Genomic DNA, 144179 nt, shown 5'->3' on the forward strand with positions numbered 1-144179 from the left:
AGTTCATGAAGCAAAAGTCCAATTTATGTACACTCTTTTGAAACACTTTTACATAAATTGAGATAAATTTGCCTGTTGCAATTAATTTAAAAATTGTATTTGTTTGCACCAATACCATCCTAAATATTTACTGACCTGGGTGGTAAAATATGAGTAAAGAAATGCTAACTTGCCTTATTGTTATCTCCAGGTTCAATAAAGAGTAAAAGAGTTGTACCTTCACATTTTGAAAACCACCTCCCAGGTAAGCTTATTGTCAATAATGAGGCAGTTTTTGAGCTGAAACATTCCATTCGGACCTAGTCATTATTGTTGGCTGAGTGTTATTCATAGCAACTTAAACAGATTAACGTCATTTAGAATTTTTATTCTTAGACAACAATATTGAAGTGAAAAAAGAAGACAGAAAGTCATAGAGGAAAGAGAAAAAAAAGGCTTTTTTTTCCTAAAGATAATAAAGTTGGGGTAGTTGTTCTCTGAATTGTGCATGGTAATTAGAAAATTAGCTTCCTGGATGGGTGAACTTTCACAAAAGAAGTGAGAATTTTATCTAGTTGGAAGTCTCATGAGATTCTTGAAACAAATCCAGGCACAAATATATGTATCTATATATATAGAGAGAGAGAGAGGGAGAGAGAGGAGGAGAGAGAGAGAGAGGGAGAATGTTAATTTTCTAGGGCTGGCATAACAAAATACCATTAACTTGGTGGCTTAAAACAACATAAATATATTCTCTCAGTTCCAGAGGCTAGAAGGCCAAAATCAAGATATCAGCTGGGCCATTCTTCCAAATGGCAATAGGAAAGAATTCTTGTATTTCTTTTCCTCGCTACAATCTTTGGAGTTTCTTGGTTTACAGACCTATCACTCCAACATCTGGCTTATTCTTCACATGGTGTTCTCCCCTGGTGTTCTGTGTCCAAATTTCCCGCTTCTTATAAGGATGCCATTTATGGGATTAGGGAGCACCCTAGTCCAGTAAGACTTCTTAACCTGATTCCATCTTCAAAGATCCAATAAAGTCACATTTACCTTACTAGGGCTTAGGACTTAAGCATATCTTTTAGCATATCTTTTGTGGCGGGGGGCAATTTAGCCTAGAATTGAACAAATTTTGATGAATTGTGTGTTTGTGTGTGTGTGTGTATTTTTAGGGCTGCACCCATGGCAAATGGAAATACCCAGTCTAGGGGTCGAATAGGAGCTGCAACTGCCAGCCCTTGCCACAGCCACAGCAATGCAGGATCCAAGCCACAGCAATGCAGGATCCAAGCCTCACAGCAATGCTGGATCTTTAATCCACTGAGAATGGCCAGGGTCCAAACCCACATCCTCACGGATACTAGTCGTGTTCCTTATGGCTGAGCTACAATAGGTACTTGTGAAATGGGTTTTTTAACAGGAGACCTGCAAGTGAGGGGATCTGATCATTTTGGAAAGTGGCTTTGAAAAAAAGTCCTTAAGATCTTAATTATGAATTCTCTAAATCACACAGAAGATTTTATACTTGCCTTTAGCAGCCTGTCACCTGAGAATCTCTATTAAAAACAAATACTCGGATGTCAATGGCATTAGAGATAAAGTCAGTAGCCATTCGTTTTTTCAACTAATATTTTTTTTAACATATACTACATAAAAAATGGGAACAGAGTAAGGAACAACACAATACTTTCTTTCAAAGGCTCATTATCTAGAAAAGAGCCAGGTAGGTAAACAATTACAACTTATTGTATAACCTGATCAGATTGGCATTTTAGAAAGACTCTTTTCACAGCAGGGAGGAGGGTGGGTTGGAAGGAAGGAAAAAAAAAAAAAAAAGCCAAGAGACCAGATAGAGAGCTATCATGCTGATTATAAACAGAACTAGCCTTGCAAAGATTATATCATAAAGAAATGACTGCAAGGAACAAAGAGAAGATCATGTGGTATGAGGAAGTCTCTCAAGTTCCAGCCACCAAACCTACAAAACTACCCAAAGTTCTGGCCTCCATTGCAAAGGAGTAAGCTGTCTCTTTTTACTAGAGCTATCTCTCTTTGTGTGATTAGGAATCCATCATATTCCCTTCTGATTAATCTAGCTCTATTAATTATATTCTTGCTCATTAGACTACAGTCCCTTTCTACTTGCTTCTTCTCATTCGCCTTTGAACATGCTCAAGCCACTCATCACAACACTAATAGCAACAACCACCACATATATTACCCTCAACAAATCTTAGTTCTCTAGCCAATTACTGGCTTATATCTTCTGTTCACAACTAAATTTATAAAAGATGTTGTTTCCATTTGATGTGTCCAATCATTCATCTTCAACACATTCCTTAATCTACTGCCCTTTCATTTCTGCTCTTACAATCCTTTTGAAACTTCTCTCATTCCAGTTTCCAATAACCTCTTTGATGTTAAATACGGCAGATAGTTTCATTGCTTTCTTCCCCTGACCAAATCAAAACTACAATGAAATATCACCTCACACCTGTCAAAAGGTGAATATGTGGTAAACGGGAACTTTAATACACTGTTGGTGGGAATATAAACTGGTACAGCACCTGGGAACACAATATGGAATTTTCTCCACAAAATAAAAATAGGTCTTCCATATAATCCAGTAATTCCATTTCTTGGTATATAAATGAATCAAACAAAAACCCCAATTCAAAAAGATACCTGCACCCAATGTTCATAGCAGTATTATTTAACAACAGCAGTATTATTTCCTGTCATGGCTCGGCGGTTAACGAACCCAACCAGCATCCATGAGGAGGTGGGTTCAATCCCTGGCCTCCCTCAGTGGGTTAAGGATCTGGCGTTGCTGTGAGATATGGTGTAGGTCGCAGACACAGCTCAAATCCCATGTTGCTGTGACTGTGGTGTAGGCCTGAGGCTACAGCTCTGAATGCATCCCTAGCCTGGGAACCTCCATATGCCACAGGTGCGGCTCTAAAAGAAGAAGAAAAAAAAAAAAAGATACAGAAGCAAGCAAAGAAATAAATGAATAAAAAAGAGAGAGTGTGTGTGTACAATGAACTATCAGCCCTAAAAAAGGATGCAACTCTGCCATTTATGACAATATAAATAGATCTAGAGGGTAAAGACAAATGTGTATATTTTGGATCTGAAACAAACAAACTAAATCAAACAAAATACCCAAACTCATAGAAAAAAGATGAGACTTGATCAGGAGCAGGGTTTAGGAGGTGGGTAAATTCAAGGAAGGTGGTCAAATATACAAATTTCCAGTTTTAAGATAAATAAGTACTGGGGATGTAATCAGAACATGATGACTATAGTTAATACCGCAATACCATATGCTTCTATGGGTTATACTTCTATTTTCTCTATTTGTCAATCCTCTATGAACTAGTTTATGACATAGAAATGTGTTCTGTTGTAGCAGAAAGTTAAACTCAAATTTAAGTCTTGGTACTACTCTCCAACTTATTATAATTTTTATTATACCTTTGTTGATTTGTTTTCTGGAAAAAAACCATGTATATATTTATACATACATACAGAAAACTATTATAATAAGCACCTTCAAAATGGATCTGAATATTACTGTCTTACCATATTTCCTAGTCAGAGCTGCAGCCGCCAGCCTACACCAGAGCCACAGCAACGCAGGATCCTTAACACACTGAGCAAGGCCAGGGATCGAACCTGAAACCTCATGGTTCCCAGTCAGATTCGTTAACCACTGAGCCACGATGGGAACTCCTAATCTTTTTTTTTTTTTAAGGCCACACCTTGGCATACGGAGTTCCCAGGCTAGGGGTTAAAATGGAGCTATAGCTGCTGGCCTATGCCACAGTCACAGCAACACAGGATCCAAGCTGCATCCTCGACCTACACCACAACTCATGGCAATGCAGGATCCTTAAACCACTGAGCCAGGCTAGGGATGGAACACCCATCCTGATGGATCCTAGTAAGGTTCATTTACCATTTAGCTATGAAGGGAACTCCCTAAAATTACTAATCTTTAATTCTAAAAAGAACATATTGGGAGTTCCCGTCATGGCGCAGTGGTTACCGAATCCGACTAGAAACCGTGAGGTTGCGGGTTCAATCCCTAGCCTTGCTCAGTGGGTTAAGGTTCCAGCGTTGCCATGAGCTAGTGTAGGTCACAGATGCGGCTTGGATCCTGCCTTGTTGTGGCTCTGGCGTAGGCCGGTGGCTACAGCTCCAATTAGACCCCTAGCCTGGGAACCTCCATATGCCGCGGGAAGTGGCCCTAGAAAAGGCAAAAATATATAAATAAATAAATAAATAAAACATACTGCACAGTGATGTTAATTTTATTTTTTTTATTTTTATGGCCACACCTGTAGCATATGGAAGTTCCTGGGCTAGGGGTTGAATTGGATCTGAACTGCATCTCCAACCTACGCTGAAGCTTGGGATCCTTAACCCACTGAACAGGGATTGGGCTTGGCATCCTCATGGACACTATGTCAGGTTCTAAACCTACTGAGCCACAATGGGAACGCCATACATTATGTTTATAATCCCACATACATTACAAACATATGAGAAATGCTTTGTAAGAATGTACTTTATTATGAAAATACAGATCACCACAGATACATATCTACTACTTTGGTAAACATCAGGTGTGATTTTCCTTTTCTGAATATAGGGCACAGCAACAGATCTTGTAGAATCTTTAAAGGAAAATCTCCTGTTTTCACACTTTGATCCTAAGATATTCTGCCATTCCTGCTGGTTCAAACAGGGAAGAGTCAGTCAAATAAAGTTTTACATAAAAATTAGTTTATAGATGTTCATAAATGCATGTTGAAGTTAGGCTAGAAAAACATATAGTAAGATATGTGTATTCTCTGCTTCACATTTCTTTTCTGCCAGTCAAGACTGTGAATGTCTGCCCTTACACACTGACTAATGTGAATAACAAAGGAGAAATTTTTTTCACTTGTTCTTTCTACCAAAAGAACAAAAGAAACATTGTAGTTTTTGTTACATAACAATCTGATTTTTTTTTCAATATTTGGAAACTTGCTAAAAAATTTGGATAGATGTACAATCACGTATGAAATGACTATATTAAAATTTTTCTATAGGAACACACTAAAGCTTAAGAAAAATTCCACAAATGGTTGACACATTTTCTGCATTCAAATTTGAACATTTCCTTAAATATAATAATTATGATTAATCATAAAATTAAATATAAAAACATAGAAATGTATATCAATTTAGGTAACAGTTTTTATCAATAAAATTAAAGTCAAGGTAAAATCAAAGAGGTATATGATAAATACTGATCTTGAATTTTATGTCTACTAAAATTAAAGGAGCATGAAAATATCTATTGCAAACTGGCAAACTGATCAGAGAAATTTTCTGAGGAAAAGTCTCCATTATTAAATAATTGATAAATGTTAATTTTTAAATGGTTTAAAATGCCTTCTTTTGGAGAACAAATGTGACCTTAATATAAATTTTTATTATATCAACTACATTGGAACACCTAATATTATTTTTAAAAATTATTGACAAATAAACATCCTCAAGCCAAGTGAAAATTAATAAGAATAAACTATATGAAACCTAAGTAATTCCACAAAACCAAAACCCAATAATATGTAAGATATCATTATAGTCAGAATTACCTTATGTGTATTTCCCACTTTCACTTCATCCTTTTCTTTCAAAGTATTACCTTTCTATTAAAAGTATTAAATGTGTGTCATATTTTAAAAGTAAAAAGCACAGAGACTATATTATTATATTTGTACTGTAAATATAATAAGGCTTATAAGATCATATGTCACATTCACTCATTAAACATGTAGATATACTAAAATTATGTAAAATTTTATTTATATTTAATATTTAATAACATCCTATTGATAGACTGACAATACGTAACTCTTACATAATGATGGTCCAGTTATAAATCAGTTCTTTCCCTTTTTTTAACTTTTAGATGCTTCACAACTGTAGGCACGATGTCACCATTTTCCTTTGGTAAATATTTATATAGGCCAAATGCAGCAGCAGTGAAGATGATAGTAACTGCTTTGCAAATAAGACCTGAATTAGAAAAAAAAATACAACCATCAGATGCATCAATTTATTTAGAGCAAAAATGTTTTTGGAAAGAAAGGTATGCACCAAAGAAAAGGTAAGTATATTTAATCTCTGGAGATACCAATTTTCCAATTGCGGAATGTAATCAATGTCATAGACTCATATCAAGATACTTAAAGGAAATTAAAAAAAAATGTTTACAAAACCTGGCTTAAAGACTTAAACATAAGACAAGACACCACAAAACTCCTAGAAGAGAACACAGGCAAAACATTCTCTGACATCAACTGTACAAATGCTTTTTCATGCAACATCTGCATGCAACTGACAATGGCTTAACCTCCAAAATTTACAAACAAATCATACAACTCAACAGCAAAAAAACAAACAACCCAATTGAAAAATGGGCAGAAGGCCTACATAGACATTTCTCCAAAGAAGACACATGCATGGCCAATGGGCACATGAAAAAATGCTCAATATCACTAATTATTAGAGAAATATAAATCAAAACTATAATGAGGTACCATCTCACCCTGGTCAGAATGGCTATCATTAATAAGACTACAAAAAACAAACGCTGGAGAGGGTATGGAGAAAAGGGAACCCTCCTGCACTATTGGGAATGTAAATTGGTACAACCACTGTGGAAAATAGTATGGAGGTTCTCATAAAATTACATATAGAACCACCATATTATCTAGCAATCTCACTCCTGGGCATATATCCAGACAAAACTTTCATTCAAAAAGATACATGCACCCCTATGTTCACTGCAGCACTATTCACAGTAGCCAAAACATGGAAACAACCTAAATGTCAATCAACATATGAATGGATTAAGAAGATGTGGTACATATACACAATGGAATAGTACTCAGCCATAAAAAAGAACAAAATAATTCCACTTTCAGCAACATGGATAGAACTAGATACTCTTATACTGAGCGAAGTAAGTCAGAAAGAGAAAGACAGATACCATATGGTATCACTTATATGTGGAATCTAAAATATGGCACAGATGAACCTATCAGTAAAACAGAAACAGACTCACAGACATGGATAGCAGACATGTGGTTGCCAAGGGGGAGGGGGAGTGGGATGGACTGGGAGTTTGGTGTTAAAAGACGCAAACTGTTACATTTAGAATGGATAGACAATGAGGTTCTGCTGTACAGCACAGGGAACTATGTCCAATCATTTGTGATGGAACACAAAGAAAAAATATGAGTGTGTGTATAGATGTATGACTAGGTCACTCTGCTGTACAGCAGAAACTGACAGAACAATGTAAATCAACCATAATAAAAAAGTTTTTTTAAAATGTTAACCTTTTAGTCTTAAACATACAGCCCAAGAACAATGCAAAGTATGTTAATATTTCACAGAATGTAATAATTCTAAAACATAAAAATACATTTCCATTTTCAAAACTTAAGTATCAATACAAACCGAAAATTTGAGTCACTTCATATAGCTTTGATCTTTTTCCTTTCTTTACATAATTTTCCAAGTAGCAAAAGAATTATTTTGGAAAAATTAATAGACTATGTTTTTAAATTCATTTTCATTTTTCAAGTTTCAGAACATTAATGTATTATGAGAATTATATAAAAGTATTTGAAATTTGGGTGCAAATAACCTTATTAAAGTAAGTATTTTATAGCAACAATATAAATTATCTGATAATATCAATTATAGTTTTTCAAAGATAAAATAGGAAATATTAATGGGTCTATGTCATTTGTAATGATACAATAATATTTCAAACATTTATTTATAAAAGCCAAACACTGCAAACAACCCAAATCCATTAACAAGAGCATGAATAAACTACACCAAATTCATAAAATGAAACAATGTTCAGAAACTTTTAAAAAGCACAAACTACTACTATAGAATAACATGGATGAATATCACAAAAGAATAACATTAAGCAAGACAGGTAAAAAACCCCACCAGCATATATTGCATTCCATTTGTATAATTTCTAGGACAGGCAAAACCAACACATTGTAATAGAAACAGGAAAAAGAGGTTTATCTGTAGATGAGGTAAACTGACTAGAAGGGGCATAGGATAAATTTCTATAGCTTGTTTTGAGCACTGGTTCCACAAGTGCACTGAATTACCAAAAGCCATCACACAGAACACCTAATATCTATGTTAATTGTAAGTTAATGGCATCTCAACTTTTCTTAAAGAATACGGCTTGATACATTTTTCACAAACTAAACACAGTGTGACCAGCATCTGGATGAAGAACACAACACTGTCAACACCTCCTCCTATTTCTTCAAAGTCAACAAAATTAGTTTTGTTTTTGAAAAATATTTATATTAGGTCAAAATTATTTAATTGGGATCATACAGTGCATACTAACCTGTGTCTGGTTCCTTTCTTTCAATATATTATGTGATTCATCCATATTTTATGTAGTTGTATACTTTTTACTTTCATTTTATATTATTCCACTGTTGATATTATCAGTTTATTTATCCATTCCATTGTTTATTGGCTATTTGATTATCTACATTTATGAAGCGTTCTTTTACTTCAAGACCATTTTTTGCCACTGCAGTGTCTCCTCTATCACACCTCAACTGAATGTGCATGTGTGAATTTATTTCTGGATTCTCTATTCTGTTCCATTTGTTAATGTGATGACACATATCAATATTCTTTTGTATTAATTATTATAACTCAATAATAGGTTTTGATGTCTGTTAGCATACACTTCTCAGTTTCGTTTCTTCTTCAGGGTTCTTTGGATAATTCTTAGTCCTTTGTCTCTTTCCATATGAGTTTCAACTTCCTTGTCAATTAAAAAAAATACCTTCTAGGATCTTATGATCACATTTATACTGTAAATTAATTTAGGAGAAGTGGTATTTAAAAATCTTCCTGTCTATAAATATATTTTTTCAATTATTTGACTTCCCCCAAATAAACTTTGTAGTTCTCAGTATAGAGGTTTTATACAACTTAAAAAAATTTTTTTCTTAGTACTTGATTTTTTTAATGTATTAAGTTTATTATTTTTGTATTTGGTCGTGCCTAATATAGAGAAACACAATTGATTTTCTTGTATTGGCTGTATATTAAGAAACTTTTTTTTTTTGTCTTTTTGCCATTTTCTTGGGCCGCTCTCGCGGCACATGGAGGTTCCCAGGCTAGGGGCTGAATCGGAGTTGTAGCCACCAGCCTACGCCAGAGCCACAGCAACGCGGGATCCGAGCCGCGTCTGCAACCTACACCACAGCTCATGGCAACGCCAGATCCTTAACCCACTGAGCAAGGCCAGGGATCGAACCCACAACCTCATGGTTCCTAGTCGGGTTCGTTAACCACTGCGCCACGACGGGAACTCCGAGAAACATTATTGAATTGACTTATTAACTCTAATATATTGTATAGATATGGGTGCTAATTGTAGGTGTGTTCACTTTATAAAAAGGTGTCGAGCTATACATTTACAATATGTGCTCTTTATATTTTTATTTCAATAAAAATTTTACCAAAAATACTCAAACCTGATGAAATAGTAAACATGACAATTTAAAATAGAGAATGTTTACAAGAGATATAAATTAAATCCCTATTGCAAATAAACTACAGCTGATGGAATCCTTCATTTGAGATTAAAAAAAAAAACACATAATGGATTGTACTCAGGAAAACCTAAGATTTGAGAAAGATTAGAATTTCTTGCTACCAAAGGAAATTGATGAATGGATAAAATTAATTTTTTAAAATATTTCGCATGATAAAACTTTTGAGAATCTGATGAATGCCACAGCCTTATTCTAGAGTGGACATATAATTGCACAAACTGAATTTTAGGATTTCAAAAACACACTGAAGTTCAAGGTGTTCATAGTTCCCTCTTGAATAAGCCTTGCTCTAGCGTAGTGGTGTACATAGAACTTTCTGTGACAGTGGTGATGGCAGTGTTCTACATCTGCACTGTCCCAGAGAATATTCAAATGTGACCCTTAAGCAAGTGAAATTTTGTTATTGTTACTGAGGAGCTAAAGATTTAATTGCATTTAATTAAGTTTAAATAGTTACATGTAGTTAATGTCCATCAAATTGGACAACGCAGCTGTAGGATCTCTCACATAGTTGTCTTCAAAGTCTACTGTGATAAAAATCATCTGAGATGCTTTAGTAAAGATATACATTCCTACCACTAATTCTTGGTATTCTAAATCAGGACCTCAGAGTTGATATTTTAGCAAACACTCCACGTGATTCTGATTCAAATGACCCATGGAATAAAATATAGAGTCTCGTTTTAACTAAATTGACACAAACACATATTCCTATTGCGGTTTCCTGCATTTGCCCTTTCTGACTGAAATTCCCTATGTTTTTATTATCATTATCTCCTTTTATTAGCTCCCTAGTAGGCTCTCTAGTAGTTCACCAATTTTGTCAATTATATGCTAAGTTTGAAAATAGTTAAGCATATTACAATTATATCTAAAATAAAAACTAAAATACTTAGCTGTACTTTAAGATGGCTTCCTTAAGAATAATGTCCGGTTTTACCGAATTATCTCTAAGAAATTAATTTTGACTTCTTCAATGCCATTTTTGACTTTTCGAACTTTTCAAAAAAATTTTTTACTTAGTGTTCAGTATTGACTAATAAGCTCTAGAGGCCATTGCTAAATACTGTTTATCAAACAGATATTTGCTACTGTTAAATGTCAGAGCCTATCATTATACGGTTCTTTGAATTACCAAACTCACTCAATAAAACCACAAAACACAAAATATTTTAAATATTTAGCAAATCAATAGCATCTATACAATACAACCATTGAAGGTTAATGCTGATTAAGGCTTCAGAAATTATGTCGTCCAACATCTTCATTTCACTGGTGAAAAATCTAAGATCTAGTGAATTTACCAAAGTAATACAAGCATATCTAGACTTTCACAACACTTTGACCACATTACCATAGTATCCCAATTTCCTGTATCTCTTATTTATTCAACAAATACTGAATGTTTCCTATGTGCCCAGCCCTAGTTTATAACTAAGCAAAAGAGACAGCGTGAAATTTACATTAAGACTATTTTGATACTTTTTAGTGGTGTAAAATTTCTTCTTTTAAATTATCCAGCCTTTTCCTGAAGAAATGGAAAGGGTCACAAGGTCAGGCAATTTAGTTGTATACTGCAAAATTGCTCCCCAAATTGAAATTCTGCTAATTATCACCCTTTATTCAGGAATAACATGAAACAACTGCATATTTAATGTGGTGTTTCAAATACTTACAGAAATTCTATAGTAATTTAGTTTCTAAAATATTTTCTATATAATAGTATAAGGCTTCTTTAATAATCAAAGTATACGTTTGTTTTTAATTTATCATGATTATACCTTACTATAAATAATTATATTTCTCAATATTTCTTCGATAGATATCACTTACATACTCCTACCAACAGGTAGACCATTTTTGTCTTGTTATAGATCCAACAATTTTCAGTGCTTCCACAGTGCTCAGTATCTCGAAAGAGACAAGAAGCTTTTCCTACTATTTTAAAAATTATTGGTCCAGGTATAGTCCCTATGAAAAAATGCAATGATTGTAAATTCTCCATGAAAACACGATAGGTTTAGATCAGAATGATTTTTATCCTAAACTTAAGTTTAAGCCATCATCATTATAAACATATCAATGAAAATTACATAAGAATTTACTTATCAAGAGGATTCCTAAAAACTGGAAACATAATTGTGTTTTTGAAAAATCCTTATCCCTATATATTATATAGAAAAAAAACCAGCATATTTTCATCCTTTTAGAATGTTGTGCACGTTATTATTTAGTTGACATCTCAAAATTTCTGTTAATTTCTGAAAGAAAAATTTAGGAGAAAAAATATTTAAAAAAGAGACAATACTGATAATGTCAACTCAGTGTATCTCCAGAGATTTCAAACTGTGAAATTTTCAATGACTTAAAAATTAGCTTCAAAATGCAATGCATATCTGTTATTTATCAAGATATTGAGAGAAATAATTGAAAATGTAAAATGCTTTGGTATGGTTGTAGCAGCCCTAGCTTCAGAAGACCTCATATCCAGAGGAATAGCTGTGTGCTGACTGAGGGTAATCTCAATATACCCACATCTCTCAGCAAAAATGTCACTTTCCGGTAAAAGTAATGAAGTCTTAAAATTTTAAAATAAATAAATAAAAAGCCTTTCCAAAGATATGATGACTGAGTTCTCAGAATTAACTTATCTATTGATTAATCATCTTCCTTAAGAATCTATCAAGAGTCCCCATGACTCAAGACTTTTTGAATCCTGTCAAAGGACTACTACCCATCACCAGATTTCCCAATCTCAGTGAATGCTGGTGCTCTGTTTATAATTTCTCAAGGTGAAATATCTGGACCTACTACTCATTTTTTCTGTTTTCCACACTATTTTTCCAATTCATGATAAATCATTATAACACTAACTCCAAATATGTCTTGATAAACTGATTTTTCTCTTTCATTACAAGCACCAGAATACAATTTAATATAACTCTGACTTAGACTTCAGCAAAAGCCTCCTTTTTCTTTCTCTCCATATTTATCTTTGATAAGTATTTCTCCCTCCAGCAGCAGTTACCTTTTAAATGTAAATCAGGTAACATCTATCTCAGGGTTTTGCTCTGATCTAGAGACACTTTTCTCTGAAACATCATCACCTGATTTCACTTCCTCCCATTCAAAAATGCATAATGAGAGTTCCCACTGTGGTTCCACCGGTTAAGAACCAACACAGTTGTCCATGAGGATGTGGGTTTGATCCCCAGCCTCACTCAGTGGGTTAAGAATCTAGTGTTTAAAATGACTATACCACCCAAAGAAATCTATGGATTCAGTACAATCCCTATCAAATTACCAAGGACATTCTTCACAGAAATAGAATGAAATATTTTAAAATTTGTATGGAAATACAAAGGACCCCAGATAGACAAAGCAATATTGAAAAAGAAAAACAGAAATGGAGGAACCAGGATTCCTGTATTCAAGTATTACCACAAAGCTACAGTTATCAAAACAATATGGTACTGGCACAAAAACAAAAATGTAGATTAATGTAACTGGATAGAAAACCCAGAAATAAACCCAAGCACCTATGATCAATGAATCTGTGACAGAGGAGGCAAGAACATACAGTTGAAGAAAGTCTCTTAAATAACTGGTGCTGGGAAAACTCGACAGCTGCATGTAAAAGGATTAAATTAGAACACTCTCTAGTACTACACACAAAAATAAACTCAAAATGCAATCAAACACCTAAATATAAGGCCAGATGCCATAAAACTCCTAAAGGGAAACATAGGCAGAACACTCCTTGACATAAATCACATCTTGTTTGATCCACCTCCTAGAATAAGGTCAATAAAAACAAAAAGAAACCAATGGGGCCTAATTAAACTCAAAAGCTTTTGCACAGCAAAGAAAACCGTTAAACAATCCACAGAATGGGAGAAAATTTTGGCAAACAATGCAACAGACAAAGGCCTAATCTTCCAAATTTTACAAACAACTCATTCGACTCAACAACAACAAAAAACAAACAACCCAATTGAAAAATGGGCAGAAGACCTAAATAGACATTTCTCCAAAGAAGACATACAGATGGCCAACAGGCACATGAAAAAAAATGTTCAGCATCACTAATTATTAGAGAAATGCAAATCAAAACTACCATGAGATACTATCTCACACCAGTCAGAATGGCCATTATTAATAGGTCAACAAATAACAAATGCTGGAGAGGGTATGGAGGAAAGGGAGCCCTCCTGCACTGCTGGTGAGGATATAAATTGGTACAATCACTATGAAAAATAGTATGGAGATCCTGCAGAAAACTAAATATAGAACCACTACATGACCCAGCAATCTCAGTCCTGGGCATATATCTGGGCAAAACATTCATTCAAAAAGGTTCATGCACAGCACAAAGAACTCTCATATTCATACACAGTATTCTATGATGTTCTATGTGGGAAGAATCTGAGCAAGAATGGATATGTGTGTATGTATGACTGGGTCACTTTGTTTTACAGCAGAACTTATCACAACCTTGTAAATTATACTTCAATAAAATTTTTTAAAAAGATACATGTACCTCCTGTGTTCATAACAGCACTATTCACAATAGCCAAGACATGGAAATGACCTAAATGTCCAATGACAGATGAATGGATTAAGAAGATGTGCTACATATACAATGGAATACTACTCAACCATTAAAAATGAAAAAATAATGCCAACTGCAGCAAAAAGGATGGAACTAGATATTCTCATACTAAATGAAATGTCAGAAAGATAAAGACAAATGCCATACAGTATCACATATTTGTGGAATCTAAAATATGGTACAAATGAACTACCTACAAAACAGAAACAGATCATGGCCATGGAGAGCAGACTTATGGTTGCCAGTGGGAAGGGAGTGGGATGGACAAGTAGTTTGGGTTTGGTGGATGCAAACTGTTACATTTGGAATAGATGGACAATGGGGTCCTACTGTATAGCAGGGAGAACTGTGTATGACTGGGTGACTTTGTTGTACAACAGAAATTGAAGAAACATTGTAAATCAACTATACTTTAATTAAAAAAAAAAAAGGATCCAGCATTGCCACAAGCTGTGACACAGGTTGCAGATGTGGCTTGGATCTGGGTGTTGCTGTGGCTGTGGTGTAGGTTGGCAGCTGCAGCTGTCATTCAACTCCTAGCCCACAAACTTCCATATGCTGCAGGTGTGGCCCTAAAAAGGAAACAAACAAGCAAACCAAAAATGCATCAGCCCCACTGGCTTCCCATCTCGGGTAGGAAACTGTGCACTTACTGTTTATTATGCTCCAGGTTCCATTAACAATCTATCCTTATTTGCTGGTTCATTGGCCACCATAAAAATATGTTCCAATTTTTCTCAGTTAAAAAAAGCTAATTTAAATCCCACATATTGATCTACCTATAGAATGATTTCTTTGATTGCCATTGGAGACATGCTTAAATTTTTCTACATTCTGGACTCCATTTATCATGTCTTTCAGTCTTCAATCCAGTATAATCTTGTTTCATTACCTCACCAATATTTTTAATCAACTTTTTGAGTCAGAGGTCTTAACAAAGTCATAATGTGGATTTGAAAGTTTTTGCATTTTAAGAGAGACAAGTACAGAGTGCATCATGCTAGCAAAATCAATTTGATTTTGTATATAATCCTTTAAAACATCAGATTCAGTTTCTTTGGTTAGTGTTGGTCTAGGTTAGTGACTTCTCAAACATGCAAGCAATGTAAATATAATTTCTGTGCTTATATGTATTGTGTTTCAGCTTACCAGATCACTTTTATAAACTTAAGAATATACTTCTTATCAAATAGTCTGTCTCTTCTAATTGAATATATTTTAATGCACATGTTATATGACTGAATGGGCTTTACATTAAGTATTATCTTTTTACACTATTATCTCCTAAATTATGTAAAGCAGCTCCCCCATTCACCTGTTTTGTATCAGTTTACCATTATTATTCATTTGAAATTCTCAAAATATATGTTAACATATGTATAGATCAAAAAAGAAAACAATTCAATTTAATGTAATATAGATTGCCATACCAAATATTCTCAAAATCACAAAGGTCACACCCAAGGCCAGAGAACGTTGTTTATCAGATACAATCCTGCAAGCAAATAGCAACAATATCATGAAAACTTCATTATTATTAGCTGTAAAGAATGTTTGCTAGGTTCAGCGGTAATTTTTTTCTTCCTGTGTATCAAATAGACTAAGAATCTTTAGTCAGTTGACAGAGTTCAATCTGGATGAATTAACTACAAACCTTCTCATTTCTCCATATCCTGTCCTTTGCCAACGAATTCCAAAGCTGCTTGCTCTTCACAGGGAGGAAGCATTATGGCCCAAATTTTCTGTCCCAGCCTTTGATGAAAAAACAGCACTACTTCTTATACATCTCATACTTCATTCTGTGGTGCACACGTACTGTTTCAATGTCTTCCTTTTGTCCCTGTGAGAGTCACTGTCTACTTTCCTCTACCTTGTTCTCTGTTTTGTGAGGCCAGTTGACCTAAATGGACTACATCAATAGGCTCCCTTGCTTCTGGCTTCCAATCGGATTCTGCAAATGGGGTGCTCCTGAGTGAGGAGGAAAGTGAGGTCAAAGTCTTCTTTCCCAGGCTCCCTCCCTTCAGAGTTACCCAAACTGACTGGGTCTTTAAGGCAAAGCAGTTCCCTCTCCAGGTCTCTCTCCTTTTATTCCTGTTTCCCTTTGGATGTGGGGTGGTAACAGACCTGAAGTACTGCACTATACTTTGGGATTCCTTATACCCTGTCCACATTTTAAATGATCACTTGATTCAGCCTTACCAGAACTGTCTTAATTTGAGGGTGCCATCTCTTTCCCGTTGTACCTCTGTTACCCTCACTATTCAAAAGTTAAAATCAATAAAAAATAACTTTCTAAAATATAAAGAATGAAGATTTCTGTATTTCATATTTTTAAAAAAGAAAAATAATGCACAACATCACATATTAGTGGTGTGGAAAATAAACTAAAATACAATAAAAATAACCTTTGAACATTTTAGAAAGTAAAAAAATAAATGCTATATTTTAAACACATATTTTAAATAAATTCTATGCTTACTCTTTATTTCCTTGTTCTGGAACTTTTATAATTAACAAGTGTGACCAATATATTCATCCAAAATGACTCAATTTATTAAAGTATAGCATATGTACAGTATTTTGTGACTATTTTGTAAAAAGTGAGATAATCTCGTCTGTATCAACCTGGTTAAAATATATATTCTTTCCTCAAATGTTTACTACTAGGAAAGTGAAAACAAATTTACCAATTCTTATATTTAATGATTTTTTTAAACAAAAAATAATTTAAACTTTATTATGAGCAAATTCAAAAAGACATGTAAAAGAAGCACCAAATTTTAGAACCATGTTTTAGGATAAAGTTTTTGGTATAAACTCGAAATTTGGGTCATATGCCTAACTATAATTGAGTGCTCTGCTTCATTTAGTATAAGCAGTTTTCTTACACATGGTATGATACTGGTATTCTCAAACATATGAAGAGCTGACACTATCTCACAAGTACAATTAAGAAATATTTATGTATGTTCAGTTTGATTATAACTTTTCTAACTAGTATACAAAAGAAGATAAAAGATTTAATGATTCTCAGGATTTTCCAAAATCAGTTAAATGAAGAGCAAAACAATATGTAATAGAAATGTATTAAAAAAAAAAAGTTCTAATGAAAAACATTATTATGTTTTAAGAATGAGGTGAAGTTTTTTTTGTTTTTGTTTTTTGCATTTTATCTAAGTAGTAAGGCTCTGACGAAATGGTGTAAGAATTTCACGGAATAAACAAAACATTTGTTAATACTCTTGCAAAATGTAAAAGGCAGCTTCCAAAATCTCCTATGACTTCTAAACTTATATTTTCAGTCCATATCTTAAGTTCCAGACTTAAATTCCTCCTTGCACACAAGTTGCTCTTCCTCTAGTGTTTCCTGTCACAAGAAGGGGAATCATCCCCTATGCAGTTTTCAAGCCCCAAACCTGGAAAAAGGCATCCTTGAAAGAGTAACCTTTTCCTTATTCACCAAAAACAATAAATAATAAAATATGTGATTTTTAAACATGACTTTGTTCATATCTCTCTAATTTTGTTCACCTCTAATTCCACTGGCCTCTTCCAAGCTTGTTTTTTTGTTTTTTGCCTGAAGAAAATAAAACAATTTCCTAACTTAACTCCCCAAAACAATCTTTATCCCTTCATTCTTCACATAGAGCCAAAGTGAGTTTTTAAGGTAAAATTCTAATGATTTCACTGCCCCACCAGGATCATTCAATGGCTTGCTCTGTCAGTCTTATTGCATGCCACCTCCCAGCTTTGCCTTTAACACTCTGTTTACAACACTGCTATAAAGCTATTTCTTGCACTCAGGGTCTTTGCAAAAGATACTGTTCCTACTGTGCAAAATTCTCATCCTCCATCTTTTAGGGCTTAGCTTAAATGTGATTTCTTCAAAGATACCCTCTCTCCATACGCAGACTAATTTAGACTGCTCCATAATTTTCTCTTCATATTTTTGTACATATTCTTTACAGTAAATTTTTTTTCACTTGAATATGTATTAGTGAAACTACTCTTTTTTGGCTGTCTATCTTGCCACACTCCAAGATCTATCAAGGCAGCAGGAATCCGGTCACTTCTGTTCTGCTTTTATTTCACCTTTTTTCCTTAAAATACTCATCTATTTTGTTGTTTATTTATTTATTTGTCTTTTTAGGGCCACATGTGTGGCCTATGGAAGAACCTGGGCTAGGGATTGAATTGGAGCTGTAGCTGCTGCCTATCTCACAGCTCACAGCAATGCTGGATCCTTAACCCACTGAGTGAGGCCAGCAATCAACCTATGTCCTTATGGATACTAGTTGGGTTCGTTACCACTGAGCCATGATGGGAATTCCCTGCTTTCTTGTTTACATTCAAAGTAACTCACAGGTGAGAATACATAAACATATTAAAATAAGGGGGGTTGGAAAAGAAAGATTTGAAGGACAAGTTTCTCTTAATGAGCACCTCGGTGAAGAGATAGAGAAAAATCATTATGCTTTTCTGTTTAGATTTATACCTCACATGGCTTCAAATTTCATCAAATTTCTCCAGAGGAAGAAGAAGGTTGTCATTCTTAGCCCCATGTGATTACCAAAACTCTGCCAGTTTGCTTACCCCCTAGTTGTCACCCTCTACCTAGACCTAGCCCACGTTGTCAGCATCTACCCCTCAGAAAGAATTGGCAGGTGGGGTTCACTTGAGATGCAGCAGGATTAGAATCTGGCATTGTCACTGCAGCTGCTTGGGTTGCTGCTATATGTGGGTTTGATTCCTGGCCCAGAAACTTGTACATGATGTGGGCATGGCCAAAAGAAAGAAAGAAATGGCAAGAATGTCAAGAACAGCTTTAAATCCCAATTTCTTCCCTGAAAGCTTCTGCTTTCTCTGAAATTTGAAATCCTTCTAGTCCTTCGCCACTTTTTAACTTTAAATATATGATTTTTATCATTTAACCCAGCTTCTCTAGTCATCCTCTATAGGACCACTGGCCTTCTACAAACTATTCCATCTTCCCCTACTCCTATGGTATTATCACTGGATAATGCTTTCACAGTTTGTGTCTTTGCTTTGACTTCTATTGTACTTCCTTAAAAAATTAAATTTTAGGAGCTCCCGTCGTGGCTCAGTGGTTAACTAATCTGACTAGGAACATGAGGTTGCGGGTTCAATCCCTGGCCTTGCTCAGTGGGTTAAGGATCCAGCGTTGCCGTGAGCTGTGGTGTGGGTCACAGACACGGCTCAGATCCCGCATTGTGGTGGCTCTGGTATAGGCCGGCGGCTACAGCTCCGATTCGACCCCTAGCCTGGGAACCTCCATATGCTGTGGGAGCAGCCCAAGAAATGGCAAAAAGATCAAAAAAAATTAAATTTTGAATTAACAAAGTAAAATTATATTCTTTGGAAAGTTATACAAAGAGCACATGCCGAGATGGGATTAAGATGGCATAACAGAAAGACTGGAGCTCAACTTCTCTCCTAAAAACAACAAAATTTACAAACAAATGCTAAGCAATCTTCAACCAAATGGACCGGAAATTCTCAAAAAGATATACTACTACAGAAGACAAAGAGGAAGCCACATCAAGAGGTAGGAGGGGCAATTGCATGATATAAGCAACCCATACCTCCAGGGTGGGAAGCCCCACAGACTGGAAACTAACTGGTTCACAGAGACTCACCTACAGGAGTGAGAGTTCTGAGCCCCACATCAAACTCCAACGTGTGGGAATCTAGCACTGGGAGAAAGAGCCCCTGGAGCATCTGGCATTGAAGGCCAGTGGGCTTGTGCACAGGAGCTCCACAGGACTGGGGGAAATGGAGACCTCATTCTTAAAAGGTGCACACAGACTTTCATGTGCACTGGGTCCCAGGGAAAAGCAAAGTCTCCATAGGAATCTGAGTCAAACCTGACTGCAGTTCTTGGAGGACATCCTGGGAAAACGGGTGAATGTGGCTTGTTGTGGCAGAAGGGCATTGAAGGCAAAGCTCTCAGTAATATTCAGCAGCTGCCTTTTTCTGGAGGTGGCCATTTTGGGAAAATCTGGCCCCACCCATCAGTGCTGAGAAGCCTCAGGGCAACAACAATCCAGGTGGGATCACAGCTCCGCCCATCAGTAAAAAGGCTGCTTAAAGACCACCCCCCCCAGGCATACAGACACCTCTAATCTCACCCAGAGACAAAGCCCCACCCACCAGAGGGATAGGAATCAGCTCCACCAACCAGTGGGCAGGCATCAGTCCCTCCCATCAGGAAGCCTACAGCAAGCCCTCATACTGACTTCAGCCACCTGGGGGGGGGGAAGAAAGACACCAGAAGTAAGAGAGGCTACAACTCTATTATCTATAAAAAGGTCACCACACCAAAAACTTATAAAAATGAAAAGATAGAGAACTATAACTCAGATGAGGGAGAAAGAAAACACCCCAGAAAAACAGCTAAGTGATCTGGAGATTCTAGCCTCCAGGAAAAAGACTTTAGACTGTTGACGCTGAAGATGATGCAAGACATTGGAAATAAACTGGAGGCAAAGATGGATAATTTACAGAAAACACTGAGCAAAGAGACAGAAGATATAAATCTGAAACAAGAAGAGATGCTGAACAATAACTGAAATAAAAAATTCACTAGAAGCAGCTAACAACAGAATACAGGAGGCAGAAGAATGAATAAGCAAGGTGGAGGACAGATTAGTGGAAATCATTGCTGTGGAACAGAAAAGAGAAAAAAGATTGAAAACAAATGAAGAGAGTCTCAGAGAACTCTGGGACGACGTTAAACACTCCACCATCCATATTATAGGGGTGCAAGAAGGAGAAGAGAGAGAGAAGGGGTCAGAAAAAAATATTCCAAGAGATAATAGCTAACATAATTCCAGAGCTAACATCATTCTCAATGGGGAAAAGCTGAAAGAATTCCCACTGAGATCAGGTACAAGACAAGGATGTCCATAGTTTTGGAAGTCCTAGCCACAGCAATTAGAGAAGTAAAAGAAATAAAAGGAATCCAAATTGGAAAGGAAGAAGTAAAACTATCCCTATGTGCAGATGACATGATACTATGCCTAGAGAATCCTAAACACTCTACCAGAAAACTGGGGTTAGAGTAAATTTGGCAAAGTCACAGGATACAAAATTAATACACAGAAATCGATAGCATTTCTATATACTAACAATGAAAGAGCAGAAATAGAAATTAGGGAAGCAATCCCGTTTACCATTGCATCCAAAAGAATAAAATACCTAGGAGTAAACCTACTAAAGAGATAAAAGACCTCTACTCTGAAAACTATAAGATGCTGATGAAAGAAATCAAAGATGACACAAATAGATGGAACAACATGCCATGCTCTTGGACTGGAAGAGTCAGTATTATTGAAATGACTATACTATGCCCAATGCAATCTATAGGTTCAATGCAATCCCTATCAAATCACCAAGGACATTTTTCACAAAACTCAAACAAAATATTTTAAAGTTTGTTTGCAAGCACAAAAGACCCAGAATAGCCAAAGACATCCTGAAAAAGAAACATGGAGCTGGAGGAATCAGGCTCCCGGACTTCAGACTATACTACAAAGCAAGAATCATCAAAACTATATGGTACTGGCACACAGACAGAAATATAGATCAGTGGAACAGGAGAGAAAGCCCAGAATTAAACCCACGCACCTACAGCCAACTCATCTATGACAAAGGAGGCAAGAATATACAATGGAGAAAAGACAGCTTGTTCAATAAGTGGTGCTGGGAAAACTGGACAGCCACATGGACAAGAATGAAATTAAAACACTCCCTAACACCATACACAAAAATAAACTCAAAATGGAGTAAAGACCTAGATATAAGACCAAATACCATAAAACTCTTAGAAGAAAACATAGGCCAAACACTCTCTGACAAAAACAACAGCAACACCTTCTCAGATTCACCTCTTAGAGTAATGACAGTAAAAACAACAATAAACAAATGGGACTTAATTAAACTTAAAAGTTTCTACACAGCAAAGGAAACCCTAAACAAAATAAAAAGACAACCCACAGAATGGGAGAAAATCTTTGCAAATGAATCGACTGACAAGAGATTAATCTCCAAAATTTATAAACACTTCCTGAAACTCAATACCAAAAAACAAACAACCCCATCAAAAAATGGGCAGAAGATCTAAACAGACAGTTCTCCAAAGAAGACATATGGATGGCCAAAAAAACATGAAAAGATGTTCAACATCACTCATTATTAGAGAAATGCAAATCAAAACCACTTTGAGGAGTTCCCGTCGTGGCGCAGTGGTTAACGAATCCGACTAGGAACCATGAGGTTGCGAGTTCAGTCCCTGCCCTTGCTCAGTGGGTTGACGATCCGGCGTTGCCATGAGCTGTGGTGTAGGTTGCAGACGCGGCTCGGATCCCGCATTGCTGTGGCTCTGGCATAGGCCAGCGGCTATAGCTCTGATTGGACCCCTAGTCTGGGAACCTCCATATGCCACGGGAGTGGCCCAAGAAATAGCAAAAAGACAAACAAACAAAACCAAACAAACAAAAAAAACACTTTGAGGTACAACCTTATACCAGCCAGAAAGGCCATCATCAAAAAGTCTATATACAATAAGTGCTGGAGAGGGTGTGGAGAAAAAGGAACCCTAGTACACTGTTGGTGGGATTGTAAATTGGTGCAATCACTGTAGAAAACAGTATGGAGATTCCTCAGAAAACTAAACATAGAACTACCATTTGATCCAGCAATCCCACCCCTGGGCATCTATCCAGAGAAACCACGACTTGCAAAGACATGTACTCCGATGTTCACTGCAGCACTATTTGCAATAGCCAAGTCATGTAAACAACCTAAATGTCCTTCAACAGAAGAGTGGATTAAGACGATGTGGTACATATACACGATGGAATATTACTCAGCCATTAAAAGGAACCAAATACTGGCATTTTTAGCAACATGGATGGACTTAGAAATTATCATGCTAAGTGAGGTCAGTGAGACAATGAGACACCAACATCAAATACTATCACTGATATGTGGAATCTGAAAAAAGGACAGACTGAACTTCTTTGCAGAACAGATACTGACTCACAGACTTTGAAAAACTTATGGTTTCCAAAGGAGACAGTTTGGGGGTGGGAGGATGCACTGGTTCTGTGGGATGGAAATCCTAAAAAATTGGATTGTGATGATCATTGTACAACTATGAATGTAATAAATTCACTGAGTAATAAAAAGAAAAAAAAGCACATGCTGGAGAGACTTGCTAATACCCCTGCTCTCATCTACCCCCATTTCTACCCACCCCTTTAAATTATCATTTTAATTACTTTCTTATATATAACTCCAATGTTTCTTTATGAAATTATAAGCGACTATAAATGCATACATACATACTCTCTTTCTTCAAAGAAAATAAATTATATCGACTATTCTGTACTTGATTTTTTTCATGTTACTCTCTCTATATATATATATATATATATACATACATTTTGTCTTTTAGGGCCGCAGTGGCAGCACATGGAGGTTCCCAGGCTAGGGGTTGAATTGGAGCTGTAGTCACCAGCCTATGCCAGAGCCACAGCAACATGGGATTTGAGCTGTGTCTGTAACCTACACCACAGCTCACAGCAACACCAGATCCTTAAACCACTGAGCGAGGCCAGGGATCAAACCTGAGTCCTCGTGGATGCTGGTTGGCTTCGTTAACCACTGAGCCATGATGGGAACTCCACAATATATTCTTAAGATCCCCTCCTATATTAGCATAGGACTCCTTCCCATTCATTTTTTCACTTGAATTATATAATATTGTGCAGAATTGCAATCTTCTATTCAACCTGGCTGCTGCTCCTTCACACTTAGTTTTTTCCTCATGTTTTTTCTTTCATACATACACTTAGTTTTTTCCTAATGTTTTTTGTTTCATATATGTATTACATATGCCATATGTGGTTGTATGTATAAAGATGTCTTTATAGATGGAAATACATTTTATGCCAGATATCTACCATAAGGGTTTCAAGAAGTACAAATGCTGACATAAAGAATAAACATATCTATAATATTTTTATGTATTAAAGATAATGTTTTTATCAGAATTGCACTATTTTGTTTTTTCAAGCAATATATGGAAGTACTTGTTTCTTCCTAGCCACATAAATAGATCTACTATCAAGATTTTACTCCTGTCAATGAGGTACATAAGAAATATTATCACATTAAAATTTTAATTTTTATGGCTGAACATTCTTTCATATTTGTATTTTGTTTTCACTGATGCTTTTCCACTATCCTGTTGGGTCATTAACCTTAGGAGAGTTTTACTCACTAGAGGAATTAATCTTTTTATGGATATAAGTTGCATATATCCATTATTGTTTGGCTGTGGCTTTATTATTTTTAATTTTATGGAGTAAATTTATCAGTCTTTTTCCTCAAAACTTCTGGATTCTTGAGTCATAGTTACAAATACCATCCTCTTTTATAAACAGTAATGAAATTAGCCAATTTTAAGCACTTTTATTAGTTAATTTTTTTACATTTAAATTTTTGTCCCATTTGAGTTTTTCCTCGTTTACCATAAAGGATCCAGATATATTTTTTCCCAAAGTCTAAGGCCCTTATACAAAAAACATTTTCTTGAAAGTCCATTTTTGATGTACTTACTAGGATTTCATTTTCATTACGTTAAATTCCTATATGAGCTGAGATCTATTTCTAGACTTAATGACAGGCTATTCCTAAGTTAATACTATTTTGCTTTAGTATTGAGACTTTATGGTGCCTTTTAGGTTATGAAGCTAAACCTCTGTTATTGTGCTTCTTTGTTTTAGATTTCCAAGCTACTCTTGTTTGTTATTTTTCCATAAAAACTTTAGAATCAGGTTTTATAGTTCAATAATTATATTGGCATTTTCTTTATAACATTAAAATTATGAATTAACTTACAGAGAACTGATACATTGATGGTGTTAACGTCTTCCTATTCAGTAACATAAGATAGATCCTTCCAAACTGTTCAAGTCAGTCTCTGGGCATTCAAATGTGTTTCATTTAATATTAAAATTATTTTTATGTTGAATTATTATTTCTTTTGAAATTCACAGGTAGTTGTAAAAAATAGTACAAAACATCCTGTGTAATTTCACCCAGCATCCCCCAAGGGTGAAATCTTATGTAACTATAATACAATATTAAAATCAGGAAACTGACATTGCCTCACTTTTATTAACCAGACTACAGACCTTAATATGTTTTCATTTTTCAGTTAATACAGGTTAAAAAAAATTTAACTGAATTTGTGTCTGAGTGTGTGTAGCTCAATGTGTGCTTTTTTTATATGCTGCTATTTTACTGAGTACTTACCTAAAATATTGGCTATTATTACCAATACAATGTAAAAATAACTGGTAATATTGCTTTTTATTATAAATGGGAAAGCAAATACTGGGGTTCAAATCTCACCAAAATGAAGGACCCCTATGTTTAACATCTTTCTTTCAATCAGGACCTCATGAAAGACTTAGAAAAAGGGCAATCTGAAAATTGATAAGGTCTTTTAAAAACTGAAACTTATCCTCAAATCAGCTAAATTTGTTTGGTTTACAAGAAACTGTTCCTATTCTAGCTTCTTGAATAAAGCTATTGTAAAATTTCTTTAAAGTTATTAATGTTCAGAGTCTCTATTGCTTTTGGTACACATGATTAAAAATAATTACAGTAATTATAAGAGACAGAGTAGTCAAGAGAAAAAATTAAATTTAAACAGTCTTTCAAAATTATCAGATGCCAGATATCTAACAAATTTTAAATTTAGGGGATTAATATATCAAAGAAAACATTACAAGAAAGAATATTATCAGAGAACTCAAATCTATTAAAAATAAATAAAATTATATAACAGAAAAATACACTAACTATAACTCATAGGTGAATTTAATGCTAATTATACATAGAGGAAAGTAGAATTAGTAAACTAGAGTACAGGTAACTGGAAAAGCAAGTGGAAGATTAATACATTAGAGTATAGACCAGTGAAAAAACTTTAGTCTAAAGCACAGAGCAAAAAAATAAATGAAAACAGAAAGTAAGAGAGTAAGACACAAGGATATAGGGAAAGGTTTACTATATGTATAACTATTATCCAAAAGGTGAATTGACAAAGAATGGAACAGAAGTAATATTTGAAGAATAGTTAAGAATTTTCTAAAACCAGTGAAAGATACTGTGATAATCACCTCAATGCAGCTATCATTGATTCCTTTTTCCCCCCAATATATGCATGTTGCTTCACACATCAAGAGGTGGAATCTAATCATTGACATATAAGTTTTTTGACAAAAAGAATGGAGAAGTGTGACATTCTTGGACTTCCAGCCTGAGTCAAATGAAGCCTTGCAGTCTATGCCTTATGGTTTATTCCTCTTAGAACACTAAAACTTGGAATTTTCCTTTTGGACCTCTTGCCCTTGTTAGCAGAAGTATAAGTTACATAAAGAAGCCACTATATCCAATCAAAAGCTCCAAATAAGCTCCTAGCAAAATTTAGCCTAAATTACCAGCCACCTAGCCCAGTCATGCTCAGATAACTCAAATATTATATGTCCTCTGACCACAAGCTCAAGAGAATATCCAAGCAAGAACTACCTTGTTGAACCCAGTCAACTCACAAAGCCATGAAAGATAAAGAAAAATTGTTAAGTGATTAAATTTGAGATTGTTTGTTACTGCTATGGGTGAATTCTCCTCCCTCCAAAATTTATATGCTGAAATTCCAACCTCTGGTACTTCAGAATGCTATCACATTATTGACACGGTTTTACAGAAGTAATTAAGTTAAAATGAGATCTAATTCAATACAACTGGTGTCCTTATAAGAAGAGAAAATACAAACAGAAACATTCAAAGAGTAAAGACAAGGTGAAGACTCAGGGAAAAAATAGTAATATGTAAAAGATCTGGAACAGACCTTATTTTCATAGTCCTCAGAAGTACCCAACTTTGCCAGATTTCTAGCCTTCAGAACTGTGAGAAAATAAATTTTCTGTTGTCTAAGCCCACCACCAGCCTTTTCATGGCAGCCTAGCAAAACAAACTATTACACTTACCACCCTAATAGATAACAGGAAAAGACAAGACTGTCTTTTAAAGTCTTAAGATATTTTTTAACGCAAGCAACAAAAAACACAAAAATCATATTAAGGAATGCCATAGTAAAACTGCTGACAGACAAAGACAAGAAAACTGTGTTAAAGGCATATAAAGAAAAAAAGTACATTTCATTCAAAGGAACTGTAATAAAATATTCTCTAGAAGTCAGGAAGACAGTTAAATATTTCTCTTTTAAGTACTAAAAGAAAATCACCACAACTTGGAATTCTATACAAAGAATAACTTTATAATAATGATGAACTAACGATATTTTTAAACAAATAAAAAGAACAAAGTTCATTTTCTGCTGACCTACTGGAGAAGAAATTTTTCTGGAAGAAGGAAAGAATCCCTGAAAAAAGCACAGAAATGCAGGGAAGAATGAAGAGATTCTGATAGTACAGTATTAAATATACAATAAATAAAAGTGCATCCTTTAGGATTTAAATTTTATGCACACCAAAATACATGACAATAACAAAAGGTTGGAAGAGAGTTAGTGGAGTTAGAGTATTCCCCACCCACTGAGCAAGGCCAGGGATCAAACCTGAATCCTCATGGATACTAGCTGGATTCCTTTCCTCTATGTAACAATTGGAACTCCTGAAAAGACAGTTTTTATTTATTTATTTTATTTTATTTTTTGTCTTTTTTGTCTTTATAGTACCGCTACCGCGGCATATGGAGATTCCCAGGCTAGGTTTCTATCAAAGCTACAGCTGCCGGCCTACCAGAGCCACAGCAATGCCAGGTCCAAGAAGCATGTGCAACCCATACCACAGCTCACGGCAATGCTGGATCCTTAACCTACTGAGTGAGGCCAGAGGACGAACCCAAAACCTCATGGTTCCTAGTCGGATTCGTTTCTGCTGCACCATGATGGGAACTCCAGGACAGCTTTTAAATAAATAGCGGTGAGTCAACATGTATCCACACAAAAAAAAGATGAGCCTGGGAGTTCTTGGTGTGGCACAGCAGGTTAAGATCTGGCATTTTCTCTGTAGCCCTGTGGGTGCAATCCCCAGCCTGATGCAGTGGGCTCAGGATCTGGTGCCAGGAACTTCCATTTGCTATGGATGTGGCCAAAAAAAAAAAAAAAGGATGAAGCTAGATCTTAAATTTATACAAAAGATATCATTCCCAATTGAATTGTTAATTTTATAATCTTTTATAAAAATAACATAAGAAATGCTCTCTTGTTTCTGATTACTAAAGATTTATTATTTAAGAAATTATTAAAAGTAAAAATTTATTCACTCAAAAGATGCCATTTTCAGAGTCAAAAGGCAAGTCATAAAGTTGAAGATATTTGTCACGAATATATATAACAGATGACTCCCTACATTTGGAGTGTACGAAGAATATATAAAGAACTCCTTCAGATCAATTATAAAAAAGACAGACAAGTCAACATAAAAATACAAAATAACTAAAAAGACATTTGACAAAACTGAATATATGCTATGACCCAGCAATTCTGTTGTTTACATATGTACTCAATAGAAATGCATTAATTCATATTTTCCAAAAGAAAAGTCATAGAAATGGTAATTATAATTAGCCCTAAAGTGGAAACAACATTAACTCCAGAATGAACAAATTTTAGTTCATTCATACAATGGACTACTATAAAACTATGGTGTACAATATGGTAACTATTACCCATATATGCCTACTTAAATGTAAGCAAATTCAAACTAAATAAAATGAATTAATTAGCCTCATTCACACTAACCACATTTCAAATGCACAATGGCACATGTGGCTAGAGGCTACATTGAACATCAGAGATATAGAACATTTCCATCATTTTAAAAAATCTGATTGGATAGCACTGCTACAGAGCAATGAAAATGAAATTCTGTTATATGCAACAATATGAGTGACTCTTAAAAGCACATTATTGAGTAACAATGCAGACACAAATGACTATGTGCTTATCCTACTGTGTATTCACAGAACAAATTAACCTATTCATTGTAGAAGTCAAGAGATTGGTAAATTTTTTTGTTTTTTTTTTTGTTTGTTTGTTTGTTTTAGGCCACACCTGCAGCATATGGAGGTTCCCAGGCTAGAAGTCCAATCAGAGCTACAGCTGCCGCCCTATGCCACAGCCACAGCAATGCAGGATCTGAGCCATCAGAGCCATCTGTGACCTACACCACAGCTCACGGCAATGCCAGATCCTTAACCCACTAAGCAAGGCCAGGGATCGAACTCGTGTCCTCATGGATGCTAGTAGGCTTTGTTAACCACTAAGCCATGACGGGAACTCTGAGAATGGTAATTTTTAGGGATGAGGGATTTACACAAGAAGGAAGGTGGAGGAGGGAGGGGCTTTGGGAATACTTAGAATTATCTGTTTCTTTAACTGGACTCTGGTTACATGGGTGTCTTCACTTTGTAAAAATCCATCAGTTTATAGTTTTAATTTTTTTCAACTCTTCCAAAAAACAGTTTCAATAAAACATCTATAAACAAAATATTCTTTGACACTCCATTTATTATCTGTTAGGCAGCCATCAAGCTTATCCTTCTTTTGATCTCTACACTGTTTTCTTTCCTCACTTTTGTTAGTTGTGTGATTTCTACTTTATAAAAGCATATTATATTTAATTCTATTCTGCCATGCTTATGCTCAGTTTAGTATTTATCTTAGTTCTAGCATAAATTAACTATACTGAGGTAAAGCTAGGTAGTTTAACATACTTGATGCTCACCACCATACCTTTTATCAAAATTTACCCAGTCATATCTTGGTTGGTTATAACCTGCCTTGCTGTCAGTTCTTAAGGAGTATCTCATAACATTTACTGGGTACTTCCATATCTAAACCATTTATAATTGTAGGGCAGTTTGTTGATGATCATATAATGAGCTCATGCTTTCTTTCCTAGAGGATTTTTCAAGTGTTTCTCCACTTTTCTGGAGGTGAAAGTTGCTGTTAAAAATATTTGATGCCAACCTTCCCTCCCCCCCTTTTTTTTGGTTGATAAAAATATTATTTCTTCATCTTTAAATCTCAATAATTTTACTACCGTAAGTCTCAATGCATCAATTTTCCTAGACATTTTATGTGCCATTACAATATGCAGATCCAAATCTTATTTTAATATTTATTATTTATCATGATTACTGTTTCAGTAAACTTTAACTATGGATTCAAATATTTATTGTTTGATTGGTTTGGTTTCTTCCTTGGAAACTCTAATTATGTACATGTTGGCTCTCCTTTTCCTATCTCCTATATTTGTCTCTTTTTTTCTAATACTTTTTTCCTACTTTTATTTTATATTCTCCATTTCTCCTCCACCTTCTATGCCACAAGCATGCTTTCTATGTTTTCTTTTCTTCCTTTTGTGCTTTATAATTTAGTTTTCATTTCTGAATTTTTTTCCCATTTCCTGAGTTTTGTCAGTTTTCATTCCATAGTCTCCTTCACCTAGCTATTTTTTCCTCCTGTCCTGTGGCAATGATTATTTTTTAGCTTAAACTTACATATAGTTACATTTATATTTTTATCTGGTTCATGGTAACATTTTTCTAGGAGTTTTCACTGTCCATAGTAATGCTTAATAATTTCCATTTCTTCCGCTGTAATTATTTGCTATGTGGGCAGAGCCTTTTCCTTTTCTACTTACTCATATTTGAATGAGATGTATTTTTCTAAACCAAGGGCAGAAAGTTATGGTAACAGAACATGTACCAGGTTTCCAAGCTTCAAAACGGAAGAGTTACCTTCTCCATTTATATAGAGGAGAAGTTAAATATAGTTCTATGTGTGGTTATACCTCTCTGCCTCTGAAAACCTGCTTCAAAAGAACTTCTACTGCCAGTTTTGGGATTCCAAGAACTCTTCACAATTCTTGTTTTACAAGTTTACATATTCATTGTAGAAGGTATATTTTGCTGGCACTTTTTGAGATCTGCCATCTCTGGACCTCCTAGACATTCTGCAAAGCTTTTGTCCAATTCTTTCCAAAATACTCTGCCTTGATTTATCTACCTGGATCCTGCTCCCAGAACTTCGATCTTAAGGTTAGAACCCTCACCTTCCATGCAGAAATATGCTGAAGATAATCTGAGTTCTGTCACTCCTGAGACCCTCTCCACATAGCCTGTTTTTGTTTGTATAATTTTCATGAATCTACAAGCTGGTTCCCTGTTCTACTTCAATTTTGGCAATATTTAGATACAATTACAACTTTGTCATTTTTTGTTGGTCTCAAAATTGTACTGAAACTATAGTATATGTGTGCAAGTGTGGGTGTGTGCATGCATGTGTTTTATTCTTCTTACTGCTCTGTATAGTTACCAGAGAAGTGAGAAGGTTCAGAACCAGACTTCTAGAAAATTACTATCATCTTTCTCATCTCTGCTGAGAATATTTGCTGGGATCTTTCACGTGAACTTTTAATAAGGAATGTTCAACACTGTACTGATTATTTTTTCAATATGAGCTTTCTTTTCTCCTCTAATTTCTTATCTCAGTTAATGGATTATCATTTATTGAGTTCCCCAGGCTGGATATTTGAACAATAGCCTAGATTTTTCTATATTTTATACCAGGGACATCAAATTAATAACCTTGCCCTTTTGTCCAAACTAATATTTTTCAATTATGTTTTATTCTATCTCTAGATAGAGAAATGCTCAAATGATCTCCTAAGTACTCTCCTTTGTTTCCAGTTTTCCCCTATTAGCTTCATCTTCCACACTATTTTCAATATTCTATCTAAAACACATATTTGATCACTTTCATCTGTGAGATTTACTTTTTTCAATGGCTTCCAGGGGTACACAGGATAATATTCTTCATGTTAACTTGGCAAAGAAATCTTGCCAAGACCAGGCCCTTACTGGGCTCAAATCCTCCTGTCCAATTTAGATCATGCTACTCCTGTCGTAACAAACGCCTCGCCAAGATATTTCACACATTTTTGCCTCTACTTTCCTTGCTCATTTTCCTATAAAGAACTTATCACCAGGGTACTTGCATTATGAGAAATCACTTATCTTCATGACTCAATTCAAGTACCACATTGTCTATAAGCATATAGACATAAAAATGATAAAAATGACCTAGATAAAAATGACCATTTTCTCCACTATTCCCAGGCCAGTCTGTAAGGGCTTTAATCAAGGCATTTCTAAGTATTCACTGACCTCCTTTTAGGTGTTTTTCTGCCCCTATTAAACTCTAAGCAACTTGAAGGTTAAGTGCATATCTTATTGGTCCTTGTAGTTTCAGTGCCAGATACAGGTGAATAAATAAAAAGCTGTTACACTATATTGATATGTCAAGTTTTGTCTCCCATCTAAACTGCAAGTTCATTGAAGGCAGAGGCAATATGTGCCCAATTCAGATTTTTTTTTGTATAAATTTATTCATGTTTTCTAGTCTGTTTTCCCAGGGGACACCAAATTGCTCCTTATGAACTGAAGGTTTACGTTAGCCTTTTGGAAAAAATAATTTTAAAATGAAGACCAATTACTCTACTACTATGATAAAAATAAATACTAAATATATTTCATACATTCAGGGAGGACAAATTAATAACAAATGTTGGTTTAATTTAGAAGAGTAATAAATTTATGTATTAAAATTCTAAAATTCATAAGTTATTATGTTCCTTTGTTGATGATACTATGTTTTCTAATAGTCAAACTGGCTAAAATAGAAATTAATAGTCAAAAAAATCTACAACCAATGAATCAACATTGTAATCACGTGTTATAATTATGATTTTTTCCTATATTTATGAATTTTCCAGGTGTGTTAAATTAAGTAAATAAATTTAATTTTAAACTAAACTGTTATCTATATACTTTATGCAAATTAATTAGTTAAAATGGAGAATTAAGCATATACACGAAATTTGAGAATAAAAAATTTTCCCCTCTAAAAGTTGCTACCTTGAAACAAAAGTTTAAATCGTTTACTACAATATTCTAAAGTTTCCTAAAATTGCATTTCATATGTATTAAATTAATAATGATTATGAATAATATATACACACCGAAGGATAGTCAGGATGCTTGGTACGTTAGCAAAAGCAGAAAAGAGAATCGTAGAAAAGACAAAAGCAAGGAACAAAGGTAACTTATAGCACTTTGAAGCACATGTCCCATGTCTAGCATCGATAAAATCACCTTCGTTATCTGAGGTTGTTAATCCTTCTTTAATGCAAGAACAATTGTAATAAGTCTATGAAAATGAAGATAGGAAACAATCTTTTAGAAATATAGTCATAAGGCAAAAACTCATAATTGTAAAATAAAAATTAATAACTTCAGAGAGACTAGGCAGTTTTATTAGTAAAAATTCTTATAGTAAATCTGCCATTCATAATTTACAATGAAATGCTAATGATAAACAAGCCCAGGGTATTTTACCTAACAAAGAATTGTGTACTTGCAAACATGATTATAATTACTTATAATTCCATTATAAGTAATTGTGTACTTGTATATATAATTATAACTACTTAAATTCCATTATTTTAAGAAATTTCACTAAAAATATTTACACTTAATGGCACAATATCTGTTGGATATATTTTACTGTTAGAAAATGCAATGAATAAAATGGAATTTTAGCTGGTATTTGAAATTTGGAGGGTTACCCAACTATGGACAGTTTTAGAACTATGCTAAAAAGACAAGGCTTTATTTTGTATATAATGATGACAGAGCTGTGATCTATTAAGCAGAATAGGTACAGTGTGCCTCGGGTACATGACACTTTCAGGACCACAAAATTAGGTTTCAATTTTAGTGTCTTTTTAAATCAGAGAAAAAAATTATAATAATGAATATATTATAATGAATCCAGCCTGGATCATATTTGTCTTTACACCAATGTAGTTATACATTAAGGTAATCGATTTCTTTCTTTCTGTCATTCTTTCACGCCTTCCTCCCTTTCTTCCTTCCATCTTTCTTCTAAAATGAAGGAAGGGGGTTACCAGGGTGAAAGTGCCTAAAGCCAATAATATCATAATGTCATCCCTAATGGAAACCAATGAAAACTCAGGGGTTTTGTTTCAGGATTGGTAATGTAAGGAAGATGAATAGGTAATATTTTCTAAGAAGGCTAAACAGAGTTGGAGATAGAGACAGAGAGCAATTCATTAATCTATTGAAAAGATTCTAAATTAAATAATAATTTAAAAATCTAGTAGAAATATTAAACTAGGTTACTAGCGAAGGAATACTAGGAAATAAAGATAGCTTAAACCTGAGTGATTCAGAAAATGATGGTCCAAAAAAATCACATCAGTGGTTTGCAAAAGCTGCTAAGTAGTTACTGGATATGTTAACAAAAGTAGAAATATTCAAATATCCAAATTTCAAATCATTCTACCATATTTTTTTATGATGCTCATGTGCCAAACATCATTCTAGGTATTGTGAAAACATAGTAAATAATACAATAGTAATCCTTGTCCTCATGTAGACAATTTTCTACTTTTGTGAGAAAGGCAATTAAAAAAAAAATTTACAATGGACCACATGATGACAAATACTATGGAGAACAAAAAATAAATTAAGGAAAAATACAAGGATTACAGGGGTGAATTTATTAGCATGATCAGGGAATGTCACAATGATGCAATGAGATTTGAGCAGAGATGTGAAGAAGGTAAGGGAATGAGTCATATGGTTATCTGAAAGAATTATATTTCAGGTTGGAAAAACAAAACAGAAATTGGGACTGGAGCTTGCTTGACAAGTTCAAAGAAAAGCAAGAAGAAAAATTTGGTGGAATGAGAGTAAACATGAAGGAAACGAAGAGAAATAAAATCAGAGTTATGTGAGAAGTATTTATATAGAAACTATAGGTAATTGGAAGAGGAATTTAAGAGGTTTGTTTTGTTTTTTGGTTTTTTTTGGTCTTTTTAGGGCCACACCCATGGCATATGGAGTTTCTCAGGCTAGGGGTCCAATCAGGGCTACAGCCACCGGCCTACACCAGAGCACAGCAATGCAGAATCTGAGCTGCGTGTGCAACCTATACCACAGCTCACGGCAACGCCGAATCCTTAACCCACTGAGAGAGGCCAAGGATCAAACATGCGTCCTCATGTATGCTAGTTGTGTTTGTTAACTGCTGAGCCATGATGGGAACTCCAAGAGCTTTGCTTTTTATTCATAATAATGTGAAAGCATTAGAGGGATACATGTATAAATGTCACATTTAAAAGATCATTTGGGTTGCTATATTGAGATTACTAAACTTTGAAAGCAAGGATAAAAGCAGAGAAAACAGTTAAAAAGCTACTGAACTAAGATTCAAGTCAATGGTGTTTAGGGCCAGGGTATCAGAGAAAAGGATGAAGACAGTCAGATCTAGCATTTATTTTGAAAGCAGATCTGAAGGGTTTGAAAGCAGATTTGAAGGGTCCTAGGGTAGGAATGGTTACCAGAAGGAGAAAGTAAAATTAGAAAAAAAAAAAAAAAAAAAAAAAGAATATGGACAGGAATCCCTGAAAGAAACTAAGACTTGCAGGTAAGGGAGATAGTCGGTTCATGGCTCAGAGAGGGAACCAACACAATAAACACAATGACTTCACTTTTCCCCAATCTTTATGACTTTCTACTGAGACTCTTTATTATCATAATCTAGTCAGAAGCCAGAAGGCAAAGGAACTCTCATCCTATAGTTTGGTCTCCTGGAACAATTAGGAAGGTAGAGAAGGTAAAAAGTGGATCTGGAGGGCAGACAAAAAATATCCAGTACAACAAATAACTGCAGACCATAGAACCTAAGCTGACTAGGGGAAAAGTGAAAATATGAAGAAAGTTTAGTAAACAGATGGCAGAAGCACAAGATATTAGGCTCTGGAAGGGCAGAAGAACTGAAGAGTTTTTTTGGTTTTTTGCCTTTTTGCTATTTCTTTGGGCTGCTCCCGCGGCATATGGAGGTTCCCAGGCTAGGGGTCGAATCGGACCTGTAGCCACTGGCCTACGCCAGAGCCACAGCAACGCAGGATCCGAGCCGCGTCTGCAACCTACACCACAGCTCATGGCAACGCCGGATCGTTAACCCACTGAGCAAGGGCAGGGACCGAACCCGCAACCTCATGGTTCCTAGTCGGATTCGTTAACCACTGCGCCACGACAGGAACTCCAGAACTGAAGAGTTATATCCAGAGATATAACTAAAATGGCAGAAGTTATATATTACAATGAAATAGTAAAACATATTCAATTCTTAAGATACAAAGAGGAGACATCTAAGTCTACCCTATCAATAATTACAATAAATTTCAGTAGTCTAAAAACTCCAAGAAAAAGACAGACCTTAACAGAATTGAAGAAAAAAGCAAAAGTGTATTACGTACTGGCTACAGGAGACACTTTAAACATTCAGACGCAAACAGTTGGAAAATAAAATGACAGAAGTAAGATACACCATGGAAACAGCAAGAGTGCCTAGACTGACTATTTAATACATAAAATAGACTTCAGAAAGAGAATATTACCAGAGATGGAAAGGGATATTTTGTAAAGATAATAGAAACAACTCATCAAGAAACTATGACAAGTAATGTGTATGCACATTATAAGAAGTGTGAAACTACATGAAGCCAAAATAAAGAGAGAAATAGATGTATAATTATGCTAGGATATATTTTTCAGATAAAATGTTCAGGATTTAATGTATCATTATAAGGTATGCAAAATGACAAGAATAATTGGTTTAAGATTAGGAGAAAAACAAATATAAGTGGACTACTAGATAATAGACATAATAGCAAGAACTTTAAAATAGTTACGATTAATTTTTCTAGAAAATAGAGGGTAAATGTATAAAACATCATAAATGATGTAGAATTTCACTAGGAATTTGGATTCTACAAAACCTAAGTGTTAGAACTGAAAAATACAATGAGTTAATGGGTTTAACAGCAAACAGACACAGCAGAATAGAGAAATAGTAACTGGAAGACAGGTCAATAGACAACAGCTACATTTAAACAAACAGATAAAAGCAGATTGAAAAAACAGGAATTCCTATCATGGCGCAGCAGAAATGAATCTGACTTGGATCCATGAGGACAAAGGTTCGATCCTCGGCCTCACTCAGTGGGTTAAGGATCTGGCGTTGCTGTGACCTGTGGCATAGGTCGCAGATATGGCTCGGATTCTGTGTTGCTGTGGCTGTAGTGTAGGCCGATGGCTACAGCTCTGATTTGAGCCCTAGCCTGGGAACCTCCATGTGCCGTGGGTGCAGCCCTAAAAAGTAAAACAAACAAACAAAAAAATATAGAAAAAAAGAGTACGGAACACAGTAGAAAGGTCAATTTGTGGCCTGTTAGGCAGAATTCTAAGCTGGCACCAAAGATTCCTACCTCACCCCACCCCCCATTTATAAACCTGCCAAATCTCTAGATTAATGTGAATTGATGGATTTTAATCCCCTTACTAAATTATGTTATATGGCATAGCTGACCCTAAGAAAGAGAGGGTAAATTTCACCTAGTTAGGTAATATATAAAAGAAACTGGGCTTTTCCTGAAGTCAGAGATTCAAAGCATGTGGCATAAGGGAGATTCTGTTGCTAGGTTTGAAGATGGAAGGAGTCATGTATAAAGAATGGGGGTATCCTCTAAGAGCTAAAATTGGCCCTCAGCAGACAGCTAGCAAGGAAATAGGGGCTTCATTTTTATAGCCCAAAGCAACTGAATTTGGCCCATAATCTGTAAGAGCTTGGAAGCAGATTTTTTTCCCAGAGCCTCCAGAAAGAAATTGTAGTTCAGCCAATACACTGATTTCAGTCTGTGAGTCTGAGCAAAAAACCCAGTAATGCCATATCTGGACTTCTGATCTGAGAGCTAATAAGTGGGTATTATTTAAACACACTAAGGCTATAATAATTTGCTACGCAGCAACAGTAAACTCATAGATAGTGCTTCCCCACATACCCCTGCAAAAGAGGAGAGCGTGAGGGGTAAATAATAGATGAGAATTTTTCAACTGATAAGACATAAATCCATGGACTAAAAATGTTCTGTGAAACCCTAGCAAAATAAATAGAATGAAAACCATATCTAGAAACATCAAAGTAAAACTGAAAAGCAGAAACAAAGAGAAAACCCTAAAAGCAGCTAAGCAGCCAGAGACATAAAGACAATGTAATGGCATGTTTCAAATGCTGAGGCAGAGTTAGTGGGTGGGAATCATTACCAATACGGAATTCCACACCGAGTGAAAACAATTGTTATTTTCAGAGATGAAAATGAAATATGATTCCTCAGAAAAAAAGAAAATAATCTCAAATGAAAACATGAAAATGCAATGAAATGGGTAAACAAGTGCATACTGACTGTACAAAACATTGATAGTGGAGTTCCTGTTGTGGCGCAGTGGTTAACCAATCTGACTAGGAACCATGAGGTTGCGGGTTCGGTCCCTGCCCTTGCTCAGTGGGTTAACGATCCGGAGTTGCCGTGAGCTGTGGCGTAGGTCGCAGACTCGGCTCGGATCCCGCGTTGCTGTGGCTCTGGTGTAGGCTGGTGTCTACAGCTCCAATTAGACCCCTAGCCTGGGAACCTCCATATGCCGCGGGAGCGGCCCAAGAAATAGCAACAACAACAACAAAGACAAAAAAAAAAGAAAAAAGAAAAAAAAATTGATAGTATGTGTCACTTAAAATATATGGATAAATAAAATATATGACAAAAATAACACAAAGTTGGAAAGATCAGTAAATGAAGTTAAAATATTCTAAGAATGATTCAACTGAAAGAGACCCTGAGGCCTGCCTTAATGTTTTGGACGAGATTCATTTCCTTATCTATAGATCAGAATGAGGCTCCTGTTGGACTAGAGGAGTCTCTGGAAGAAGCCCCTGATACTGCTATTTTTGAATGAAAGCCGTATCAGCTGCTGAAAAGAACTAGTCTCAGCGAGAATATTATGAAGAAAAGCCCAAGATTTCTTTCATACCTATATAAGGAAATTTGAAGATCTCTGATAGCATCAATAAGGGTAAGATGTGGGTCTCAATGAGACAAAACACTCAATATTATTAATATGAAGAGCATATATCTATTTACGGCTTGGTAAAGCTGTGATTTTCTATAGAAACTTAGAAATCTTCAGAGGTGTTGTATCTCCTACCACTTCTCCATTGTAAACTTTCGTACAAGTATCACTAAAAAGCACTCAATTTTAATACATTTTGACCCTAATCATATTTTGAATATGAACATTTAATCACAATGATTTCAAAGCTGACGTATTTTCACTGAAAAAAGACTTTCCAGAGGTAATTCCATTAACATAATGTAGACACAATATTTTCTGTATATGGTATTTAATTTTCATTTTGTTAGAATTATTTTTATTGGTATCAATTCTTTCCCATTTGAAATTAATGCATATTTTATCTATTAATTGGTTTCATTTATATTGAATTGTACTGCTCATAACTTCTATTATTTCTTTCAAGGCTAATTGTCCTGGGTAATTCTTAACATCCAGTTTTTGTCCAAAATATTTTATTCTTTCAATTTTTATTCAACATCAAATTTTACCACACAGTTTCTATCACTATTTTGTGAATTATTTCATATTTGTTATGAATTATTTCTTAGAGAAATGAAATTACAAAGGTTTTTATGAAAAAAAAAATCCCTAAGAGGGACTTCCAGAAAAAAGAAAGATGGATTGGAGCCATATACTGAGTAGCCATTTTATTTTTTTTAATTTTTTTTCTTTTGGCCATGCCCACAGAATGAGGAAGTTCCTGGGCCAGGGATTAAACCTGCACCACAGCAGTGACCCAAGCCACAGCAGTGATAATACTGGATCCTTAACTGCTAGACCACCAGGGAACTCCAGTGAGTGACCTATTTATCTCTTGGGATCAAAACACCAAGGTCAAACAGTTCTGCTTTACACTGTGGTGACAATGTGGGCATTTAAAAAATCATTTACTTGTCAAATGGAGGAAAGGAAGTAGGTAGAAGTATAAAGTAAGATTTTCCATAAGTTAATAAATTGTTGAAGATGGGTGATTAACATAGTGGAGTTCATTATGCTTTTCTATTACATTTGAAGCTTTCCACAGTAATATATTTTACTTATTTATTTATTTGTTTTTTGTCTTTTAAGGGCTGAACCCACAGCACATGGAGGTTTCCAGGCTAGGAGTCGAATTGGAGATGAAGCCGCCAGCCTAAGTCACAGTCACAGTAACCTGGATCTGGCCTATGTCACAGTCACAGTAACATGGGATCCGAGCTACATTTGTGACGTATACCACAGCTCATGGCAACGGTGGATCCTTAACCCACTGAGAGAAGCCAGGGATCAAACCCACGTCCTCATGGATACTAGTTGGACTCATTAACCGTTGAGTCATGATGGGAACTCCACACAGTAATACATTTTAAAATAAATCAATCATTTAAAAATATAATAGTTTCGAAAAATATAATATATAAACAATCATCTTAAATTTTAAAAATTTGAAGAACCACTTTAAACATTTAAGAAGGAAGATACCAGAGTTCCCATTCCTGAAGATTGTTATTAAAATGTAGGCAGTGAAAACATGACAGTTGGAACTAACGTTGGTCAGGTATGCTAGTATTTTTTAATAAAATGATCTGTGTATAACAGGAAAAAGAACATTGTATGTACATACTAATAAATAAAGTACTTGGTTTATAAAGTACTTTATTGCCTACTAAGGGAGATAGAGTAATGCCTATGGGTCAGGAAATATCCTCTTTGTTGCTATCTTCTTCTCATTAAGACTAGAAAAAGAGAGGCGAGTGATAAACAGAATTATTCTTTTTTATTTATTCTCTGTTAGGGCCACACCCACGGCATATGGAAGTTCCCAGGCTAGGGGTTGAATCAGAGCTGCAGCTGCTGGCCTACACCACAGCCACAGCAACATGGGACCCAAGCCATCTGGGATCTACATCGCAGCTAGTGGTAACGCCAGATCCTTAACCCATTGAGCGAGGCCAAGGATGGAACCTGTGCCCTCATTGGATATTAGTCCGGTTTCATAACCTGCTAAGCCACAACGGGAACTTCAAACACAGAATTTTTAAAGCCTGGGTCCTTACTTCTGTGCTAATTGAAAGGAGAAGCTGAAGTTATAGCCCATTGTTTAGCTAAAAGCTCATTTATGCCACTTTAGATGTATGAAAATTAAGCTGGAGTCAATCAAGTAAAAGAATAGGTAACTGCTTTGAATGAAAAATAAGAAAATTTTTCTGGAGGTTGATAGAAGGCCCAGAGAAATAAAGAATTCTGATGGTAATGGCACCAAAGATGAGCAAATAGAGCATTTAAAATGAGTCCCAATTCATGTAAATGTCAAAGGACAAAAAGAATAACATATATTCAATTTTATGTCATCTGTATTGTTGCCATATAAATCTTCTTTCTCTTATCTTTCTGGAAAGTCTGACAGAAAGGTATTATATGTATGGTAATCTCCGGCACATAATAAAGAGACTGATTTCCACATGAGTGTAATGTAGGGCAGAAATAAAGAGACAGCAAGAAGGCAGAGTGCAGATATTTTGAATTCCTCAGAAGGAAAAACTGATTGAAAGGAGACCCAGAGGATAGTATTGGTCAACGTACTGGTGTGGGAAAGATTATGGTTCAATATTTCGGTACTGCTGATAGAACTAAAATAAACTACATAAGTGGAAGACAAAATATTCTCAGACTGCTTCTTCAAGTGTGCTATGGCAAGAGACACAAGATAGTGTGTGTCACCCATTGCTTTAAAACCATAAAAGCGAGATAATGTAATATAGGGAAGATGTTTTAATGCAGGCATATCTTTTCCATTCCCAATTTTCATAAGCCTTATATATTGTGGCCAAAAAAGCTACAACTTAAGAAATATTTAAGGGAAAATAAGGAGGGAAAAGATTTTATAGGCAGCAAGGAGTAAAATATAATCATCATCTGTATGTTGCACTTATCAATCGAGAGGAAGAAGTGTAACAAAAGATAATTACCTTGCGATTCTTAAATGTTTTAGAATGTGTACAACCTGCAAAACAAGGAGAAAAATATCCAATATCATTTCTTCCACATGTAGCAGAATAAAGTGAAGATGAACATTTACAACGAGAATTGCAGGGAGCTGTCAGGTTTCCCAACTGCCCTGTTCTGTAAAAGAAGAGACTGAATGTAATTATTATACCACTGTATTATACTTACTAATGTGTATATCAAGATATCAATGAGATCTATAAAATATGATTATTTAAATAATTTTAACAGATTTACGTATAATTGTTATACGATAAGCTGTACATAGTTAAAGAATTTACATGTACTTGTGAAACCATAACTGCAATCATGTTAATAACCACCCCAAAAAGTTTCCTCATGCTCCTTTGTAATTCCTCCATTCTCTGGCATTACGCTGATCTACTTTCTGACACTATTCATTAATTTGCATTTCATAGTGTTTTTATGAAATGGAATCAAGTGCTATGTGCACTTTCTTTGCCAGGCTTCTTTAAAGCAGCTGGTCTTTACATGTTCTTTGTATGGTCATATGCTTCCATGTCTCTTGGATAAATATTAAGGAGTAGAATATTTGGATCATATGGTAGATGTTTAGTTAACTATTTAAGAAACGGTCAGTTTTCCAAAGTGGTTATGCTGTTTTACATTCTCACCAGCAGTGTATAATATTTCACTTGCTTTCTATATTCTTTGCAACACCTGGGATAGTCAGTCTTTTGATTTAATTTAATTTAAAATTTTAATGATTTTATTTTATTTTTATAGTTGGTTTACAGTGTTCAGTCAATTTTCTATGGTACAGCAAAGTGACCCATCACACATACATATGTACATTCTTTTTCTCACATTATTCTCCATCATAAGTGACTAGATATAGTTCCCAGCGTTATAGAGCAGTCTTTTTAATTTTAGACATTCTAATAGGGATAGTAGTTTCATGCTGTGGTTTTTAATGTGTATTTCCCTAATGACTGGTGCTGGACATCTTTCCTAGGGCTTATTTTTCCATCTGCATTTTTATTTGGTTAAATATTTGTTTAAATCTTTTGCCCATTTTTGTGGTTTTCTCATTACTAAGCATTGGGAGTTCTTTAAGTGCTATAGAAAACAAGTACTTTGTTAGATACATGATTTTCAAATATCTTCTCACGGTCTATGGCCTGAAGGATCATTCAGAGAGCAGACTTTATTTTGATGAAGTCCAATTTGTCTATATATCTCCTTATGGATCATACTTTGGTGTCATTATGTAAGAAATCTTTGCTAGACCCAAGTATGCAAAAATTTTCTTCATGTTCTCAGAATTTTTTATTTTACAATTACATCTGCAATTCATTTTGAATTAATTATTTTACATGGTAGATTAAAGTTTGTTTAAATATAGTTATCTTTGGAGTTCCTGTTGTGGCGCAGAGGAAACGAATCCGACTAGGAACTATGAGGTTGCAGGGTGGATCCTGACCTGACTCAGTGGGTTAAGGATCAAGTGTTGCCGTGAGCTGTGGTGTAGGTCACAGACACAGTTTAATCTGGTGTTGCTGTGGCTGTGGCATAGGCCGGCAGCTGCAGCTCTGATTCGACCCCTAGCCTGGGAAACTCCATTTGCTGCGGTGCAACCCTAAAAAGCAAAAGTAATAAATACAGATATCTAATTGTTCCAGAATCATTTGTTAAAATGACTATATTTCTCTGCTAACCTGCATACATACCCTGTCAAAATCAATTATCCATATATACGCGTACTTGTTTTTGGACCCTCTAGTCTGTTCCACTGACTTATTTGTCAATATTTATACCAATACTAACTTCTTGATTATTGTAGCTTTACAATGTCTTGAAATCAAATAGGGTTAGTCCTCCACCTTTGTTATCTAGCTGTCTGTGGATTTTCTAGGTCCTTTGCATAACTATATGAATTTAAAAGTCATTTTTCAATATCTAAAAAAGAAAACTTGCTGGGATTTGGATTGTGATTACATCAAATACATACATCAATTTGGGGAGGATTAACATCTTAAGGATACTGAAGCTTATAACCACAAATATGGGATATCTCTTCATTTAAAAATTGAGGTCCTTAAACATAAGGCTGGATAACATAAAACTCTTAGGGGGAGACATAGGCAGAATACTCTTTGACATAAATCACAGCAATATCTTTGGATCCATCTCCTAGAGTAATGAAAATAAAAATAAAATAAACAAACGGGACCTAGTTAAAAGCTTTTGCACAGAAAAAGAAACCATAAACAAAATGAAAAGGCAACCCACAGAATGGGAGAAAAATCTTCGCAGATTAAGCAACCAACAAGGGATTAATCTACAAAATATACAAACATCTCTTACAGCTTTATATGAAGAAAAAAATCAAAAAATGGTGAGAAGATCTAAATAAACATTTCTCCAAAGAATACAGATGACCAAAAAGCACATGAAAAGATGCTCAACATCACTAATTATTAGGGAAATGCAAATTAAAACTACATACTCAGACCAGTCAGAATGGCCATCATGAAAATTTCTATCAACAATAAATGCTGGAAAGATTGTGGAGAAAAGGGAACCTTCCTACACTGCTGGTGAGAATGTAAACGGTTGCAACAACTATGGAGAACAGTATCGAGGTTCCTTAAAGAAACTAAATGTAGAACTACTATATGATCCAGCAATCCCATTCCTGGGCATAAAATCCAGAGAAAACCATAATTTGAAAAGATACAATGGGTTGCTTCTAAACCTTGGCTATTGTAAATAAATATATAATGCCACAATAATTACAAGGTTGTATATGTCTTTACTAATCAGTTCTCTTCTATTCAGATAAATACCAAGGAGTAGAACTGCTGGAATATAGGACAGTTCTAACTTTAATTAATTTATTTATTATTTTTTTGTCTTTTTTTTTTTTATCTTTATAGGGCCACACCTGTGGCATATGGAGGTTCCCAGGCCAGGGGTTGAATCAGAGCTATAGCTGCCGGTCTACATCATAGCCACGGCAAACTGGATCCAAGCCTCATCTATGGTCTACAACACAGCTCACAGCAATGAAATAGGCCAGGGATCAAACCCGTGTCCTCTTGGATACTAGTTGGGTTCATCAACCATTGAGCCATGACAGGAACTCCTCTAATTTAAATTTTTTAAATGGCCATTTCATGGTGGCTGCAACAATTTACACTGTCACCAATAGTGCATAAGGATTCCCTTTTCTCTACATCCTTGTCCATACTTGTTATCTTTTTGATTACAGATATTCTGACACATGTGAGGTGATATCTCATTATAGTTTTGATTTGCATTTCCTTGATGATTAGTGATACTGAGCATCTTTTCACGTGCCTGTTGTTCATTTGTGTGTTCTCTTTGGAAAAATGTCTATTCAGATTCTCTATTCATTTTTTATGTTTTCATTTTATTTTATTTTGCTTTTTAGGACCACACTCACAGCATATGGACGTTCCCAGGCTAGGGGTCAAATTGGAGCTACACCTGCCTACACCACAGACATAACAACGCAGGATCTGAGCCACGTCTGCGACCTACACACACACACAGCTCACGGCAATACCAGATCCTCAAACCACTGAGCAAGGCCAGGGATCCAACTGGCAACCTCATGGTTCCAAGTCGGATTCATTTCCGCTGCTCCGTGATAAGAATTCCTCCATTCATTTTTTAATCGGGATGTTTGCTTTTTTGATGTTAATTTGTGTGTGTTCTTTGTACACACTAGAATATTAACCCCTTGTCAAATATATCATTTGCAAATATCTTCTCTCATTTAATAAACAATCTTTTTGTTTTGTTATGCTTTCCTTTACTAAGCAAAGCTTTTTAGTTTGATACAATCTCATTATTTATTTTTGCTTTTGTTTCCCTTGGCTGAGAATACATCCAAAAATACTAAGACTGATATCAAAAAGTGTACTAAGTTTTTTCCAAAAGTTTTATGGTTTCAGGTCTTATGTTTAAGTTTTTAATCCATTTTGAATTTATTCTTGGGCATGGTGAAAAAGAGTAATCCAGTTTGATTCTTTTGCATGTAGCTGTTCAGTTTTCCCAAAACTATTTGTCGAAGAGGCTCTTTTCCCCATAATATATGCATCTTTTGTGGTAGATTAATTCCTTTCATAAAAGTAAATTCATTTCTAGACTCTCTATTATGTTTCATTAATCTATGTATCTGTTTTTATGCCTGTAGTGTACTTTTTGGTGACTATAGCTCTGTAGTATAGTTTGAAATCAGGAGATCATGATTTCTTCTTTCATAAAATTATTTTGGCTGTTTGGAGTCTTTTATATTTCCATACACATTTTAGAATTATTTGTTCTAGTTTTGTGAAAAATGCCATTGATATTTTAATAGGGATCACACTGAATCTGAAGTTTGCCTTGGGTAGTATGGTCATTTTAACAATATTAATTTTTATATCCATAAACACAGTATGTAATTCCACAGGTTTGGGTAGTCTTCTATTTCTTTCATCAGTGTCTTACAGTCTTCTGAGTACAACTCTCTTACCTTCTTAGTTATATTTACCCCTAGGAATTTTGTTCTTTTTAATGCATTTGTATATGAGATTGTTTTCTTAATTTCTTTTTTTCTGATAGTTCAGTGTATAGAAATGAAACAGATTTATATACATTAAATTTGTATCCTGTAGCTTTACCAAATTTATTGATGAGCTCTAGTAGCTTTTTGGTTTGTCTTGAATATTTTCTATGTATAGTATAAAGTCATCTGTAAACAGTAAAATTTTTTCTTTCCAAATTGGATTCCTTTAATTCTATTTCTTATCTGACTGTTGTGGCTAGGATTTCTAAGACTGTGTTGAATATAAGCAGTGAGAGTGGGCATCCTTTTTTTATTCCTGATCTTAGAGGAAATTCTTTCAGCATCCCACCAATGAGTATGATGTTGGTCATAGGCTTATTATTTATGGTCATTATTGTGTTGAGGTGTGTTCCCTCCGTTTTGTTGAGTTTTTTTTCATCATATGAGTGCTAAATTTTGTCAAGAGCTTTTCTTAATCTTTTGAGATGATCACTATTTTTATTCAATTTGTTAATGTGGTGTATCACATTGATGAATTTGTAGATATTGAACCATTCTTGTACCCTTGGGATAAAAACTACTTGATCATGGTGTATGATCTTTTTAATGTATTGTTGGATTTGACTTGCTAATATTTTGTTGAGGACTTTTACAAATGTTTATCAGTGCTATTGGCCTGTAATTTTCTTATCCACAATATCTTTGTCTGGTTTTCTTATTAAAGTAATGCTGGCCTCACAGAATGATTTGGAAGTGTACCTTGCTCTGAATTTTTTTTTAATATATTGAGAGGGATACGTGTTAATTATTCTTTAAATGTTTGGTAGAATTTACCTGTCAAGCCATTTGGTCCTGAACTTTCATTTGTTGGGAGTTTTGAAAATTACTGATTCTATTTCAATAATGGTTATTGTCTGTCCATATATATTTTTTTTCTTTTTATGCCCATAACTGGGGCATACGGAAGTTCCTGGGCTAGGGGTCCAATTGGAGCTGCACTGCAGGCTTATGCCACAGCCACAGCCACACAAAATATGAGCCGCATCTGTGACCTATGCTTCAGCTTGTGGCAACGCCAGGTCCTTAACCCACTGTGCAAGTCCAGGGATCACACCTGTATCCTCGTGGTCACTACGTAGGGTTCTTAGTCCACTGAGTCACGGTAGGAACTCATGTTCATATTTTCTGTTTCTTCCTGATTCACTCTGGGGAGACTGTACATTTCCAGGAATTTGTCCATTTCTTCTAGGTTGTCCATTTTATTGGTGTACAGTTGTTCATAGTAATCTTTTATGATCCTTTTTATTTCTGTGGTTTCATTTTTAAATTCATTTCTGTTTTTATTGGTTTGGGCCCACTCTTTTTTTCTTGAAAAGTTTGGCTAAAGATTTATCAATTTTGTTTATCTTTTCAAAGAACTAGCTCCTAGTTTCATCAATCTTTTCTATTTTTTATTTTTAGTCTCTATTTCATTTATTTCTGCTCTAATCTTTATGATTTCTTTCCTTCTACTGACTTTGGGTTTTGTTTGCTCTTTTTCTAGTTCCTTTAGGTGTAAGGTTAGCTTATTTATTTGAGATTTTTTCTTTTTTCCCAAGGCAGGACCATATTGCTGTTATTTTCATTTGTCTTCAAGTATTTTCTGAATTCTTTTATTTTTTTTCAGTGGTCCATTGGTTGTTTAGTAGAATATTATTTAGCATCCATGTGTTTGTTTTTCACAGTTTTGTTTTCTCTTGTGGTTGATTTTTAGTCTCATACTGTTGTGGTCAAAAAAGATATTTGATAGGATTTCAGTTTTCTTAAGTTTGCCAAGGTTGTTTCATGGCCTAGCATGCGATCTTGGAGAATGTTTCAAGTGCACTTGATAAGAATGTGTATTCTGTTGCTCTTGAATGAAATGTTCTCTCTATATATATATTATTTAAGTCCATTTGGTCTAATGTATCATTTAAGGCCAGTGTTTTCTTTTTTATTTTCTCTCTGGATATTCTATCCATTGATATAAGTGGGATGTTAAAGTTTCCACTATTATGGTGTAACTGTCAATTTCTCCCTTTGGGTCCATTAGCATTTGCTCTTATCTATTTGGGTGTTCCTATGTTGGGTGTGTAAATATTTATAACATAACTTCCCGGATTAATCTCTTGATCATTATGTAATATCCTTCTTGGTCTCGTCTAACAGTCCTTCTTTTAAAGTCTGTTTTGTCTGATATAAATAGTGTTACCCTGGCTTTCTTTTGATTTCCATTTCCATGGAATACCTTTTTCCATTCCCTCACTTTCAGTCTGTTTTTGAATCCTTTCAATCATTCTGTGTCTTTTGGTTGGAGTATTCAGTCCATTTATATTTAAGGTAATTATTACTAAGTTTGTAATTTTGCCATTTTGTTAATTGTTTGGGGTTTGTTTATGTAGAATTTGTTTGTTTGTTTGTTCCTTTCTCTTCTTTGGTTCTCTTCCCTTGTGATTTGATGGCTATTTTTGGTATTAGGCTTGAATTCTTTTCTTATTTTCTTTGTACGTAACTAGATTTTTAATTTGTAGTTACTATGAGGTAGGTATACACCACACACACACACACACACACATTTTAAGTTATTTATCTTGAGTTAAAATCCATTTTAACAACCTGTGTTTTTGCTCCACCCATGTTTCCTGTTTTTGACCTAGTTTCTATCTTTTTGTTTTGTGTATCCCTAAAATACTTATTGCAGATATAATTTTACTACTTTTGTCTTTTAATCTTCCTACTAGATTTCTATGTGGCTGATTTACTATCTTTTCTTCATATTCCTGTTACTGATGAGTTTTTTCCTCTTGTAATTTTCATGTTTCTAATAATGGCCTTTTCTTTTTCAGTTAGAAAAGTCCTTTTAATAGTTCTTATAAAGCTACTGGAGTTTTCTTTGTGGTAAAGTGTTCAACTACAAATTTGGTTTGCTAGATATAAAAATTAGCTATTATTCTTGTGAGTTTGTGTCTTTCAAAGGATTTATTCATTTCATGGAAGTTGTCAAATTTTACAGGCATAAATCTTTTCAAAATATTAATCTATTATCTTTTTGTTTTGTTTTTTTTTTGTCTTTTCTAGGCCTGCATCCGTGGCATATGGAGGTTCCCAGGCTAGGGTCCAATTTGAGCTAATGGCCACTGGCCTATGCCACAGCCACAGCAACACCAGATCTGAGCTGAATCTGCGACTTACACCACAGCTCACAGCAATGCTGGGCCCTTAACCCATGAGCAAAGCCAGGGATTGAACCTGCAACCTCATGGTTCCTAGTCAGATTTGTTAACCACTGAGCCACAATGGGAACTCCCCATATTGTCTTTTTAATATTGGTAGAATCTACATTAACATCATACCTCTAACTCCTGACTTAGGTAATTTTCTCTCTGTAGTGGTTTAGCAATTTTATTAATTTACTCAAATAACACCTGTGATTTTACTGATTTTATCCACTGTTTTTCTCATTTTTACTCTACTAATTTCTGTTCTGCTCTCAACTGTATCCTTTGTTCTACATACTCTGGAATCAGGCATTGATGTTTTTATTTGTTTAGGGTTGAAACAAATGTCATTGGTTTGAGATGTTTTTTCTTTTCTAGTACAAACTTCTAATGCTATACATTTCCCCCTACACACTGTTCTGGCAGCATCCCATACATTTTTAATGTGTGTCCTCATTTTCATTCATTCCAACATATTTTACAATTTCTCTTTTGGAAAAATTATTTGACCCAAAGTTTATTTACAATCTTTTTTCATTGTCCAAATATTTAGGGCTTTTTCAGACATCTTTATTAAGTTATTTCTAATTTAATTCCATCATGGTCAGAAACTTTACTGTGACTGTATTATCTGATCCTTTAAATTTGCTGAGTCTTGTTTTACAGAACATGGTCTACTTTGCTAAGTACTTCATGTATACTTGAAAAGAATGCATATTTTGCTTTGTTACATGAAATGTTCTACAAACATCAATTAGGTCAATTTGGTTGATAGTGTTATTCAAATCTTTTGTATCATCACTGTTTTGTTTTGACTTCTGTTAAGAAAGGGTTATTGAAACGGTTGACTACACTTGTATGTTTTTACATTTCTCTTCGCAGTCTATAAGTTTTTGCTCCACATATTTTAAAGCTTTTTTATTTGGTTGAGAATCATTTAGGGTTGTTTTAATTTTTGATGAATTGGCCAATCTGTAAGAAACAGTAACATTAGTTTTTCCTGATAATATTCTTTGCTCTCACATCTACTTGGTCTCTGATATCATACTCCAGCTTTCTTTTGACTATCATTAACACGTTACATCTTTTCCCATCTTTTTACATATAATCTACTTGTGCCTGTATTTAAAGTACATTTCTTTCACGCAGTATATAATTAGGTTTTGCTTTTTTAAAACCAAATTGTAGATTCTATGCTTTTTAACTGAGATATTGCAACCAATTATATTTAATGCAATTACTACTATGGTTAGGTTTGAATAAATCTTCTTTCTACATATTTTATATTTATTCTATCTCTTCTTTGTTCTCTTGTTCCACGCTTCTACCTAATTTGAGATCAAGTGGTTTATAAAATTTTATTTTAACACCTATGTTGGCTTATTAGTTGTGAGTCATTGTTTTTTAGAAGTTGCTTCAGGGTTTATACTACACATTTTGACTTAATAGAGTCTACCATCATATTACATGATAGTACCTCATGGAAACCCATATTACATGTTAATCTGTTTAAAGCAATTATTTTTAAAAGGATTTAAATAGGAAAAAATATTTAACTATATCGTTTCCTTTGCTTTGTGTATTTCATATTTTCATCTGGTGTCATTTTATTTCAGCTTGAAAGACATCCATTAATACTTCACATAGTTTAAGTTTGTTGACTGAAAACTATTTATATTTTTATGCCTAAAATTATTTCTCCTTCATTTTTGATAGATATCCTGATTTTATATAGAATTATGGATTGACTTTTTTTCTATCAGTACATTAAAGAAATTGTTCCACCATCTTTTTACCTGCATTGCTTTTGATGTAAAATCAACTGCTGCACTTATCTTTGGTCCTTCTTATTTAAAGTATCTTTTCTACCTCCAACTGCTTTTAAGATTTGCACTTTTTACTTACTTTCAGAAATTTGATTATTATGTACTATGATGTAATTTTCCTCATGTTTCTTGTACTTAATGTTGCCCTGTTTTTTAGGTCTGTAGGTGTATAGGTCACAGTAAATTTTAATGTTTTACACATCATTTCTTCAGATATTTTCTTTCCCAAAGCTCCTTCCTTTGTCAGTTCTTTTCTTTCAGGACTTTCTATATATTGTTCTATTGTCTTCCGAACCAATAATTTCTGATGAGAAAATCACAGTCATTTGTATTACTGCACCTATAAGTACTATTTTAACATTCTTATTTGATAATGCCACTATCTGGATCCCCTATGGGTCAATTCTCTCATCTGTTTTGTCTCACGATTTTTGGCCATGAATTTGGCCTGTCTGGTATTTTTTTAACGCAAGACTCTTGTCTACAAACACTTACAGCACTGTATGAGACTATCTTTCAGAGTGTTAACTCTGTCTTTCTGTTGTTAAGCACCGGCCTACCAAATTAATCCAACTAAAGACAAATTAACTCCTAGCTGGGTTAGAGTACTTTAGGGAGGGCCTCACTTTTAGGTCTTAACCTTACAGAGATATCAACTGAGAACATGGTGTTCACCATGGTTCCTCCCCAACACCACATTCTAAAGTGGAACTCTTACCTACAAAGCATCATAATACTGGTGAAATTTTTCTCACTTTTTACAAGATTTCTACTGGATTTCAGCCTCTTGGCTTCATAATTCAGCAAATCCACAACAGAGTGTTATTTCATTTGTCTACATCTCTCCTTACTCCTATCCCACTCCATGCCCTAATTTTTATTGCTTTAGGCCCATAGGCCTATCAAAATTTTCTGCCAGTTTTTTTGTCATCTAACTAGATGTTTTTCACCTAGATGCTTTTCCAAAATTCCCAGCTTCTTGCCAACCTCCAGAAATAGTAAATATACTCAAAGAAAAAGTAACTACAGAAAGTTACTTCTCCTCAAAGTTTGCCTTTCTCCAAGATTTTGGTCTTTAAATACCTAGTTGCCTAAACAACTTTCTGATGCTTTTAAAAAAATCTTTGAAAACCTCTTCCAGGTATTCTCAGTGGGAGCACTGATCTGCCATAAGCCACTTCATTGTAGCTGAAGTATTTTCTTTACTTATATTACTTGCTTAATCCTTTGGTTTCCAATTCAGTTCTGTTTCCTCCTTTAATATCAATCTCCGCCCAGTTCTTAGAATTTCTGCATGTTTAACTTAAAGGAGACATTACTCATACATACTCTCAGATGTCTTCAGTCCCATTCTTGATAAGAAAGCAGAAATACCAATTCAGGAACAAAGGTAAGACTGGTTTTGTACAGACAGTTAGTATGGTCTCCTAGTCACTACTCACTTCAATACAGAATTCTACTTCCAGGTTCTGATTCACTTCAATGTATTTTTCTTTAGACTATATGAAAGCATAAGCAGTTATACAACAAGCTACCACAATATTTCTGCCCTTAAAATGAAAAGTGAAACTATGCTTTGTGTTTCTTTTATGTGTTCAATAATTCTGAGAATGATATGAGCATATTATGTTACCAGATAAATAATTATTACTTGACAAAGAAATATGTTGTTGGGTTTGGATGTAAAAATCTAATATATAAAATTATATTTACCCGCCATAATCTTCATTGATCCCAGCAAACGGTATTGTATCACAGTGTACCAAAATTACAAATGCAAGTAGTACAAGTGATATAGCAGATGTAACCATTACAAATCTCATAAGGCTTTTACAAGTCATTTGTAACTTGGAAATAATGATACCTCCCAGAATCTGGCCAAGTGCACCTCCTGGAATTAAAACAAGTCCTAAAAGAAAGAAGGAAGAGAAAACACAGTTAAAAACAGTCAGCTAAAGATAGTACAGAAAATTCAAATATTGATGTAATCCCCTCTGCCCTAAGCATACAGCAAATACAGATTTAACTAAGAGACCAAGAGAAAACTTAAAGGCATGATGAATACCCCAGAAAACCTGAACCTTAAAAGAAATACAGATTTGTGAGTGGGGCTAAAGCTTCAGGCTTAAAGGACTTGGAATAAGAGACTCCACAAAGTGTTTTACAACAGGTATAAGAAATACAATGAAAGGAATACCAGAGAAACATTCAAAAATTGTAGGGAGTTACTTTCATGGCTCAGTGGAAACTAATCTGACTAGTATCCATGAGGATACAGGTTCAATTCCTTGCCTTGCTAAGTGGGTTAAGGATCCGGCATTGCCATGAGCTGTGGTGTAGGTCACAAAAGCGGCTTGGATCCCGAGTTGCTGTGGCTGTAGAGTAGGCCAGCAGCTATAGCTCCAATTAGACCGCTAGCCTGGGAACCTCCATATGCTGCAGATTCGACCCTAAAAGACCAAAAAAAGAAGAAGAAAAGAAAAATTGTAGCAAAGAATGAGAAATTTCAACAATTTAAGAAATATTGGTCCTGGGAATAAAAGCACACTCCTATTACCAAGAAAAAAATAAATACAAATAAGTATTAAATCACATAAGGAAATAAAGTGAGGAAATGTCACAACATCAATGCTAAAGTGAAAACCATAAAAGCTTTCAGAGAGCCTCTTACTCGCCAAAGAATTTATTTATGGCTAATTTTTTATTTATGGCTAATTTATTTATGGCTAATTTCATAAACTTAATGAAATTAATAACCTAGATCAAACACATTCACACTCCTCCTCCCTGAGGAGTTGTGGGTAGTGAACTGCAAATGAGTAGTTAAAATTTTCTAAACCTGAGGGGGATAAAATGAATACAAAATTAACCCATGAGAGGAGAGAGAATGGAGGGGAGGGGAAAGGCAAAAGAGAAATGTAATAAACAAAATACACAATTAAAAAGTTAAAATATGTTAGAATTCACAATAATGACAAATGGATACAACAACTACTAAAAAGACAGATTATAAAATATGATACTTAAAATGGAAAGTTTGAAAGTAAAGTAGTAAAAAACTGTGTACCATGAAAACGTAGATCATGAACATGTATAAATCTAATGACACTGTATAAAATAAATTATGTAAACACTGCCTAGATTTCAAGAAAATTAAAATCTATAAACAAAGTGTTTTAATTTGGCTTTCTCAGAGATAGAGATACAGCTTACAACATTATTAAAGATACAGAAAGTATTAACTGATTTGAATAAGCAGTTATTTTAAAAGAGAAATAAAAGTCAATGTCAATGAACTAAAATGTCTTTTCAGAGGGTGAACAATGAGGTTGTAGGTAAGGAAGTCAACCACATTTTACCTGGTAATCTCAGGAATTAAGGCAGTAGGTATGACTGAAACTGAGAGTGCAGTAAACTTAAAAAATGAGGACTGCATGGCAGTCTATATAAAATATTTGATCTCAAATTCCTATCCCCACCCATAATGCCAGAGGATCCTAGGTTTATTCAGTTTGAACCTAACATTTCTGGAGTTGAGAAAGCAAAGTATATCTATGAGCAGAAAACTGAGAACACAACTCAGCTAAGAAAATATTGGCTATCAGGCTTATTGGCTTAGGCAGTAAGAAAATACTGAACACTGGGAGTTCAACAATTAAATAGCTGGGTCCTTGAGGGACTACCCTAAAAGTACACAAAACAGTTGAAAATTAAACTGCAAAGCACAGAACTTCCAACTAAATTTTTATGTAAATATGTTATCGGTGCACAGAAAAATATGCAAATCACAATTACATATGTGGTGAATTTTCAAAGTGAATATACCTATGTATCTAACACCCAGGTCAAAAATTAAACATTACCAGAAGACCAGGAGGCTCTTCTGTGAGCTTATAGGATTTTATAAATATGGATCATAAAGTATGCATACTTCATGTCTTACTTTATTGGACATGATTTTGAAAAATTCAACCAAGTTTTTGTATATGGCAATAGATCATGCCTTCTCATTGCTCAATAGCATTCTAGTATATGCATACACCACAACTTATTTATTCACTGTGATGGTACAAACTGTGCTGCTACTTTACTTTTTTTGTGGGGGCGGGGGGGGGCACACTTGCAGCATATGGAAGTTCCAAGGCTAGGGGTCAAACTGGAGTTGCAGGTGCCAGCCACAGCCACAGCCACAGCTACATGGGATCCAAGCCACATCTGCAACCTACACCACAGCTCATGGCAACACTGAATCCTTAACCCACTGAGCAAGGCCAGGGATCAAACCTGCATCCTCATGGATACTAGTTGGGTTCCTTACTGCCGGGCCTCAAAGGGAACTCCTTTGCTGCTACTATAAAAGTTTATGTAATTGTCCTTTTCTAAGCATCTGCATTTCTGTTGGGTATATTCTTAAGAGAGGAACTTATGTTGGCTATATAACTAGGAGTTTAATTCCTGGGTCAGGGAATCGTATAGGCTCAGATTTTATGATACTGCCAAACAGATTTATAAAATGATAAAACAATTTACACTCTCACCAGTAGTGGATAAAATGTCAATTTCTCCACATTGATGACAATATATATGTCTTTTTAATTTTAGCAATTCTAGTGAATGGGTAATAGTATTGCATTTCCCTGAAAAACCATTGAAGGTGGGTACATTTTCACATGAATATTGGCCAATTTATATCACCCTTTTATATAATGCTTGTTCAAGTCTGTTGTCCATTTTTATTGGATTAGCTGCCTTTTTATTATGGTCAGATTTTTTTACACATTCTGGACACAAATACCTCGTAGAATATTTCTATTGAAGATTGTTTTGCATGCATTTTCACTCTTTTTTTTTTTTTTTTTTTTTTGTCTTTTTGCTATTTCTTGGGCCGCTCCTGCGGCATATGGAGGTTCCCAGGCTAGGGGTCGAATCGGAGCTGCAGCCACCGGCCTACGCCAGAGCCACAGCAACGCGGGATCTGAGCCGCGTCTGCAACCTACACCACAGCTCACGGCAACGCCGGATCTTTAACCCACTGAGCAAGGGCAGGGACCGAACCCGCAACCTCATGGTTCCTAGTCGGATTCGTTAACCACTGCGCCACGACGGGAACTCCGCATTTTTACTCTTCATGCTAACATTTGATGAACAGAAGTTCTAATTTTAATGTAACACCACATCTTTTTTCCTTTATAGTTATGTCATTTGTGTCTTGTTTAATAAATCTTTGTCTTCTGCAATACAATGAAGGTACTTTCCTATCCCTTATTTATTTATTTATCTATTTTGCTGCATCTACAGCATGTGAAATTTCCCAGGCCAGTGATCGAGCCTGCACAATAAGAGCAACCCAAGCCACTTCAATGACAATGCTGGATCCTTAACCTGCTGCACCACAAGAGAACTCCGCCTATGCCTTATTTTAAAAAGCTTCATTGTTTTACCATACACATTGAGATATGCAATCCATCTAGCATTGGTATCTATGTATGTAGTGAGGTAGAGGTCAAGATTTATCTTTATTTAAATGCATTATAATTTATTTATTGGACAATTTTCTATTACCCTCTGATGCTTTATATCCTGCAAGGAGAAGCACTGACTGCTTTTTGTTCTATATTTCCAAAGATGTTGATAGAGTGAACATCCTTGGATAAGCAAGATAGTGTCCCCCTTTAGAGCACATTTGTTGTGGCTTCGTTATGCTAATGCCATGGCTCCAATTTCAAAATACAGAATTGGTAATCATATTTTGCAGATTTGTACTGCATATACTCCTAAACTCCAAAAGTGATACTGGAATACATATATTGCTAAGTCTGTTCCTCAGGTATGATCCAAAGGAACAAAATAGAATCCCAGGAGCAAAAAGTAAAGTCCTAACTTTGATTATGGATTTTAAAGGAAGCAGGGGTAGTAAGAAATGCAATATCTCAATTCAACAGACTTTATGTTCAGTGAAAAAAATTATCAGGGGCTTGAGGTTTAAGGTAGATTAACCACCAACTGAATTCCGTTCACCCTATAGCTCTGGATATTCCATACATTTTGATGTAACTAAATTTTTGGCACAGATCAATGGCACTTAATATGCTGTCTTGGGCACTGCCAGTCTTCTTCTGCATTCTACTAAGATCCAAAGAAAAAGACTAATTCTCATTTACATATAAAGCCACAAATATACCGAGGCAGTACTCCCCAGAAGTACCAAAATTATTCTTCCATTTACCACAAGAGGGGCAGGTCAGGATTAATCGTGACTACCACTAGTCTATGATGTCTAAAGCTTTAAATGATAGGTGATATTTAGTAAGCTATAGAGTCAGAGGCCTGACTCAATGGCTCTGACTTTGGTGTTTTCACACTATCATCAGCAAAGGTGAGTGATGAAACCTAACAAAATCCAGAAGACTGCTCATCAAGGTTTAGGGGGACTCTGCAGACAGAATCACAATGCTCTATGACTCTGGGAGTTAAAGAAAAATTGTGCCTCTGCCCCCCTCCCCCAAAAAGCCTGCCTGGCTTCACTTCGGATTCTTGACTATTGGAGCCAGTAGACAACTCACATGGACATTCTCTTTGGTCTTTTATATCAGCTAACTCACAGACCTACACTGGATATTAATCAGCAAGCTGTAGTATGCTTCCTATCTGGGGTACCACAAACGTAATGACCTGTTTAAGCTACAAGGCTCCATGGCTGATGATTTTGTATGCTGGAGCGTTTAGAAAAGTGAAGAAGCCTTTGCTCAGAAGCATCACTGGTTGTACAGGACTCACTGACTCCCTGAAACAGCTGCATTTAAAAGCAACTCTTAGCTTACTACTGGACTCTTGTTACAACCAAAGCTCTGACCCAAAGAGACTTTTGATTTTGTGGATGGATATTCTCATTTTGAGATGAATCAAAACAGACTCACAACAGATAAGCCTTACTTATAAACTGGAATCGGTATATTCACGTCATAGGGGTGATCACAGAGAACTTCAAATGTTTAAAGAAATACCACTAGTAGATAACATAGCTCTCCAAAGACTGAGGAAATCTCTATTAAATGAAGTTATTTTTGGTTACTCAAGGAAGCTTTCTAGACAGAGTACGGATACACTATCACATACACCCTCAAGGCAGTTATCTCTATTACTCAAAGAGCAATCCTACTAGAAAAGGTGGTACAAAATGTATCCCTAATTTAATTCGAAATAATTAATGACATCACCTCATCCCTGGAGAGCACTCTAGTCAGCCTCAGTCACTGATCAGCATTGTTACAGACGATAAAATTGATAAAACTTCATCCTTGCAGGCCATGGTAGAATATATGCAATTGCTAATGCATTCTGTTATACCTGGATTAATACCTCAGGCTAAGTGAAAAGGTCAGTACAGAAACTTAAGGAGAAAGCCATTTTACTTTCCAAGGTACACCCTGAGGGTCAAGAAATTTGTTCAGCTGGCTGGGTCCAGAATTTTACCAACATGACTGAGGCCAAACCTGCAGGTGGCCTTATCCTGTTCTTTGGAATCTTGTTGATATTAGCCTTAAGACAAATTAAATGGATTTAGTCCCTATCTCTGTTAATCAGATTAATCAGAATGGCAAACAATGTGGTACACTTGTAGAAGTATCTGTCATTATGGCCCTTCAAACTGTCATGTTTGGCTTGGACTATGCACAGTCTGACAACGTTGTGGCCTTTATCACAAAATCTATTCAATAATAGTCAATGTTTTTGCACATCTTAACATTTGTTTTTAATTTTGCCCACATGTTTTATGTTCTTTCTTCCCCTTCTTTTTTTAATTTATTAATCAAAATTTTCAAATTAATATACTCTTTCACTAGCCTTTTTACTATTCTTTTACTGGTTACCTGCAAGTTATAGCATGCATCCCTGACTTTTTACAGCATAAAATGAATAATCATATTTACCATCTTCTCATTAATGCTAGAAGCTTACAACATTTCATTTCATTTGCCACCTCTTTTAGAGAGCCAATTCTCAGTATCTAGTAAAAGTGGTGTACAAAACTACAGTGACTTTTCAATGTCTAAACATAAATCGGTTTTTACAAATGTGAACAAGGAGACATGTACAAGTCTACTTGTTACTATACTGTGTGGAAAAGTGAAAAAGTTGGATGCAATTTCATTTTCATTAATATGATAATGGATAAAGAGTATTAAAATAGAACCCCATAACACTGTTAAAATGCACTGAATAGAGATCAACATGAATCTGATGAACATAATTTCAGATGAAAGTAACAGAAGAGTACATACAAAATGATATATGAATTTTAGAAATAGATTGTTTGAAAATAGTTACATAAGAGGTATAACTATATAAACGTGTGAAAAGGATGAACTCTAATTTTAGAAGAGTTGTTAACCTGTGGGGAGAGAGGGAAAGAAATGGGATAAGGGAGAGGTACAGAAGTCTTACAAGGTTTTATGTGTTAAAAATTTTGATGCAATGATGGCAAAGTGCTCATATTTTTAAAATTTGGGCAAGCAGTATTTAGGTATTTAAAATTTAAGCAAACACTCCTACTACACCTACTTTTTGCTTATATAAAATATTTCATAAGTACATTTCAGAAACTTAACATAAAAATATCACTATGAGTAAAATGAGCAGAAATGTCTACCTGCAATTGTCGTTGCCTCACTGTGTGTTAATATAAACTGATTTTCTATATATAGAGGCAAAAATTCAGATGCTCCAATCATAACTAAAGACTCTGAAGCTCTACACAGAGATAGGTATATAAATATTGGAGACTTGATCAGAATCTGAAATAGAAATAAGTTACATATAGATTATTTTATTTTGTTAGGTAAAGAGGAATATATATACCCTTTAATGACCAATAAACACAAAAAGTTTACCTTCTCCAATCTTAACTGAAAAAATATGTATGTATATAAAGATCCCCCCCAAATTTTTAAATTCACCAACATATACTTACTATACAAGAAAAGGAGCATTTGAACTATTTTTATTTGTTATTTGATCTCCATTCAGCTATAATTTTTATTTGTGGATCTAGCAGTTAACTAGAACTGCTAGAACTAAAATATTAATTCTCAAACTAAATTTCTGTATCTCCTAGATATGTATATATCTAAAAATATCTAGTGGTGTTTTATGTTTGTACTTTTTTTTTTTTTCCTCTGTCTTTTAGGGCCGCACCAGCGGCACATGGAGGTTCCCAGGCTAGGGGTAGAATCGGAGCTGCAGCCGCTGGCCTACACCACAGCCACAGCAACACGGGATAGGAGCCGTGTCTGCGACCTACACCACAGCTCACAGCAAGGCCAGATCCTTAACCTACTGTGAGAGGCCAGGGATCAAACCCGTGTCCTCACGGATGCTAGTTGGGTTCTCCAACCACTGAGCCACGACAGGAACTCCCATGTTTGTACATTTTTAAACTAACTTAAAATTTTTCTAGCCCTAAACACCATTTTTAAAATCTAATCATTTTTCCGCACATTCATCTAATTTATCTTCTGAATGCTATTTAACATTACACAATGTAATTCCACAATATTTATCCACTCCCATAGGGCTAAATACTTAGGCTGACTTCAACTCTGTACTAGCGCAAACTTCATTAAACATTCCTGTGCATGCACCTTTAAGAAAATAGGATAGAGTGTCTTTGGAAGTACATATCCTAAAAAGGAACTGCTAGGGCATTGAGATTTAATATACTTCATCCAATTATTTCTCCAAATTTTTCTCCAGAATGATCACTTTATACTCCCACCATAATGTAAGAGAGTTCCACTTTCTTCATGGAGTAACTTACACTCTCTAAAAGTCATCAGAGCAATATTTTTTGATTTTACATCACTTTCCAGAACTTTGCCATTCTCCAGAAAAAAAGCATCAAACTTTGAAAAGTCTTTATGACTGCCTCAACAAAGCAAGGAATGCTGCATGACTTTTGAGATTGGATCATAAAAATGACAATATGACTTCTGCTGGGAACTCTCACTCTCTCAGGACTCTGGTTATCATGTTACGAGAAAGGCCAGGCCAGATGAAGAGGCTACATGGGGGCATTCTAGCAAACAGTCAATATTACAAGATAGTATCTGAGTCAACAAGCCTTGAGATGATTCTATCCCCTAGACTTAGTTCACTGTAACTGACCACAGGTAAAGCTGAGAGGAGTAAGCCTGGCACAAATTGCAGAGGAATTTAAATGCTCTATTATTTTGAGCCACTAAATTTAGGGGTGGTTTGTCATGTAGCAGTAGAAAATTGGCACACCCCACATAATCACAAACACTTTAATATTAGCTGATTTCAAAATTTTGCCATGCTGGTAAATGTATAGTATTACAATGCTTTATTTTTTCATTCCTCTAATTTCAAATATAACTGAGCATTTCTTCATATAATTCTTGGCTATTTATGATTCTTTTGTGTGTAAGAACTGCCTATTTGTACTTCTATTAGGCTTCCTGAAATTTCTGTATAGATTTCTTATAATTCTTGGTTTATTCTAAATATTAATCTCTTGTTGGATTTACATATCTGTTGCTCATCTTTTAACACTGTCTATAGCTTACTTCTTTTAAAAGAAATATTTTACTTAATGTAATCTAGTCATAAATTATGCTATTGCCGTCTTTTCAAAGAGGATGTCAGAAAATGCCTTGAGAAAAAAGAAAATAAAAAGAAAAATTTTCAAACTGTAGGGGATGCAACAAATGTAGTACTGAGGCAAGTTTATAGCAATATACAGTTCTACATAAAGAAATCTTTTAAAAAAATCTCAGTACCAAGTAACCTAACCTACTATCTAAAGGAACTAGAAAGAAAAGCAGGAGTTCCTGTTGTGGCTCAGTGGGTTAAGAACCCAATATAGTGTCCGTGAGAATGCAGGTTTGATACCTGGCCTTGCTCAGTGGGTTAAGAATCCAGCATTGCCACAAGCTGCAGCACAGATCACAGATAACAGCTTGGATTTGGCGTTGCTGTGGCACAGACCTGCAGCTGCAGCTCCAATTTGACTCCTTGCCAGGAACTTCTATAAAGAAAAAAAGAGAGAGAAAAGAGCAAACGAAGCCCAAAGTCAACAGAAGGCATGAAATAATAATGATAATAGAGGAAATAAAGACCAAAAAATAACTTAAAAGATCAACAAAACCCAGGGATTTTTTTTAAGATTAAACAAATTGATAATCCATAAGCTAGGCTCATTAGGAATAAAAAAAAAAGAGATGACCCAAAAACAAAATAAGAAATGAAGGGAAAAATTACAACCAATGTCACAAAGATACAAAAAAATCATGAGAATAAAACAAATAGACATAAGGCCAACGAACAGACGACCTAGAAGAAAATGATAAATTTTCTTAACATTAGCCTTGTTAACCCTTGAATATATGGTAGAGCACAAAGAGAAGGCTATAGCTGGCTGTAAAACTTGTTACCAAGGAAAAAGGATGCTGCTCTTCCTCTAGTGGTCAGGCTCTAATATGCAACATTAAGTCAGGCTTAAGTCAAAGTACCAAACCCTAACAAGGAAAATCTCTCTGCCTGTGAGATCTACCACAAAGAAGCAAAAACTGACACTTAGTTCTACCTCCTACTCATTCCCAAAAGGTCATATGAGACGAGGGATTATAACCATTACCCACTGTACAAATCCACTCTTCCTTATATGAATTCCTCTCTAACCTTCATTGCTTAATTGACTCAAAAGTAAACACCAATCTAGCAGAGAACACTGACTGATCCTTTATTAGCAGGGAAGACATGCTCTACTTTAATTTCATCTACACAGCTTTATAGATAGGCTCTACTAAGAAACTCATCTTTGGCAAGTGCTAAACCATAAAACAAGGCAAGCCAGTAGGAAGGTCAGTCATATGAATAGAGTGTAGGTGAAGCAGGCTCTGGTTGAGCAGGGGATGTACAGAGAGCCATCTTGAGTGGCCTGACAAATATCCAGCACAGTGACACTAGACAATTAAAAAGAGATGAATAAGAAAAACTAAAATAATAATCCCTTATATTGTATTACTATGCACCAGGCATTGTTCTAAGCACCTTACATCTTTTAATATATAAGATATACACTACTATTACCATCATTTTATAGAAGAGAAATGAAGGCATACAAATACGCCAAAACTATTTGAGAGCCATTTTAAATACTGGGCTTCAACAACTGTTAACTTATACTCATTTAGAAATGAGATGGGTATGGTTCCATCATAACTCTTTAAAAGAGTAACAAGTTACTCAATTTAAATTACACATCAATTCATACTTGAGAAAATAAGAATTTTTCAAATTATTGTTTATATAAAGTCCAGGCAAGCTCAAAGCAAGGAAACTTCATTTTCACTCTGATTTGCTCTTGGCCACTTTGTGGCAGTGTGTTAGGAACATCACAAGGTGCTTTTTTCGTTCTCGTAACCTTCCTTCTTTCTAGGACAAGCACCTACCAGACACTAAATGTGTAAGCCAAAGACATGTGCAGAACCTGCTGTGTAATTGTCCTTTCAGAATTAGGGTATGTCCAAAGATCGCTAATAAACTAGATCACTGATTCAATGCATAGTCCTAATTTCCAGAGTTTTGAAATAGTTGCTGCCAATTTTGCCAGTTTCAACTACTGGTTTTTCAGAGCTGAAGATTTTCTATGCTCCTTACTCTGCATTCTGCTGGAAGTCCCTTCTAATAAACTTTCAAAAGGATTAGATATCTTCTAGTTACCCACCTAGATAGGTGTCAGTCAGAAGTCTAAGACTGCTAATCAGACTTTATATTATTTTGTATCCTAACACTAGTAATTGAAGCACTCTATTTCCAAGAATGGAACATTAGAATTGGCTTCTTTTTCTTTCTTGCCTGGCGATAATCTTTTTAAAAAGAGTCATGCTTAAATTTCATGAAGATTGTATTTTAATTTCTTTCTTTTTTTTCTTTTCCGGGCCGCACCTACAGCATATGTAAGTTCCCAGGCTAGTGGTCAAATCAGAGCGACAGCTGCAGGCCTATGCCAAAGTCACAGCAATGCTGGATCCGAACCACATCTGCGATCTATGCTGCAACTTGTGGCAACACTGGATCCTTAACCCACTGAGCAGCGAGGCCAGGGATTGAACCCACATCCTCATGGACACTCTGTCCAGTTTTCAACCCACTGAGCCACAATGGAAACTCTAACAACTGTATCTTAATTTTTAACAGTGTGAAAAAAGTTATACCTAATTTATTTCCATATTGTTAAAATACACATATGTAATATTTTGTAAAAATTAAATAAAAATCTGAATGAAATAAAACCCATTACCATGAAGAGTTCATGATTCGATAAAAATAAACACTTTCGTGTTTGAATGAAAAAAAGTAAACAAAATTCCTGATTTTATATCATAAATCTATTCATTTTAAGAAGAATTAAACTAATATAATAAAAACTACTATCTATATATATGATATGATATTTTGAACGAACATCAATAAAACCATTAAGGATGGAGAAACCCATTTTGCCCAGGAATACAAGGTAAGATTTGACAAGAAGCTTTCTTCAGAAGAGAAGAAAGAAAAGAACATTTGAATTAGAAAGATTCATACCTACAAAGGTAGAGAATTATAAAAGTACCCGATATGTCCTGGAAAGAGCAAGTGTGGGAGAGACAGGGATAAAATTCTGCAGTGTGGGAGAGACAGGGATAAAATCTGAGATGAGGTAGGAAAATTCAGTTGATGCTACTGTAAAGGGTCTTCAAAGTCCCACTAACGGAGCATGAAATTCATCTGCCTTGCACTGTGGAAAACTACTTAATAAAACCTCCATGTGAGAAACACAATTCTTCAGACAATATAAAGGATGAAGTTATAAATAGGAGAAAAGAAAAACAAAATGAATATAGAACCACTATTTTGAAAGTTGAGTTATTTTTAAGCTATGTCTATACTGGAGGCCTTATTTCTTGCCCAGAAAAATACAGAGTTCTCCTCCATTTGATAATGAAGGAGATGTTTTCCATAAGATGTTTGTTAGTTTTGTTGCTTTGGCTGGTGGGTAAATAGAGGCAAAACTGAGTGACAACCCATGAAAAGTGCTTACAGGACCTTCATCTGTATAAGGTCTATTGGTCATTCTGAAATAAACACTTCTAAGTGAAAAAAAAAATTATTGTGAGAATATTTGTTAGCTTTCAGAATTCTCTTTTAAGCAATTTAAATATAATAAAAAGACAATAAAAAGATAATACCTAATTAAATTTCCTATTTATTCAGGAAAAAAATAAACCCAATATAATATAAAAGTCAAATTAAAATTAATAGAGTTCCTGCTGTTGTGGAGCAGGTTAAGAATCTGGCATTGTCTTTGAGGCAGCATGTGTTCAATCCCTGGCCCAGAGGAGTGGGTTAAGGATCTGGTGTTGCTGTAGCTATGGCTTAGATCACAGCTATAACTCGGATGCAATCCCTGGCCCAGGAACTTCCATAAGCCAAGGGTGGAGCCAAAAAAAAAGCAATAGAAGAAGGAAAAATACTTGGTACCAGTTTCTGACACTAAGTAAGTTTTTGGCAATGTCACATAAGTGAAATGGGCCCTATTTTCCATTATCTATAAAATGAGTAAGTTAATTAAGACTTCAAAAGTTCCCCTCAGATTTAACTTGGATATTTTATAGTTATATTCTTAAATCCACTATTAGAAAATTATACATGTCAATTTAATTTGCTTGCTCATGTGAAATATTTTACTTTACCCAAAAAGTAGCAAGTAAGTCCTTGATGTTAGGTCCAAATTCCTGATCTTTGGATTGATCTCTGTCCAGCAAATAAGGCTGTCTATGTTTCCCAGCTTTTACCCTCGCTGTACCTATGCGTTAACATGTAAAAGCATTTTATCACATGTTCAAATAACAAAAACACATATAGTAAACATACATACACAATCCAGGATACCCAGTTTTTCTTGAAATGGCAAGTGAGCTATTTTTGAACAAGCTTCGGTCAATCTAATTAGGTAAAAGACATATTCTTTCAAAACAGTGCTGTCCTAAAGAACATTCTGTGATAAGGAAAATTTCCCATAACTGTATTCTCTAATACTGTCAGCATTATCTATACTGGGGCTATTAAATACTTGAAAGGTAGCTCCTATAAATGACTAAATATATTTTTAATTTAATTTAAAACTAAAATAGCCACATATGGCAAGTGGCTCTGCTATTTGACAGAAAACCCTAAAATATGAAAGCACAAACTTTGATACTACTAAAAATATTTTGTGCCAGGTAATGTACTACCATTAGGAGAGTATTTGATTTCTCTAATGTTACATATTTTAGTGTTTCCAAGAGAATTTTAATAATTATTTTATCTTATAACAATTCTATGGGGTAGTACATGTATTAAATAATGCTAGGTAAAATAAGCTTAAATATGCTTCTTTCATTAAGAAAATTTCTGAAATCTAGATAAAAGCATTTTTTAAAGAGGAATGACAAGAAGCAAAAATATGTACTAATGAAAGTCTATTCATGAAAGTATACATAAACTAACACTTGGCTACATATGGTTTTATTTGTTCAAGTCAGGTCACCATCCACAGTGGAAAGAAATGCAGTTCAGTCATATTCTGAGAATTGGGGATCAGGGTGGGGGTGAGGAAGATACTGTTCTTTAATTTAATGAGTAATTTTTTTATAGTCACCTCGTACATTGCGTGGAAAGCATGACAATGGTATTAATGTACACCATGCAATAACGGAGATAACAACAAAATTCATCCCCCAATTCCGCGGCTGGTGTTGCTTACTGTCTTCAATGCTTTAACAGAGAAAATGAAAATTCTCAACTTTGTATATTTCATTACAAACAAAACCATAATTAAGCAGAGAGAGAGAGCATTTTCTGTTAATATGTCCCTGTTATTATTTGTTTTGCTGATATTGAGTGGTTGTGAGTAGTCCTACAGTCATGTGGTTCTCTTTGGTCCTGCAGGATACTGTTTTTTCCTTTCTCTTCTTTTCTCTTATTCTTTATTCTTTTTCAACTTTTTTTCTCCAACAGAAGCTACGCATTTAGGAGACTGACTATCTAACTCTCATTTCTTTTTTGAAATCATTCCTGCCCCTTTAGATCATGCACTCAATACTTCAGGGCAAGCCTGGACCTTTAAATTGCACAACTATTATTTATATGGGCGTTTAACCCTTTGACATATTCTTTTGAAATCTTTTCCTTACAAGGGACTATAGAGTCCCTTCTCTGAACTCTCAGATCCAGCATGTACTACCCTTCTAGTGATCATAACCTAATCACCTTTTGATAGCCTTTGTCTTCTGTCTTCCCTGTGGCTTTTCTTGACCTGCCTTTGCAAACCACAAAGCCTTGCAGTGGGCAGGGTGATATGGAAATGTGAAGGATCCTCTGCTAGGAGTTGCTGACTGTTCTCTTTTCATTCCCAGTTGTTTTGCAGCCTCGACCTTCTTTGTCTTCAACAATGCTCAGGTCATGATTTTGTAGGGAATTTTAATGGTTAAGTTATTTTGTATCATTTAAGGAGGAGAAGGGGAAGTTGACTACTACATAGCTTCCATTATCTTCAGTTCCACACACATTTAAATTAAGACTTTGTCCAACCAGCCATTGTGGGAAAATGTCTACATCCACAGGAACCATGGTTTTGGTGGTGCACCCAGGCAACAAAGACCTACTGCCAACAGAACCCGGTGAGTAGCTTGCATATACACCTCATCTTTGATAGAATATGGAGAATATTCTCAGTTTATTCAGTGCTGGGACAACTCCTTATCAACTGCTATTTTATTCAGGGTCACAAAGTCAACTTGCAATGATTACTTGTTATAATTTTGATTTCTATTATATAATAGGCACTTGTATGTGAATTTGCTATGCCCAGCTTATCACTAGGGCTATGTGTTTCCTTGTTAATTACAATATTCAGAAATTTTTTTCTCTCTCTCTTAAAGTATTTATAAAATTACAGTTTTTTTCATCTTTTAGAATTTTCTTCTCTTCTTCATTTGAACCCAGCTATGTATTCTAACTATATGTATGCATTAGTTTCAATTATTAGTTGTAATTACTTCCAATTTGACACACAAATTCAAGCATTACAAATCACAATGTTTTAATTATAACTTGAAATTATCAAATGCATCTGGAAGAGTAATTTTGCAAAAATAGTTCCTGAGTTTTGATGAATGACAATGAGTGAGGACTTATTCAACCATATAGAAAATGATATGATAAAGCTTTCATTATTGAAGTCTTGCAGTGTTGGCATAAGTATAGAAAAATGTATCTGGGAATAGATTAAAGATACAGAGACAAGAAAAAAACCTGTATATACAGATAAATTTATGTCAAAAATGGTATTTAATATCAGTAAAAATTAATTTAATTTTTTTCTATTTAAAATTTTGTGTGTGTGTGTGCTTTTTAGGGCCACACCTGAAGCATATGGAAGTTCCCAGACCAGGGGTTGAATCAGAGCTACAGCTGCCGGCCTACGCCACAGCCACAGCAATGCCAGATCTGAGCTATGTCTGCGACCTACACCACAGCTCATGGCAATGCTGGATCCCTGACCCACTGCATGAGGCCAGAGATCAAACCCACATCCTCATGGATACTAGATGGATTCATTTCCACTGCACCAAAATGGGAATTCCCACCAATACATAATTAAATATAACTTTAAAAATACATATTTAACCTAGAAAAATATGTATTTATATAGCAGAAAGAAGGAAATGAAAGAGAAGATACTACAACTGATGCCACAAAAATAAAAAAGATCATAAGAAACTACCTTGAACAGTTTTATACCAACAAGTTGGATAACCTAGAATAAATGGATAAATTTCAAGGAAACATGGAAACTATGAAGACTTAATTTAAAAAAAATCTGAACAAACAGGAACCAGTAAGGAGATAAAATCTGTAATCAAACACCCCCCCACAAAAGAAAACCTCAGAACCAGATGGCTTCACCGGAGAATACCACTAAACACTTAATAAGGAATTAATACTAATACTTCTCAAACTTTTTCAAAAACTTAAGAGAAGGTAATACTTCCAGACTCATTCCATGAGGTCAGCATTACCCTGAAAACAATATTAGACAAAGCTACTAGAAGAAAATTACACACTAATATTCCTGATGAATAATGATGTAAAAAATATTAACGAAATACTAGCAAACCATCTGAAAATAACACATTGTAAATCATTTATATTTCAATAAAAATTAAAGAAACATAAATACTAGAAAACAGAACTCAACAACATATTAAGAAGAGCATCATACATAATGACCATCTGAGATTTATTCTGGAATACAAGAATGGCTCAATATGACAATCAATTAATATAACACACCACATTAACAGAATGAAAGACAAAAGTACACCATCATCTCAATTTATACAGAAAAAATATTCAACAAATCTTAACACACTTTCATTATAAAAACACTCAATAAACTAGGAATAAAAGGAAATTACTGCAGCTATATATTAAAAGTCCAGTGCTATCACTGCACTCAATAGTTAAAAACTGAAAGCTCTCCCTCTAAGACCTAGAACAAGGCAAAGATTCCTCTTTATTTTTACCACCTCTATTCAACATAGCACTGGAAATTCTAGCCAGAATAATCGGGAAAGAAAAAGAAATAAAAGGCATCCATATTGAAAGGGAAGAGGTAAAAGTAGCTCTGTTTGCGACATGATCTTATATTTAGGAAATGCTAAAGACTCCAAAGAAAAAAACTGTTAGAACTTGTGAATGAATTCAGCAAAATTGCAGGATACAAAGTCAATGCAAAAACCAAGTGTGTTCTCTACACTAACAAGGAGCAGCATGCAAGGTAGAAGTCTTGTACATTAGAAACTCCAAAACATCACTAAAAGAATTAAAAGAAGATACATTACCTCAGGAATTGATACAAGTCTTTTGAAAAAAAAAAAAAAAAAACAGATTTGGAGGGGTTTTTTTTGTTTTTGTCTTTTTAGGGCCGCACCCATGGCATATGGAGGTTCCCAGTCTAGGGGTCGAATCAGAGCTACAGCTGCCAGCCTACACCGCAGTAATGCCAGATCCGAGCCATGTCTGCAACCTACACCACAGCCCACAGCAATGCCGGATCCTTAACCTACTGAGTGAGGCCAGGGATTGAACTGCAACCTCACAGTTCTTAGTCGGATTTGTTAACCACTGAGCCATGACAGGAACTCCCAGATTTGGAATTTTTAACAGTTAAAAAAAAAAAAAAAAGAAAGAAAGAACTAAAGAAGATATAAATATGGAGTTACCTGGTGGCCTAGCAGTTAAGGATTCCACATTGTCAGTGCTGTTGGTCAGGTTTAATTCCTGGCCCAGGAGCTTGCTGTGGATGTAGCCAAAAATAAATAAATTTTTTAAAAAAGAAGGTACAAATAAATGGAAAGATATCTATGCTCATGGATTTGAAGACTCAATATTGTTAAAAATGCCCTTAATACCCAAAGTAATCTATAGATTCAATGTAATCTCTATCAAAATCTCAACAGAATTGTTTTGCAGAAATAGAAAAAAAAAATCCTAAAATTTCATATCCAATCTCAAAAGACCCCAAATAGCCAAAATAATCCTAAGAAATGAAAAAGGCAGAGGTTTCACACCTCCTGATTTCAAAATATATCACAAAAGTACAGTAATCACAATAGTATGGTATAAAGGTAAATATATCAAACAATAGAATAAAGATCCCAGAAAATAAACTCTCATAAATATGGACAAATGATGCATTCTTTACATGAATAAGAATACACAATGGAGAAAGGATAATCTCTTCAATAAGTGGTGTTGGAAAAACGGGATACCCATGTGCAAAAGAAGGAAGTTGGACTCTTTCCTTGAAATATATACAAAAATAACTCAAAAATGGGTTAAAGATCTGAACATAAGACCTGTAACAATAAAGCACCAAGAAAAACTTCATGACACTGGATTTGGCAATTGTTTTTTGATATGACACCAAAAGCATAGGCAAGAAAAATAAAATTAGAGAAATGGGACTATATCAGACTTAAAAACTGCACAACGAAGGAAACTATCAACAGAATGAAAAGAAAAACTATGGAAAGGGAAAAAATATTGGCAAAACATGTATTGGGAATAGAGCTATTATATAAAGAATTACTTCAACTCCACAAAAACAAAAATCTGATTTTTAAAATGGGCAAAGGATTTGAACAGGTATTTCTCCAAAGAAGATATACAAATGGCCAACAAATAAGTGAGAGGATGTTCAACATCACTAATCATTAAGGAAATGAAAGTCAAAACCACAATGAGATATCATCTCAGACATACCTATTAGGATGACCGTTATATAAAAAAATTAAAAACCAGAAAGTAATAAGTGTTGACATAGATATTGAGAAATTGGGAAACTTATGCCCAGTTGGTGGGAATGAAAACTGGTGCAGTCACTGTGTAAAACAATATGAAAGCCCCACCCACCCAAAAATAAGAAATACCAGACAATCTAGCAATCCCAGTTCTGGGTATATATCCGAAAAAAAATGAAAATAGAGTGACGAAGAAATATTTGCACACCCATGTTAACTTCAGCATTATTCACAACAGCCAAGAGGATGAAGTAACCTAAATGTTAACTGACATCATGAACGGGTTAAAGAAAATGTGGTATGTATGTGTGTGTGTGTGTGTGTGTATATATATATATATATATATATATATATACATATATATATATATACACACACCACAACATGGATTAACCTTGAAGACATTATGCTAAGTGAAATAAGCCAGTCATAAAAAGACAAATACTGCATGATTCCACTTACATGAGGTATATAGAATAGTCAAACTCTTAGAAACAGACAGTAGAATAGTAGTTGCCAGGGGCTGGGGGGCGGGGGGGGGGAGTGAGGATATAGTATATCCATATACAATGGATATAGAGTTTCAGTTTGTTTTTTTTTTTGGTCTTTTTGCTATTTCTTGGGCCGCTCTCACGGCATATGGAGGTTCCCAGGCTAGGGGTCGAATCGGAGCTGTAGCTGCCAGCCTACGCCAGAGCCACAGCAACGTGGGATCCGAGCCGCATCTGCAACCTACACCACAGCTCACGGCAATGCCGGATCCTTAACCCACTGAGCAAGGGCAGGGACCGAACCCGCAACCTCATGGTTCCTAGTCGGATTCATTAACCACTGCGCCACGACAGGAACTCCTAGAGTTTCAGTTTTGTAAGATGAAAAAATTCTGGAGATACACTGCACAATATCCATTCATATACTTAACATTACTATATTATACACTTAAAATTGGTTAAGATGGTAAATTTTATACTATGTGTTTTTTACGACAATTAAAAAAAACAGTATGTGGATAGTAGTAAGGCTGTCATTATAAGTAGTTTTTAAAATTATATTTCAAGCAGCAAAGATAAAATGTATATTTTAGATGTATTTACATATACATATATGTGCGTATCAGTCACAATTACATATATCTTAAAATATGGTTATTACAAATTAAATATATATATATTTATAAACTATAGTATCTATCTAATAAATATTTTATACAATGTAAACCAAAAGAAAAGAAAAAAAAAACAGCTTACCTTTTCTCAAAACTACTGTTCCCAGAGGTCTTAATTATTGGTGGTCCTATCGCATAACCTGAAGCATATCCAGATATTCCTGCAGCTTCCACAATGCCTACAAAAAGAATACTCAATGTCAATTAACTACATAAGCCCAGCTTGGTTGTAAAAAGATAAAAGTTACCTTACTGAAATGGATTACTTCTGAAAGCATTGTAGCATGCTCCATGAGTTTCCAAAGAAACAGGACCAAAAGGTTTTTGAGAGAGAGAGAAAGGGAGGGAAAGAAAAAAGGAGAGAGAGAGAGATTGAGATTTTAAGGAAGTGGCTCATGAAATTGTAGGACAGGAAAGTGAAAATTTGTTGGGTAGGCTTGCAGGCTGGAAATCCATTAAAGAGTTAATGTTACAGTCTTGAGCTAATACTTAAGTCTTATGTCAACAGGGCAAGTCAGCAAGATGGGGAATCTCAGGAAGAGTTTCTACACTGTATTCTAGAGACAGAATTGTTTCTTCTTTGCCAAACCTCATGAAAGGCTTCAACTGATTGGATGAGGCTCATCCATATTATGAAGGGCAATCTGCTTGACTCAAAAATCTACTGATTGTAAATATTAGTAACATCTAAAAAATATCACAAAAACATGCAGACTGAGAAACTCAGGTAATTTTATAATTCACTGTACCTTATTCAATCTATACATTAACGTAGTATAAAATAAATATATGTATATTTAATATAAATTCAATAGACCTTATATCTCTTTAATTTGTGGTACTAAAGCAAAATGATACTTTAACATAAACATCACTTTGCACCCTTCACTTTTGCTGCCAGGGTGGCAGAAGGCAGCAATAAAGTAAGCTACTCTCTGCAGTGTATTGATCTGTGTTTTAATTGCTATTCAGTAGAACCAAAAGTAAAACAAACAGAATTGTTGCTGCCATCAGCTAACACCAATAAAACTGCCAATTTTTCTTAAATGCAAACATAAATATGAATATCACCTATTTTAGTTTACTGACATGACTTTCCTTACCTCTGGTGGAAAATTATTATTTTGGTGTAAAGTGCTATTATCTATTAAATCACTATCACAGTAGGTATGCAAAAACAACTTTAACATTTTTTTTCAAAAATGACAGATAACCTTGTATAAATAGTTGATCTACCAGGACAAGAAGCTATCACAATATAAGAAAGTACAGATTATTGTGAGATATACACCAGGATTACTTATTGTATTGTATAAATACTTATTATATATTATCACAAAATATTGAAAATAGAGTATACTATATTATAGTTAACTAATTAAATAACATATAACTCTTCTTGATAAGATGAACAAGATTATATTTTCATTAACTTCAAAGTAACAAAGCCCCTGCCCAAAAGATTAAGTGAATTAATGTATGAAAAGAGCTTGGTATAATAATGATTATTTCAGCACCACACTGAATCTAGCCCTGAGGGAACATAAAATAACGTTTCTATTCCCTTATGGACATGATGGCAGCAACATCTTACTATATACTACTTGAGTAATTTAATCTGGTAATGAGATTTTTTTTTCCTAGAGAAATGAACTGACTTCAGCATATACAGTTTGATAGGACAAAAATTATATAAATTATATTAGAAGGGGAAAAACTTGCCTAGATAAATAGCAGCTGAGTGTGTGGCAACGCTCTTATAAATAAAGGTTATTCCAAGGACATAAAGAGGTATAGCTGCTATTCCCTGCACACACTGCCCAAGGATGAAGAAAGTCATATATTTTGATTGGAATGATAATGAAGATTTCTTGCAAACCTTGGCCATCCTCCTTTCTTGGCAAATAACTTTTGAAAGATAATTATATTTTCGTTAAATGAGTCAAAAGTTAAACATACAACAAATACGCAGTATCTTCTATCAAACATTTTACCTTTTATAAGCTATTTCCACCATTATGCTTTTATTTCAGGTAACATTTCATTTATATTGAAAGTAGTAATTCTACAATCAATCATAATGTTCTCAGAAAAAAAAAGGAATGATTACAGAAAATTTGTGAGAATACTGGAAAAGGTACACACATATAAACCAAACATAAATATGTATGCATGATTATATGTACATACAAACTTATGTGTACATAGGTATATATACATATATACACATACATAACACACATACATACATATTTCTCTTAAAGTTGGAATCTGGTACCCCTGAATTTTGACACCAGGGTAAAAGTATTTCTAATGTTCTAAATTATCTGAAATTAAAGTTTACCTTCTGAATTTAGTCCTAGATCTACTTTAGCAATTTTCACATTAACTTCATGTCACAAATAGTTTCCCATTTTAGACCCACAAACTTCTATAATATAGGTTTATGAGGTCAAGGTGTTATACAATAAAAATTTTCTTTCTCTTAGAGTTAGTCATTAGATGGTAATGTACTAGATTTTAAATTCCTGTAGGTGAAGATCTATTTCTTATGCTTTTTTAAAATTCACATGGTTGTAGACCAATAGTAAATAAATATTTGCTGGAATTACATTTATTATTAGATTGGTAGATTCAGGCAATGCTATTAGGTCATTTTGATTGTGCCTATTTTGATTGGAATTTAATAAATGCTCCTAAAATATCAGGGGAAAACTGGTTATTGCAAAATAGTCCACAAATGGAAATTGCCATCTGGTTCAGTCCATACAGAATGATACTTGAACCCCTGTCAAATGGGAGGAGATATCTAGAATTGTGGTCCAAAATATTGACGATTCCATTTTACACAGACATATTAACTTGTGGTGATGTCACTATCAATGTAATATTTTTAACACCCTAGCCTCTTAGTTCCTTGACCCCTTCTCTGTCCATGTACTTATACTCCACTTACCTTAGCAACTCTTTTGAAACTTTCAGAAACAAGAACTACAAACCTTCCTTAATTGCAATTTCAAGCATCCTATACTCAAACTGTCTCTAGCTTTCCCTTCTAGTAGCTCACTCCTTCTATAACCCAGATCCAACAGTCTTTAAAACCCACCAGACCTACAAACCTTTTCATTCTTTCAGAGTCCCCTTACTTCTCTCACTGCCATCTTAACAGTTTTAAATCCCTTGTTCTCTTTCATATCACACAATGCCTTAATAAAATTGCAGCCCTAGTAAAATTAAACTCTTCTCCCTACTCTACACCTACTCTATTGTTGTTTCTGTTGTAAGAATGGGGGAAAAAATTGAGCCATTAAGTGCCAATAAGTGGGAATCAAAAGATACGGAGAATTTGCAGAAAGCGGAGAAAGATCATTAAAGGAATAAAGTCCCCAAAGAGGCAAAAGAGCACAGAAGGTTTAGCAGGAGAATAGCACTTCCATTTTAGCAGGAAGGAAGAAGTAAAGAATGCCAACATAAAATTACAGGCAAAATGATAATTTTTGTAGTAAAACAAATTAAGGCAGTTTTCAATTATGGCATGTATTTTCCATCCAACACAGAAGATAAGAGTGGAGTGAGATGCTACAGAATGAATGTTTAGGGTTTCATCTGTTGAAATCTCCATCCCCAATATGATGGTATTTTGAGATGGAGCTTTTGGGCAGTAATTAAGTCATGAAGGCAGCAACCTCATGAATGGGATTAGTAACCTTATAAGAAGACACACAAGAGAGTTTGCTTTCCCTCTCTCCCCTTCCCTCTCTGCTTGCTATCTGAGGACATAACAAAGAAACGAATCAGTTGGATCCTGGATCTTGGACTCCCAGCCTTCAGAGTTTTGAGAAATAAATTTCTGTTCTTTAACCACCAGTGTATTATATTTTTATTATAGCAGCCCAGACCAAGACATGAGGAAAATATAAAAATTTTATTGTGAATTATGGAAGAAAGGGGACTGAAAAAATAAAAGTCAAAGGAATGGATCCATTTGAGAGTATAATGAGATTGAAAGTAACACATTCATTACAGGACTAAGCTGTCATCTTTTGTGCTTTCTCTCTAAAACACTCATCAACAGCCCAGGTATAGATACAAAAGAAAGATATATGGTTGGTTCAAAAGTTTTCCAGATCAGGAACAAGAAATGACAATGGGACAGAGAGTTTATGATAATGATTATACTATATTTGAAATACTCTAACATGTCATATTAAGGAACAGAAAATGTCTACCAATGAAAGAAAGTAATAACCAGGAGAATCTGATAAAGGGAAAAAGTAGATGTCCATATAATGAAGGTTCCAATGAAAGGAAAGAACTGATGTCTCTGTTGCATGAGTGAGTTAGAAGAATTAGGGGATATAATCAGAGCGAAATAATAGATATTTAGGACGTTATTAGTAAAGTGACAGTGCACTACAATCATGGACATGCTAAGTGTTCAATTACATGGAAAGATCGAGAAACCAAAGATCAGAGTGTGATACAACTGTTTTCATGAGCTAGTAGAGAAAATTAGTTCTAACTTCTCAAGGATTTGGTAGAATATGATTTCTACATGTTAGTTGAGGCACAGAGACAGAAGTCATGAGTATGGAAAGCTGTGACAGGATAGAAGGGGTAGAGAAAGGGAGTGTAAGGTGGTGGTAAATAGACTGTTCCAAAGAGGTTTACACCAGTCATAGAGGAAAGGTAAGTATGACAGGTAACTGGGGGATAGAGACAAAGGATAGAACAGGAGAGATATTCAGAAAACAATAAGAGAAGTATCCAGGAAAAAAGGATGAAAATACAAAAATTAAAAACATACACACGCATAAATTGAAGTGTGGACAGAGAGTAGAAAATTAGTTATGTAAGAACTACACTTTTAAAGAAAATTAATAAAATATCTGCATAGATAGGTATACGAAACGAGCACTTCTATTTGCAAAGACTCTTTATTTTGGCTTCTCTAACACCAAGCAGAGGGTTACCCAGTAAATGCACTGAATGGTGCCAGATAAAAACTGCCTGTGCCTAATCACAAGCAGAAAATAAAATATATAGAATCTAGATAATATAAAGAAATTACAAAGGAAGAAAGACTGAACTATTTCTACCTCCATTACTCCTGAGTACCCATCAAGTAGCTCTTTTTTTTTTTTTTTTTTGCTTTTTAGGGCCACACATATGGCATATGGAAGTTCCCAGGTTAGAAGTCAATTTGGAGCTACAGCTGTCAGCCTACACCCCAGCCACAGAAATGCCAGATCTGAGCCTCGTCTGCACCCTACACCACAGCTCACGGTAATGCCAGATCCTTAACCCACTGAGCGAGGCCAGGGATCAAACCTGCATCCTCATGGATACCAGTCAAGTTCATTACCACTGAGTGACAACAGGAACTCCGGGGTAGCATTTTTAATGTCTCAAGCAGAGGTTCCTAACTTTTCACCCTTTCTGACCAGAACCTGGTTAAGGGAAGAAAAGAAGTAAATTCTTCATTCCCTTCTTTCCATAAGTCATCTTCTAATTCAACTAGCTATCAATTCTACAAATATAATAAATTTATATTCACAAATAATAAATGTATTTATTCTACATATTTATATTCTACAAATATAAGAGATTATAAATACATGTCAATATTATATACTTCATAAATTGATGATATATATTGTGATACATATCAGTTATTTATAATATGAATTATACAGTATATAAATATTTTAATTATATTAACATGTGAATTATTGTATTTAATATAAACTTTAAAAAATTAAATTGTAAATGCACAGAATAAACACATCACAAACATACTTTTAAACATCACAAGCATTACATGTTATACTTTTAAACATCATAAGCAGGTGTAAAAGAGTACACACACAGAGACATTCTCATGACTTTTCCATCATGTCTTGCTAAAACTTAAAGTTTCCAAAACTTTCATAAGACTATTCACAACAAAAAAAATACCTGACACAGTGTCAGAAATAGGAGTTCCTATTGCAGCTTAGCAGTAACGAGTCTGACTAGTATCCATTAGGACAAGGGTTCAATCCCAGGCCTCGCTCAGTGGGTTAAAGGATCCAGTGTTGTCATGCGCTGTGGTGTAGGTCACAGATACAGCTCAGATACCACACTGCTGTGGCTGTGGTGTAGGCCAGCAGCAGTAGCTCTGATTTGACCTGTAGCCTGGTAACTTCCATATGCCATAGGTGTGGCCCTAAAAAAACAAACAAACAAACAAAAAGTGTCAGAAATAGTGCTGTGAAACTTCAAATAGCCTTTTTATCTACTGAGAGTAGCAAAAATTATGGAATAAATAGGAAAAAAAAAGAAAGAAAGAAAGAAAAGAAGCCACCAATCTTTTCAGATTCCAAGTCCTATGTCAAAGGTCAGTATCCATTTTGAAATGGTAGAAGCAGCTGGAAAAGTTCTGATTTTTTTGTGTGTGTGTGTATGTCTGTGTACAACTGTTTATCTTGGCTTTTGTACTTGTGTATATGTGTGCTGAGGTCAAAAAAAATGGATCAATTAAAATATATTGTGGAAGACATAAGGAATTATCAAAGCTCTCAAAAGATTTACAATATACATAAAAATTGGTAAAAGAAAAACTTTTCACAGAATAATTATCCCAAAATATTCTTTAATCTTCCTAGGCCTATCTCTTAGATGAAAAAGTATATGATCATGGGAGGTAGGAGAATGGCATACATGCTATTAGGCAGCTACCATTAATTACCTTAATAAACATTATGATATAAATAAATACAGATCAATGAATGTACAGATAGATTAAGTATCACAGTCTATTTTAAGTTCCCAGTTCCAATGGTTTACATGAATAATGATTTGATGAATGACATCATCTTTTAAAATCTTACCTTCAGATTCAACATTTTCTTCATTAAATCCACCACTAAAGTATGGAAAAGCAAATAAAAGTGATCCAAATCCTACTAAAAAAGAGGAAGCTGTAATCCATCTTGGTATGCTTCCTTTTCCTCCATAGTATGCTATAAACACTACTACCAGGCAAGATGAAATATCATAAGTCAATGACAACACTAAATTCTCAGCAGTTTTCAGATTACTGTTCTTCAGGAAAATGTCATTGCTCATATCTACAAGGCCAAACACAATACCTAAAATATAAAAAGAAAAAAAAGGAAGCATAAAATTATCTTTACAAAGACAAAATAGATCATCTTTATAATCATAAAAAAAAAAAAACAGGAGTTCTCTCGTGGCACAGTAGGTTAAGAATCTGGCATCATCACTGCAGTGGCTCAGGTCATTACTGTGGCATGGGTTCAGTTCCTGGCCTGAGAAATTCTACATGCCATAGGCCTGGCCTAAAGATGAATAAATACATCCGTGTCCCCCATAAAACAAACAGGGTGACATTATTTAAAAAAAAAAAAATCATTGAAAACCAAAACAATTTATAATGATTTAAATTTATTTTACATTACTCTGAATGTTTAATATCTATAAACATATAATAATTCCTTTTCTAAAACACTTATAAATCTTAACATCTATGAAATATTTGCTAATTGAATTTTTATAACTTTTTTAAACTATATTTATGAGGCATTTACTGAAGAATATTTTAATGTATTGTTTCAATTATTTAAGAATGAATAAATAACAATCCAATGAATATTTGTTTATCTCCCATCCAGAATAGAAAATAAAGCATGGAGTTCCCGTCGTGGCGCAGTGGTTAACGAATCCGACTAGGAACCATGAGGTTGCAGGTTCAGTCCCTGCCCTTGCTCAGTGGGTTAACGATCCGGCGTTGCTGTGAGCTGTGGTGTAGGTTGCAGACGCGGCTCGGATCCCACGTTGCTGTGGCTCTGGCGTAGGCCGGTGGCTACAGGTCCGATTCAACCCCTAGCCTGGGAACCTCCATATGCCGCGGGAGCGGCCCAAGAAATAGCAACAACAACAACAGCAAAAAAGACAAAAGACAAAAAAAAAAAAAGAAAAGAAAGCATTATCAAAACTGTTGAAGCCCAACATGTACCCTAAACACATTCTTCTCTCATTCTGTAACTCATATTCTATACTTGAAGTTTACCATTTCTGAGCCATTTTAACACTTTTATTGACAATGTATATATACATCTATCCTTAAACAATATGGTATACAGTTTTTCATGTTCTTGAATATTAAGTAAATGGTATATGTGTGCATTTCTACAACTCAGCATCCAACTGTGAAAAATAAAACTACTAAATATTTGAAACAGAAATTGATATAGGGGTTGGTTAGAAAAGTAACACATTTTTGGAGTGAAAAGAAAAAAATAGTTACTAATCAAAACTCATGATATATATGACACTAAGTTGCTAAGGCAGTGATAGCTGCTGTTGGAACTGCAAGCACTACCTCTTTGCAGAAAGCCAGGACCCACATACCTACTAATGCTATGAAAGCTAGCTACTTCATAGTTACCTGCTGTTTCTGCTGCTCTTGCAGTTGCTTGAGCCAGTGCCCATGAGCACTGTACTGCTGCAACATCCACTGTTGTTGCTGATAGAACTTTATTCATTCCTGACTATAAATCCAGGAGCCGTCAAGTATTCAGTATTGCTGCTGCTGCTGCCAAAATCATCCCCAGAATAGAGAAAGAAAAAAGAGAGAGGCTTCCCTTTGCCCCCTTTTCAAATGTACTGTCAGAGGCTCTTACCCACAACACCTAAGCGGAAGCCAGCTGGCAAGGAAGTCTGGAAAATGTAGTTTACAGGCTGCCAATCCCCTTGGAAATAGGAATGAGGCCACAAGGGCAACAATGAAGTTCATGGCCAACAGATAAATAACTTGAAGAGTTCACTTTTGAGACTACTCAGGACATGTTTTCTCATTTCTTTCCATATTTAAATTTCCATACCAAATTAATAGCAACATAAGCATGCTTCTGCCTAATGTTGCAATTATCACACTTACAAAGATGTTCTCACTTTTTCCCCAAAATGGGAGACACACAGTCCAGTCACCATATCCATTTCAAAGTAATTTTAACCCCTCTTTTAGTTCAATCACAAACCTGAATGGATTTTCTTTAACATAAAAACTAAATTGCAAGGTATAAATGGTATAAAAAGTTATAAGTAAAGCAATAATTAAGCAAAGACGTAAGCCTAACTAAATCTTTGAGGGAAGTATACTGCAAAAGAAACCATGATCAGACTTAGAACCACAGAGTTTAACAGAACTGCAGGAAACAGGATTTGAAAATTTTGGTGCACCTGGGAGTTCCCATTGTGGCACAGCAGTAACGAACCTGACCCATATCCATGAGGATGCTGGTTCAATTCCTGGCCGTGCTCAGGGGGTTAAGGATCCAGTGTTGCTGTGAGCTGTGGTATAGGTCACAGACACGGCTCAGATCCTGCATTGCTGTGGCTGTGGCGTAGGCTGGCAGCTATAGCTCCAATTCAACCTGTAGCCTGGGAACTTCCATATGCCTCAGGTGTGGCCTAAACAAAAAAGCAAAAATAAATAAATGCATATATAAATTTTGCAGCAACTAAATGAATTTTCTTCAACTCTCATTTTAGATGTGGCAAAGAAGGATAATGGCCAAGGCAAGGAATCTCCTGTTGGTAACTGTGTCCATCTCTGGGGTATCAATTCTCCTTCTAATTCAGGAATATTTTGTAACCTAGAGACAAATTAGTAGTTACCTTCCACAATACTCTTCTATAAAATAGAAGGGAAAGAGGAAGAGAAATAATTAGAAACGGAAATACATACACGCACAAATGTATATGCTTCTGTGTGTATACATAAAATAAACAAGAGAAAAATGCAGAGTTGGCTACAGTTTTTATTTCTCAAAATGGTTATGAGAGCACAGTTGATATGTATAATTTGCTTTTTCCATTATTCACCCTCTCTTCTTCCTCTTGATCTCAGATAACATATATAGGTTGTTACCATAAAGTATGTGCCTCACTCCACAGGACAGTACCCCCAAATTTTTATTGCTATTTCCTAGCTGAAGCCTCATCCGAGTCTTCAATTAGACATTATATGATCTGTAAGGTCAAAAGGTTCTGGATATTGGGCTATGTAATAAGAGCAGTCAATTCCATGGACATGAACTTCCTGAGGTACTTCCTTTGCTTTAAAATTAGTTTCTGCACTAAAAGAAATGTGATAATATTTAAGATGTTATGATATTGTATGAGGCATTCATTAAGCCCAGTTATAGTTGTTCTGACAGAATTGTGGTGATGTAAGAAGAACAAGGATCCAAAATAAATATCTATTTCAGTGAGGAGAAAATATTTCCCACTCTATAATAGAAGCAGATAACATAATCAGCCTAACTCCAGATGATGGTTGGTTTCACTAGGGAGTGGAGTTATTTCCTGGACTGTATTGAATTTTCCTGGTGGCAATTCAGGCATTCAGAAGTGAAATAGCAACATCAGCTCTGGTAAAGAAAAATCCTTGCATTCAGCTCTCATATAATCCTCTATCCTTGATGCAACTGTTACTATAAATATGAGCCCATTGAATAAGACATACAATGGCAGAGGAGAGAGGCTGATTATAGTCACAGGGTCGTTATCTATCTACTTCATTATTGAGAGCTGCCTCTGCAATGGATTTCTTTTGGTGAACATTCACATAGGATAACATTGCTCACTCAGAAAGACATGCCACTTACCCAGCCCCTTCCTAGTCACAAAATGGTCAGACCATTAGGCAAAAGCAGCATGGTATCTAGGCAATAAATCAGATGTATTCTTCAATGCTTTGTCTACTGAGAGGATTTCCTTTTTCCTCTGTTTTTCAGGGCTATAATGTTACAGATAGCATTATACTATAGCATACTTTCACCTTCAAAAAACCCAGAGGCTCACCAAAGATTATGGTCTTTCTTAGCAGTGGGTGGTACACATGAAGAAACTTTTCCATCCTTCGAGAAGAGGTAAACTTATACAATCCATACCAATTGGTCCCTAGAGACATTACGTCATTGAAGGGGCAGGAAAATTTTTGGTGTATATGATATTATCTCCCAGGGCAGATTTTATGTTCATAATTCTAAGAAGGCTGGAGTCTGATTTTAGCCATGAGTCTAGTAGCAATAGGGATGGTAAGGTAGGTAATGAGGGCAATCAGCAGCCCCTTAACTCAGGTGAAGTAAATTCAGTGTCTCAAAGCAAGGAATTACTTTGGCTTGAGACACAGGAAGAAGAGTTGCTCCTATTGGGAAAGGAGGATCAAGATTTCAAGGTACATGGTTGTTGGATTCATGGAATTCCAGCCAAATGCCTTTGTCCCAAGTCTCAGGGTTCCACTTCTCCTCAATCAACACTCCAACTCTCACATAAGTGATCTAGTGAATTTATTATTTCAACTTAACATTGTAATTCTGCAGCTGTGAATAAGGGTTGGTACTGTTCATGTAGCATGTGGCTGAAAGTGATAAGATTCTCACAGAACCATCAGAGAAGTTCACACATTTTCTAACTGTGCCCTAAATTTCTTACTTTCTTTCTGTAAATTTTTCAGTGCAATGAGAAGCAGTAAACTCCAAAATTTTTGCAGTCAAGTTCCACACAGGAATCAACTATAGAAGCCACCGGTCTCCCAAGTCTTGCCTCTAATAAGAACTTAACTCCAGGCAACATTTTAAACAATTCTTTTAAATCACTACATGCCTCTGACCTCCAGTGTACCACTATCCACAAGCACAGTTATTGCTTTTTTTCACTGCTTTCAAGCCCAAGCAGGTCAGATAGCCAATTGTAGATTCCCATCTTTGAGGTATGATAGTTTATATTTTTCTTGGTTCAATGCCTGGTATGGAGTACTACATTTAAAAATCACATAATTTTTTAACTTATAGACAAATTAATTTTATGACATTAGTGAAGTTAAAAATGTAGTAAAAACGGAGTTCCCGTCGTGGCACAGTGGTTGACGAATCCGACTAGGAACCATGAAGTTGCGGGTTCGGTCCCTGCCCTTGCTCAGTGGGTTAACAAACTGGCGTTGCCGTGAGCTGTGGTGTAGGTTGCAGATGTGGCTCAGATCCAGCGTTGCTGTGGCTCTGGCATAGCCCGGCAGCTACAGCTCCGATTCAACCCCTAGCCTGGAAACCTCCATATGCCACGGGAGTGGCCCAAATAAATAGCAAAAAGACAAAAAAAATAAAAAAAAGTAGTAAAAACTTTTCAAATATCTCTATTATATATCTTGATATTTACAAAACAAAGGAATATTGGGAGTTCCCATTGTGGCTCAGCAGTAATGAAACCAACTAGTAACCATGAGGATTTGGGTTCAATCCCTGGCCTTGCTCAGTGGCTCAGTGGGTTAAGTATCTGGCATTGCCATGAGATACTATACATCACAGATTTGGCTTGGATCCTGTGTTGCTGTGGCTGTGGTGTAGGCCAGCAGGTACAGCTCTAACTGAACCCCTAGCCTGAGAACTTCCATGTGCCACATGTGTGGCCCTAAAAAGCAAAATAGAAAAATAAAGGAGTTTTATTCTTGTTATATACTCAGTTACCTCAACCTATTTCTTAGCCATATTTACCTCTAAAAAAAGTTTCTATTTTTTCTGAAGAATACATTTTTAATATGATCTTATTTCTAATTGTCCTTATAAAATTAATGATATAAAAATCAAAGGCTTTTTTTTTCTTATAGTTTTGCAGTAAAGAGTTAACTCAGCAGGTTTGGTCTGCTCAAAAAAGGTCTGTCTTCAAGACTGGTCTTTGATTAGCTCCTAGAAGATGACCCTGAGCCCTTGGAATTTTCTGCCATATGAGAGTGCTTCTAGGAATTCTGGTGGCCTACCAGTTAAAGGATCCAGTATTGTCACTGTTATGTCTCAGGTTGCTGCTATGGCACAGGTTCAATACGTGGCCCAGGAACTTCTGCATAGCACGGGGATGGCAAAAAAAAAAAAAAAAAAAAAAAAAAACTTTTATGTTCCAGACACCTTGGGCCACACAGTACCATTTTAATCAGATAGGTTATGTTAATGGTATGTTTTATGATGAATGCCTTTTTTGTTGTGAGGGGTGAGGTAACATAGACTGAATAGTGAGGTCAATCAGATGCTATATGCCTACATGACTGACCCCTTTGTCAAAAAACAAAAACAAAAACCCTAGACACAAAGGCTCGTGTGAGCTTCCTTGGTTGGCAACTCTTTGCATGTGTTATCAGATATTGTTGCTACAAGATTAAGCATGTCCCTGTGATGCCCCTGGGAAAGGAAACATGGCAGCTTGACCAGGTTTCTTCTGGATTTTGTCTCATGTGCCTTTTCTCTTTGTTAATTTCAATTCATATCCTTCCACTGCAATAAATCATAAGCATGAGTATAACATCTCTCTCTTAGTCCTTCCAGTAAATCATCCAGCCTAAGTGAAGTCTTAGGGACCTCCAATAAAATAGTTAATAAATTTGAAGATGTTAAGACCTCCAAATGACTCCTCCCTGCAGATCATAATATTTTCACTGAAAAAGTACTCTAGAAATATACAAGTGTCTAATAAGCTCAAGTAAAATGCTACCAAATAATGTCTTCAGTTCCATCTTTGTATTGAAATATTTCAGCCTAGTCATTCTGAGGATATTTTTTTGATAAATACTTTGCAAGACAAAACTCTTCAAATAAGTTGTCTATATTTATGATTATTCTGAATATTCCACCAAATTTAAGTGTTCAAAGCCACAGTCCTCCTTAATTTTAATTCAATATATGAAAATGAATCATTGTAATTCACTATATTAATACAATAAAAACCAAGAGCCACATGAACATCAAAATGCAGAAAAAGCATTTGACAAAATCCAACATCTTTTCCTAATAAAAACACTTTAATGAACTAGGAGTAAATGACAACTTCTTTAAACTGATTAAGTACATATATGGAAAAGCTTTGACATACTTAAAATTTTAATTGCATAGTTAAACTATATATGACCAAGCAATTTCACTCCTATGCATAAATTCAAGAGAAATGAAAACATGTGTCCACATAAAACTTAAACACGGTTCCAGTTGAATTCTCAGATCATGACTTGATTTAACAAACCTAAGTTTGTCCTTTTCTCTTAATAAGTACTTAAGGGCACTCAAAAGATTCTATCCAACACCAGAGTCCTAATAGTCATCATTACTACCATAAGATAAAGTACAGCATCTAGCTGGTTTCCAAGCATTTCATTCCTATCACGCACAGATGACACCTTGATTAATTATGATATCACTACATGCCAAGAACTACTACCCATCTTCTATTGGCAATGAGCTCAGCACTTAACTCAAGATTAAAGGCATAACAACCAGTCCCCAAATTCCAACCTTATGAAGGTATCTTCTGGGACTATTCCTGATACCAATTCCATAACAGTCTGGATCCAATCAGAAGAAAGAAACCATTCAATAATTTGAGGCAGTTTGCAGAAAAGTTTAATATAAAGAATTATTAACTATGACAGGGGATTAGTATAACAAGGCATTAGCTAGTAAGAAGTAAAGAGAACGCTAAAGAATATAGAATAGCCATTACAAGGAACAGTCACTTCTGCTGGGGCTGAAAGAGAGCACCCAAAGACTAAAATTCTGACCTTGTTGAAGAGAATACAGCCATGACTTACTGAATGACCACGAAGACAACATAGTGCCCTGCTAGCAAAACTGGCTGGAAATCTTTATTCTAAAACTTTGTGGTAGTTCTTCTTCTATATGCTGGGGAAAGCTTTTCATGGGAGATACCAGAGGAAGCTGCCATCCACTGAGTGCTTCTGGCCACCATGCACTGTGGGAGATGGATACTGGAGAACATGCAAGCACTGCAAGAGCCTGATGCTAGAGAAATGGCACACATTGCAGGAGCTTGCCAAGCAAGCACACTGGAACCAGGAAGAAATATTTCCTGTGTAATGGCTCTCTAGTGCCTTCTACTGTCAAAGTTTAACATTGTGACAGCTGGCAAAGAAAAATATTTAAAGGGCCCAAGTCCATTTTTACAGAGCAGGCAAAAAGGATGAGTTTGGAGCTGAGAGGCAATAAGCTGATACTAATATTAAAACAGGGAGGCAGTAAGTTGACAAACTGATTCTGAAGCAGTTTGTGTGGTCACCTGATCCTACATAAACGCTTTCAGAAAAAAAACCACATCTCAGTTAATTTAATGAGGCCAATATAACCTGATAGTAAAGACAGACAAACATTCCAAGAAAACTACAGACCAATACACTCATTAAAAAAAATTCTGGAGTCCCCATTGTGGTTTAGTGGGTTAAAGACCTGACATTGTTTCTCTGAGGATGTGGATATGATCCTTGGCCTTGCTCAGTGGGTTAAATATCTGGCACTGCCTCAAGCTGAAGTGCAGTTTGCAGACTGGCTCAGATCTGGGGATCTGGTGTTGCTGTGGCTGTCATATAGGTCTCAGATGCAGCTCTGATTTGACTCCTAGCCCAGGAACTTCCAAATGCTGCAGCTGTGGCTCTAAAATGAAAAAAAAATTCTTAGCAAAATTTTGGCAACTGAATCTGACAATCTACAGAAAAGATAATAGGCCAGTAAGAAGGATTTATCCCAGGAATGCAAAGCAGATTAAACATTCAAAAATCAAAAAACAATATATAATGTTAATGGAATAAATAAGAAAAGCCATATGACAGTATCAAGAGATACAGAAAAAAAATGCTTGATTAAATTCAACATCATTGATGATTAAAAACTCCCAACCAAGAATAAAAGGGAACATTTGCAAACTGACAAATAATAAACCTGCAATTAACATATTTAATTGTGAAAGTCAGAACTTCTATTCAATATTGTTCTGTATGTCCTAGCCAGTCCAACAAAGCAAGAAAAAAAATAAAAAGCATGCAGATTGAGAAGAAAGAAGTAAAATTGATGACATGATCATGAGGTTAAAAATCCTAAGGAATCTGCCAAAAGGATCTTAAAACTAGTAAGTGAATTTAGCAAACTTGGAGAAGAGAAGACCTAGATAAATAAATAGATATACCATGGTCAGGTATCAGAACACTCAGTATTGTTAAGACATCAAATTTCCCCAAACCTACATAATCAAAGAATAGTCAACTAAAATCCCAGTAAGTTTTTACAGAATTCAACAAATTGATTTGAAAATTAATGTGGAAAGGCAAAGTATCTAGAATAGCCCAAACAACTTTTTAAAAGAACAAAATCAGAAAAATATTTGATTTCAAAATATATAATAAAACCAGAGTAAACAATGCAATACAGTATTTGCATAAGTTAGGCATATTAAGTCAGGCATATTAAGTCAACACAACAGAGGCTAGAAATAGACTGAGAGAGAGATCAGAGTTTCAAAAAAAATGCCAAGGTAATGCAATGGGTCAAAAGATAGACTGCTCAATAAATCATGCTGGAATAAAGTTTCCATATGGAAAAAGTGAATCTTGACCCTTTCTGTGATCATTTTTTTTCTATGAACAAAAAATTTCAGAGATGGGATTAAGATGATGGAATAGAAGGACTGGAGCTCACCTTCTCTCATAAAAACAACAAAATTACAACCAAATGCTGAGTGACCTTCAACCAAATGGACTGAAAACTTTCAAAAAAGATATCCTACTCCTGAGGACAAAGAGGAGGCAACATCAAGACAGCAAGAGGAGAAATTACACAACAGAGGCAACCCCAAACCCACTGGGAGGGCAGCCCATAGACTGGAAAGTAACTGTATCACAGAGATTCACCTATAGGAGTGAGAGTTCTGAGCCCCACATCAGGTCCCCACAGCTGGGGATCTGGCATTAAGAGAAAGAGCCCCCAGAGTGTCTGGCATTGGGAAACCAGTGGGGATTGTGCACAGGAGCTCCACAGGACTGGGGGAAATGGAGACCCCATTCTTGAAAGGTATACACAGGATTTCATGTGCATTGGGTCCCAGAGCAAAGCAGAGACTCCACAGGAATCTGAGTCAGATCTGACTGTGGTTCTTGGGGGTATCCTGGGAAAACAGGGGGTGACCGTGGCACAGTGTGGGGAAAGGACATTGGAGGCAAAGGTCTCAGGAGTGTCCATCAGCATGTGTCCCTCTAGAGGTGACCATTTTGGGAAAATCTGGTCCCACCCATCAGCACTGAGAAGCCCCTAGCCAAACAATAATCCAGGTGGTATCACAGCCCCACCCATCAGTAAACAGGCTACCTAAATATCCCTCAGAAATAGCACCACCTCTGATCTCACCCAGAGACAAAAAGCCCCACATGCCAGAGGGATAGGAATCATCCCCACCTACCAGTGGGCAGGCATCAGCCCCTCCCATCAGGAAGCCTATATCAAGCCCCCATACCAACTTCAGCCACAAGGGGGGTAGACATCAGAAGTAAGAGAGGCTACAACTCTGTTATCTGTAAAAAGGTCACCACACCAAAAACCTATAAAAATGAAAAGACAGAGAACTATAACTCAGATAAGGGAGAAAGAAAAAAAAAAAAAGAAAGAAAAAGAAAAACAGCTAAGTGATCTGGAGATTCTCAGCCTCCAGGAAACAGACCTTAGACTGATGATGCTGAAGATGATGCAAGACATTGGAAATAAACTGGAGGCAAAGATTGATAATATACAGGAAATACTGAGCAAAAAAATACAAGATGTAAAACTTAAGCAAGCAGACATACAAAATACAATGACTGAAATAAAAAATTCATTAGAAGCAACCAATAGCAGAATACAGGAGGCAGAAGAATGAATACATGAGGTGGAGGACAGACTAGTGGAAATCGCTGATGCAGAACAGAAAAGAGAAAAAAGACTGAAAAGAAATGAAGACAGTCTCAGAGAACTCTGGGAAAATGTTAAATGCACCAACTTTGGTATTACAGGGGTGATAGAAGGAGAAGAGAGAGAGAAAGGGACAGAAAAAAATATTTGAAGAGATAATAGCCAAAAATTTCCCAAACATGGGAAAGGAACCACTCACTCAATTCCAAGAAGCACAATAAGTACCATATAAAATAAACCTAAGGAGGAATACACCAAGACACATATTACAAACTGACCAAAATTAAAGACAAAGAGAAATATTGAAAGTAGCTAGGGAAAAGAAATGAATAACATACAAAGGAACCTTGATAAGGTTATCAGCAGGCCAGAAGGGAGTGGCACAATATACTTAAAGTGATAAAAAGAAAAAAAACCTCCAACCAAGATTACTTTACCCAGCAAGGCTCTCATTCCGATTTGAAGGAGAAATCAAAAGCTTCACAGATAAGCAAAAGCTAAGAGAATTCAGCAACACTAAACCAGCTTTACAACAAATACTAAAGGAACTTCTCTAGGCAGAAAAGGCCACAACTAGAAACAAAAACAGTACAAATGACAAGGCTCACCAGTAAAGGCATATATACAGTAAATATAGGAAATTATCCACACATAAATATGCTACCAAAATCAGAAATTGTGAGAAGAGGTGGGTACAAATGCAGGACACTGGAGATGCACTTGCAATTAAGAGACCAACAATTTAAAACAATCTCATATATATATACTCTTATGTCAAAACTTCAGAATAACTGCAAACCAAACATCTACAATAGATACACACATAAATAAGAAAAATCAATTCAAATACAACACTAAAGATAGTCATCAAACCACAAGAGGAGAGAGCAAGAGAAGAAGGGAAGAAAAAAGAGCAACAAAAACAAATCCAAAGCAATTAATAAAATGGCAGTAAGAACATACATATCAATAATTACCTTAAATGTATTGGGGCTGCGCCCATGACATATGGAAGTTCCCAGGCTAGGGATAGAATCAGCTACAGCTGCTGGCCCATGCCACTGACACAGCAACACCACATCCACAGCAATGCAGAATCTGGGCCACGTCTTCGACCCACACCACAGCTCATGGCAACGCTGGATCCCTGACCCACTGGGCAAGGCCAGGAATCGAACTCATGACCTTGTGGATACTAGTTGGACTCATTTCTGCTGCACCACAAGGGGAACTCCAAAAGTTGTTTTAGAGTTTAATTTAGCATCATCTGCCTACCCTGTCTACACAGTCATAAACATTTACCTTGCATAACATGGAACAATTCTTAACTTTTGATATTCTTTTCCTTCAATCATAAAAAATGTTCCAAGTACACCAAAAAAAAAAAAAAGGAAATGGTGTATTTACTTGCTATTATCAAATATATACTCCCTGATATTTTCTTGAAAAAAAAATATATATAAAGAAATAAACATTATTACCTTGGCTGAAAGCTTTCTCCACTGTTATTCAGCAAGAACCACTATCATAAGGTTATGTCCATGAATTGATGCCACTTCTACATTTATCCCCTAATAACATGTACTCTTGTGCTTTTAAGATTTTACATCAATAGTAAATTACAAAAGGATAAACTTACAAATTATTTTTATTTTTGACCTGAATGTTATGATTTCACAAATGCTCAATATTAACTGCAAAACTAATTTACTTATTTTAACTTTAAATTGTGCCCTACTATATTAATATATTGTAATTGATTGATTAGTCCAGTCTGTTTTTTTATAATTACTCCAGTCTGTTTTTTAGTAAAAGACATTTTTTTTCTTTTCAGTGCCACACCTGTGGCATATGGAAATTTCCAGGCTGGGGATCGAATGGGAGCTGCAACTGCTGGCCTATGCCACAGCCACAGGAATACCAGGTTCAAGACACATCTGTGACCTACACCACAGCTTGCACAATGCTGGATCTTTAACCCAGTGAGCAAGGCCAGGGATTGAACCCACATCCTCATGGATACTAGTCAGGTTCTTAACACACTGAGCCACAATAGGAACTCTAGCAGAAGACATTTTATATGTCTCCCCATATAGATATGTGAAAAATTCTCTACAGTACATTTCTAGAAGAGGAAACACTGAGTCATACATTATTTACATTGTCAACTTTATTAGAAACTGTAGAACTGCTCTCTAAACTGACTGTATTAATTGATGTGCAACACTAGTATTTACACGCTTCTATTTTTCTATATTTCTAACACTTGTTGTTTTCACACTTTAATTTTTGTCAATATGTTGGGTACAAAATAGTACTCTGAATTTGAATTCTTCTAACTACAAGTGAGATTAAACTTCTTTTATAATGTTTGTTAACACTGTTTTTGACTTATGACTTATTTAGCAATATGCTTTAAATTTTCATACATGAAGTTTTAAGAAGTACTTTTTGTTAGTGATTCCTAAATTGATGGCATTCTCCCAATTGTGAAAACAAAAAATGTCTCCAGATATTGCCAAAAATTCTCTGAGGCAAAACCCTCACATCTCTATCCTTGAGAACCATTCTAGAGACAAACACTATTAATACTTTGATGTATAATTTTCCTGATTTTTTTTCTATGAATACAGCACCCACATTTTTTAAAAGGTGCATATTACAGAAATTACACTATGTGCAGTGTTCTGTGGTTTTTAAAAAATTATCAGTATATCACAGCTTTCTATTCTGTACATTTTAGATATTTCACATGCTTTTTAAAAATTATTTCAATATTGCATTAAAGCTTAGAATTTGAGTATGTTTACTTCAGATTCTAAATGTAGTGCAAAACATTGTAAAAGCCCCTTCTAAATTTCTCTCCAACTATTTTAATATTCCAGGGCATTTTATTATGTATCTGGAATATACTAAAAATATACATATAACAAATATACATGTTTTAATGCAGTACAATTAAACATTCATGAACCCATTTAAGAATTATAAACCTGCTAACACTGCTGAATTTATGTCATATACTTCTCTTCTACTATACTAGAGGTAATCACCACTAAAGAACATGACATTATTATTCCCATATTACTTAACTTTAAAATGGTCTGTCACACATACATGAATCCCTAACATGTTTTTAGTTCATTAAAATGTGCTATCTTCTGAAAAAAATTACCTTAAATGTAAATGGACTAAATGAACCAACCAAAAGACACAGACTGGCTGAATGGATACAAAAACAAGACCCATATATATGTTGTCTTCAAGAGACCCACTTCATTTCTAGGGACACATAGAAATTGAAAGTGAGAGGATGGAAGAAAATATTCCATGCAAATGGGAATCAAAAGAAGGCTGGAGTAGCAATACTCATATTAAACAAAATACTCCTTAAAATGAAGAATATCTTAAGAGACACAGAAGGACACGACATAATGATCAAAGGATCAATCCAAGAAGAAGATATAACAATTTTAAATACATATACACCCAACAGAGGATCACTCAATATATTAGGTAACTGCTAACAACCTTAAAATGACAAATCGACAATAACACAATAATAGCGGGGGACTTTAACACCTCTCTTACATCAATGGACAGATCACCCAGACAAAAAATCAACAAGAAAACACAGGCTCTAAATGAAGCATTAGACAGATGGACGTAATAGACATTTTAGGACATTCCATCCAAAAGCAGCAGAATACACATTCTTCCCAAGTGCACATGGAACATTCTCTAGGATTGATCACATTCTGGGCTGCAAACCAAGCATTGGTAACTTAAAAAAACTGAAATGAGGAGTTCCTGTCATGGAACAGTGGAAACGAATCCGACTAGGAACCATGAGGTTGCAGGCTTGATCCCTGGTGTTGCTCAGTGGGCTAAGGATCCAGCATTGCCGTGAGCTGTGGTGTAGACTGCAGGCACAGCTTGGGCTGGCACTGCTGTGGCTCTAGCATAGGCTGGCAGCTGTAGTTCTGATTAGACCCCTAGCCTGGGAACATCCATATGCCACAGGTGCAGCCCTAAAAAGACAAAAGACAAACAAACAAAAAACTGAAATCATATCAAGTATCTTTTATGACCACAATACTATATGATTGGAAATAAACAATAACAACAACAAAAAAAAAACTGCAAAAAACACAAACACATGGAGACTAAACAACATGCTACTGAACAACCAATGGATCACCAAAGAAATCAAATAGGAAATTAAAAAAATACCTAGAAGCAAATGACAACAAAGATACAACATTCCAAAACCTATGGGATGCAGCAAAAGCCATTCTAAGAGGAAAATTTACAGCAATACAAGCCCACCTCAGGAAACAAGAAAAAGCTCAAATAAACAACCTAACTTTACATCTAAAGCAGCTTGAGAGAGAAGAACAGAGAAGACCTAAAGTTAGTAGAAGAAAAGAAATCATAAAAATCAGAGCAGAAATCAATGAAATAGAAATGAAGAAAACCATAGAAAAGATCAATGAAACGAAAAGCTGGTTCTTTGAAAAGATCAACAAAATTGATAAACCTTTAGCCAGACTTATCAGGAAAATAAGAGACAGGACTCAAATCAATAAAATTAGAAATGAAAAAGGATAAGTTACAGTGGACATCCCAGAAATACAAAGGGTCATAAGAGACTATGACATGCAACCATATGCCAATAAAATAGACAACCTAGAAGAAGTGGACAAATTATTAAAAAAGTACAATCTTCCAAGACTAAAACAAGATGAAATAGAAAAGATGAACGGACCTATCACAAGAACTGAAATTGAAACTGTGATTTAAAAATTTCCAACAAACAAAAGTCCAGGACCAGATGGCTTCACAGGTGAATTCTATCAAACATTCAGAGAAGAGCTAACACCTATCCTTCTGAAACTATTTCAAAAAATTGCAGAGGAAGGGACATTCCCAAACTCATTCTATGAGGCCACCATCACCCTGATACCAAAACCAGACAAAGATACCACAAAAAAAGAAAATTACAGGCCCATTGCACTGATGAAAATAGATGCAAAAATCCTCAACAAAATACTAGCAAACCACATCCAACAATACATTAAAAGGCTTGGACATCATGATCAAGTGGGATTTATCCCAGGGATGCAAGGGTTCTTCAATATCCGCAAATCAATCAGTGTGATACACCACATTAACAAACTGAAGAATAAAAACCACATGATCCTCTCAATAGACGCAGAAAAAGCTTTTAACAAAATCCACCACCCATTTCTGATAAAAACCCTTCAGAAAGTGGCACAGAAGGAACGTACCTCAACATAATAAAGGCCATATATGACAACCCCAGAGCTAACATCATTCTCAATGGTGAAAAGCTGAAAGAATTCCTGCTGATATCAGGAACAAGACAAGGATGTCCGCTCTCACCATTACTATTCAACATAGTTTTGGAAGTCCAAGCCATGGCAATCAGAGAAGTAAAAGAAATAGAGGAATCCAATCAGAAAAGTAATAAGTAAAACTATCACTATTTGCAGATGACATGATACTATACCTAGAGAATCCAAACAACCCTACCAGAAAACTGAGGTTAGAGCTCATCCATGAATTTGGCAAAGTTGTAGGATACAAAATTAATACACAGAAATCAACTGCATTTCTATATACTAACAATGAACGATCAGAAAGAGAAATTAGGGAAAAAATCCTATTTACCATTTTTTTTCTCTTGTCTTTTAGGGCCACACCCATGGCATATGGAGGTTCCCAGGCTAGGGGTCCAATTGGAGCTACAGCTTCTGGCCTATGCCACAGCCACAGCAATGCCAGATCTGAGCTGCATCTGTGACCTACACCACAGCTCACGGCAATACCAGATCCTCAACCCACTGATAGAGGCCAGGGATTGAACCCACAAGCTAACAGTTCCTAGTTGGATTCGTTTCTGCTGTACCACAATGGAAACTCCACATTTACCACTGCATCAAAAAGAATAAAATACCTAGGAGTAAACCTACCTAAAGAGACAAAAGACCTATACTCTGAAAACTATAAAGACACTGATGAAAGAAATTAAAGATGACACAAACAGATGGAAAGACACGCCATGCTCTTGGATTGGAAGAGTCAATATTATCTAAATGACTACATGACCCAAGGCAATTTACAGATTCAATGCAATCCTATCAAAGTACCAAGGATGTTTTTCACTGAACTTGAACAAAATATTTTAAAGTTTGTTTGCAAGCACAAAAGACCCAGAATAGACAAAGACATCCTGAAAAATAAACATGGAGCTGGAGGAATCAGGCTCCCAGACTTCAGACTATACTACAAAGCTATAATCATTAAAACTTTATGGTACTGGCACAAAGACAGAAATATAGATCAGTGGAACAGGATAGAAAGCCCAGAATCAAACCCAAGCACCTACAGCCAACTCATCTATGACAAAGGAGGCAAGAATATACAATGGAGAAAAGACAGTTTGTTCATTAAGTGGTTCTGGGAAAACTGGACAGCCACATGGAAAAGAATGAAATTAGAACACTTCCTAACACCATGCACAAAAGTAACTTCAAAATGGATTAAAGACCTAAATATAAGACTGTACACTATAAAACTCTTAGAGGAAAACATAGGTCAAACACTCTCTGACATAAACCACAGCAACATCTTCTCAGATCCACCTCCTAAAGTAATGACAAATAAGAACAAAAATAAACAAATGGGAGTTAATGAAACTTAAAAGTTTCTACACAGCAAAGGAAACACTAAACAAAACAAAAAGATAGCCCACGGAATGGGAGAAAATATTTTCAAATGAAGCAACTGATAAGGGATTAATCTCCAAAATTTATAAACACTTCCTGAAACTCAATACCAAAAAAACAAAAACCCCATCAAAACATGGGCTGAGGATCTAAACAGACGATTCTCAAAGAATACACACAGATGGCCAAAAAACACATGAACACATGTTCAACATCACTAAATATTACAGAACTGCAAATAAAAACCACTGTGAGGTAACATTTGATCCAACAATCCCACTCCTGGGCATGTATCCAGAGAAAACCATGACTTGAAAAGATACACGTACTCCAATGTTCATTGCCGCACTCTATACAATAGCCAAGACATGGAAACAACCTTTATGTCCATCCACAAAGGAGTGGATACAGAAGATGTGGTACGTATACGCAATGGAATATTACTCAGCCATTGAAAGGAAAGAAATAACGGCATTGCAGTAACATGGATCAACCTAAAAATCATCATCATAAGTGAAGTTAGTCAGACAGTAAGACTATATGCTATAACTTACATGTGTAATCTAAAAAAAGGACACAATGAACTTCTTTGCACAACAGATACTAACTCACAGACTTTGAAAAACTTATGGTTTCCAAATGAGACAGGTTGGGGAGTTGGAGATGGGCTGGGGGTTTGGGATGGAAATGCTGTAAAATTGGATCATGATGATTATGGTACAACTATAAATGCAATAAAATTCACTGAATAATTAAAAAGTTCATTCAAAATGGATCAGCGATCTAAACATAAGAGCAAAACCATAAAACTTTAAAAGACAACAAAGCAGAAAACCCCATGACATTAAGGCAATACTTTCTTTGATCAAAACCCCAAATAATAAACCATAAAAAATAAATGATTTGGACTTCAACAAAAGTGAACACTTTTTCACCAAAAAGACACAAGAAAGAGAATGAAAAGACAGATCACAGGTTTAGGGGGGGAGAGAGAGAGAGAGAGAGAGAGAGGCAAGGCAGGCAGGCAGGCAGGTAGGCCTAAGTCTGGTCATAAGGAATGAAAAAAAAAAAAAATGTTAAAGTTCAACATACAGAATCAAACACCCATATGCTTTAACACCTGCATGGACATAAGAAACAGGGAAAGAGTGAACAACTGTTTCAGACTAAAGAAGTCTAAAATATGACAACTAAATGCAACATGTGTTCCTGGATAGAATTCTGGACCAAAAAGAAAAAGATAATATTGACACAGCAACATGTGAGTGGGGCTACTAATTCACAATGTGATGGTGATATTCCTGACTGGGAGGGGTGTAAAGTGAGTGCAAGAGAGGGTGCTCACTTTGGGAAGATACACGCTGGAGTATTTAGCAGTAATGGGGCACCATATCTGAAAAAGTCTGTGTGTATAGGAAAGAAAAAGCAAAGGAACTAGTGTGGTAAAATGCAAACAACTGGTGAAACTGGGTGAGTGGTAAAGTTCTTTGAATTGCTTTTGCACCCTTTCTGTATATTTGAACTTATTTCAAAATTGTTTAAATTGTAACAAACAATAAATAAATGAATTTATAAATAGATGAAGAAATACATCACATTTATAAATGAAAGACAAAGTTATTACACTCAAACTGTGCTAACGATCTGTATGAAGTCAGCTAACAAGTAGCAGAGCTAAAAACCACTCACTGCAACCACTTCTAAAAAACCTTCACTGGCTCCACACTACCTACCTCATAAGGAGATCATATTGAGACAATGCCTGTAAAGCACCTAACTCATTAACCTAGAACATTAATGAGACATAAACACCTTCTAATAACCTTTCAAATCCTCAGTCTAGTTTTTAAAGACCTTCATAATGTGGCCACATTTGCAACATTAGTGGCCCCAAACTGCAAAATTTATTCATTTATGTATACATATTTATTGAGTGTCTTTTCTGCCTCAGTCACTACACTAGATCCTGGAGAGACATGATGAATAAAATGAATATAATAACCATTTTTGGTGGACAAAACCATCATCCGGCCAAACCTGTCACTCATCACTCGGAAAGAAAGCTTTCCTGTATCTGAGTGTTTATTTACCAAAACACCCTGTCATCAATTGCCTTATTTAATACTCAACCACATTCCCAGCTATCACTGTACATATTTATCAAGGAATAATTCAAATACCTTTCTCAAAGAAATTTATTTGATTTCTCAAGACACCATTTCTCAAATACTCAACCACATTCCCAGCTATCACTGTACATATTTATCAAGGAATAATTCAAATACCTTTCTCAAAGAAATTTATTTGATTTCTCAAGTCACCATTTCTCAAATGGTGACTGTTTCTCTCATATGATTCTTATCACACATAGCCTTTTTACTGACATTATTTAGACATTTTGTTTTAGCGCAATAGAGATGTTTGGCAAAGTGCATACCATCAATGTAAACAGGCTGGTAAAGAATCTAGGTGGAATGGGAGTGGTGAGGGCTGTGGCAAAGTATAGAATATATGTCCTCTCTAAAAGCATTCAAATTCATATTATCCCTCAGACTGTGGGCAAAGATAAACAACTTTAAGTTTGGGTTTTCTGATACAGATTTTCTGAGGTCCCACTCCTCCTCCTCAAATAACATTTAACTTAACAAGATCCAGGCAGGAAGTAGATCTTGTTAACGTAAAACTGTGGGCAAAAGCAGAAACAACCTGGTAGTCACGGCCACTATTTTTTACTTTATTCCCCCAAGTGATTCAACCCCGAGTGACTCAATTTCTCAGGGTTGGTGACTAAACAACAGTTAAATGTCTCAACACCTTCTTCCCTCCTCGTGGCTATCTAGAGCCTAGGCCCCTTTGACCCCCACTCTGAGGAAGAATGGTGTCATTTAAGTGCCTGATGAGGTCAAGCAAGAACAGGTGCCCAAACCCTCGGCAGCAGCCCGTTTAACCCGCTTTGATTCCAGGCATACCTTGAGAACACTGGAGAGTATAGCCACATCAAGCTGGGTGCCACACACCACATGCTCTCCACACACAACCTTGTCCTCCCCCCACTCCCCCTGGCGTCTGCTTCGACCCCTCCTCTAGCCAGCCCCCACCTCAGTCTTACATTGAGAGGTGACCAGGATGCAGAAGAAAACCAGGAAGCAACGGATGTTGTTACAACACTGAGAGCAGGGAATAACTACACAGCCCAAGCCGCAAGGCCCCTCCAAACGCTCCTTCGGTTCTTGTACCTTCTTGGTACTGTGGGGCACGGCCCCAGCCTGGTTCTTTTTTCTGAAACTTAGAAACTTGACCAGCCTGGCTATAAAGATCCTATTGAGTGGGGTTTTCTTCCTGGCTTGCCCAGCCTCTGAGGGCATGATGTTCTCCTCAGGCAGAGCGTGCGCAACCTTGGGCTCCACTTCCACCAGGCCTTCTTGCATGGCTGTGCAACTGGGCTCAGGCAGGGGCTGTGCCTCCAGCACTGGGGAGGGCGGGGCAGGGCAGGGCGGGGCAGGGGCTGCAGTTCCCACCCTGAGCCTGCTCTTCTATCGCCAAGTAGGCCTGCGGCGTGGACGTCGGAAACTGCTGTCCGCCAGGGGTAACTGCACCCCAAACCTCTAAAGGGAACGTTTCTCCTTGGGCGGGAGGCAAACGTCTAGCAGGGAGGTTGACAGTTGCCCCGCGGAACTTTCGGGGCTTTTTCCTTCTCCGCTTCCACGTGGGTAAGGGGGGTGGGGAACAACGCTGGTACCACTAGATTCTGATAACTGCATACAAACAGGGAGCGCCTGAGTAACTCTAATGGAAAGGATACATTAGAGACTCTGATTACTACTATCAAAGGATGCTACAACTTATTTAATACTTTCTCATTAAGAAGCAAGGAAAGAGAGATGTTGAATGATAGGACAGTGGAACTGTCCCCCAGTTTCCTCAGACTTATTTTATTGTGGTGTTTTCTGAATTGGATGATCTCACTAGAAATTGTCAATGACCATGAGAAATCAGAAGACATGAAAAAGAAACTACCACATTTGGAGAAAACCAGCAAATATGAAAAAAGAATGCCCCCAATGAATGCTTCCAAGTGAAGTGTTTCACACATTGAAATTATCATCCTAGAAACTCTATCCCTAGTTAAGACCAGAAAGGATTATTATGTTCCTCCTTAAAGAGGGGATGGACCCTAGGGTGTGATTTACTTTCCCAGGAACAAAAATCTTACTGAAAAGAAAGAATGTAAGAGAATATTATCAGGGTATGAAACATGAGTTTTTAGGTGAAAATGCAATTTCTTACTGGTTTTCTTTTCTTAGGCAGAAATAGAAGTTATTCAGGACATACATGCTTGAAGGATGACTTTCCAGAAGTGAACTTTCTTTTCTCCCATGTATTAGATGTTGGAGTCCCCCATCCTATTGCTTCATGATATTAACAAACATAAAGGAAACAGGAAATCTTGGAGGTAGGAAAGTGGAGGGGCTCTTATTCCCAGAACACAGAGAACCAAGCTGAATGTTACCCCAACTCTAACAATAACAACAATAACCAAAAGAAAAAAGAAAGCCAGATAGTATTTTAAAATAGCACTTTTTTGAGCCCCTCAGAAAGGTTCATTTGCAAAGAAACCAGGTGAATTTATTCCAAGAGTAACAAACACCTCAGAGCAAGGATGAGACTCGAACTCTTTCACCTTTGAGAGAGTACATTAGATAGAGGTGGCAACAATAAAAGAAAATAGAACAAACACTCCTGAAATTTTAGTTAATAGTTAAAAGGCCAAGTGAGGGCTGGCACAACAGTTTGGAAACCCAAGGAACCTCAAAATTAAGGGGAATCTACACTCACTTACCAGATCTTTGTCATTCAAAAGAGTAAGAGAGCCCTCTTCAATGAAGAAAGCATTTAAGGCAACTACTAATGGAGAAGCAGGAATATTTGCTAATAAACCTTGTACTTTCCAGGTCTGTATTCCTGACACTTTTGGAATGTAAAGCAAAAGCAGTTCTCCCTCTGACGCTGAAGCAAAAAACTTCCTGCCCCCTAATCCCTGGTAAAGTTTAGGTGTTAGAGAGGGAAGGAGAGAACAAAAGCCATCTGTCATTGAGGGATGGGCAGGAAACCATCCTGTCCTATGGTCTACCCAAAAGTTGGCTACCACCAGGGTAGAATGAAAATAAAAACTATCTTCCAAAGAGGGAGGGACAGGAATATCATTCCTTCCCAAGGTCTGCCACCAAAGCAAAGAAAAGCCCAACTCTTGAGGCTCAGGCCATCGGGGCTTAAGACTGAGTGAGGCTGGGCCAGTGAAACCTATCACCTGCTTCCGTTATGAGTTTTGCCTGAGTGAAAAAACAAGCAAGGGCATTCTACCAATATAAGTAAGTCATTAGAGAAAAGGGGGATTCAAACCTTGGTGCAGGAATACTGGACCTGTTGAAAACTGAAGTTGAGGATGGAATAGTTATTCTCACCAAAACCCTCAAGCATTCCTGACTTGAGGTACCTGACACATAAGGTACCTGCAGTCCCCATGAGAAGAATTTTAACCCTGTGGTACACTGAAGATAAACAGAAGAAAAATGAAACCCAAATCCAACTCTACTTCTGTCAAAACTGACAAACCTAATAGCCAAAAAAAGAATAATCATCATTTCTAGATGTAAATACATCAGTCCCCAATATTCTTTTATATATGATGTCTGGAAGTTAGTATTAAATGGCCTAATTTATGTTTAATTGAGTACCAGAGAGAAGCACTGAAGTAGAATTATTTGATGACATAATGGTTACAAATTTTGTAAAACTAATGAAAAATATAGAACCACATATGCAATAATCTCAGAAACTCAAAGCAATATTAATATAAAGAAAAACACATCTAAACTAATCAAGCTACTAAAAATCAATCCTAATTAGAGAAGTTTAAAGAAATTCAGAAAAGGATTTTCCTTTTGGTGCAGTGGTTAAAGATCTGACAGTGTCACTGCTTTGGCTCCTGTCACTGCTGTGGGATGGGTTCAGTCCCTGACTCCAGAACTTTCAAATGCTGTGAGTGCAGCCAAAATAAATAAAATCAGAAAAAAAGATAAACATAACTTATGGAGATACTAATTTTTTAAAAATCTACCATCAGAAAGTTTGCAGGACAGAATATAATGAAACTATATCTCTAAAATATAAATAAAAAAAGATCCAACCAAGAGTTCTTTATTCAGCAAAATAAATTTCAAAAATGTGTCAAGAAATGTGAAAAACCCTCAATATCATAAGGCCAAATCCAACAACATATAAAAGAATTTATATCCTATGAAGGAATTATATTCCAAGACCAAGTGAGATTTATTTTAGGAATCTAAAGTTGTTTTAACATCTAAAGATCAATTAATGGGGAGTTCCCGTTATGGCACAGTGGTTAACGAATCCGACTAGGAACCATGAGGTTGCTGGTTCAATCCCTGCCCTTGCCCAGTGGGTTAACAATCCGGCGTTGCCGTGAGCTGTGGTGTAGGTCACAGACACGACTCAGATCCTGCGTTGCTGTGGCTCTGACATAGGCCGGCGGCTACAGCTCCGATTGGACCCCTAGCCTGGGAACCTCCACATGCCGTGGGAGCGGCCCAAGAAATGGCAAAAAGACAAAATAAATAAATAAATAAATAAAGATCAATTAATGTATTACAATGTATGATTGTAAAACAAATACTCATGATCATTTTAATATATACAGAAAAAGCACTTGAAAATATCCATCACCCTTTCACGATAAAAATACTCAAGAAACTAAGAAATGAACTGATAAATGGTATCTGTGGAAAACTTTTTTTTGTAAGGTTAGGAACAAAACAAGCACATTTGATCCTGCCATTTCTATTCAACACTGTACTGATAATTTGCTCTAAGTTGAATGTTTGTGTCCCATAAATTCATATATTGACATCCTAACACCCAACAGAATAGTATTTAAAAGTAGGGCGTTTGGGAGATAATTAGATCATGAGTGCTGACTATCATAAATGTAGAGTGTAGAGCCCCCATGAATAGGATTAGTTTCTCTATAAAAGAGATCCCAGAGAATTCTCTGGGGAGTTAAGACAGTAAATATTTATTTATTTATTGCCACTCCCAAGGCATATGGAAATTCCTGGCCAGGGATCACATCTGCACCACAGCAATGACCCAATCCACTGTCATGGCAATAAATCCAAGAGTTCTCACAGTTACATTACTAACATTTTAAAACTATAGGGATAACTAAGTATAGAATGAATTTGTTTATATGCCAAGATTCCACTACCATAACTCAATAAAATTCTGTTTTTGCAGAAAACTATCATGCTAGAACAGTGTCTAATTTTTGCCAGTCCAGTATATTAAAAAATTTTAGCTACAACCTACAATAAAAGGTTATTTTACACTGCAATTCAGTACACACATATACACACCCATAATGTGTATGTGTATATATAGGTATGTGTGCGTGTGTGTGTGACTAAAACATACACACATATACATGACTGAAAAACTCACCCATAAACAATAAACTGTAAATTAATTTTTTAATATCAGTAGCAAACTTCCAAATAAAAAACATAGGCCTAGAATATTTTTCTTTCTCCTATGGGTTTCCTAATCAAAAATTTTACAAATTGGGAGTTCCCATTTGTGCCTCAGAGGGTTATAAACCTGACTAGTATCCATGAGGATGCAGGTTCAATCCCTGGCCTCGCTCAGTAGGTTAAGGATCCAGCATTGCCATGAGCTGTGGTGTAGGTTGCAGACGTGGCTCAGATCCTGTGTTGGTGTGGTTGTGGTACAGGCCGGCAGCTGCAGCTCAGATTCAGCCCCTATACTGGGAACTTCCACGTGCCATAAGTGCAACCCTAAAAAAGAAAGAAATAAAAATAAATGGTCATACTTGAAAAAGCATACAAAGCAAATCCTAAATGGGAGCTCGTTGACAAGCATTACTGTTAAAACACTGACTGCCATTTTGGCTCTTGATTTCATCCTTTATTCCATTCTTGATATATCAGGTGTAACTGAAGAGACAATTCTTAGTGGATTTTAATAATACACTAGATATTTTGTTGGCTTATAGTTGGTTCGAACCTCATGTACCTCAGCAAATTTCCCTCAATTCTACAGTCTATGTACAGATCACCAGCTAAACCAGATATACATAATCTTGACTTCTTATTAGAAATACTTAGGATGCATATAAAAATCTCAATACCCACATCATACTCAGGACAATTAATTCAGAATTTCTGGTTGTGAGGCCCAGGAATAATTATTTTTAAAACTTCCCAGTGATTCCAATGTGCTGCCATGTTAGAGGACTGATGCAAGACTGTGGCCACCTCTATATATCACTATGAAATGTGGTACAGACTGCAGATGTCCCCTTTAAGGAAAAGAGGGCAAAAAGCCTCAAGGATAACATTTACTTATGGCACATACCACACTTGCTCTCCTTTCCTGTGGTCTTAACTCCATGGTTTGAATGGTATGCATGAACCCTATAACTGGAACGTCCAGGTTCTAAAAGAACCCAATAAGAACTGTTCAACAGAATTTGGTCCATACTTCTTACTGATTTGATATTTTGGTCCTAAGTGGATTGAGAGAAAGTGAAAACGAAGTGGAAAGGGAAGAATAAAGTAATAAAATATCAGTAAAGACAGCTCCTGAATGGGCAATATCAACTTTCGGAGTGTTGCCTTTTTTTTGCTTTTTAGGGCCGCACTCATGGTATATGGAGGATCCCAGGATAGGGGTCAAATGGAAGCTACAGCTGCAGGCCTATTCCATAGCCACAGCAATGTAGGATCTGAGCTGCGTCTGCCACCTACACCACAGCTCAGAGCAACACCGGATCCTTAACCCGCTGAGCAAGGCCAGGGATGGAACCTGCAACCTCATGGTTCCTTAACGGAGTGGTTTCCACTGCGCCACAATGGGAACTCTGAATGTTACTTGTTGTCTCTGTTTGTAATACTAAGAATGAAGTTGGTAGTTGAACTATCTTAAAGACATGTCATCAAATCACTCTTAGTGTACAGAAAACACTCATATACCCTTTAGAACTAAACTCACCAGTTGCCTTTACCTAGAACCTTTTATTATTCCTTTCTCCCTCTTTTCCTCCCTCCTTCTTTCCCTTTTTCCCTCTCTGTACCTTTTCTGGATCATTTTTCATTTGACAGCAGTAATCTTTGCAGAGAGTTCTAGGCATTTGGCTCCAGAAACTTCAAGATGAGTGCAGTAATTACGCTGATTACAAAAAGAGTTGTCAAGTTTATCTTTATTATTTGAAATTCCCAAGTAGTTTTGGTTAAGGAGCATTCTCCTTTCCCTCTATAATAAAAGAAGTAGCATATCTTCCAAGCTAGTCATAAAGAGAATTCTAAAATTTTTCAGTTAAAATTAAAACACAATAATCTTTTTCTTGTCAGTGAGTTTGGAGGTTAACTATTTAGACCTCTCTCATCAGTCCTTATTTGGGGAATAAATACCATTTTATTTTCCACCCTTCATAACTTTTTCAAAGTTATAGGAATATAATTTTGACAAGATATATATATATGTATTTTTGTCTTTTTGCCTTTTCTAGGGCCACACCCGTGGCATATGGAGGTTCCCAGGCTAGGGGTCCAATCGGAGCTGTAGCCACTGGCCTATGCCAGAGCCACAGCAACTGGGGATCCGAGCCGCATCTGCGACCTACACCACAACTCACGGCAATGCTGGATTCTTAACCCACTGAGCAAGGCCAGGGATCAAACCCGCAACCTCATGTGTTCCTAGTCAGATTCGTTAACCACGAGGGGAACTCCTGACAAGATATTTTTTGAACTTCTACTTTTTTCATGTAATGTCTTAGTATTCTATTTCCTAATATTTCTCATTTGATTCTAAAAACCTGTTCTATGATTTTCAAGTGTGTTATAATGGTAATGTATAAAAATAATACCACAGGTTAGACCTATTCAAATAGAACATTAAAAGTAGTTACTACACAAGTGACTGACTAGTTTCTCTTGAGAGAGGAGCATTTTTAGCTAGTGATTTGGAAGCTCTTTCCCAGTGATTAAAAGCATTTTTTAAAGTTAAAGTATAGTTGATTTATAATGCTGTGCCAATTTCTACTGAACAGCAAGGAGACCCAGTCATACATTCTCTTTCTTACACTACCTTCCATCTTGGGCTATCCCAAAAGACTGGATGTAGTTTCCTGTGCTGTACAGTAGGACTTCATGGCCGATCCTTTCTAAAGATAATAGTTAACATCTGCTAACCCCAAATTCCCAGTCTATCCCACTCCCTCACCCTCCCCCTTGGCAACCACAAGTCTGTTCTCCACATCTGTGAGTCTGTTTCTGTTTTGTAGATAGGTTCATTTGTGCCATATTTTAGATTCCACATTTAAAAGTGATATTATATGGTATTTGCCTTTCTCTTTCTGACTTACTTTACTTAGTATGAGAATCTAAGAGTATGTTTTTATTGTGGAGTCTTGGCTTACAAACACAGGTCTCAAAAAAAAAGAAAGAAACCTATCCATCAGTTTGTACAGAGAATTGTACATTTGGACAAAAATCCATTTCATATGCCTGTGTGATTTTTTCCCATAACATTTATTATATGGTAAATTAAGTACAACTTTTGTAAATTTAAAAACAACTAAAAAGAAACATTTAAAAAAAACAAACCAATCTGCTCTTCATCTCCCTCAAATTTTGAACTGGATTATATGATAATAAGTAAATATCAAAATCTTTAAATAAAGATACTATGTGCCTCAACTAAATAGGCAGCACTGCATTCAAATAATAAATTTAATCTAGTAGAAGGTAGTTATTATAAATAGAAAACATAGTACATTTGGAATTAGAGATCTAGGTCAAAATCCATCTCCCTTATGCTCCATTTTAAGATACTACTAAGTTATCTTTTCATTCAAACAATAAAGAAGGTTTATAGAAAAGTTTCATGCTTATCATTCCAAAGAAAATGACTCAAAGTCAGAGAGCAGGGGTGATTTTGAGAAAGGCCGAAGTTCTCTTACTCAGATCACAACCTGGCCTCTTCTCCCTCACCCCTGCCAAATAGAATGGTGTCCTAGTGAGAGAGGAATGCAAACAAACACTAAGGAGTTTTTCACAAATCTGTAAGGCATGAGGAAGCTTCATAATAGTATAACACCAAAGAGAGAAAAGAATACTATCTTATTTGGAGGTGCCTCTTGGAACATGATGAGGAGACATGAATAAGAACAACATTATGCCCAAACTAAGTGTGGGCCAGAAAGACTTCATATTTGGAAGCAGATCACACTAGAGCTTAATAGTGTTTGAAAATTTGTAGCTTCAAAATACTTTTATGGAGCCTTGGCAGCCAACAATAACTCCAGAGCTAGAGAAGAGAAGAATATAAGGCCAATATTTTTGTATTCCTTGACTCTACGAATGGCATCAACATCCACGCAGAAGTCTTGGTAGTCGTGTGTAATTTTTTCTTCTTCCTAACTCTGAACACTCTTCAGACCCAGTGATAGAAGAGATTTCCATTATTGTAATCTGTTTACCTGTTTTACCCACTGAGCTTCTCTGAAATATTTTATTTGAACAAAGGATTTCACAGTTCAAAAACTATTTGGAAACCTGTGATTTTTCAGAGTAAAATCTGAAAGGCTCTTCATGTTCTGACGACTGCCTTCTGAGTGACTTTACTATGACTTTGATCTTCATGTTCCAGCTCTACTCAGTTCACTGTAACTTCCCAAAGACATCCTGCTACCATTTAACTTTGACCATAAAATCTTCATTAAAACAAGTATCTCACTGTATTTGTATATACATTTCTCAACCAAGCTGAAAGGATTTTGAGAGCATGGTGCTTAGCGCTATGAAGAATTTAAATAATATTTGGTTTGAATTAACTATTTAATTAACTAACCAAATAGTGCATGAAGCATATGACTACAGCCAGTGGAAATTACTAGTAATGGTTATGGAAATCTTTAAAAGAGCATACTTGAGCATATTACTGAAGTGAAGATAAAACTGGAGAAATATTGTCCTTGGATTGATTTACTCTGGGGAAACTATGTAAAAAAAACAAAGACCATTCCATGAACAGAAGATTTTATAAGAACTATTTTTAGCTAGAAGTATTAGAATCCAGCTAGGATTCTACAAATATCAATTTACCCTTTAGTATCTATATAATTCTAGATTTTCAACTGCATTGCTTACCTGGGTAGCACTAGTACCTTATCAAGGAAACTGACAGAGATGATCTCCCTTCCCCTGGATTCTGAATAACTCACCTCAGACTTGCATCCAAGGTCATGGGAGTAATCCTTTATGCAAAGAAACAACTGTATGGTCAAGTAGTCATATTTTAAAAACCCAATGATGTTTAAAATATCCCTGGAGGGAAAAAAAATGGTTTAGCCCCCTAAAAATATAAGTCTGGAAATCACTCCTGGAAGCAAAAGGTGACAGTCATAAAGTGATACATCCTTGTCACTGTATGAGACAGCATGTGCTAGAAGGTCATAACACCTTTATTGTTATTTATTAACACAACTGCATCCTGAGGGAAAGATGAGGTCCTAGAGGAAATTCTGCCCATGACTTTTTTGCGGTGGTTGTTCTGATCACAAAAACTTTTTTTTTTAAGTTTGAAGGAATGTCAAGAAGGAGAAATAAATGATTCCTCACTAACTTCTTTTTAGTTTTACCCAGAAATGAGAACTTTGAAATTTTTTTTTGTTTCGTTTTGGTTTTTTTTTTTTTTTTTGTCTTTTTGCTATTTCTTGGGCCACTCCCGCGGCATGTGGAGGTTCCCAGGCTAGGGGTCCAATCGGAGCTGTAGCCACCAGCCTACGCGAGAGCCACAGCAACGCGGGATCTGAGCCGTGTCTGCAACCTACACCACAGCTCACAGCAACGCCGTATCCTTAACCCACTGAGCAAGGGCAGGGACCAAACCCACAACCTCATGGTTCCTAGTCGGATTCGTTAACCACTGCGCCACCACAGAACTCCTGAGGTTTTTAAGTCTCTGAGAAACAAAAGTTATAGAACAGTGTTGTCCAATAGAAATAAAATGTCAACACATATGTAATTAAAATTCTTCTAGTACCAACCACAAAAAAAGGAAACATATAAAATTAATTTGAATAATGTGCACTCTTTAACCAAAGATGTTCAAAATATTGTTTCAACATATAATCAATATTTTTAGTCAATATTTTAAAATCATTAACTATTAGTGAGATAATTTATGTTCTTCTAGTCCTTCAAAGTCTTCAGTATTTTACATTTATAGCATCTCTCAGATTGGACTGGCCACATTTCAAGTGTTCAACAGCCATATGTGGCTGGTGGCTACTGTACTGGAGAATGCAGAGGTTCCTTTTCAATTCCAAAAAGTTAAGTTTGAATGTAACTTTAGAGCTAGAATTTACTTAAATCACAGAATTAACAACAATTCTTTTAGTTATTAGTTATTTAACTAATGCTTTGGTGGTCTATATATTTTATATTTTTATAATAAATATGTTTTTGAAAGCCAAGCTAAATTGCTCATTTGTGTCTTTTTAATCTGGGCGATTATTCAAGTGGAGAAATGTCTAATCACAAGGTTTTTATTTCCTAATAGAGGGCACAGTTATAAGAATTGTAGCTTAAATATTTAAGAAAAAAAATGGCTCTTTGTTGCGTTGCACATTTAGCCTTAGTAAACATCACACACAACAAACCATGCTGATTTTCTTTATGTGGTAGTACAAACAATCCACTGTATGAATTTTATATAATTTATTTAGCCACTATCATATGATGAAATTGGCTTGTTTCCAATTTTTGCTCTGATAATACTGAAATGAACATCTTCACATGTAGAGTATTTTCCTGATCACTAATTTTATAGAAATAATTTCATACCTTTTCATAGAAAATGTAAATGATTTATAAAACATATCCCAATTTTGGAAATACTAACTGAAGAAAAAACTTTTTGAATCTATAAAAGTATGGATATTAAAATCCTTTTGCATGTTTTCTAGAAGTTAGCAAGTGACTACTGCATAAAATTGCAACACAGGCATTGAAATATAGCTAAACTAAAGTAGTCTCTGACAAATTTGGCAATCCAAGAGTTTAAGATATTTCAAAAGACTAGCCTGAAATAAATGAATGTTCCTGAGGTGCTGTTAAATATCCTCCATATAATATTTATTTCATCTAAAACCTCTAAACTTGTCTACAGGAAGAACTACTCACCAAAGTAACTTGTTCAGAGTAATTCATATAACTCTTCTTACCAAATGGGTCAATAAAGCAGATAAACATAATAGTTCAAGTTACCATAACTATACCGGTAGTTGCTGCCGTTTAATACAGAGGTGACCTCAACTGTTAAGGGATATAGTACTGTTTGCCTCTTTAGTAAATCATCTTCATTTGCTTAGCTGCTTTGGTAAATGACCCTTGCTTCCTCTCTGTTGAGGAACTTTTTGCTACAATTTCGAATATGCTGCCTCTCATAGTTATGTAATCAAACTATATATTCACCACAAAATATAAGATCTGCAGGTTCTAGGCTGAAAATAAATGCAACCTACTGCTAAAAATACTTAAAAGGTGGGTGCTCTAGGTACTACATTTCTCAATGATTACAAGTTTTTTATTTTATTTTTTGGCTTCCTGTGAGTCTCTTTGGTTTATTGAGATTAGAAATCTAACTGCTGGGTAGATAAAATGCTAAATAATTTTTTAAGCCCAAAGGAAAACAAAGACAGTGGCATGAAGGAAGAATTAGGTAAAGTGAATAAAACACGGACTTTGAATCTAGCTCTTCTGCTTAGTTTCTAGTTATATGATTTGGGGTAAATCTCAAACATTCTGACCCTTAGTTCCTCATTTGTAAAATGAAAATAACACCTACAAAACTTTTAGCACAATTCTTGGCACATTGTAGATAATTCAAAGATAATTATTTATCAAGTTATTAGAATTATGAACCTTTATATTAAAAAGTACCTATAATAATTATAATGTACCTGTAAGTTAAACCTCAATCAATGGATAGAAACTGACTCAGTTGAAGGGGGAATCTACCAGCAGATGTTTTCACAAAAGGCAGCGAGAGGGCAACACTTGAGATTATCTTCATGAAATAGTAGAATAAGTTATAATATTCACAAGAAACATAATGGCCTAAGCTGTTTTCTGTGAAAGAGATAATGTTTAAGACATTTAAAAAGAAAGTTAAAAGATATAACAATGAGTAAGCTTTAAGGTTTCCTGAAAAAGCTTTACAAATAGCAAACTACTCTGACAGGGAAGGATCTAGGGGAAAAAATATGTAAATGCCCAGGAATGACTACTTGATTGACATCTTTGTGGAAATAAGGGATACTCAGGAGTATTTGGGAAAGCTAAGATCCTTCCAATAAGAATGTGTGATGTTAGAATGAACATAAAGTTATTTTGTTAATTAGCTAATTAAGTTTAAGAATTCAAGAAGATTGAGTGGATTAAAGGCACTAGAAGACCATTTAAAAGGTCAATAAATGAGGAAATATGCAGCTGAACGTGAAGATAAATAGTGAAGTAGATCTTTAGAAATGTATGTATGCTTGTTAGAAATAATGCACTTTATTTATTTATTTATTTATTTTATTTATTTATTTATTTTGTCTTCCTACCTTTTCTAGGGCTGCTCCTGCGGCATATGGGGGTTCCCAGGCTAGGAGTCTAATTGAAGCTGTAGCCGCTGGCCTACGCCAGAGCCACAGCAACACCAGATCCCAGCCCTGTCTGCAAGCTACACCACAGCTCATGACAACGCCGGATCCTTAACCCACTGAGCAAGGCCAGGGATCGAACCCTAAACCTCATGGTTCCTAGTCAGATTCGTTAACCACTGAGCCACAATGGGAACTCCTGCATTTTATTTATTTACTTATTTATTTTGGCTGCACCCACAGCATGAGGAAATTCTTGGACCAGGGATCGAACCCATGCCACAGTTGTGATCCAAGCCACAGCAGTGACATTGCCTGATCCTTAACCCACTGAGCCACCAGGAAACTCCTGAAATAACACACTTATAAATAAGTCAGGAGTTCCGAGTTATGGCTCAGTGGTGATGAACTTGACTAGGATCCATGAGAACGTAGATTCAATCCCTGGCGTCACCCAGTGGGTAAAGGATCCAGCGTTGCCATGAGCTGTGGTGTAGGCCAGCAGCTGCAGCTCTCATTCAACTCCTAGACTGGGAACTTCCATATGCCACAAGTGAGGCCCCCCCACACAAAAAAAGTAAGATTTAAACCATTCAGAATAACTGCTAGATCACATGAAAAGAAGTAAAACATTAAACAATAAACAGGTATTATTAAATGATTCTCAGAATTGTTAAAATTGTAAGGAAGACTTTATTCTAGACTATGACAATAGGGGTGAGAAATTGTGCTCAACTCCAAATACAACAAAGACAAGTGGAAATTTATAGCCAATGAGTAAATTAAAAATGTCAGTGGATGGAAAATTTCCAAGGAAAGTGTCTCAACATTAGTTGAGTGCTCAAATGAGCTTGCGTAAAGTTAGGTCAAAGAGAGAATCTTTGTTGGTATATATATTTAACTGTTGGTTTGCTTCTTCTCAATTGATGACATTTGACTTATATTACTGAAATAAAGCTATTTCAATATTATAGCAACTTTGAAAGTAATTCCTTAGTAAGTTTCATAACATCATATCTCATTGATATAATAAGCTCATCAGCCAGTACCACCTGGAACACCTTTATAAATCTAACCATAGCAAGAGGGAGACAGGGAAGGGTACTGAAAGGGTTTGGAGTGCTGGAGTTAGTCACAGGGGATCTTGGCCAACACTGGTCAGAATGTGTAAACTGGACCAGTCTTTGTCACAATCAATGACTGTATTTTCAGAAGTCATAGCACTGTGGGAAATTACTGTTGGATCAGTTTGTCTGTGGAATTTTTTCTAGAACATACAAGTCCGAAGAAATTGGCGTTAAAAGTTTGACTTTAGGAGACCAATATAACAATCTGTAATCACAATTTGGTTGAGTTTAACTGATTTGCCAGTGCACTTTACAAGGCATAGTTTCTGTCTAATCCTACTTCATTCCTCACAACTTAAGCTTCCTTTCCCCTCTACTTTATCAGCGATACTGTTTTAAAAGGTTTAATTTGCCGCCATCTAGTGGACATACACTTTCATTTTTACATTTAAGTTAAAAGAAACAGATTCAAGACGTTTTAAACAGAATTTACGTGCTTGTTACATTTTTTACTTATCTTTCTTGCAGGAAAATATTTTAAATTCCTTTTAACCACAAAATTATTTCATGTTCCTAGTCATGCTTCCAGTTCTCCATGAGAGCTGAATTGGAATTACTGATTATATTGTGTACAATAGTATATTTTTGTTTATATCATGGTAGCTTTTATAACAATGCATTATTATATTTGTAAAACTTGAGTTTTAAAGCCATTTTTTAAAAAATAACTCTTTTAATAAGGATTTTAAAATGATTTTAATCAGGAATATCTGATCTGCACAATTTAAAGCAGACATTGACTGAATACAAATCAGTAGCCAATGGAGCTGAACTGGCCCCAAATCAAATTTTAGCACATTGATTGGCATTTTATGTAGGCAGTAATTTGATTGGGGGAAACATCTATCACCTTTCTCTTATTCTACAGAGGGGTCTTCTCCTACATTCCTCAGAAGGAAACATTGAGGATTACCTCTGGTTGCTCCCTTCACCTCATTATTTGACTACTTCCCAAGAAGAGGGGTTGATTTGGAAAACTGGTGAACTTAATGAAAGGACATTAAGCATGCAGGACCCTGGCCGGTAGTCATCTGTTCTCTCTACCTATGACACGGTAAGCTCCATTCAGTGGGAAGAAGTAAGAAGCATATTTCATTTTCAAGTCTTAATTGTGCTCTTCAATATAGCTTTCCCCTGCAGTACAGCTGTATTTTGCTCCTTACTGCACTTCTGTTTTTACTTTTTAAAAATATATTCAGAATTCAAAGGCAAAAAGTGTGTGTAATTAACGCTACCACAAAACCCAGTATTTTACGTATGTGTGAAATAGGACAGTAATTGAATGAGAGGAAGTGAAATCAAAAGTAAAAATTCTCTTTTTCTGTGGAATTAGGGGATGAGTCATAAATAGAGAAAAAAGATCTTTGGTAAGCCAAGCAAGCAGAAGAGAACTACCGAAAAAGTATTGAAGTAAATACCGGATCTGAGAGAATAACCATTTATTCAGCCAAACTGACTATCCTGAAATACAGGTATTTTCAAGAAATTTAAAGCAGGACGAAACTTCATATTCTTAGAACTTTTTGACCTAATTCAAGGTTCTGGGATATATTATAAAAGCAAAGTTATTTTCTTTATTTTACTTTTCTTTACATCTCCCATTAGTAAAATAAAGAACCTAAAGGCCAGTGAAACAAAGTTGGAAAGAATAGAAATTTAACATTTAGTGACCCATTACATGTCACACTAAACAATACACTGAGTGTTAGCCCATTTCCTTTTACCCTCCTTCCTCTGTCTGCCATTCTCTTTTCTCAAGGGGGCTGGGCCTGCAGGCTACAGTTCCCAGGTTTTGTAATCCACTGCTCTCTGTTAGGTTTGGCCAGTGGAAATGTAAGAAGAAGGGAAAACCACAGTATTTCTCTTTCCCTGCCTAACAGTTTCTCTGCCAACAGCTGCATGTCCCCATGGACCCAGTTTCTGCCACTCAAAACCAGTCCCTGGGCTTCAGGAACACTGCGTTCTTGTCTCCCTCCAGGGTGGTGCAGCTTCCTGCTGGTGCTAATCTCTGCAGTGCCTCATTGTCCCCTGTTTGATTTCTTAGTCTTCTCACCACCTATTTAACCAATTCCTGGTAATAACCTCTTTTAAAAAATTGTAGCGTGCTCTCTGGTTTCTGTTTTCTCTTAGGACCCTGACAATATATACAATATGTACATATACATATATGTGTATGTATATAGTTTGATTCTGATTCTGATTCCATCTCTAATTCCCTCCTAGGAAAGCATCTTTGGTGAGATTGAGGAAAGTAACAGAGATTCTTTGGGGATCATAATTTGGTTTTTGATGATCATAAGCATCAAGAAAAGGTCCGTCTTAGCAAGAGAAAGGTTTGATTTATATATGTTACAGTTTGAATCTCTAAAGAATCTGCACCATCGCTTATCTGACCAGTTAATAGCATCCACTAAGGGGAAGGACTCTGCAGACAGAGGAGAAGGAAGAAGGACTGGTTGGGATACTGGTGGGCCAGGGAGACTGGCACTGAAGATGAAGTATGGACAGAAAGACTTCTTCACTGTCACTCAATCTCTTCATCATATTTCATTGTCTCCCCAGCTCTGGGAGGGAGAGAGGACATAGGTAACCCAGACATTTACCAGCTTCACTCCCCACATGAATTTCTAGGATATTTTTAGGGAATAGTAACGCATTCTACAAATCTCTAATGTAAAAATGTTATTTTCAAAAAAAAAAAAAAAAAAAGCATCGCTCACCCAAATAAAGTCAGCAATGTCAAATATTTATTTACTTCATTAGTGAGAGAACCACCAAAATGGTGATGCTGGTTCAAAAGGAACTGGGAAAATCAGGGTATTTATAGTGGCTTTTTTTAGATAGTAAAATAAGAATGCTAATTTATATACAAAACTAGTTAATATCCTACAGGGCAATGAAACTGCAACTTCTGGGTTTCATCTTTTTTACAAGACATATCATTTCATCTCTTGAACAAAATTCATTTATATTGCTATCAGAAAATAATCACGTGCATCAGCTTCTACAAGTTGGTAACAATTTCTACAAAGATATAAAATATCCTAATCACTATTAAAATAGCAAGTAAAACAAAGTTATTTTCTCCTAGAGAATCAGATGTGGACCAGCTAGATACTACCTGGCATGACACTGAAAAGATATCTAATAATCTTCTTTACCTAGTTCTCAGATTTGGATTCTTCTTAACATTTACTAGATATTTGAATTACTACCTGATTCAAGCAAAGAATATATGGCACACCCCTGCTGAAGATTACCACTAACTGATCTGTAACCAGCTTTCTCCAGGCTGTTACTCTACACCCCCAAAAAGTACTTTCAAGGGCAGACTCCAGCTAGAGAAGCCAGCCATTCCTGTTTGTTTATCTGTGTCTGAGGGATTTCTTGGGACATAGGGCTTCAGTATTAAACCAGAAAATCCTGGACAAATTGGGACAAATCATTCATCCTAATATAAACTCACTCCCTTAATTACCCAATGGAAAAAAACAATATAACAGAAGCCAAAAATTTTCTGAAGTGTTTGGGATATCAGAAGACAGAATTATCAAAGAAGAACTGAAAACCAGACATTACATATAACTACTACTCAGAATCCACTGGTCAAACCATCCTAATGCAACTGCTTGTAGCTGTCTCTTCCTTAGTCTCCAGTCTGCTGCCATGTTAGATTTAGCTCCTGACATATGAGTGTCCTTCAGCATGATCTTCCTGCCCAGAATTCAGAACTAGGACTCCTCAAGGACCCCAGAAAGGGAGAAAATTGGAATTTTTCATTCTGAAAGGAAACAGACTTCAGAGATGGAGCTCCATGTCTAAGTGGAAAAAAAAAAATATTTTACGTATAATGCAGAGCCATTTCACAGTCACTATATATCCCTTCAATTCAAAATGGAATAGTGACTTATCATAGGAAAAACCCTATTAAACTAGGTAGATTTCTTCCCTAAAACAAAAGAGATTGCTGACCTCAAAAGTAAATTCAATCTGCTCCATTTGTAGGCTTGCACCTTTAAAATTGTATTTTCCCTTCATAGTATGATATATTTTATATTTTTCAATGATGATTGCAAAAATACATTCTACCCAACAAGCTCCATCACAATGTGATATTGAGATCTCTCCATCAAGAGTTGATTTCAATGTATGCTCCCTTGAATATGGGTGGGCTGTGACCACAACAGAGTGATGCCTTCTGACTCTGAGGCTAGGTCATAAAGCAATTTGACACTTGTCATCCCCAATTCAAGATATATATATATATATATATATATATGTGTGTGTGTGTGTGTGTGTGTGTGTGTGTGTGTGTGTGTGTGTGTATATATATGCAAGTAATATATGTTTGTTTATTAAAAATAACTTTTAATTTTGTGCCCGGGGACACATAAAAAGCTAAGAAACTTTTTCACAGACAGAAGTAGATAGGAATGGAAGAATCTTGTTCTTATCATCCTTAAATCGTTTATAATGGCCTCTCAGCTGAAAACTCAATTACGTCTTCCTTCAATTTTGTTGAAAGCGAAGAAACAGAAATCACCAAACTTTCAAAAAAACACACTTTTACTTATTTAGTGTCACTCACTATCTGAACACTTACAACACCATTTCCTATAGTCACTTTATTTGGCATTGAAGGATTTTCCCATTAAGTGAAAGCAGCAGAATAAGATTCTGGATAGATGCGAAGTGTACATATTTTGGAATATGGTAAAGAAGAGTTGTGAGTAAAAGAGAGGAAAACAGGCATGGCACCTCTAATATGATAACTTCTCCAGCCACAAGTTCTTAGGGAGAGTACTGCTGAGTTCAGGATCTGCTGAAATGTGCATGCACCAGGTCTAGGCCACCATATTAACTCATTGTATCCTTAGGACAACACCATGAAGTAGCTGCTATGATGAATTCATCTGATAAATGAGAACATTTGGACAAAAAGGGGTAGCACCCCTTCCAAGATCAAGAACCTACCAATCGGCACAGCTGGTATTCACATCTGAGTTGTTTCTACAGCCCACATTCTTAGGTATTATCCTGTACATCTGTTATATATACCGTAAATACAAATAAAAAACTATATAAACATTCTGCTTTAATGCCACATATTAGAAAAAAATTAATAAAGAAAAGTTAATGTTAAATGAGAAAAAAAGATTTCCAATGCTCTCAAAGATTATTTGTTCTAAATGTCTAATACAATTCACTTAATTTAATTCATAGAAACTTATGACCAGAAGTATTATATCATTTGGTTTAATTTCCTGTTTAACTAGTATTAAAAATAAAATAATAATTTTATTTTTATTTTATTTTATTTATTTATTTTTAAAAACTTTTAGGGCTCCACCTGTGGCATATGGGAATTCCTGGACCAGGGGCTGAATAAGACCTGCAGCTGTAGGCCTATGCCACAGCCACAGCAACACCAAATCTGAGGCCCCATCTGCAATCTATGCAGCATCTTACAGCAACACTGGTTCCTCAACCCACTGACCCAGGCCCGGGACGGAATCCACATCCTCACAGACACTATGTCGGGTTCTTAACCTGCTGAGCCACAATGGGAACTCCTGGTAATAAGTTTTAGAACATTGTTTTTCCATGTGCTAAAATCTTTCTTTTACTCCTCCCTACTGGCATCAGGAAGAAGCTGTGGAAAGCTTTCCTATTCAGGAAGGAAAACATGAACACAAATCAGCATCTCTCTTTTCTAGTTCTTGTTGCACGTTTGTCCTACCACCTCAAGAGCAAAAGTAAAGAAAGTGTGCAATTAGTATCTCTGGGAGATATGAGTGCCTGAATTGATGTTACTGCAAACCTTGAAAATTTTTTTTCTCTTTTGCTCACAAGAAAATAAGTAGATCAGCTCCTTGCTATTTTGTTTTCTCAAATAAGGAGTGATCATTTTACTCAAATTTGTATAATCTCTGATTCGTTGATTTTTCTTAACAATCTCCCAAAAAAATGTTTTATGAACTGTTTCAGAAAGAAACCACTTAAAGTCATTAATCCTTAGAACTGAATATTTGAGCAATAAATTAACCTAAGTTTCCACTGAGAACAAGTTATTTTATTCTGCATGACAATAAAAGATAAGCTGGCTTTCTGATTTTTTTTTTTTTTTTTTTTGTCTTTTGTCTTTTGTCTTTTTTAGGGCTGCACCCTTGGCATATGAAGGTTCCCAGGCTAGGGGTCAAATTGGAGCTGAAGCCTCCAGCCTATGCCTCAGCCACAGCAACGCAGGATCCAAGCCTCGTCTGTGACCTACACCACAGCTCACGGCAACCCTCGATCCTTAACCCACTGAGCAAGGCCCAGGACCGAACCCGCATCCTCATGGATGCTAGTTGGGTTTGCTGAGCCAAGATGGGAACTCCAAGGCTTTCGGACTCCAAGGCTTTCAGAATTGTGATCTTCAGGTTCATGCTTCCATTAATCTCTGAATCATGTTCTCATTCATGAATTTATAAGAGAGTGTTTATAGAAAGAATTCAGAACCTTGCCTGGAACTGGCCCATAAAACTAGGATATCCCATAGTGAAACACCATCTCTGGGGAAATCATCTTACTGCAAGTAAATATTAATCTTAACGAGCTTCAGGAAACTCCATTTTCCACAGTCTCAAAGACAGTAAATTCAGTCACAGTCTTTTGCATTTCAATAGTAAGTCAACAGGCTATTGCAAATTTTTTGATAGAAATCAGCTCTCAAAGTTCTGGTGAAGACACACTTATCAGAGACAATAAAAAAGAAGAACAAGTACTGTAATGATATGAATTACATATTGGGAGTACTGCTTATACATTCTGTCTGCTCTTATCATGACATCTCAGGCCATGCCCATGTTCATGCCTGGGGAGAGAAAGGGAATAAACATGACATTATTGAGCCTGAGGTGGGGAAACAGTATCATTAAAAGTTTGGCAAGTTATACATAGAGAGCATCAGGGTTATTATTCTGTTACTTTCAGATTTGAGATACTATTGGTCTATGGCCATACCAGCCTAAATATGTGCCATCTCTTCTGGTCTCAGAAGCTAAGCAGGGTTGGGCCTGGTTAGTACTTGGACGGGAAATTTGAGATACTACTGGTCCCTAGTATGTCAAATAGGGCAATACAACTTTTTTGCTGTGGACAATGTAAGAAGAGACTAATATTTCCCATTAAATTTATTTTTTGGGGGTAGTCTTTTCATGTTCATAATTTTGTTCTAGATTGTCAGATCATTAATCGTAGTCAAAATTCCCGCTTTGCCACTATAAATATTTAACATCTCTGAACCTCAGTTTCCTTATCTATAAAATGTGGATAACAATTCCTGACTGACTTTGTACTGAGTGTGAATTAAAATTAAATGTATTAAAAACTACTATAGAGCAAGCACATTGTAGGCACTCATTAATGATGACAGTGATGAACATTATTAGGATAAACTAGAAATCCATAAGCAAAGTACCTCGTTCAGTACATTACACAAAAAGTTGGAACTCAGTGTACACAAGGTGCCATTATTATTCTAGAGACAAGGAACTCCCTGTTCAAGTTATTTAAGCTGAACACACACAGGGTATGTCACACATAAACCCATGTATTAGCAATCATTGTTCTTTTGTGAAGGAAAGCAAAGGTAGTTCCACTCTTCCACCTTGTCAGTTTTCTACTATGCACATTCTTATTCATGTGCAGATCACTAGAACTGGGGCTACATCTCTCACTATAAAGACAAGGATGATAGGGTGACTAAGGCAAAGTTTAGCAACAGTCCAGTAGATCACAGGTAGGAAAGGAAGGCAGTGGTCAGAAAAGTTACAGACTGAGTTTTACAAGAGCTAAAAGCAAAGGAAAGTTGGTCAGAAGTTCAGGAGAGGCATATCAATAAGGTTAATGGTTCTGGTCTGAGGAAATGCTTCAGCACCAAAATCCCAGCATCAAAAAACTACCATATGACCCATAAATCCCACCTTTGGGCATATATCCGGATAAAACTTTCTTTGAAAAAGACACATGCACCCGTATGTTCATTGCAGCACTATTCACAATAGCCAAGACATGGAAACAACCTAAATGTCCTTTGACAGATAAATGGATTAAGAAGATGTGGTATATATACACAATGGAATATTACTCAGCCATAAAAAGGACAAAATAATGCCATTTGCAGCAACATGGATGGAACTAGAGATTCTCATACTAAATGAAGTAAGTCAGAAAGAGAAAGACAAATACCATATGATATCACTTATATCTGGACTCTAATATATGACACAAAGCAACCTTTCCACAGAAAAGATGCTCATGGACTTGGAGAACAGACTTGTGATTGCCAAGGGGGAGGGGGAGGGAGTGGGATGGACTGGATGTCTGGGGTTAATAGATGAAATTATTGCATTTGGAGTAGATGAGCAATGAGATCCTACTGAATAGCAATGGAACTATATCTAGTCACTTGTGATGGAGCATGATGGACAATAATGTGAGAAAAAGAATGTATATATGTATGTGTGACTAGGTCACTTTGCTGTACAATAGAAAACTGACAGAACACTTTAAACAAACTATAATGGAAAAAATAAAAATCATTAATACAAAAAAAAATGCCATTCGAGGGAGTTCCCTGGTGGCCTAGTGGATTAAGAATCAGGTGGTATCACTGCTATGGCTCGGGTCACTGCTGTGGCGTGGGTTGCTGCTATGACATGAGGCAATCCCTGACCCAGGAACTTCCATGTGCCTTGGGTGCAGTGAAAAATAATACCGTTTGAGATTAGTGATATACTTTCTTGCTACTGGGTTGTGACTACAGGCTCTGCTGAGTTTAGGGAGTTCGCCAAAGTCAGTGGCATTGATGTGAGCTCAGGCTGGAGAACAGCATTAAGATTTTCATTACGAATCAGTGAACATTAGGATCAGGTCTTCTAAAAGTCTGTGTAGGTCTGTGTCAGTGTTCTAGAGCTTCTATAACAAAGGACAACAAACCATGTAATAAAGCAACAGAAAGGTATTGTTTTACAGTTCTGGAGACTAGAAATCTGAAATCAAGGTCAGAGTTAGTTTCTTCTGAGACTGTGAGAGAATCTGTTCCATGGCTCTCCCTTAGCTTCTAATTGTTCATAATCTTTGACATTCCTTGGCTTGTAAAAGCCTCACCCCATCTCTGCCTTCATTTTCACATGGTATTCTCCCTTTGTGCATGTCTGTATCCAAATTTCCCGTGTTTATAAGGGCTCCAGTCACATTGGATAAGGGGCCCATCCTACTGCAGTATGACCTCATCTTAATTAATTACATTGGCAAGGACTCTATTTCCAAATAAGGTCATATCCTGAGGTACAAGGGGTTGGGACTTCAACATATGAATTTGGTGGTGGGGGAATAAAATTCAACCCTTAACTGGAATCTTGGAATTATTACCTGTTGGCATGGTTCCCTGGACAAACCTGATGTTATAGGGAAAGGAATGTGAGTGCACTGCAATAGGAATATGTGTGTTAAGTATAGCGCAGACAGCCCATACTGGTATATCTTTGCAGTGGTGTGAATTAGCCAAGTAATAAGGGATTCATTGGAAAACTTAGAGGAAAAAAAGCCCTGAGTGTTGGGAGACAATTTTCCATGCATCTATTTCATATCTACTTATTTTATATGAATTGAAAAGATTGATGAGACAAATGCTGCGAAGTTTTAAGTTAAGCATTTAGAAGCATGATTCTAAGTATTTGATGAGGATGATAAAAAAAGCACCCAAGTAAAGCTATTCTTCTGTGACTGCTTATTTGCAATTTATCTCAAAATATATAATATGAAGAGTCAAAAATAGAGTGTGATTTATTTAAAGAATAAAGGACAGGCAATGAAGTTCTTGGTAGTGAATAATGTATTTGAAATGACAGTGAGAGATTCATCAGGTAATTGGCAAAATTCAGATAAAAATAACAATATCCAGCATTATCTAGGGAGAAGCCAACAAATCAGGATGAATAATGATCTTTTAAATGAGGAGGTTAAATTTGGACTATCATAGAGATAATTGTTAAATAAACATAGGAAAAGGTCCTCCTGGAGATGTCATATGGTTACAATTCTGCTATTTGTAGTCTAAAGCTTATTAACTTTCAGACAAAAATTCTGCTCTTGCAGAAACTATATGATTGCTTTTAAGAGTAATGTGAGTTTTGCTTTGGTTTGTTTTTCTGCATCAACCTACCATCTCTTTTTTACTTCCAATCCTTAGAATCTTAATTATTATCCAATCCATTTCAAGTGTTTTCTTTGAAAGTCAGTGTTATTCAGGCAAGAGTAGCCACACACTGTCACTTTTCAGATAGCTGTGTGTCTTACTTCATTAAACACAGCTGAATTTCCAACTAAAACAGATTCTGTAGGACTGTCAGAAGACCTTACTCCTAAAATGTCAAAGGACAAAGATTAAATGACATCTTGTGAAAGAAAAAATAAATGCATGTAGGTTACCATACATTTGACAGGTGCCTCAAGGAAAAAATTAAATATTAAAGGTATATATTGAATTCACAGGACATACTGGCAAAGTGACTTGTGTATGTGTGTGAGTGTGTGTGTGTGTATATTTAAATCAAATACTATGATTCTAATAGGTCAAAATTTTTTCCCAGAAACATATCTTACTCTACAAAAATATCTTCATGTTACTCTACAGTTTCTGACCAGACATTACATTGATAAAATGTGAAAAGGTTGGCTTCTCTTTCTTCTTTTTGAGTGAAACCATTTGATTTCCTTTTAACTTTTTTTTTTTTTCGGTGAGTCATGGCTTGATATTAGGCTGGTTCTCAATAATCATTAATCCATTCATTTAATAAGCATCCTCAAATAAGAATTTATGTATTATAGTGATTAAAAGCATGGGTTTGTACATTATTCAGCCTGAATCTTGACTCCATCATATCACAGCTCTATGTAATGTTTCAATGCCTTGGTTTCCTCAAATGTAACTTAAGGAAAACAATGCCTCTCCTTACTGTAATTCCTTGAGACACAGAACGTTTCTAGTCTAAAGAGCTATTGCTGGAGCAGTAGGGGTGGGGATAGGAAGGAATAGGAGTTAGGTCAATGTAAGGCTGTGAACTGGGCAGATTTCCTTAGATTGAGAGTGTGTGTGGCAAAAATTGGCATGGCAGGAAGAGAGAGTAAAACATATAAAAGCATGCTAATGTATAAAAGGAGAGAACATGTGGAGAATTTCCAATACTTTTCCATTACTGCAATGTAAGTGCATCTAAAGCAACAGTTAAAAAAAAAAAGTGAGACTAGAGAAGAAGTAAGCCCACACACATCATTAGGCCTGTTTTATACATGCTGCAAAGAAATATAGTATTTTAATTTTAAATTAAATGGCTTACTTTCACTGATCACCACAAGCAATTTAGGACCCATTATAAATTTTAAAAAACATGTTATTTTGACCCTTTAATGGAGATGGTAAATAATGAACAGAGTCTCTATAATTCCTTGGGAACATAAGAAAACAAGGTCCAGCAATGTCTGTTATGACTACCATTGTCATACAGTATTTTGAAGGGACCCGAAGATTCTGTGATCTTAAGCAACCATGACTTACCAGTGACACTGGTAACTAAGTTGTCTTTTTCTTTGGGGATTATTTTTCACCTGTTTGATATGATTCTAACAATCTGTCAATCCCAGCCAGCCCGGGTTGTCCAATCAAGCACCCCTCGAATTAATGATTAGACATAGGAGCAGACACTTGACCCAAAGAGACCCAAGCAGACCTAATCAGTTCTTTTCTGACAACTTTTATAAACTCCAGATGAAAGGCGCCCTCCTTCTGAGATCAAAAGGTCTAAAAATCTTAAAACTCTAGTAGTTCCAGAGTCAATATTGATGCCACATACAGAAAGCCTGACTAAAGCCAATGTGGAGGAAAGCAGAGCCAAGAAATGGAAGAAGAAAAAGAGGAGTTCCCATCATGGCTCAGCAGAAACGAATCTCACTAGCATCCATGAGGATGCAGGTTCGATCCCCCACCTCACTCAGTAGGTTAAGGATTTGGAGTTGCCATGAGCTGTGGCATAGGTCACAGATGTGGCTCGGATCTGGCGTTGCTGTGGCTGTGGCGTAGGCCAGCAGCTAGAGCTCTGATTCAACCCCTAGCTTGGGAACCTCCATATGATGAGGATGCAGCCCTAAAAAAAAAAAAAAAAAAAAAGATGTCCTGAATAAAGTCAGTCTTAAACCAGCACCACCCATTAGGCTTATCAGTCATATCTGCCAGTAAATTTCACTTTTTTATTAAACCAATTTAATTGAACTTCTGACTCCAGCAACCAAAATACAATACAGATGATCTGGAATATGAAAATTTTGATCAAGACAGTTGAATAGAAAAAAATAAACTCAGCCATCTCTGCACATTTTACCTGTAATCATCCATTTCATATATCCTGTTAAACATGTAATTGGAAAGTTCTAGTATATATATTTACTTAATAGGGTCTTGGGAGAATACAAGAAGCAAAAATCCCTATCCCTAATGAGCATTACCTGTGTTTAGTAAACTCACTACAAAATATGTATTTTTTTCTTTTAGGAAATCATATGAGGAAATAGGCAAGGGCAAGATTAAGGGATAGATTTCAGAGCCATACTGCAAAAGTATGCAACAAGTTTTGCCACTTACCAGCTATGTGACATTGAGCAAGTCATCTAACCTCTTTATGCCTCAGTTTCCTCTTCTATAAAATGGGTATAATAATTCCTCCTATCTCATAAGGCTATTATGAAGATTAAATGTGTTAGTAGATGTAAGAAGCTTAGAGAAATGCTGGGCATATAATATACACTATACAAATATTTAAAAGAAAATATAATGCTATTTTTAAAGCTGCGGTTTAGAACAGCAGTATACTTTTCATTAAATAAACAAATACAAGGAATAATCTTTATAAAACTATTGTGGTCACTAGCAACATTTCTGTTAGATGGTAAATTTTATATTAATGAAGGATACAAAACTCTATCTCTTACTCTTTGAATTATAAGCTATTTGTATACATTTTTCAGTTCTTGGGTATCTTAAAAATTAACATCCAAATGTAAATACTTAATCTCAATCATTTGACAACTAAAGTGCTTCCTAAGAACTTTAGTTAAGGAAGACTATAGGGATCACTAATTTAATTAAGAGCTAGAAGTCAGTGGAGATAATTAAAGTGGCCCTTCCATAGTGAACTCTGACATGGGAAAATAACTTGGCACAGCCTTGTCTAATTTTCAACAGTTAAACCAATGATAAGAGACGAGCTACTCACATAGTGCAGCAAGTAAACATATATTAGTCCACTGCAATTAAGCCGTGACCCACGAATTGTACCTCTAAGTAAATTATAATTTGCAAACTGAAGACCAACTTAGCTGTTTCAATATTTGCTATAAATTTATGAAAGAAATTAAACACTTAGAAGAAGCAGAAAGCTAGCACCATCCCTTACCAGGGAAGAGATTTTAGTTAAATCATATAATCTGTCTCAAGGTTCTTATTCATGAAATAAATACATCACATGCTCTATTTAATGGAAAGACTGCTATATGGTTCAACAGAAATAATTTTGATCAACTGCAAACCACCTCTTCTATATGATTTAGCACCTTCCAGGCAATTTGCACTAAACACTTTTCCTATAGTATGCTAATTATCAGATATTTGCTATGAAACACATCTTTCCCATTTTACAATGAGTAAATTGAAGCATATTAATGATAAGTAACTGGCTCAAATGATTCACAGAGCAAGTGATAGCGTCCAGATGCAAATTCCGGTTGGTCTGTCACAAAAATGTTGATTTGCCTAAACCCAGATGCCAAACCTCTCTTATTCTTTGGCCTCATCTTTCATTCCAGCCCTCATGATCAGCAAAGGGCTTGCTTGTATTCACTTGGTGCTGACAGTGACTTGTCTCAAGTGACAGGCCCAGGCCTTTCCAATCCTGTGCTCTGAGAGTTCTTCAGGATCCCATTCCACACACACACACACACACACACACACACACACACACACACATACACACACACAGGCAATTAGAGAGTCATAATGTTATAGGCTTCAAGTCCCTTTCAAGGAGATTAAACCCAAGAGCCTCTGGCCAAGTCTCATTGTAATAACCCTTCCCCCACCTTGACCAGCCTGGGCTGCTCACTCCCTGCTAGAGAAGGAATGTCGCCCATTCCTCACCCCACTATCATATAACCTATTTCCCATGCAAATACAGTATCCTGGCCATTACTGGGTCTCCACTCAGGTCTGCACTGTGAGGTATAAAGACCACTGCAGAGTGAGCTGTCGGGCTCTCTTTTTAACCTGAATATGTGCGTCCTCTCTTTCCCTCTCTGAAAATGTACTTTCACTTTAATAACTTTGTAAAACATCTGCTTTTCCAATGCTTTGCTATAGTGAGATGGGGACCAAGGAAATTGTGATATATCAGTAACATTGGGTAAGCCTCACTCAGTGGGGGATGAGAGCTAAGACCAAGTGCTTCCTCCTGTACCCCCCCAGGAGGACAGCTCTGAGGTGCTCTACAACCTCTTCCTAAGGATGGAGCCTGCAGCCATGACCATCTCAGGAACTCACCTTTGCCTTGGCTTCTCCTACTTCCCTCACTTCCCCTCATGGCAGCTATCAGGTTGCCTCCCAAATAATCCCTGGCACACAAACCCTTTATTTTTAGGCTCTGCTTTCTAGGAGCACTCAGATAAAGATAGGGACCAACTGAAGAATTATACAAGATCAAGGTTCAACTAAATTAAGAACTCAATACCAAGTAGTAAGCACTAATAAAGGAAAGAGCCTCATTAGTGTATGGATTTTGGATAAAAAAAGACAGAAATGGCAGAAAGTATTCACCGTTCTGGTCATAGGAGAATAAATTTCACCATCTGGATATTCTTCCTCAGGATAGATGCAATAGTGATGAATGCTATGTTTGTGAACCTCTTAAGCGAAACCTAGTCTATGTTGGGCTTCGATATTAATGATTCATCTTGTTTTTACAGAGAATAATCTACTGGCATACAAGCAGGCCTGAAAGCATAATTATATCAAGTAAAAAATTCTCCATACCCACCCCACCCCACTCATGCAGTGTTTTCCCTACACATACTGTCTCTAGCTCCTATTAATGAAAATAAACCTGCTTGTAATGGATATTCCCTTCTAAGGCAGACAAAATAGAAAGAGAGAAAAGGAGGCCAAGTATAAAGCGGGACTGTTATTTCTCTTTGCTCATTTAAGATCTATTTAAAGGAACAAGCAGGTCTAATTATTACTGGTCAATTTGGACTGCTTTTCTCAGGAGAAAAAAAGTATACCAAAGATTAGAAATGCAAACTCTTTCTCTGATTAGGTCATTCTGGACAATACAGGGTTACCTCAGTCTATTAAATATGTGGTGCCTCTTTTATGAATTCTGAACATCTCCACATCCCTTTCTCTTATATTTCCCTAAAGAGGGGGAAAAAACCTTAACGGTGGTCATAGAGATATTCCCACATTTGCTGGACTTTTCTTGACCTGGGTTCCCAGGTGAAAAAATCAGAAAGAAAACCACATACTACACACAAAATTACACACAATGTATTAACATGGTACGGTTTTCTACTATTTAAACTAATATGAGAGCAAGGCTTTGTGGGATTTCATTTTTAAGGTGGTTGCTACTAAATACAAATAAATGTGCTCACCAGAATAAAATTAGTATACATTATTAAACTCCCTTTTAATCAGAGTTCCCATTTATAAAGTTGTGATGAGAAGATCTACTTCACACAAAGAGGAAGAAATGAGGAATCCATATAAGCCTTCTGGCCCGAAGTTGAATAAACTCTAGTTATTCAAAATATGTAATAAATGCTCATTCTTTTTTTCATATATAGAAATAAGAACCTTACTTACTTCTGATTATCCCAGTGTGCATATGATTAAAATGAAAATAAACTAGAAGGAGTTCCCACTGTGGTGCAGGGCTATCATCTCAGGGCATGAGAGCTCCCGTTTTTGCTCAGTGGGTTAAGGATCTGGTATTGCCATGACACGTGGTGTAGGTGCAGATGCAGCTCGGATCTGGTGTTGCTGTGGCTGTAGTGTAGGCCAGCAGCTGCAGCTCTGATTCGACCCCTAGCCTGGAAACCTCCATGTGCCACCAGTGCAACCCTCAAAAGCAAATAAATAAATAAATAAAGGATGGTTTCAAGTGTGTTACTGTAAACTTTAGCACCACCACACAGAAACAGCTTCCTTAACAATAAAGTCTAAGAGATAATATTTACCTGTTTCTTTGGGGGAGAGGGAATTGTTTGTTTTACCCATTCTGGAATACTATCTTGTTTTTCTAAGTGACATACTACTGCAGGCAACTAAGTTTATTTCTGAAGCTGTGGTTCTCAGTTATCATAACACACTGTACTCATCCAGAAGCTTTAAAAAATATTGCTGTAGGAGTTCCCATTGTGACTCAGCAAAAAAAAAAAAAAAAAAAAAAAAAAAACCCAACTAATACCCATGAGGATGCAGGTTTGATCCCTGGCCTCGCTCAGTGGGTTAAGTTCACAGACAAGGCTCAAATCTGGCATTGCTATGGCTGTGGCACAGGCTGGCAGCTATATATATATAGTTCCGATTTGACCTGTAGCCTGGAACTTCCATATGCTATACCTGTGGCCCTAAAAGAAAGAAAGAGAAAGAGAGAGAAAGAGAAAAAAAGAAAGAAAAGAAAAAATACTGAGGTATAGGTTGCATCCTCAGAGATTCTGATTTAATTGGTGTGGGGTGTGGTCAAGGAATTAAAAGCCCCCAGATATTTCTAATGTGCAACCAAGGTTGAGAAGCATTGTCCTAAAGCCTGAACTGTACATTTCACATTGCTTTGTATTGCTGCTCTATAAAAAATATCATTCCGGGTATTCAACTTCAATCTCAAAGTGGATGTGAAGAGCTTACATCCCGCAGAGCTGTTGCCCTCTTTGCTACTCTAAGCAACACACCCACTAGAAATTCAGCCTTGGTCCCAAAGGGACTTCACAGAGAGGCACAGTTTTCTTCACTACATGATACAGAACTGCTTGCAGCTTTGCTTTGTTCACCAAATAAGCTTCCTACCATTTTAGAATGTCACCTAAAGCAGTCAGGTAATATTCCTCAGAATAGAGTGGATACTAAGGGATAGGTCTTCTAAATACAAAAGGTCATGGTAAAGGGGAGACATTTAGTTTCACATTTCCGGGTTTCTCAGAGCAAAAGAATATGTTCTAAAAGGTGAAATTCTTATATCTCTATAATTATCTAATGCATATAAATTTATTCTAAGAGTTCTTAATTTGGAAAATAGTGGTCCTGAGATAAAATATATTCATGGTAAAATTTTTCAAGTTTACATGTAATTTCTCCAGAATGTTGGAACATTTCAAATACATGATGATAATTCAATATTTTTGCCATTATATGTACTGGTTTGTTTTCAGAAACCTGAACTGAAAAGGAGTATCCTTTCTAATTCCTTCAAGGGGTCTGGTTAACAGAAGGAAGTTGTTTAGGATACACTAATCTCTTCCATTCTATTTAATTTCCACTTTCAAAAGAAATATGGTATATGATCCAGAATAGCTTAAATAATATAGGAATTACCTCTTATCAGTTCCTATCAGCCAAGGATCACCTGGAACACCTGTACTCAGCAGAGATAGGTTTATTCAAAAGGTAGGGGCTAGGAAAGAATATTATAGGGTTTGGAAGCCTGGAGTCAGAAATAAGATAGTCTAGACAGCACTGGTCACAATTTGTATGGTGGGGAATTACTAGAGCAATCAGTAGTCTCCTCGTTAGAGAATGCTTGAGGAGTTTCTATTTGATTAGGTTGTCTGTGATTTTGCCTTGAAATGTATGGATCGAACAAAACAAAACGATGCTCTAAGTCTATAATGATGTCATGGGTTGGTTCAGTACAACTTACCTATTTTGCAAGGCATGGTACAGTAACCTTTGAAAAGTTGTGGTTCTCATAAAAGACCCAGAATTGCCAAAGCAATCCTGAGAAACAAAAACCAAGCAGGGGGCATAACTCTCCCAGACTTTAAGCAATATTACAAAGCCACAGTCATCAAAACAGTGTGGTACTGGTATCAAAACAGACAGATAGACCAATGGAACAGAATAGAGAACCCAGAAATAAACCCTGACACCTATGGTCAATTAATCTTTGACAAGGGAGGCAAGAACATAAAATGGGAAAAGGAAAGTCTATTCAGCAAGCATTGCTGGGAAACCTGGACAGCTGCATGCAAAGCAATGAAATTAGAGCACACCCTCACACCATGCACAAAAATAAACTCAAAATGGCTGAAAGACTTAAATATAAGACAAGACACCAACAAACTCCTAGAAGAGAACATAGGCAAAACACTCTCTGACATCAACATCATGAATATTTTCTCAGGTCAGTCTCCCAAAGCAACAGAAATAAGAGCAAAAATAAACCCATGGGACCTCATCAAACTGAAAAGCTTTTGCACAGCAAAGGAAACCCAAAAGAAAACAAAAAGACAACTTACAGAATGGGAAAAAAATAGTTTCAAATGATGCAACAGACAAGGGCTTAATCTCTGGGATATACAAGCAACTTAGACAACTCAACAGCAAAAAAGCCAATCAATCAACGGAAAAATGGGCAAAAGACCTGAATAGACATTTCTCCAAAGAAGATATACAGATGGCCAACAAACACATGAAAAAATGCTGAACATCCCTGATTATAAGAGAAATGCAAATCAAAACTACCATGAGATACCACCTCATACCAGTAAGAGTGACCATCATTAATAAGTCCACAAGTAACAAATGTTTAGGGGTGTGGAGAAAAGGGAACCCTCCTGCACTGCTGGTAGGAATGTAAATTGGTACAGCTACTATGGAGAACAGTTTGGAGATACCTTAGAAATCTATACATAGAACTTCCATATGACCCTGAAATCCCACTCTTGGGCATATATCCAGACAAAAGTTTCCTTGAAAAAGACACATGCACCCGCATGTTCACTGCAGCACTATTCACAATAGCCAAAACATGGAAACAACCCAAATGTCCATCAACAGATAACTGGATATATACACAATGTAATACTACTCAGCTATAAAAAAGAACAACATAATGCCATTTATAGCAACATGGATGGAACTAGAGACTCTCATACTGAGTGAAATAAGTCAGAAAGACAAACACCATATGATATCACTTATAACTGGAATCTAATATACAGCACAAGTGAACATTTCCACAGAAAAGAAAATCATGGACTTGGAGAATAGACTTGTGGCCACCTGGGAGGAGAGGAAGGGATTGGGAGGGATGGGGAGCTTGGGGTTATCAGATACAACTTGGAATGAATTTACAATGAGATCCTGCTGAGTAGCACTGAGAACTATGTCTAGATACTTATGCTGCAACAGAACAAAGGGTAGAAAAAAAATGTATACATGTAAGTATAACTTGGTCCCCATGCTGTACAGCGGAAAAAAAATGAATTGAAATACAAACTAAAGAAAGAAAGAAAAGCTGTGGTTCTGTTTTAATTCCCAGTTTTACTCTCACAACTACTTGTCAACAGGACATTTTTCACTATAAACAGAACTGTCTTATAAATATTGAGGCCCACTAATTTTTCAATGATAGATCTTCATATTTCTGACCTCTTTTTTAGATGTTAGAATTATACTTTACAAAATATTAATAAAATATGTAAATTAAGTGATTTCCAAGGATGTTAATGCTTCAGAAAGACCTTTTTTAACTATCCTATCTAAAGTGACCCCATTTCCTAAACCTAGGACATGTGTTTCAAGCAAAATGCACACTAACCCATTACTTTATTTTAGTGTCTGGTAGCATTTATAGTCACTTGAAAGTATCTTGTTTATCGATTTATGTAATCTTGAAAAGTAAAACCCAAAGGATCAGATTCTCATGACTGCAATCCCAGTGCCTAAATGGCACCTATTACACAATAGGTGCCAATAAGTATTTGTTGAATAAATAAAATATTCATGTAATCTGATAACCTGATTTAACTTGTTAGAAGAACTTCTCATGGTGAGTTGATAGAACATCTAATTATACAGTTTCATACAATCTTATAATACTTTTTAGAAAAATACACTGTCAATTTTATTGAAAAGTATACATAATGAAGCATTTTCATTTTAATTGTGTTTTTTCTGTAGCTACAAAGGGACAAAAACAATCATTTGGTGTGATCTCAAGACCTTACTAGGGAAAAATAACCTCTGGTCAATAAATTAATCCTAAATATTTAAGAACCACATTTATAATATTTTAAGTTATATCTGAAAGCATTAGCAAAACAAAACTACCTTAAAATTTTCATGTGAATACCAAAGCACACTTACATATTCTGAAGAGTTTATTCATTAGGAAATATATATACCTTAACAGAACTACTATTTGTTACAAACGTGAAATTTTTAGACAGTTTTTGTTTTATCTATATCATGAGAAGCTTAAAATATGATTCCATGCAACTATCAGTTTTCATTTTCCAAGTTTTTTTTTTTTTCATGGACTGAAAAGATTAAAAAGAGAGCTTTCCTTTCTATCACTTTTTCTCACTTAACTCACAAATTAGTTTTCAAATTAGAATTAGTTATCTAGAGTAGGGAGAATGTTCTTTCTAGACTTTCACAATGAGTTACAGTTTGGACTATTATTTTAAGATCTCTGGTAAATGTGAGTATTTATTTCCCTCTGGTTCACTAATGTAAATATCTTTTAAACTAGCATCAATAAATTTTGTAAAAAGATGGCCTTGAATTTATTAAAAGTATTGACTTCTGGATAACATTGCTAGAAATTACTTTTTCAAAAGTTAAGCATGGGAAATAGTTTTGGAGAATGCAAACAACATGAACTGCTATATGTTCTATATGACCTAGGTATAAACACTTCCCTTAGAAAGTTTCATCAATTTATTCTTAAATATTATATAATTAGTGGTTATAACATCTATACCTGAAAGATAAGTCTATCTACATAGACACAAAACCACAAGCTTTAAAATTAAAATCCACTTTAAATAAAAATAATTTTATTTATTAATTCTTTTTTTTTTTTTTTTTGTCTTTTTGCCATTTCTTGGGCTGCTCCCAAGAGCCAGCCTACAACAGAGCCACAGCAATGCAGGATCCGAGCCGTGTCTGCAACTTACACCACAGCTCACGGCAACGCCAGATCTTTACCCCACTGAGCAAGGCCAGGTATCAAACTCGCCACCGCATGGTTCCTAGTGGGATTAGTTAACCACTGAGCCACAACAGGAACTCCTATTTATTAATTCTTGATTTAACTTAGCCACATATAAATTTTAAAGGAGACCTGCCGCTTTGAGGAATTACCTTCATTTTGTGCACCCTGACAGCTACCATCAGCATTATGTCAGCATGAGTATACCATCACCTTAAAATCTTTAACCTTCTGTTAAAACAACTTTATTTGTACACTTCTGCCATGGAGTCAGTTAGTTGAAATTATCATACTTTTCTTTCAGTGTCATTTGCCTATAGGGTTTGCAAATGTAATTAGCTACATCCAGATGGTTTTATTTTTTGACCACCTAAAATTTATAAAGAACCATGAATGTGAAGAACATTAATAAGTAAGTAGTATATCCTCTACTTCACCTATAATTATAAAACACATTTCTATGGTGTTTTGCCAGTATAGTGGTCTCACTTGATTTTTTTAAAAAGTCAATGCTGGAGTTCCCGTCGTGGCGCAGTGGTTAACGAATCCGACTAGGAACCATGAGGTTGTGGGTTCGGTCCCTGCCCTTGCTCAGTGGGTTAACGATCCGGCGTTGCCGTGAGCTGTGGTGTAGGTTGCAGACGCGGCTCCGATCCCGCGTTGCTGTGGCTCTGGCGTAGGCCAGTGGCTACAGCTCCGATTCGACCCCTAGCCTGGGAACCTCCATATGCCGCAGGAGCGGCCCAAGAAATAGCAAAAAGACAAAAAAATAAAAAATAAAATAAAAAAAATAAAAAGTCAATGCTTATAAATGGTATTTTCACCACATCCAATTAAAAATATCACTACATTAAGGAAGTTTCATGGGTTTGCCTGCCTAGTATTTTTTCTCAATTCCGGCACAAAGTTTTTTCCCATGTGTTATGGTTTGAACTGTTCCACACAGTACCCCTTCTCTACTTTAATGTGGCCATTTGACCTAGGCTGGCCCAGGGCTGGACACATGACTCAAGCAGGAGCAATAAGAATCTTCACTGAATCTCACCTAGTGAGATTAAGACTCTTTCCACTTAAGTGCTACCTGGCTGGATGTAAATTTAAGCTAACATTGGGGTATTTTTCCCTGGCATAAGAAAAGAGCTTATCTCTAGAATGACACCAACACACAACAGAAGCAGGATTGGAGACAGAGAGAAAGAATTTTTTTTTTTGTCTTTTTTTAGGGCCGCACCTGCGGCATATGGCAGTTCCCAGGCTAGGGGTCAAATCAGAGCTGTTGCTGCCAGGCTACACCAGAGCCACAGCAACGCCAGATCCTTAACCCACAGAGCGAGGCCAGGGATCGAACCTGAAACTTCATGGTTCCTAGTCAGATTCATTTCCACTGTGCCACGACGGGAATTCCTGAGAGAAAGTATTCTATTATTTAAATCTCTTGTAACTGAAACAAAGCTCTTCAATTCCAGTGATTTGTGCCAATGAGTCTTTTTGCTTTTTTCTTTTGCTAGTTTGTTGTATGCTTTTATCTTTTTACAACTCAGTGATTCCTAATACAACTTTGCATTCTTAAATGTGGTATAGATACCAAATTCTCCAGCAAAGTCATTAATTACGCTTGAACTTTATCAGTAAGTTCTTTTTTAAATTTTTTTGAATATTTTTAGAATTCATGGGCTCCTAACATTGTGGGGTAACTAACTTGTTAAGATTTTAGAAAAACATTTCATACCCTTACTATTCTGAAGTATAAATAAAAATATATATTATCCTTAATGTTTAACTAGTTTGCTATTTTTAATTTTGTCCCTAGCTTGCCCTATTTTGCTCTGTTTAAAGTGACCAGTTGCTATCTTACTGCCTACTTTTGTTATACTGAATCCTCTGCTACAATTTCTTCAACGTTAAGTTTAATCTACATTTCTCTACCCGAACCTTTAGGATAAAGGGCAAATCCTGGATTCTTGAAAAATGTTTTCCTCCACTTGGATCCTTTCAAGTATAATTTCCAATCCTTTATCTGGGTCTCCTCATCTCTATGGACTCCTTAAACCAAGTTAGGCAGAACTACATCACACTAAGGAAAAAAGGGGAGCGGGGGATCAGTGAGTCTTGGTCATTGGCAGGGGACGATTTAAACTCCCTAAAGCCCAATCTGAGTTCGGGTAAAAAGAGAATTCCTAGTTTGTTGCCCCTCTGGGCTCTCTGGTAGGAACAAATGTTCACAGCCAGAATGACACAGTTAAGCCTCCCAACCTGATTTTAGTCAGTGTGTTTTACTGAACTGGTAAGTGATGTGGAGAGATGGGGTGTGAATTATCTCCCAGAAGAAAGGACAAAGGGCTGAGAAAATTTCCTGATTAACTGCCCTGAGTCTGCCAGGATATGTCTCCTGGGCAAGGAAAACAATAGGCCAACAGGGGCTGCACAACTCTTATTTTCAAAACAAGCTCATTAAGAATGTTTACTGAGTGGCCACTAGGTGATATTTTAGATAGTCTACGTATTATGCTCTAAGCCAAGTAATATTGTGCACCTTGTAACAAATTGTTTGGGCAAATTGTGGAACTTAAAGATGAACATATTTCTTCTTTAAACTGCCACAGGAATGCTGATGGGAAGAAAGTGAATTTATGGAATGGTTACTGTTCCTCACTAAGACTGCATTATATGAGATTTTACCAAGTCCTCCTGCATTTAATAATTGTTATTATACTGCAAATTGTGCCTCAAGGGAATAGATTTTGATATAGGTTATCTTTATTCATGTTTTACCATTTTGTTTTGTCTTTTTCTGCAAAGGAATAACCTGTAGCACAGGAGCTAAGAGGATCCAGAGGAAATTACAGTAAGATACACAGACAAAGCCTTATGAACTTAATGACATGTTCAATTTGGCCTGACATATTGGGATAAAGAGAAGAGACAGAACTAAAATAGATATGAGGGATTATGAACTAGGAAGAAAAATAGACTGCCCAAAATATCACACGAGAAAACAAAAATAAAACCACAACAAATGTCTCTTTTTAATACCTCTTAAATTAAAATGTACTTTGGAGAATTTCACTGAGATTTTTCTGAAATTAATATAATAGAACTTTCATATCTTCTATTCTGTCACTGTTTTTAGTACAGCATTCATTACCTAGAACTTGAGTTTTTGCATGGGTGTATAGTCCATAAACTTCAATAATAGTTGCTAAGTCATTGCAAAACTAAAATTCATAGTCCATGTAGGAAAGAAAAGCAACAATTGCTAGAACACAAAGGAAAAGAGAAAACTGTCTATGCCTCTACATATATGATTCAATTAAATTAATGAGAATTAAAGTTCTAACAATTGAGGTTGTGCTTACATACAAGACCCAATTTGGCTACTTTCCTGAAAAGAACCTGTCAATTCAGTCAGCCATATTTTTACTCATTTTTAAAAGAAAGAAAGATTTCCTGATTGTAAGGTTGTAACTGATGTTGGCACTGACTGAAAATTTTGGTTAAAAATAATTCAATGAAAAGTATGTGTATCTGCAGAAACTTATTCAAATTGCTTATTACTTCACTCTCACTTTTGGGACAATGGTTGAAATGAGCTGGTGCTCCATAAAAGTTTGTTGAATTTTGGCACAAAGACTTCAGTTTTCATCAAACAGTACCAGATCATTACCAAGATCCATTCCAAATTAAAGCTAGGGGAAAAAAAAATCAAGTATTTTAAATTTTGGAATATGAAAGACCAAAATTAATCACACTGTCACACTTACAATATTTAAATAGTTTCAAAATAGTAATCATTCATTTTTCCATTATAGTCAAATCTTCAAAAGTGAGAGAGAAAAATATTAAAGGTCACTCTCAGGAACTAGGCCAATGACTACCTACATTGCTCATGAAATGATCCCTTTCATGATGAGATTATTGCAAGCTGGGGCTTGGGAAAGTGCTTTATTACCTAGAATACCTGGTTTAGACAATCTAAATCATGTTTTTTAGTACTTTCATGCATGGCTTTTGGAAACAACAAAAGAAAGATATTTAAAGCAAGAAAATTTAACATCATTTCAAAACAGTGTTTTAATTAATGTGAAACAAACTGTAGCTCTATAATTTATAGTTTGGTATGAATTTTCAATCTTTCCTTCCTGGAAAAAAACCTCAATCATGAAAGGCTGGAAAATCAGCTTTGCCTTTATCTTGATACAGATTTAGATTCTTTTATCTTGTTTCTATTCTTAAAAGCTAAGACCCTCTGCTGGAAAACCCTAATTGGATCCTGCCTGCTGAGCCATTTTCTTCTTTTCAACACAGAGAACTTCCAGTCTCTGTCTGCTATCAACTGAGATTTGGGTTGCTTTCTTCAACCACAGTTTACCAACTATTCATGCCCTTCTCTATCTGTTCCTGTCACTATTGCACAAATATGTGCAATTAAGAACTTTTCTTTAGATAAAAATTATCCTACTCAACCCATTTAGGATGATGTCCTTCCTCTGTCACTGGCAGGAAAAAGCAGATGATGATTTTGATGACCAAGCAGACACAAATGAAAGGAAAAGTCATATTTAGCAAGACAGATTTAAACATAAAGCTTTAGGAAAGTGCTGATTATCTCCAAAACACTGCACTATAAAACAGGTGCAGAAAACTCAGTCTTTTCAACAGTGTCATCTTTATTGCACATTGACTTGTAGAATTTAAATAATCAGAAACTCTGGGGCTGAAGTTCCCATCATGGCTCAGTGGAAAGGAATCTAACTAGCATCCATGAGGACAGAGATTTGATCCCTGGCCTTGCTCAATGGGTTAAGGATCCAGTGTTGCCATGAGCTGTGGTGTAGGTCACAGACGTGGCTCAGATCCGATGTTCCTGTTGCTGTGGCTGTGGCATAGGCCAGCCGCTACAGCTCCAATTCGACCCCTAACCTGGGAACCTCCATATGCCACAGGTACGGCCCTAAAAAGAAAAAAAAAAAAAAAAAAGAAAGAATGAAAAAGAAATTCTGGGGCTAAGAAAGTGAAACAGAGCATGCTATGGCTAAGAAAGTGAAACAGAGCATGCTATGGCTATGTAGTGAATGAAGAACACGGTTTGAGTGAGTGGAAAGGAAATGGAAGTAAGAGAAAAAGGCCTGCACCTCTGGGTTACTTCGGTTAAACCACTGAAATTCAAAATACATCAGTTTCCTCATTTTTAAGTTGTGTAAAGCAAGTTTTGCATCTTTCATCAGCAGAATGTTGTAAGTATGTAATGAAAGGTACATTGATTTCCTTTGAAGGAAGAGAGTTGTAAAACATAAATTCATGAGGTTACAAATTCCTTTCCATTATAGGAGTTGGAACATGATATATGGTCTTGATTAAGCTGTAGTTCCTAAGAGCAGAGATCACCAATGTAGCCACATAGGAAGCATAAGTCTACAGCCTATGAGAAACCATTTATTGCTTTTATACAAAATCTTTACCAAAACAGAACACAAACTATTATGTGCAGTAGGGTAAAGGTTATGGTTAAAATCTCATGCATTTATAACCATACTTGATGTACATAGAAAACTTATTCTCTTAAGAGGTTATATAAATCATTCTCTAAAAAGCCTAGAATTGCATCTTTCTATTTAGCTATTTTAAGGGTTGAAACAAAATGGCACTGAGTGGTTTACTATACAAATTGACAGGCTATAGAAAAAAAAGTATTCTATAAATTAGTAAACAAGTTAAAATGTTGATATGCTCTAGATACTTAATTTAGTTGTGTAAAATAAACCTGGGCAATATATTCATAGGTTTAAACAATGTATTTTTAAACAAGATGAGAAACAATTTAGCCCTTGAATAATCATGGCCACAGTGGAAATGATATCATGATCCTGGCCTGCACAGCTCTTGTGGGACCCATGCTGCTAGGAGACATGAGAAACATGAAGCTTTCTAACCATCTGGGATGACCATTCTAAACTGAGAATAAAAACAGTTCCTGGTTGCAGCAAGTCTTAGAAAAACAATGGAAGAGCTGGCTACTGATAAGAACATGACCAAACTGAAGAATGGTATACCAAAGACTGACATTAATGATTTTCTCCCTCAAATTCAGGATTTACATGAGGAGATTTTGTGTCCTGATCCTCTTGGAAAGCATTTAATACAATTTATAAAATCTCTTGAATGTGTTTTAAAATCTTCTGGTGTAGAAAATAGAATAATAAATGTATTAGTTTTTCAAGGAGGGATACCCTCTAAAATGTACTTTTCATAGTACAAACAGAATAAAAACAATGACCTGGTACCATATTAACAAACTCCTGATTTTCTGTTACTCACGTGTTTCTGTCTTAGGTATGTACTCGAGTGTATCTGACCATTTAAGAAAATATTCTTGGAGTTCCTGTCTTGGCACAGCTGTGATGTAGGTTGCGGGTTCAATCCCTGGCCTTGTCAGTGGGTTAAGGATCCAGTGTTGCAGTGAGCTGTGGTGCAGGTCGCAGACACAGTTCGGATCTGGTTGCTGTGGCTCTGGTGTAGGCTGGCAGTAACAGCTCCTATTAGACCCCTAATCTGGGAACCTCCATATATCAAGGGTGCAGCCCTAAAAAGACAAAAGACAAAAAAAAAAAAAAAAAAAGTATAAAAATACTCTTGAGTTCCCTTGCGGCACAGTGGGTTAAGGATCTGGTGTTGTCACTGACACGACTAGGGTTGCTGCTGTGGTGCAGGTTCGACCCCTGCTTGGGAATTTCCTCATGCCATGGGCATGGCCACACACAAAAAAGAAAATATTCTCTGTTCATTGGATGGAAAAGTGCTTCACTAAATGAGTCAGAGAAGTACACTGAAATGAACAATATTTCTAGTTCTTAGCATTACTAGTTTAGAATAACCTAAAGCCTTTTTAAAGAACTTTTTAAAAACATACTCTTTTTACCTTCAAATTACATTTAGCTTCTTATACAAAAAGTATTTAGTGCTTTGCATGCTATAAAGTTTGTATTAAAATTGATTCTACTAAAATAATTGAAAACAATGGGTTCTCAATATAATTAAAAAATCTTTCCTATAATATTGCAAAGAAAAACTTTATCCCTCTTCAAAATTAATGAAGGCTTTCCTGCAATTACACATTTTAGATAAAAAATAAATTTCACATAAATAAGTAAAATTTTATCAGGAAATTAATTTTTGAGAATCAGTATTTAATTACACAACTATTTGTAGAATGTTATTTTATCCTCCATGCCTTTTATTTTTTTTTTAATTTTTATGTAGTGTTATTGTCAGTCCCAGAATACATGTTAACTCCTAGAAGATAGGAACTAAGCCTGATATTCATCTTTGCACTTGCTAGGCCTAGTACTATGTCTGGCACGTGTTAAATGCTGAATTAAAATTTGAAGGATAAATGAATAAATAAATGAATGTAGTAAAATCAGAGAATTATATAACCATCTCCCTATATATTCACTTCATATACTAAAAATACTATCAACATACAAAATGAATTTTTTTTAATTTAGAACCTAAGAGCTTCTTGCTTTCTTATACTTTATCCCAATTTATTGTTTTATCTTTGAGAAAACAGTGTTTTTATTACTCACTTTCTGGGATTTACACTAAGTTATACAGCACTTTCCCCCTACTATTTCTTCTGTTAAGGAAATAGTATGTGGCACACACACAAAAAGAAATGGTAATTATGTGACATTACAGCGATGGTGCTAATGCTATAGAAGCAATTGTTTAGCAATTACCTCAATAAGCCTGGAAAAATATTACTCTTCAGATTCATGGAAACAAGGATTTAGAGAAGGAGGGGGTGGGGAGTTAATGTTTAATGGGTACAGGTTT

General features: G+C 35.8%; 1 protein-coding gene across 1 annotated transcript; it reads right to left on the reverse strand.

Annotated features, from left to right (window-relative positions):
* On the reverse strand, window positions 4431-101588 carry SLCO6A1 (solute carrier organic anion transporter family member 6A1). Its single transcript, XM_021085154.1, has 13 exons — window positions 101259-101588; window positions 80507-80810; window positions 75357-75542; window positions 73717-73813; window positions 67762-67877; window positions 66812-66924; window positions 60703-60847; window positions 53766-53961; window positions 42414-42567; window positions 33429-33616; window positions 15711-15775; window positions 11502-11639; window positions 4431-6057 (listed from the first exon to the last, which is right to left on the reverse strand). Exons 1-13 carry the CDS (start codon window positions 101586-101588, stop codon window positions 5915-5917), a joined length of 2175 nt encoding a protein of 724 aa, XP_020940813.1. The 3' UTR covers window positions 4431-5914.

Source organism: Sus scrofa, chromosome 2 (genome assembly GCF_000003025.6).
Source record: "Sus scrofa isolate TJ Tabasco breed Duroc chromosome 2, Sscrofa11.1, whole genome shotgun sequence".
Lineage (NCBI taxonomy): Eukaryota > Metazoa > Chordata > Mammalia > Artiodactyla > Suidae > Sus > Sus scrofa.

Coding starts and splice junctions, on each gene's coding strand:
- SLCO6A1 (XM_021085154.1), bottom strand. CDS start 101,588: ATGCAAGAAGGCCTGGTGGAAGTGGAGCCCAAGGTTGCGCACGCTCTG. Junction 73,814..75,356: donor CTCAGCTGCTATTTATCTAG/GCAAGTTTTTCC, acceptor TTCTTTTTGTAG/GCATTGTGGAAGCTGCAGGA. Junction 15,776..33,428: donor AGCATCCTGACTATCCTTCG/GTGTGTATATAT, acceptor ATTTGCTTGCAG/GATTGTATCTGATAAACAAC.